The following is a 141713-nucleotide window of genomic DNA, read 5'->3' as shown; positions in this document are numbered from 1 at the left end:
TCTTTCTACCCAGTCCTAAAACAGTGGAACAACGCAAATATCAAGTCCCAACCTGTGCAGTGCAGCTTCTTCTTTCATGTGATGACAACATTGTACGCCATGTTGCAAGTCCTGTTAACCTAAAATTTGCCCATGCATAGTAATCCATTCAGTTATGGAGACTTGCTGAGGAAGCATAACTCAAGTGAGGTTTGCTGGGGATGGGGGCCTGGAAAGGAGGAAGGGAAGGGGGGTTGGTTAGAGGAGGAGAGGGTGTGAAAGGGGTGTGTGTTTGGAGACTGATTGGTAAGAATGCTGATAAACCTGCCCCCAGAATACTTTTGGCCTGAAAGCCTTTTCTTTTTGTATTCGTCATAGAATGTCATAGAAGTGAATCAGAAAGAAAGGGGATGTGAAGAGATTTACTAGGCTGTTTATAAAAAAGAAGCTTTGCCTCGTTTACACAATATTGATACCTGTTTCCAATTAATTACCTTAAAAATCTCCAGAGGAATTCCCCCCTGTTTGTTTTTTGAGTGCCCATTGCAATTTGAAACTCTTGCCTCCTTGCGTGTTTCTTTCTCTCATGTTGTTGAAATTGGATTCTTTTTGAGGCTATAATGTCTGGTTAGCATTGGCTCAGCCCACTCAAAAAGCAGGCTTGGCGGTTTGATCTGGGAAATTTTAAAAGTTTAAACCTAAGAGCAGTTTGCTAGGTTCTGCTTTTCTATGAGAGAAATCTTGCCGTCTGCCTGATAGCTCTGTGTCTTGCTTAGATGGTAATACCTTTCTCTGATGGGCCTGGGAACCTAAGCAGTATTCTCTTTCTTGTAGGCAGGCCCTTCTTTCCCTTTTTTTAAATGATGGTTTTCATACTCGCAACCTCTGTACAGTGTAAACCCAGTTGCTTTTTCAGTAGTAAACAGATTAATGTTTGATAATGTTGAGGAAGAGAGATCAGAACACAGATGTTTGCAGACTCAATGTCATCTGGATTTACTTCGTTTTAAAACCACAGTAGTCCACTGCAGCTGAGATTCATACTGTATTTCTCCTCTTAAATCCTGTTCCTCTTCTGCATACTTTTCCTTACCCAACTCCCACCACCCCCTACCCTGCCCTACCCCCACCTCAAACTCCCACCACTTACTCATCTTAAAACTCAGGTTTACGGGCATATGTTTAATGCTCAGAACTCATACCCTTTACTGGAGAAAAGAAAACCTTTTTATACCTGCTTTACATTGTTGGTTTTTTTTTTTTCCTTTTTCTTTTCTCCTTCTTTGTGGTTTCTATTAATCACTTAGAGGTTTACACCCAGTGTGCCTGCCGGGCTGTGCCCAGGTTCAGAGCCATGCCAATCGGTGGGTGAAGCTTGAGGCAGTGATGGAGCCACTGCAGCCTCAGCAGAAGCAGCAGCCGCCGCAGCAGCAGCCACCGCCGCCGCCACAGCCACCACACCTGGCTCCTCTGCAGATGGATGCCAGAGAGAAGCAGGTTCAGCAGATGAGAGAAACCCCGTTCTTGTATGCCCAGAAGCTGGTCACACAGCAGACTCACCTTTCTGCCACACCTGGGAGGCCTTCTGGCAGCCCTGCCCTGGGTCCCTTAGCCAGAGTTCCACCAGCCCCAGCAGTGGCCCGAGTGTTTGAACGGAGCAAGGTGAACTCAGAGCCTGAGAAAGAGGAAGGAGGTTTGGAAGATGAGGATGGGGATGATGAAGTTGCAGAGGTGGCTGAGAAAGAGACCCAGGCTGCTTCAAAATATTTTCACGTGCAGAAGGTGGCTCGCCAAGACCCCAGAGCCGCACCCGTATCTGGTCTGCTTCCAGCGCCAGGGCTCCCGCCACATGGACAGCAAGCTAAAGAAGACCATACCAAAGATGCTCCTAAGGCCTCAGCTTCAGTCTCCACAGCAGGGCAGCCGGGCTGGAATCTGGATGAGCAGCTCAAGCAGGTCAGTCTTTCTGGTATGGGGGCATTATTTGTTCTCCCTAAAGGCTAGCCAGGGAGAGGTACTGGACTGCCAGGGTCTGTGCCAGTCTGTGCCTTCTCAGCCTACTTCAGTGACCAGCAGCCTAGACGTGAATAGACTGAGTTTTTTCCTCATAGTTGTTTTCTTGATTAGAGCAGTGAAATGTGTAAATTACTCCTAATATAGATTGTTCCAAGTTTAATATGAAAGACCAAGTACAGTCTTCTTTTGTTTAAAGGAAGAATGAGGTTGCAACAGTGTTATGAGGGATATCTAAAAATGAGATGTGTGGCTCTAATTTCAGTTTTTCTAGTAGTAGTTTGATAAGAGAACAGTCTTGCCTAACACAGTGTCTTAGCTCCAGGCTAACCCAGGATCATGCTTTTTAAGGTCAGTTTTGCTGTTTTGCTCCTAAACATAACTGATGAGAACCTTTTGCATTGTGTATATTTTCCAGCAAAGAGCCTTTAGACATGATTTCATTTCACCCTTGTATCACCTCCTTTGAAACAGGGCAGGGTAGACCTCACAATTCCCTTTTAATTTTTTTACTTTTTTTTTTGCTGTGCTGTGCGGCTTGCAGGATCTTAGTTCCCTGACCAGGGATTGAACCCAGGCAGTGAAAGTGCAGACTCCTAACCACTAGACCTCCAGGGAATCCCTCACAATTCCCTTTTGAGCCAAGGCAAGCTTTGGTGATTCCCAAACATGGCAGAGCATCAGAGTCATCTAGGGAGTTTTTAAAAATATAGATTCCAGGGTCCTAATGAATTATCCTAGGGGGTAGAGCCTAAGGAACCTGTGCTCTTTGCCTTCTAATTCTTCTTGTGTTTCTGACTTGCCATGCCGCTTTTCTTCACCCAAAGAATGGGACTGATGATCAGTTCTTCCAGGCTAAGTGACTTGTTGGTGATTAGGCAGGGAGTTCATAATAAAGCCGGTAATATTTGGGTACTCCCCATAAGCACATACACTCCATGTGGTCCAGTGGTGCTGTTGAGGAATTAGTTGTGAAGGGCTATGGATTTACACAGGGCATCCGAGAAGTCATATGAGAAAGGTCCTTTGCAAACTGAAAGCTCAACATCTTTCTATCAAGGCGCCCTGCCTATGCAGTTGATCTGAGTTTCACAGTAGCAGTGTTTGTAGTAGATCCCAGAGCCAGCAAGGTGGGGTTCAAATCCCATCTCTTCCATCTATTACCCTTGTGATCCTTTGGTAGGGCTCAATTCCTTTGAGCCCTCTGTGAAATCAAGATAACGAAGCCTACCTCCAAGGATGTTGTGAGGATTAACAGAACCAGCATGTGGTGGGTAGTAGTGCTCCAGGTGCTCTTTCATGCAAACAGTGCCATCCTCTGCTGCACCCACACAGACATGCTCGGAAGCAGGCGAGACGCTGAGACGCACAGAGGTTTTCCCTCAGATCACCAGGGAGGTAGTGGCAGAGCTCGGACTAGGATCAGAGAATGCCAGCTTCCCCGACAGCAGCAGCCTGGCCGCCAGCCCAGATCCGCCTCCCGGCTGATTGCTTTGGTTTAGCAAAACATCTGTGACTTGCCGGCAGCCCCCGCACTGCTGTGTGGTTGGCAGAGTTCCATGCTGGCCGCTGAGTCAGCTCCTAGTGGGATCCCGCCCTGACAGCACTGGGAAAGTTCAGGCCCGAGGTGGCTGGGCTGCCCCCGCCTTGGCAGCTGGCCAGCCTCTGCGTGTGTGCGGTCGTTCCTAGAAAGTACAGCCTCGTGCGAGGAACAAGTGGAGCTCCAGAGCCTGTCTGTCTTCAGGAAGTGCAGCAGGTGTTGAGGTCAAGCCATTAGAGCTTTGAAAAAAGACACTCTGCAGAAGTGGCGTGTGTGTGCACACACGTGTGCGCCATGCAGGCACCCAACACTGGTTCTAGACAGCATCAGCCCCGTGGCTGCACAGCTCAGTGCTTGGGAGGCTGGCTGTTGGCTTCTGAAACCCTTTGAGTTCATTTTAAGTTTCCGAGGCATACTCACTAATTATAGACTGCCTGGCAGGGCACCTGCCAGAATGTTTTTAAATGCCAGCGTAGCTGAGGCCTAATCTCGCACCCTAAATTTACCCTCCCCCTGGATTTGGAGATCAAGAGCTGGGTTAGGGGGTCACTGGGTAACGATGACTTTAAACCTTAGATGTGTACCTTCTTTTCTCCTTTTGAATTTAATTTTTCAAGATTGATTTGGTCTGTGCCCTCCTCCTTTATCTAATCCTTCTCCTAACAGTGGTAAATAGTGTGCTTGGGGATTTTTTAAATGTTTTAGTTGTGCTTTGGAAGGGGGACTAAAAAAAAATATATCCTAACGGAGAGTCTTTAGAAACTACTACAAACTGTGAGACTAGCTTTTCTTAAAAATTATTCAAAGTCTTTTGTTTCTTATGCAGTTAACTTCCAGAGAGCGGAAAAAGATCTTATTAATGGGTGACGGTGTCCATTTTGTTCTTTCACATAACAAACTTTTATCGAGGCTTCTTTAGGCCAGGCCTCTGCTCCAGGAGCTAAGGCATGCTTCTCCCTTGAAGAGCTCACCAGCTAGGTTTAGCAGAGACAGTGTGGGAACTCAAGGGGGATTGAGTCTTGGGTTGCAACAATTTTGCTCTGTCCTGACTCAGTTAAAGCCCAACTGTCCAGTCTGAGCTATGCTGCAGATATTTTAAAACAGAGTTTTGTTTCAGATATTCATACACCAAGATAAAGTTGATTTTGTCTACAGCATAGCTAACATAGCTTGGTAAATCAACAGAAATACTCAAAAGTATTTACAAGATTTGGGGCTGGTGTGGGGGCCGCAGCAGGCATCTGCCAACTGCAAAGCAAAATTTGGAACGCTTAAGGGCTCCACAGATTATCTTTTGTTTCTGAAATCACATTCTTATAACGTGTAAAGTCAAAATTATTTCATGTTTTCTCCTTGAAGAAACTCTTAGAAAGTAATTTGCTTCTCAAGGCCTGGATTGTTAGAAAGAGTGTGGCATCCTCTGACACCAGAGCGATGGGAAGATGGATAACGCCATTGAGCCAAGCTTCTAAAACCCATCAGATTTCGATGGGCAGAGTAAATAATTGTAAAACAAGACAGCAGAGAGCTGAGTGTCCCTTCTCTCAAGGGAGATCAGTAGAAGCCTGTCAACATACAACCAGCTAGGGGTGTTGCTGGCCTGTTAGGGGTGGTCTTCTGTCCTTCTGGAAAGAGAGCAGTTCAGGCAGTGCAGGCTTTGTCTGTCTTGAGCCCATTAATGGAGCCAGTTTTCCAGAAGGGCATAGACTCCTTCCCATAGGATAGGAAGGAAGATGAATGATGGCTTAATGGGCATATGAGAGCCAGAGAGTGTGTCTGATTTTCTGTGTATGTTGGCAGTCTCTTGGATTACTGAGTGTGAGAAGGAGGAAGGTTGACTGACTGCTTGGTCTCCAGAATCCATTACCAAGAGTAATGAGGTAGTAGTGAGGTGTGGTCTCTCGGGCTAGGCCTACTTTTCTGGGTACGTACTGCATGTCTTTGGAACATTTGATGCTTTTAGTAAAGATTGTGCAGACTATTACCTGAAAATAAATAAGATCATGAGCTTTCTCCACTTTCTTTGTAAGTCTACTTTGCATGGCCTTAGCTCCGATATTCATAGTGGAATCCATCTAGATCAGTGTTTCTCAGTTGGAGGTGATCTCCCCAACCCCTCCTTCTCCCAAGGGATATTTGGCAAAGTCGAGAGATATGTTTAGTTGTCATGACTGGGGCAGGTGGAGCTGTGCTGCCGACATCGCGTGGGTGGAGGCCAGGGATACTACTAAACGTCCTGCAATGCACAGGACAGTCCCCCACAACAAAGAATTTTCTGGCCCGCAAATGTCAGTAGCGCCAAGGTTGAGAAACCCTGCTTTAGACTGTGTAATTAGAACGAGAATATATGCTGTGCTTTCAGACACTGCCCTAGACTCTTCCTTTGTGTTTTGGTCCTGGTAACTGAAGTGTTTGGCAACCTTGAGTTTTCTTCACTTCTGTTTTCAGTATCCGTGTTGAGTTTGTGTCTTCTGTCGTCATCTGGTGAGCAGACTGTCCATCACTCGGGGGAGGATTGGGACCTAGGACTTGCGCGCTCTTATTTGGCTCTGTCAGTGGCTCTTCAGCCTGGTGTTCCATGATATCTAAGATGTCAGTGGTGATTTGTGAGAGCGCTCGGTCGCCCTTCTAGACTTTAACCCCAAAAGGTCAAGGCATAAATACTCAGCAAACTTGTTATGTAGTAAAAGATGTAATTATTAAGTCAGCATTGGTTTTGGAGCCAAAAGATGTGGATTTAGATCCTAACTCCACCACTTGCTTGCTATAGTGCTTGGCACAGATGTCCTACCCTACCTTTCTGAACCCATGCATACATCTCTCCCAGAGGATGATAATCCTCTCTTGCCATCCTCAGGGAGGAATTTTAAAGATATTACAAAGATGGAAGAAGAAAATAAGTGTGAAAGATCTTTGTAAAATGTATACCATTAGGCAAAGTTTAGGTTGAATGGTCATTAGCACCTAAATACTTTTTGAAACTGTAATTTTTCAATTTTTACTATCTTTGTAGGGTAAGATGTTCCGTAAATCTTAGTGCTCTAAAGCAACTCCTTTTCAAATTTTCTGGAACTGTGACCAAACTCTAGTATTCTAGGGTTCTCTGAAGCATTTCAGGATTATGTGAGTTAAAGCCATTGCACTCTTGAAGCTGCTTCTTTCCATATTAAAATAGGGATATTTCTCCTTTAGGTAGAAGTAAGCTTTGTTTATGTTGAATTCTTATAAATACATGATTAGGGACTTAACTTGGGTCTTTATCTTTCTTAGCAAAGACTAATCCCTCCATGTGTGTCCCAGATCCCATCCCCTCCTAATTTTCAGGGGCCTGCTTCATCAGTGAACCCATTTCCCTGACTCTTGGAACTCTCTTCTGAAGTTTATTCCACACTAACACATGTTCTACTATCCCCAAATTAAAAAAAAAAGTCTCCTTTTAATCAGTAAATCTGCCTGATTTGATTGCTACCAGGAAATGAGAAGTCAGTTTTTATTTTTTTAATTTTAATTTTATTTTTTTTTGGCCATGACACTTGGCTTGTGGGATCTTAGTTCCCTGACCAGGGATCAAACCTGGACCTTCTGCAGTGAAAATGTGGAGTCCTAACCACTGGACTGCCAGGAAATTCCCGAGAAATCACTTTTTAAAAACTTTCCCTTGACTGCACATCTCTTTCTAGCATGTTCTGTAGTCCTGACTATCCACGCACTTACCACAACAAAGCCTCTCGGAAATCGTTTGCACTCCGTACCTCCACTTTGTCACCTTCTGCTCACCCTCAACACACTTCAGTCTGGCCTCTCTTTCTTCCATATCCCTGAAGTTCCTCTTGGTAAGGCCTCCTAGTGATCACCATGTTTCCAAGCCCCGCCAGCTCTCAGCTCATTTGATTTCTCTGCAGTATTGAATTCAGTAGACTCCTCTCCTTGAAACATTTCCGTTTCTTCCTTTCTGTAGCCTCTCCATTGGCTTATTTTCTTTAACCTCTTTCTCTTCTTCTTTCTAACCTCTAGAACTCCAAGTTCCCCAGGGCTCAGTTTTAAACCCTCTTCTTTATATGCTTTCCCTGGGCAATTTCTTTTACTTTCATGGCTTTAAGTACTATCCGCAAGCCACTGACTCAATGTGCATTGTTTGAGCCCATGTTCCCATTCTGAGTTCAATGGATATATTCCCAACTACCTTCTTGGGATGTTTTACTTAGATGTTTTACTGGCACCTCACGTTTAATACATGTAACTCTTAATTTCCAACCTACTCCCACGCAATTATTTCCTCTATTTTCCTTCTCTGTAAAGGGCATTTCTACCCACTTGGTCATTCATATCAGAAACCCTAGAGCTGACTATCTTTGTATACCTCCTACTCTGTCGCTCCATCTGGTAATGCCCAGTTCATCACCAATTCTTATCAGTTCTCCCATCTAAATATCTAGAATCCTGCCACTTCTCTTCTCCACCATCACCTACTTGACCCACGCTTCTTACCTACTGTTGTAACTATCAACAAGTTTCTGTGTCTTCCCTCCTCCATTCTCATTCTCCACACAGCAGCTAGAGTGATCTTCTAAAAACCAAATCAGATTATGTCACTACTTTAATGCCCTCGAAGTTTGTCATCAGTTGCTCTAATTGTAAAACCCCAAATCTGCATAATCTGATCCCTGCCTGCTTCTCCAGCCTTATTTTTGCCAGTATCCTGACCTGTCACTGTACTCCAGTCACCCTGGCCTTTGCAGTGCTAGTCGTTCTGCCTAAAACACTCCTTCAGGCTCTTACCCCAGCTTCCGTTTTTACCTTAAACATCACTTTCTCAGAGGCACTGTCTTCACCTTTAGTGTAGGTCATGTTACAGGCATACCTTGGAGATATGGCGGATTCGGTTGTGTGTATCACAATAAAGTAAGTCACATGAATTTTTGGGTTTCCCAGTGCATATAAAAGTTATGTTTACATTATACTGTAGTCTAGTAAGTGTGCAAATAGCATTATATCTAGAAATACAGTGTACATACCTTAATTAAAAAATGCTTTATTGATAAAGCATACTAACCATTATCTGAGCCTTCAGCAAATTGTAATCTTTTTGTGATAGTAACATCAAAGATCACTGATAACAGATCACCATAACATATAATAATAATGAAAAAGTTTGAAATATTTCGAGAATTACCAAAATGTGACACAGAGACATGAAAGTGAGCAGGTGCTACTGGAAAAATAGCACCAATAGGTGTGCTCCAGGGAGGTCTGCTCGGTGCTTTGTGACGGCCTAGAGGGGTGGGACAAGGAGGGTGGGAGGGAGGCTCAAGAGGGAGGGGATGTGGGGATGTATGTATACTTACAGCTGATTCACTTCGTTGTACAGCAGAAACTAACACAACATTGTAAAGCAAGTATACTCCAATAAAGATAAAAATTAAAAAAATTGGTGTGCTCAACGCAGGGTTATCACAAACCTTCAGTTTCTAAAAACAATGGAGTACCTGCAAAGCGCAGTAAAGCAAAGCACAGTAAAATGAGGTATGCCTGTATATGTTGTCACTGAACATTATACTTTGTGTGGTTTATTTGTTTGATATGAGTCCTGTAATAGATGGTAAGCTCTAAGAGGACGGGGACCTTGTCTGTTTTGCTCATCATTGTGTCCCAGCACCCAGCAGCATAATGTCAGATAATAGGTGCTGCATAAATATTTGTTTCCTCTGCTTTCTTTTAATTTGCCCTGGTGGTTTTTTTTTTTTTATGTGAAGAGCACCATTTCATTTCTTTAAAAAAAATGCTTTTTTTTTTTAAGAGCAGTTTTAGGTCACAGCAAAATTGAGCAGAAACTACAGTGATTTCCCATATACTCTCTGCCCCCACGCATGCACCGCCTCCCCCCTATCAAAATCTGCACCAGAGTGCTGCATTTGTTATAGTCGATGAACCAACACTGAACCATCATTATCACCCAAAGTCCATAGTTTACATTGGGGTTCACTCTGTGGGTTTTGACAAATGTATAATGACATGAATCTACCATTATAGTAACATACAGAGCAGTTTGGTTGCCCTAAAAATCCTCTGTGCTCCAGCTATTCATATCAACCTTTTCAGATTGACTTCTTTCACTTAGTAATATGCATTTCAGTTTCCTCCATGTCTTTTCATGGCTTGATAGCTCATTTCTTTTTAGCACCAAATAATATTCCATTGTCTGGATGTGCCACAGTCTGTTTATCCATTCAGCTACTGAAGGACATTTTGGTTGCTTCTAAGTTTTGGCATGTATGAATAAAGCTACCATAAACATCTGTGTACAGGTTTTTGTTAGACATAAGTTTTGAACCCATTTGTGTAAATAACAAGGAACATGATTTCTGGATTGTATTCAAAGAGTATGTTTAGTTTTATAAGAAACTGTCAAACTGTCTTCCAGAGTGGCTGCACTATTTTGCATTCCTACCAACAGTGAATGAGAGTTCCTGTTACTCCACATCCTTGCCAGCATGTCGTGGTGTTAGTGTTGGGGATTTTGGTCATTTTGTTTAAATTGAATTTTCACTGAGATAATTGTATATTCACGTGCAGTTCTAAGAAATAATTTAGAGAGATTCCTGTACAGTTTGTCCAGTTTTCCCCCAATGGTAACATTTCATAAAACTGTAGTACACTGTGACAGCCTGGATATTGACATTGATGTGATCCACTGATGTTATTTAGATTTCCTAAGTTTTACTTGTACTCTGTGTGTCTGTCCTGTTTTTAAGCCTATTTAGTTGTATGTTTAACACATCTGAAATTCTTTTTACTTAACAAATGCATTTGAAGCTGCAGATTTCTCTCAAAGTTGCTCTTTTGCTGTATCCCACAAGTTTTGATATGCAGTGCTTCCATTGGTTAGTACTAAACGTTTCAAAATTTCAGTTGTGATTGATTCTTTAACCCATGAGTTGTTCGAAAGTATTTTTTAGTTTTCGAATACGTGGGTTTTATCTTTTTAAAAAATATTATGGCTTATAATTCAGCTCTAACCACCGTTGTTAGAGAACTGGTGCGTTATCAGTTTTCTGGAATTTGTTGTGATATCCTTTGTGTTGGCCTTGTGTATGATCAGTTTCTTTAAATTCTCCATATGTGCTTGGAAAGAATGTATATTCTATATTTAATAGAGGTGGGGTTGTATATCTGTATGTTGGATCAAGCTTTTTAATTGTGTTATTCAGATCTTCCTTATCCTTACTAAGTTTGTGTGATCACTTTCAGAAAGAGGTGAATTTAAATATTCCGGTGTAAGACTAGCTTGCTTTCTTTCTTTCTTTCTTTCTTTTTTTTTTTTTTTTGCAATACGCGGGCCTCTCACTGTTGTGGCCTCTCCCGTTGTGGAGCACAGGCTCCGGACGCACAGGCTCAGTGGCCATGGCTCACGGGCCCAGCCGCTCCGCGGCATGTGGGATCTTCCCGGACTGGGGCACGAACCCGTGTCCCCTGCATCGGCAGGTGGACTCTCAACCACTGCGCCACCAGGGAAACCCATGACTGGCTTTCTTTTGATTAGTATTAGTGCATTTTTTCCTTGTACATTCCAGTCTTTATATATTGAGACCACATACAAAAGACCTATAATCTGTCTTTTTTATTAGGTTAATTTAATTTAATCCATGTAGTTATTAGAACTGGTGATACATTTGGACCTATTTCTGCCCTCTAACTTTGGTTTTCCAGTTTAACCATAGTTTTTCTTTGCTTCTTGTTTTCTCCTTTCCTGTCTTTTGTTCGTTTGATTGAATATTCTTTTCTTTTTTTTTAAAGTAATGAATTTATTTATTTTTGGCTGTGTCGGGTCTTCGTTGCCGTGCGCAGGCTTTCTCTAGTTGGGGCGAGCAGGGGCTACTCTTCTTTGTGGTGCACAGGCTTCTCACTGTGGTGGCTTCTCTTGTTGCGGAGCACAGGCTCTAGGTGCACGGGCTTCAGTAGTTGTGGCACGCAGGCTCAGTAGTTGTGGCTCACAGACTCTAGAGTGCAGGCTGAGTTGTTGTGGTGCAGCAGGCTTAGTTGTTCCACAGCATGTGGGATCCTCCTGAACCAGGGCTCGAACCCGTGTCCCCTGCATTGGCAGGTGGATTCTTAACCACTGTCTTTTTCTCCTTTACTGGCTTAGAAGTTATGCTTTCTGTTTCTATTCTTTTGATGATTAGATTTAAACTTTCATTGCTGACTTTTTATACTGCTTTCTTTTTTATTAATTAATTAATTAATTTATTTATTTGGCTGCACGGGGTCTTAATTGTGGCACTCGGGTTCTTTGTTGCTGTGTGTGGGATCTTTGTTACGGCATGTGGAATCTTTAGTTACGGCACATAGGATCCAGTTCCCTGACCAGGGATTTAACCCAGGCCCCCTGCATTGCGAGTGTGGAGTTTTAACCACTGGACCACCAGGGAAGTCCCCTACACTACTTTTAAACAATATTAGGATCTCAGAAATTCTAATGTAGCTTCTGCCTCTCCACTTCCATCATCCAATATTCCAATTTGTTTTACCCCCACCCCCAAATTAGGGTTTTTTTTTCCCCCTACCAGTCAATAGTTATTTAAACTTCCCAACAAGTTTATCCATCTTTTTTTTCACCATTACTTCTTATATCCCATTCTTTCCCTTTGAGTTCAGTCTTCCTTTTTTAGTAACTCTTTTAGCAGAGATTTGTATATAGTAAACTCAGTCTTGGTATGCCTGAAAATGTTTTTTAAATGTATGTTTTTCTTGGGACTTCCCAATGGTTAAGAATCTGCCTGCCAGTGCAGGGGACACAGGTTCAGTCCCTTGTCTGGGAAGATCCCACATGTCACGGAGCAACTTAGGCCGTGTGCCACAACTACTGAGCCTGTGCTCTAGAGCCTGCGAGCCACAACTCCTGAGCCCACGTGCCGCAATTACTGAAGCCCACGTGCCTAGAGCCCGTGCTCCACAACAGCAGAAGCCACTGCAATGAGAAGCCCGCGTACCACAACGAAGGGTAGCCCCCACTTGCCACAATTAGAGAAAGCTCTTGAGCAGCAACAAAGACCCAATGCAGCCAATAAATAAATAAATAAAATTAATAAAAAATAAAAATAAATGTATGTCTTTCTTTATCTTGCCCTTATTCTTGTATGATTGTTCACAGCTTTAGATTCTAGATTGACCATTATTCATCTTAACGCTTTGAGGATATGATCCCATTTGTCTCCTAGCAACTATTTTTGCTCTTGAGAAGTCTATTATCAGTTTAATTGTCACTGTTGTGAATCTTTTTTTCCTCTTTCGTGGCTTTAAAATTTTTACTGACTCTGCTATTTTGCACTTGTACTAGTGTTCTGGGTTTGAACATATTTTTATTTACCCCACTTGGGCCTTGATCTGCTCCTTCAGCCTGATTTGTGTCATTTTTTTTCTTGGCTGCTATTTTTCCTTGACCACTGTTCCTTTTTTTTTTTCTCTTTAAAAAATATTTATTTATTTGGCTGTGTTGGGTCTTAGTTGCGGCACACGGGCTCTTCGTTGCGGCACGCAGGCCTCTCTCTAGTTGTGGTGTTTGCGGGCTCCAGAGTGCGTGGGCTCAGTAGTTGCACCCTGTGGGCTTAGTTGTCCCACAGCATGTGGGATCTTAGTTCCCTGACCAGGGATCAAACCCATGTCCCCTGCACTGGAAGGCAGACTCTTAACCACTGGACCACCAGGGAAGTCCCTTGACCACTATTGTAACAGAAGTATTTGAACCTTCTCATTTAGCCTTCTTTGTATCCTTTCTTTTATAACCTTATCTCTTTATGTCTTTCTCCTGCATTCTGGAATATTTTCATATTCTGTTTTCCAGTTTCTAATTCTCTCTTCAGCTCTGTCTATACTACTTAATCACTTTGAAAAAAGTTTATCTTAATATTGTGTTTTAATATCTGTTCTTTTTTAGTTTTAAAAAATCTGCCTCTTCTTAACATATGGTTTCTATTTTTTCCTTTAGCTCTTTGAACATCTTTTTTTTTTTTTGCGGTACAAAGGCCTCTCACTGTTGTGGCCCCTCCCATTGCAGAACACAGGCTCCAGACATGCAGGCTCAGTGGCCATGGCCAACGGGCCCAGCCGCTCTGCAGCATGTGGGATCTTCCCGGGCTGGGGCACGAACCCGTGTCCCCTGCATCGGCAGGCGGACTCTCAACCACTGTGCCACCAGGGAAGCCCTGAACATCTTTAACTTTTAAAAAACTTTATATGGACTTGTTAAAACTCTTTATTATGGGAATTTCATATATACAAAAGAAGAGAATGGTAATGAACCACCTGTGTCCTTTGCCCAGCTTTTAGCAGTTACCGACCAACATTCTGCTATTGTTTAAACATGCTTGTTTTTTTTTTTTAAATAAATTTATTTATTTTATTTATTTATTTTTGGCTGTGTTGGGTCTTTGTTGCTGCACGTGGGCTTTTTCTAGTTGCGGCGAGCAGGGGCTCCTCTTCATTGCAGTGCGCAGGCTTCTCGTCGCAGTGGCTTCTCTTGTTGCAGAGCATGGGCTCTAGGTGCGTGGGCTTCGGTAGTTGTAGCATGTGGGCTCAGTAGTTATGGCTTGCGGGCTCTAGAGCACAGGCTCTGTAGTTGTGGCACACAGGCTTAGTTGCTCCACGGCATGTGGGATCTTGCTGGACCATGGCTCGAACCTGTGTCCCCTGCATTGGCAGGTGGATTCTTAACCACTGAGCCACCAGGGAAGCCCTAAACATGCTTGTTTTTTATTTTTTTAATTTTTTGCGGTACGTGGGCCTCTCACTGTTGTGGCCTCTCCTGTTGCGGAGCACAGGCTCCAGACGCCCAGGCTCAGTGGCCATGGTTCACGGGCCCAGCCACTCTGCAGCATGTGGGATCCTCCCGGACCGGGGCATGAATCTGTGTCTCCTGCATCGTCAGGAGGAGTCTCAACCACTGCACCACCAGGGAAGCCGCAACATGCTTGTTTTAAAGATGCTTTTAGAATGTGTGTATGTGTATAACTGAGTCACTTTGCTGTACAGTAGAGATTGGCACAACATTGTAAATCAACTATACTTTGATAAAAAAAAAAATTAAAGGTGCTTTTCGATTATTTTATTATTACCTCTAATTCTTGGGGTGCAAGTTATCCTTGTGTCATGTTACTCTCCCCTTTGATGGTTTGTTTCCTCTTGCAGTGGTTTGTTTTTGTTTTTCAGTGTAATCCTATTTTGAGTTGGGATTTGTTTCCATGGGAGTCCCATGTGTTTTGGATTATGGAAGCATTCCTAAGGGGAGCTTTGTTTTCTCCCCTGCTGGGGCCCTACAAGTTTAGCTGGTTGCCATTGGTTTGGGGTATGAATTTGGAGTTTACATTTGTACCTGGTGAGAGCCTGGGTTTCCATTTCTTATGGACCCTCTTTTTCCATGTGGACCCTAGCAGATGGCAATGTTCGTCACTTCTTCTCCAGGTTGGTGGGCAGTTTTTTAGGCCCTAGTTCATGGGAGGGTGGAAGCGTAGTCCTTCCTGGCCTCTGGCTTTATGCATTTATCTCAGCTCTGGTTCCTGGCATGCAGGAGGCCTGCAGCCTGGACTCTTCTCCCATAGGGGTGATTAAATCCCCAGTCCTCAGCCCTCAGCTGTTAAAAACTATATCTAGGTCCCTTTTCCCTTGAGCCCTTCAGGTTCGGTGCCTGCTCACTGCTCTCTGATTCCTTCCTTTTTGTTTCTGGCACTGTGGGCTCTTGGTTTCAAGCTTAGCTATGTGTGTAAGGGGTGTGGAGTGTTAAATTTTATCTAGCATGTCTAGTGAGGTTTTCTTTGGAGACGGGGAGGTGGTAGAGTTGCTCCACATCAGACTATCTTCGCTCATGATTCTGTTTGCTACTTTGGTTTTTTGCTTGTTTGTTTTTGATTTTTAATAGCTTGGACTTTTTAAAATCTCTCCTGTGCTGGATATTTGCCTTATTTCAATGAGTTGTGTGAAGTAAGCCCTGATATTATCCCCCCTTTACATGTTTGTTTTATTTTACAGATGAGGAAAGAAGGGTGAAATGGGCTGCTTGTGGTCTCGGAGTTGGGAAGCTGGGCTATGAACACAGGTGGTCCGACTTCTGCCTCCATGCCTCTCCTCTTCCTATTCCAGAGAGAGCAGGGCAAGGATAATCTTTTCTCAGTGGTTTCATTACTCTAAAAGTAACTGTATTTTTTCTGATTTTCCAAGTAATTCAGACTCATTTTAGAGAATATAAAAATTTGTAAAGAAGAAAATATAATCACCACAACCATATAACTTAGGTGTAAATGTAAACATTTTCTTGTATTTCCTTTGTGTTTTGTTTTAAATGCCTATTACAGACATATTTTTTGGGTTTTATTTTTGTGCCCAACCTTTATTACCTAACAGCCCATGAGCAATTTTTATAAAGTGTTTATTATTTTAAAGTGTTATTTTAAAATAGTTTAATTTTTAAAAAACATAATACCGAAGTTATATTGACTCAAATAATTTTTAAAGTACAGAAATGTGTAAAGTAAAAGTCGGCCTTACTTTCCACAGGTCATTGTTGTTAACAGTTTGGCCTATACCTTTTTAGAGCTTTTTCTTTTCACAAATACATTTGCTTGTTTATAACAACTTACTTTTTTATTCAGGAGTTTTACAACTTTTTTACTCAGTATTATGACTGTACTTTGATGTGTGTTTATAAAGATTTATTTATTAATGTTTTTATAAACATTAATAAATGTTTATAAACATTTATTAATGTTTATAAATAAATGAGATATAAACATTTCATATCTCAAAATTATATAAGTAATGTGAGTAGATCAATATCTACTCAAATATCTCAAAATTATATAAGTAATGTGAGTAGATGCTCATGAAAAATTGAAACAATATAGGAAAATACAGAGTGAAAACTTACAGTTTTAAAACATATTGTAGTGTTCTGTTGCCTACTCTGCTCCCTCCCATCCCAGAGAAGGCCACAGTTAGGCATGAATCAGCTTCTGTGGCTGTTTCTGTATATTTACCTATTTAATGTGTAGTCAAAGAATGTGTGAGAGTATGTGTGTTTAGTATAAATACAAACTATCTTTGTAGATGTCATTTGACCCTTTGCCATTCTGTCTGTATTTCTATGGTAGGATAGATTATTCTAGAAGTTGAATTTGCTGTATCAGAGGGTATATGTATATTACTATCTTTTCATATGTTTATTTACCTTTTGTGTTTGTTCTGTGACTTAACCTGCTTGTAGCCTTTGCCCATTTTTCTTTCTTTTTTTAACTGTGAAAAGCACATGAGATTTACTCTAACAAAGTATTACGTGTATAGTTCACAGTATTAACTGTAAGCATAATGTTGTACAGTAGATCTTTAGAACTTTTCCATTTTGCATGACTGAAACTTATACCCATTGAACAGCAGCTTCCCATTTCCCATCCCTCTCCCCTCAGCCCCTGGCAACCACCATTATACTTACTGCTTCAGTGAGTTTACCTACTTTAGATACTTCATATAAATGGGAGTGGCTTATTTCACTTTATTTACATTTATTTAAATTTTTATTGACATGTTTACATTATTTAGCATAATGCCCTCCAGGTTCATCCATGTTATCACATATTGCAGAATGTCCTTTTTTGTGACTGAATAATATTCCATAGTGTGTATAAACCACATTTTCTTTATCCATTGATCATTGATGGACACTTAGGTTGACTCTATATCTTGATTATTGTGAATGGTGCTGCAATGAGCATGAGAGTACAGATATCTCTTCAAGATCCTGACTCCAGTTCTTTTGATTGAATACCCAGAAGTGAATATTGCTGTATCATATGGTAGTTCTATTTTTTATTTTTTCAGAAATCTCTAGACTCTTTCCCACCAACAGTGTACAAGGATTCCAGTTTCTCCACATCCTCTTCAATACTTGTTAATTTCTGGCTTTTTGTTTGTTTGTTTTTTATAATGGCCCTCCTAGCGATGCAAAGTGATATCTTGTGCTTTCAATTTGCATTTCCCTGATGATTAGTGATGTTAAGCATCTTTTCATATATATATTGGCTATTTGTGTGTCTTCTGTGGACAAATATCTATTCAAGTCTTTTGCCCACTTTTTACTTGGGTTATTGGTTTTTTGCTGTCAAGTTGTAGGAGTTCCTTATATCTTTTGGATATTAATCCCTTATCAGATGTATGGTTTGCAGGTATTTTATCCCACTCTCTAGGTTTCCTTTTCACTCTATCTCCTTTATCTCCTTTACTGTGCAAAAGCTCTTTACTTTGATGTAGTCGCATTTGTCTATTTTTGCTTTTGTTGGCTGTACTTTTGGTGTCATATCTAAGAGCTCATTGCCAAAACTAATGTCATGAAGCTTTCATCCTATATTTTCTTCCAGGAGCTTTACAGTTTCAGGTCTTACGTTTAAGTCTTTAATCTTTTTTTTTTTTTTTCCTTAAGATTTTTTGATGTGGACCATTTTTTAAAGTCTTTGTTGAATTTGTTACAATATTGCTTCTGTTTTATATGTTGGTTTTTTGGCCATGAGGCATATGGGATCTTAGCTCCCCGACCAGGGATCAAACCCACACCCCACACATTGGAAGGCAAGGTCTTAACCACTGGACCGCCAGGAAAGTCCCAAGTCTTTAATCATTTTGACTTGATTTTTTATGTGTGGTGTAAAATAAGATCCATTTTCATTCTTTGCATGTGGATATCCAGTCTTCCCAACACCATTTGTTGAAGAGACTGTCATTTCCCCATTGCGTATTCTTGGCATCCTGTCAAAGATCAGCTGACTGTATGTACGTGGGTTTATTGCTGGGCTCCGTATGCTGTTCCATTGGTCTATTTGTCTGTCTTTATGCTCATACCATACTGTTTTGATTACTGTAATATGTTTTGAAATCAGGAAGTGTGAGGCCTCAGATTTGTTCATCTTTCTCAAGATTGTTTTAGCTATTGGGGGTCCTTTATGGTTCCATAAGAATTTTAGAATTGTTTTTTCTCTTTCTGTTAAGAAGTGCCCTTGGGATTTTGATAGGGATTGCGTTGAATCTACAGATCACTTTTGGGTAGCATGGACATGCTAACAATATTCAGTTCTTCCAATCCAATCCATGAACATGTCTTTCCATTTATCTGTATCTTCTTTGTTTTCTTTCAGTAATGTTTTGTAGTTTTCAATGTACAAATCTTTCATTTCCTAAGTTAGATTTATTGCTAGGTATTTTGTTCTATTTGATTCTATTGTAAATGGGATTGTTTTTCCTAATTTCCTTCTCAGGTTGTCTGTTGTTAATGTACAGAAACAAAACTGATTTTTGTATGTTGATTTTGTATCCTGTAACTTTCCGGAATTCGTTTATTAGATCTAACAGTTTGTGTGTATGTTGTGTGTGTGTAATCTTTAGAGTTTTCTACATATAAGTGCATGTCATCTGCCAACAGAGGTAATTTTATTTTTTCCTTTCCAGTTTGGATGCCTTTTTACTTCTTTTTTTTGCCTAATTGGTCTAGCTAGGGCTTCCAGTACTATGTTGAATAGAAGTGGTAAGAGTAGGCATCCTTGCCCTGTTCCTGTTCTTAGAGGAAGAGCTTTTAGTTTTTCACCATTGAGTATGATGTTAGCTGAAGACTTTTCATATATGGCCTTTAAAATGTTGAGGCCATGATTCTTTTCCTAGTTTGTTGAGTATTTTTATCATGGAAGGGTGTTAAATTTTGTCAGATTCTTTTTCTGCATCTATTGAGATAATCGTGATTTTTATCCTTTGGTCTGTTAATGTGGTATAGCACATTGATTGATTTTTGTATGTTGAATCATCCTTGCATCCCAGGGATCAATCCTGCTTGGTCATGGTATATGATCCTTTTAATGTGCTCTCAAATGTGGTTTGCTAATAGTTTATTAAGGATTTTACATCTGTATTCATCAGGTAGTTTTCTTGTAGTGGCATTTTTTGGCTTTGGTATCAGGGTAGTGCTGGCCTCATAAAATAAGTTTAGAAGTATTCCCTCCTCTTCAATTTTTGGGAAGAGTTTGGGAAGGATTGGTGTTTTAATTCTTTAAATGTTTGGCAGAATTTACTTGTGAAGCCATCTGTTCCAGGGCTTTTCTTTGTTGTGGGGTTTTTGATTACTGATTCAGTCTCCTTACTAGTTATAGGTCTCTTCACATTTTCTGTTTCTTCATGATTCGGTCTTGGTAGGTTGTAAGTTTCTGAGAATTATCCATTTCTTCTAGACTATCCAGTTTGCTTGCATATAATTGTTCACAGTAGTCTCTTATAATCCTTTTTATTTCTGTGGCATTGTTGTAATGTTTCCTCTTTCATTTCCGAATTTGTCTTCTCTTTTTTTCTTAGTTTAGCTAAAGGTTTGTCAATTTTGTTCATCTTTTCAAAAAACCAACTGTTAGTTTCGTTGATGTTTTTCTGTTCTCTGTTTTGTTTATTTCTGCTCTAATCTTTATTATTTCCTTCCTTCTGCTAACTTTGGACTTCGTTTGGTCTTCTTTTTCTAGTTCCTTGAAGTATAGTTAGGTTGTTTATTTGACATCTTTCTTGTTTTTTAATGTAGACTTTTATTACTACTATAAACTTCTCTCCTAATACTGCTTTTGCTGCATTCCATGAGTTTTGGTATGTTGGGTTTTTGTTGCCTTTACCCGGCTTTCTATTCTGTTATCTTTTTCTTATTGATATGTAGTAGCTCTTTTGCATAGATCCTTGTCTTTGTGTTTCAAGTATTTTTCACACTTGTTGATCTTTCAACTTGATTTTAGTTCTTTCATCAGGTAGTTTAAATTTTAAATTTTTGATGTTGCTAAATCTATTGATTTTTTTCCCTTGATGGTTTCTGTCATACTTAAAAAGGCCCTCCCATCCCCAATATTATAAAATATATATAGTTATTATTTTATGGTTGTATTTTTTATATGTAGATATTAACTCCATCTTGAATTAATGGGAAGGATGTGAAGTAGGGATCAAACTCTTTTAAAAGGCAGTGTTAAATGGCTGCACAGTGTTCTGTCATGTGGATAGCACCTTCATGTGTTGCCTGTGCCCTTGTTGTCACACCTTTAGGCTATTGTAATTTTTTGCTATTAAAAATACAATCGTACTATATTTCTAGTTGCTTCTTTCAGGTAGATTCATAGCACAGAATTACAAGATCAGGAGAGACTAAGAAAGTAAGGCAGTTACAAGCAGGGACTTGAAGGTGCACTGCCTGCATTTGATTCTCAACTTGACACTCTTGGATCACTTTGCAGCCTTCTTCAAGTCACTTCCTTGTGTCTTCCTTGTTCCTTGGTTTTCTCATCTGAAAAATGAGGGTAATAATAGTACCCACCTCAGAGCATTGTGCTGAGGTTTTAACTGTTTAATGCACGTAAAACACGGATAGGTCCTGGCACGTGGTTAAGTATTCAATTATTATTGGTTGTTGCTACTGCTGTTGTTTTTATTGTGATGGGTATTTTAAGGCAAGTGACTTTCAGAAAAGGTCATGGTATTTTAATATTTCCCTATGGGAATATAGGAGATCCCATTGCCCCAATCCTTGTTATCATTGAATATTGTCATTTTTGTAAAGCTTTTCTAATTTTACGTATGAATGACGGGCTCCTTCTTTGCCAGCCCGGGAGAGGGGGTGCACTCTCCTCTGTGTATCCTCTTGAACCTCAACATTAAACTGTTTTCTTTAGGAAATGGCTTATATTGCCTTCTAGATCCCTTTTATGGAGTTGTATTTTAGAACTTGAAGTCCACCTGCTTTTCAGTATGTGATTCCCCCCCCACCCAAATTCATCAGTTAGCCCGCAGCAGTTCTCCTAAGTTCATTCCTGTGGCTTGTTCTTCAGGTACTGATATTTATTTGAGCCCCTACCATCTGCCAGGCCCTGTGCCAGGTGCACAAGCCTCACAGAGGAGTAAGTTACTGTCTCTGTATGAGAGAGACTTAGCCTGGGTGAGGCAGTGGGCAGCACAGGGGCAGCTGGCCTCAGAGTTGGAATGTGTATACCGTAGTGCTGTCCCCCAGGGTGTGGGGCTGTGGGGTTGGGAGAAGCCCTAGGAGATGCTCTCAAAGTTGTAAACGGGGCTGACTCGAAACACAAAGTGCACCTGTGTGTTCTGCCTGAGGAGACTTTCTCTGTGGAATCCCACACTTGAAAATTTTTTTTTACTTTATAAAATAATTCATCATAGCATTTTTTTTTTTTTTGGTACGTGGGCCTCTCACTGTTGTGGCCTCTCCCGTTGCGGAGCACAGCCTCCGGACACGCAGGCTCAGCGGCCATGGCTCACGGGCCCAGCCGCTCCGCGGCATGTGGGATCTTCCCGGACCGGGGCACGAACCCGTGTCCCCTGCATCGGCAGGTGAACTCTCAACCGCCGCACCACCAGGGAAGCCCGGAAGAACACCTTTTTTAAAAATGCTATGATGGGGCTTCCCTGGTGGCGCGGGTTCGTGCCCCGGTCCGGGAGGATCCCACATGCCGCGGAGCAGCTAGGCCTGTGAGCCATGGCCGCTGAGCCTGCCCGTCCGGAGCCTGTGCTCCGCAACGGGAGAGGCCACAACAGTGAGAGGCCCACGTACCGAAAAAAAAAAAAAAAGTGTCCTTCCTATACATTTAAAATATGTAGTTTGAAGAAAAAAGTTTGATGACAGTTTTCTGAAGCACCAACTTCGGGCAGGTTTCTTGACTTCTCTTCTCAGACGAAGGTCAGATGAGGTGTTCTCCCACTCAGCTCAGCTATGGCTGAGCTGAGCTCTCCAGCTCTGGCTTTCTGAGCTCTGTGGTATGAAGTGATGTCAGCAACCATTATGGATGTTCATGTGGTAGGTAGTTCACAGGCTGGAATAAGCAGTGCTGCCAGCTCGAATTCTGCAGATAAAAGGAGCTGGGACTTTCCTCTGTGGCGCTCAGACTTAGACTTGGCTGGGCCACTTCACTCTTTGGCATAGAGGTGTCCTCATCACCAACAGTGCATTTTAGTTTTTCTTCCTCCTTTTGTAGAAACACCCCATTTCTGGGCAGTCTTCTTGATTATTGCATGGAGTGATTATATGCCTAGATGGAAAGGTTGGACTGCCACCCTCTCTCCCCTCCCCCACCCTTCCTCCTTTCTACTGCTTAATCAGAAAAGTGTCCCTTGGCTCTTTCCAAGCCACCGAGTTTGAATTGATCTTTGTTGCTTGTAAGAGGTGGGGAGGCACTTTCTGGTTCCTGCTAAAGTTACCTGACAGCGGAAGGTGTGCATCTGATAATTATAACTCTAGTGCTTCCAAGGCCTGAGCGATTGAGCTAAGAGCAGTAATCCTGATCTTATCAGGAGGGTTTTGTAGTCCAACAGTGTTGCTTATAACAGTATCTGTTTTACTTCCTGGGGCTCCCCTCTCCTTTTAGGATTCTCCTATAATCCTGCCCATTACCCCCTTGTGCATGTCTCATTTAAAACTGGGGGGAGGGCAGAGATGTTTTTCTTTTCTTCCTCCTGAGATCTGGGAATTGGACTTTTAACATTACAACATCATCAACCCGTCCAGTAGTAGGATAGTCACAAATGTGGTATAGATAATACCTACAGAGCCACAGGTGTAGCCAAAGAAAAGGTAGTTTATGTGTTGCTTATTAAAAAAATAATAACAATACTAACAACAGCACTTTTCAGCCTGAATACTTTTGTTACACTTCGTATTTCAAAGTTATTAACTGATATCCATGAGCTTGGGATCAGCCCTTTGAAGTCTAGTGATTTAGCTAATGACTACTTTGAGGTTCAAGTCCCAGGAATTTGCCCAGATCCGAACCTTGGGTGGGATTCAGAATCTATTAGATTATGGAGAGTAGACGGAAAGGAAACACATGAATGTTTGTGTCTTCAGAGAACACTCAAGAATCTCTATAAAAGTTGTGGTGTGTGTGATGGTGTTCTAAGGATGGGGCAGTTTCTGAGCGGTTTCAGAATATGGGGAGCTCAAGTGAAGAGTTAGTAGCTTAGCCTCTGCGCTTTAAACCTGAAGGAAGGGGTTAACTCTTGCCTTGGGGAGGAGTGAGGAATGGGAACTAAAATTGCTTTGGACATCTGAGCTGTGCTTTAATAAGATATTCCAGGTGGTCAAGGAGTAATCCTAAAATAGCCTAGATACTTAATTGCTTTTAAAGTCAGGCGCTCCTGTCTCTGGGGAGGTACAGCTCTAAGGAATGCAGTACTGGCTCCTAAGATCTTAGAGGCGTGGTCTGGTTGGGCCTTTTTTTCAAATTCCAGTAAAAAAGCCCAAGGTACCTTTCTTGGGTCAGGAGATGCTGGTTAAATGTCTCTCTTCTCACTGGAAGTTTGGCAATAAGCCTTTGGCTCTTGCTGCTGCCAGTTGCCATAACCTGGCGTCCTCCAGGGCTGTGGGATTGTTCTTGTCACCCCTGATGCAACCCCGGAGACAGTGATCTATTTTCATTAGTGCTCAAAGACCTCCTGCTTGATCCCCTGCCCAGCGTCTCTCCATTTTCATCAGAACATACCTTTCTCACGATACGATTCAGATTCATCCTTCTCTTTCTCTTTCATCCCCTCAGTCCAGATCCGGTTGATTCTCTGACTTGGCTGCTTCTTAAGACAGTCATTTCTCCCTGGTTCTACTGCTTTCCCCACCCCCAACCCAGATTATCAGCGTGGGCTACTGCATAGCTGGCCAGCCCCAGTTCTGGCTTTCCCTCTGAAATCTTCCATACCGTTTACAAAAGTAATATGTTAACGTTGTAAATCATTACTGAGGAGCATTAAAAATATATTTTATTAAATGAAGAGTCATATTGCTCTCTTATATTGTGATTGTGTCAGTTCACTAAACTATTCTGTAATTTCAGTGCAGTCCGAATTTTCTTTGTTGCAGGGGGTGGGGAAGAAGCCAGTGATGGGTCTTGACAAATGATTCAGACGTTAATCTAGAAAAAATAAACAGTTTTTTAAATCGTCTCTCTCTCCCTCTCCATTAGACTGTAACTTCCAAGAAGTCAGAAGTTCTTATCTGTCTTGTTCTTTTTCCCTCAGAACCTTTCACAGTATCTAGTATATACTAGTGATCAGATGTTTGTATGTGAATGGATGTAATGAAAAAATTGAAAAGTGAAAATCCCCCATGATTCCAATCCGATTAGGGGCCTATATACATTTGTATGTATATATTATGTATTTTCCAACAAAAATGGGTCATTAAAATCATCTAAAACACTGATCTAATCATTTATTTTTCTGTTCAGAAAACATCCACCGCCTCCCCCCTCTTCACAGTTCAGAGTTTAAATTTCCTCCTGGTATTCAAGGCATTTCACAGCCCGTTTCCACGTTAACTATTCAGACTTGCATCCTCCCTGCCAAAACATGCCTTGTTTATCCCCCACTCCATGCTCATTGAGACTGTAAATCTCTCAACCCATTCTTCCAGGCCAGCTTCATCTCCACCTCTGGGCCGCCTCCTTTCTTCCACCTCCTGGGCACTTTGTGTTTTGGTACTTTGACTTGCTCTATCTATTAAGTGCTGTGTGTGTTCAGCTTGTTTTTCCAACTCTGTGGTAAAACTCCTGGTGGTGGGAACCACTTTTTGGGGAGAGTGGGTAATTCTTCTCAGCAGCTTGCACAATGCTCTAACTGGGGTGGGTTCTCAGGAAATCAGCATTGAATGAATTTGTCCTAGGCTCTTTGCTTCTCAGGACAGAAAGGGCCCCTAGGGGCCCTCTCATCCAGTCCTATCTCATGTTGGAATCCACACCATGACATCCCAGACAGATGGTCATCTAGGGACAGGAAGCTGCCCACCTCCTGCGAAGTCCCACTCCATTATTGGGCAGTTCTGATTGTTAGAAGTCTTTCTTCTAATCGACCTGAAATCTTCTCCCTGTTAACTTTTGCTCAGTGACTCTAGTTCTGCCCTCTGGGGCTTTAGAGAAAAAAGGAAAAGGGAAAAAAAAAAAAAAAGACAACCGTGCTTCCTCTTCCACAAGGCAGCCTTTTAGGTTTTCAAGGATAGTGACTACATTTCCCCTTCCAGGGTTGAGGTGTTGAGGAAGCACTATTTAAATTTTGAGTAGCAGTCAGATTAGACTTCGATTTGTTGTTTTTTCAAGGCCTTTTATTTGCATGCTGGCCGTGCTAGGTGCCATATTCTTCTAGTCCCCTCAGAGGCATAACCACTTGTCTGTCTGTCTGTCTGTCTCCCTTCTGAGAGGAATGTGGGGGCTCCTCTTAGCCAGGATGTTCTGTGGAGGTAGTGGTAAAAGGTTAGCAGTTTTTGTTTTTTTTTTCCTTTGCTGTACGCGGGCCTCTCACTGTTGTGGCCTCTCCCGTTGCAGAGCACAGGCTCCGGACGTGCAGGCTCAGCGGCCATGGCTCACGGGCCCAGCCGCTCTGCGGCATGTGGGATCTTCCCGGACCGGGGCACAAACCCGTGTCCCCTGCATTGGCAGGCGGACTCTCAACCACTACGCCACCAGGGAAGCCCAAAGATTAGCAGTTCTTATTCCAGTACCCCCAGTAGCCCCAGATAAGTCTCCTGGGCAGATGCTGTGTGAGGGCTGGTTTTCTGTTGGGCTGCACCTCCCAGATGAAGCCAGTGAGAAAAATCAAGGAGCAAAAGAATCTCCCATTGATAGAGCCGTCCAAGGCCAAGACTTGGCATTTGTAGACATTCTGTGTACAGAGGACATTATTCTTCTTTTCCTCCCTTTCTCCCTTCCTGATGTCCCCACCCAGAACACTCTCTACTGTTCTTTCCACCCACGAGGCAGGGTGGTGTAACAGAGAGCCAGGCAGACCTGGGTTTTAATGCTGACGCTACCACTTGGGAGCTCTGAGACTGTAGGAAAGGTAACTAACCTACTCTTTGAGCCTTTGTTTTCCTATCTCCAAATAAGCACCTCTACATTGTAGAATTAAGGGAGAAAATGTTGGTAAGCTCCCAGTCTAGTCCTTGTTACACAGAAGATGCACAAACACTAGCTTCCTGCTCCGCTTTCTTCTTTCCCCAGCCTTCTTTCACTACCAATTTTGAGAGATTTACAGGCAAAACACCCGGTGGCCTCCCTGGGGAAAATGAGCTGAATGTGGGTATGGTAGCCAAAGCTAGCCGTGGGTGGGTATTTGGGAACAAACTGTCAGTTTCCTGTGAGCTCCTGGTGAGATCAAAGCCGTTAAATCTAGCTCTCAAGTAGGAGAGGCTGAGAAGGTCGTAAATGGCAGTGAGCGGCCGCTCTGGCTACTGTTGATCCCACACGTTACTCGGCGGTTGAATGCTGCTGCCTGCTGCCCACAGGGAACAAAGCCTCTTCCCTCGGCTGGTGGACTTGCACGTGGCGACCCTTCAACTGAAGCGCTAGTCTTGGGGACCCCTCTTGATCTCTAAACTGTTGAGTGGGGTGCGTTTTCCCCACACTTGCTTCTACCACTCCCTCCTTTCCTCCACCACTACAGTCTCAATCAGGCACATTCTACATTCAAGAAATTCAATCATTTCTGAGCTGATAACTTTCTAGCAGGCACACCCACACCCCGATGATAGGCCAAGAAACCTGCACATAAACTTGAAGTGCATAAGTGAGCTGTGTTATACAGCAGTTGATCAGAGTTAAGAGCCAAGAAAATAACTGCTGAAGGCTGTAATCCTCCCAATGAAAGGAGGAGGGGAAAATAGGAGTTGTGGGGTTGGAGGTCCCACGGGGGAGCCCATCCCTGTCTCTGAGCAGATGTGTCAGTGCTTTTTGTGTGCTGGGGGCTGGGGATACCCTGACAGGGTGCTTACAGACTGGGGACACAAGCAGGGGCACAATAACCAGAACATGAGGTGACACAGCCCAGAGGAGAAAGACACTGGTGGGCAGAGAGGCTGCACGGAGGAAACAGCATTCCAGCTAGACGGGGAAGGGTGCGCAGGGCTTAGGAACTACTCTCACCTCAGCCAGAAGATCCTGTGAATCAGGGTTGAAGTTTAATTGCCTCAAAACAAAGTAATGCAAAGAGAGTGGACATTTCCCCATCAGCCCCATCTGAATGTTTTAAATTGTATAATGGCCCAATTTTGCCTTGGACGAAAGAAAACACCTCCGCTCCTGGGCAGCTCTTTTCCTGTGTTTTCTTTAAATAGTAGCTGACACTCCTATCTGTGTAATGGGTCAAACAGTGGAATTGCTCAAAGAATGTAGTGTCCTATTTCCGTCCTGTTCTGACAAGTCTCCCTGTCCTCTGTGGTCACTGACGTACTGCGTGTCAAGCTAAAATCCTGTCTCTAAGCAGATTTTGAATCTGAGTGGTTCTTACTTAGTGGGCCGTGGCTAGTGCACGGTCTGACCATCCCACTGCTCGGACTCTGCTGAGATTTGGGCAGAGCTGGTGAAAGCCACGGGGCCACGACGACCCCCATCCCCTTCCTACAAGGCATTCTCCTCCGTTCCGGAGCTGAGCCCTCACACTCGGGTGTTTATTTTCACACGTAGGCATACCCGTGATGGCACTGGCACTGGCGTGCTTGTTTTTACACTCCCTTACTGCTGTGGAAAGCCCTGTCTGAGATTCTAGGCTGTGGATTCCATCCTCCCCACCCAACTGAGTGTTAAATAGTTTCTGAGTGAGCATTCAGAATGCCTAGAAGTTACTGTGATTAGGAAAAAACTGTGTTTTCATCCCTCTTGGTGACCGATAAAGAATCCTCCTGTGAACAGAATCAGCTTCAGATCTCCAGCTAGAGAGTTGGGAATTGAGCTGCCACAGTAAACAGCTGACATAACAGAAGCAGCAATGATCCCCCATTAAATGTCTTTCAGCTGATAGGGGCCCCAGGGATAATTGACTTTCCAGCAGGAATTACTGGCTCAAACAAAATCACTGGGCATTAGGGTGACCTACTGCAGCCTTTGAAAGGGGACTGTAACTCTGTCTGGTTTTGCTGAGCTGACAGGCATAATTCATCTTGATTATTCATTGTGCTAGTTGCCAGCAGATGACACCAGATTTCTGTTGACTGTAATTACAACGTGGGGGTGGGTTTTAGCTTTTTTTTTTTAAATAGTGTTCCTCCTGCTTGGTTGTTGGCCTCCCTGAGCTGAAGGTGCTATAGGAAGATTTCTACAGCATCTGCCTGGGGAGATGATGTGTGCACAGTCAGATAGCATTTCCTGAGCGCTTCCGTACACACGTCTTTTACTAGATAAGCAGGGAAACAATTTGATGTAGCCTGTTTCATGTCAGCTGACAGGGTGTCACTTCTCTTGGTTATACTTACCTCTGTGTGCGCTAAATTGCTGCTCTCAGAAACTGGGTCTACATCTCAGAGCCCACTTTGAGTAGGGGAAGCAAAGTATGGCCCCAGAATTTAACTGAATAACCTCCTCCTTTCAGGCAAGCTTTACTAAAGAGAGAGGATGGAATTAGAGCACACTTTCATTTACTGGCATGATTTTACGAGATCCTTAAGCAATCCAAAGAATGTCCTCCCAAGAAACCTGCTCCCCAACCCCAGATGTCTCTCCCCAGCCACTTACACACCCCAGCCAGCTGGGTAGCACACGTGTGTGCTTGTGCCTATGGGCACCTTTGCTCCTGGGGGAGAAATGAGAGAGTGATGGTCTCAGTGTGTCCATTCCCATCCCTGGGTCCTCCACTGACAGGTGGGATGAGGTGAACAGGCGACTTCTGCTCTGACATTTCATACTCCCCACTAGCAGAGGGCCTTTTGGACTCTTCTGTATGATATATATGTCTGTTTTTTGTTGTTGTTGTTGTTGTTGTTTTTTGTGGTACGCGGGCCTCTTACTGTTGTGGCCTCTCCCGTTGCGGAGCACGGGCTCCGGACAGGCAGGCTCAGCGGCCATGGCTCACCGGCCTAGCCTCTCTGAGGCATGTGGGATCTTCCCGGACCGGGGCATGAACCCGTATCCCCTGCATCGGCAGGCGGACTCTCAACCACTGCGCCACCAGGGAAACCCTGTCTGTATATTTTTTGAAGAGCTGCTTAATTGGTTCAAAAAAAAGGTTAATGCCTTTTAACAGTGATTATAGTTCATCAGGTATTCACTGGAGCCTTATAAGTGTCAGGCAGTGTGCTGCGTGCTAAAGGTACAAAGATGAATAAGACACTGCTCTCAAGGAGCCTACAATATGTGGGGATGACAAATAATTCCAAAATAATATGTGAAATTCTAAGCTCGAAATGTACAGAGAGTCCTTCCGGAGTACTTGTGCAGCTGGGTGTGAAGGGAAGGCTTCCCATAGCAGATGATGCCTGATTTGAGAAATAAGAGTTACCCAGCTGAATAAAAGTGGGAAGCAGATTTCAAGAACATAAACAAAAGCATATTTGCCATTTCCTCCTGTTCAGTTGAATGGTGTTGGTTTGACCTAATCAAGTGAATTAGGTTTAGGTTTTCATTACTTCTCTAATGAAAATGAACTTCACCCTAGTGTCACAGAGTCTCTGTGCCTTGGGAATAGTCTCAGGCCCTGAGGGCCCTCATATCACTAGGCAGTTCTAATCACTAGAGTTAGGGTTTCTGGTGGTGAGGCTTGGCTGAGAGACCACAGGATCTTTGAGATCTTCGAGATCTTCGAGATCTTTGTCTTGCTCCCTTTGACCCTTTATCTTCCACTTAGAGTGTTGTGTGGGAGGCCAGGCTAGGTATCTTCACAACATACCATATAATATACAAACACATCATAAAACATGCAAACATATGCCGTATAGAACCTGCAGGAAAGTGGTACATCTCAGAGTGATGGCTCCCAGAAGATGAGCTAGGTTTGAGCAGGTTCTCAGAAAACTGGGCCTTTGTGTCCTCCTCCTCCAGGATTATCAGGTATAAGTAACACCCACCCCCCTCCAACAAATGGAGAGGATTCTTCCACATGACTCCCTCTGGTTTTGGAACCATAATTGAAAGCATAAAAACAAGATGTCCCTGTTAGGGTGGCAGGGACAGTTACTCGAGCTGTCAGTCTTTCAGTGTGAGCCAGGAAAGCACAGTTGCTAAGGGTCCTCATCTGCACCCTAAACGATTGCCTTCCCCTCTCTCACTCTCTTCCTACTCCCTTCTGAACGCTGTGCTTTGTTCCCCTTTAGAATGGTGGTTTGGCCTGGAGTGATGATGCAGATGGAGGCCGGGGAAGAGAGATCTCCCGTGATTTTGCCAAGGTCTGTAATGTTTCCTTTGTGATAACGAAAGGGGCAGTTCTGCAGTGGGTCGTTGTATCTGATCCCCAAGGAATAAGGATAGAAGTGGCCAATGAGTCACATTTGTAGTCATTCAGATGGTTGTGTATCACTGGTGTAAGACTTCCTGCATAAGATGGAATTTTTCATTGTGGTGTTTTTTTTCTCCCCTGGGGGCTTTGGGATTGCAGCTGTATGAACTGGACAGTGATCCAGAAAGGAAAGAGTTCCTGGATGACCTCTTCGTCTTTATGCAGAAGAGAGGTGAGTGTTCAGTCTACTCATCGTTTCAATTCACTGAATATTTATAGAGTGCCTACTGTGTGCAGGTCACTGTTAGCCATCCTCCCTGCAGAGTGCCAGCATCTTAGCCCAGGAGGACGAGAGCCATTTACTGCCAGTTGGTCCCATACTTATCAGAATAATTGACAACCAGGTTGAAGGGGGCAAAGAGAGCCTGGGTAGAAAATGAATGGAATGATCGTCCAGATTTGGTCCTGCTTTATTTTTGTCACTGTTCTGATTAACTGGTGTCTGGAGTCATTTCAAATTCAATTATACTTTTTTCTTAGCTTATAGCAGTCCTGGACATCACTTAAACTGGTATACGGGGCTTCCTGCTGTTGCGTCTAGCTTAACAGAGTCCTAGGAGGGCCAGTGAAAGAATAGAGGCCCTTCAGGATTTGTTGGGAGGATCTGAAATGATCCACGAAAAGGAAAAGCTAACTCTTTTTTTCTTATCCATTGGCTCTTTGATTTTTGCATTCACTGGCTTGGTTGGGGTGTTCCTGCAGTTTAAGTATAGGGCACATGGGCATCTGCCTTAAAATGCACCTTCCCACTTCTCTGTCCTTCTCTCCTTCTCACTCTTACCCACCCACCCCCAGCCATCTCCACTTTGGACGATGGCATGTCTGAGTCTTGAGCCCAGTGACTCAACTTCCTGGCTTTGTATCCTGTCACAGCAATGGGTTCACCAGCTGGGTCAGCCCTCAGGAAGCATGGGCAGAACCCCAGCCTCTCTAGGAGATGATCCTCTGCAACCTGTGTAGCTCCATCTTCTTCACCTCAGGACAAAGCTGTAAGGGAGAGCTGCTCCTCCCAGCATGTTGCCTGGGATCCTGCCTGATCATGTATCCCTTGGTTTCTGTGTCAGCTCCTTTATTGAGACCTGGGAATGAAATCCTCCTCTTTATCCTGGGCTGAGCTATAATGACAGCCCCCAGCAACTAAATATGCTGAGTTAACTCCTCTCCCTCCCTCTTCCTCTCCCCACCAGCCCCATCCCTCTTTCTCTCCCCCTCCGTCCCCTTCCTTTACCTTCCAAAGCCTTATTGCCTTCTTAGTAGCACGCCTATTATTGCTGGTTTGCTTACAAAGGCAGTCGAAAGTTTTGAGTCTCCGTTTCCCCCATCCCCAAGCCTATCAAAGCAGTCTAAGCAGCTCTAATTAGTTTACTCCTCCAAGTGTTATCTGGAGCTGCATGTGTCAGTAAAAAACAAGAATATAATCCCGAAAGATAATGTAACTGGCAGCAATGAAACTCCCTGGTTGCCCTGAGAGAGAGAAATCCACTTAATACTTTGGTCTCCCCCTCCAATTACCTTTTAATTATTTACAAGCTCCACAGGCCCAGCTGGTGCAAACCCGGGAGCTGATCTCATCTCAGAGGGGCTGCTATAACAATATAGATTTTAATCAGCAGTGTGGCTCCACTGCTTTATAGTCTATTGATACTTTATTGTTTTTCTCCCTTCCCAAAAGGATTTTTAGTTATATCAGCCTAGCCAAGAGTGAAGATCAGTAGTTGTTTGTTTACTTCTATATGTCCCCACTAGACGAGGCGCTCCTTGAGGACAGCCACTTTGTCATTTCTCCAAGTCCCCAGTGCTAGCACAGGGCAGACCTGGAGGCGGGTGCTGCTCAGGACGTGTTTGCTGTAGGAGCAGTCCTGTTGGTTTTCCTAACTCAGCTGCCCCACGCAGGGAAGCTGAGCTTCCCCTCCCCCACCTCACTCCCACCCACAGTTAGACAGCGGCCCGTGATTGGAGGTCAGCAGTAGAGAGCAGTGTGTGCTGAGTGTCCTGCTATTGCACAGCGCTGGGGCTACCAGACTGCCATCTAGTCTATTCCACCCAAAGCAGGAGTAAGAAACTCTCTTTGATCATGTCAGTTTATGGTTATCCAGGCCCTGAGTAAATCTTTTTTCTGTCTTCAGCACTTATGTTAGGTATTTCACTATTTGCTGGCATCAGCAGTAGAAGGGAGATAGTCAAGTCAGTTTTGCTACTTGTTAATTACTCTAGTATAAGGTTTCTCAGCTCTAGCATATTGACTTTGGGGATTGGATAGTCCTTTGTTGGGGGTGGCACCCCCCAGTCTTGATAACCAAAAATGTCTGCAGATATTGTAAATGTCCCCTGGGGAACAAAACTGTCCCCCTGATATGGGGTACTTTACAGAACCCTTTCAACCCACTATGGCAATAGAAGGATAGGAAAGAAGGTGAAGATCAAAAATTTCCTCTGCAGAGAAACTCTTCAGGGAAATCATCTTATCTCCACTCAGGTAGCAATGTTGAGGGCGGCAGGGCCCGTGTCGGGCAATAGGATGAACTCCCCGTCCGTGGCTGAGTGCCAAAGGGATGGGTGCTGGGGCCCCATCCTAGGCTGGAGCGTAGGGACCTGAGAGTTGCTGTAGCTCCAGCATAGGGAGAGTGGAGGCAGAAACGCGGGGCATGCGTGGTGTATGTGGTCCAGGCATGGCTGAAAGAACCCTTGTCTGTGGCCTGGATGAATCAGCTGGCACCAGACTGTGAAGAGCCGTGTTTGGCCAAGAAGTTAGCACTCCTGTCTGTGACATAGCTGAGTTATTGAAGTTAACATATGAGAAGTAGCGCCAGAGCTGTGCTTTCAGGAGGTTTGCTGTGGCAAACAGTGTATAGTTGGGCTGAAGAGGGAAGGCTGAGGCAGGGAGACTGTGGAGGTTGTTCCCTTTAAAATCACAGTGTTCTGCTCCCTGGAAAACTCATGGTTGATGGTCTAAATTAGAATGGGCAGTTCAAGGGGACTGGAAGCAGTTTGCGCTTCTAACCATGGGAAGCTTGCTGTCTTTACTCTTCACAGAATGGGGAGACCAAGGGCCCCCGGACATTTGTGACTTGTTTGTCACTCCCAAATTGGAGTGTCTGGGACACTCAGGAGCCCAATCTTGTTAGCTGGCTGGGTGCAAGGAGAAGCCTCATAGACCCTGGCAGTGGGTCAGCAACTCATCCTCCAGAGCTAATATGAAGGATAAGCAGTAGATTTCAAAGGAACCACTGAAAGCAACCTGAGTTTGAAAGGCCCGGTGACGCCCACCTGAGCTGTGAGTGGGCTGGGCAGCTTTGACGTGGAAGGCTCCACTGCAGAGGAAGTGGACCGGGCTCCAAGGGTGGCAGGACACAGCAGGCGGCCCCAAATGACTGCAGCTGCAGGTGATAAAACGGCTGTCCAGTGGGAGAGGGGCCCAGCCATAACCACTGCTTTGTGCTGGGTCTCTCTGGCTTGTTAACATGTTTGGGTGAATTGACTGCAGCAGATGGGCCTTTCAGCTCGAGGCACCTTGGTTTCTAGGCCAGACCGGGTGACTTGCACCTCGTGACCCTCCCCCACCAGCAGAACAACCCGGCCCAGAAGGCGCCTGAGAAGAGGCCGAGGCAGTGCCCAGTCGGGCTCCCTGTGTCCTGCCTGCCTCAGGAACGGCTGCTGCAGCCTGTCGGGAGGCATGCGGAGGGGGAAAGAGCTCTGGACTGAGGAGTGTGAAGCCAGTGCTAACATCCCACCCTTCTCCACGATCCTGAGCAAATCCTTCCTCTTCTGGGGGCCACAGTTTCCTTATCTATAAAATGCGCAGGTTCAGTTAGAGTCAATCTGGAAGTTTCTTCCAAGTTCTCTGTTCTGTGTTATGTATCCCTGATTGTGTCTGTTGAGCTACAAAACAGATAATGAGCCACCCTCAATAATCAAAATAGAAGAAAAGCCCCTTGAGCAATTTTCTGTCAAAATAATTGTGTAAAAACTACACCAGGGACCCCCAGAACCAAATGCTTCACTCCTTTCCTTGGTGAATCATGTGTTCCTTTGGCTGACTGAAGCCAAACTGAATTAAACAAATTTCCTTTGATTGTGCTTCCCCGACAAATGTTTCTGTAGAAAGATGGGTTAGATCTCAGAACACCCATGCCTCTTTTCCCTCACCTTTTGCCATGTGCACGTGCACGCACATACGTGCACGTTTTTGTGTGTGTGTGTGTGTGTGTGTAAAACACACACACACACACCTTTCTTTGTTCAAAAAACAAAGCCAAACATTTGTAAATAAAATTCTTTGTCTAATTTAACTCACGGTGGGTGATTCCTGAAGTATCATTCCCTGGTAGATTTTCCAGGGGGTACGGAGAGGGGGTGGTGCTAGTTTGGAAGTCTCATAAGCAAAGGCTTGTAAACAATTCCATTCTTCCTTCATCACTAAGGAAGAAGAGCTTGTTCTCTTGTTCCCCAGGCAGTGAAACGGAAGTGTGGTTTCATCAAAGAGGAGGGAGATGATTTTGCTCTTAATTTTATTATTGTTACCCCATGTACTTTACAGAACCCTTTCAACCCACTATCTGATCTGCTGCTCCCCACAGCTCCAGCTCCGTGGGGTGGAGAGAGCAAAGGTTATCACGTTAGCCATGAAGAATCAGCCCGCACGTTAAATGACTCACCTGAGGCTACAGAGCCACTTTAGCACTTGGTCTCCTAATCCCCAGGCCAGGACTTTTTCTCCTCGCCTGCACTGCCCTTGAGAAACTTGGCCCCTGGCACCAGCAGCTCCATCACCTCCCGCTGGGGCAGCGGACAAGCCTCATCTCTCTTTCAGCCTTCTGAGCCCCAGAGACAGTGGCCCGCCTCCACAGGTCGGTCTCCAGTAGGGTCTGACAGCATCTAACTGATTAACACGAGGTAGAACTCTTCATGCAAGAAGAGTCTTCATCTCAGGGTAAGGCGGCTTATCTCTCAGGGAAGGGCAGATGTGACAATTCACAGTGGCTGGCACAGAAGCTGCCATCTGTCAAGGCAGGTTGGGGTTGGGGGCACGGGAGACAGAAGCCCTAACGGTAGCATCTTGCGCACACCCGGAGTGCCCACAAGCAAGGATCTCCCCTCCAGCCCCCGTCCCAGCTCGGCACACCAGGCTAAGGACCTGCTTGGTCATGTGGAAGACAAGTTTTGTCAAGACCTCACCGGAGAACTGCCGTCCCTCCCCCACCAGTTCTGTTCAGGGCTGCAAACTGACCTTGGTTTTCCCAAATGGATTGTTGGATCTGTTTTTGATGTGTATATACAAAGAATTTACTGTGGGAAAAGGGCTTGGTCTGCCTCGAAGTGCAATTTGAGTGTTTTTCCTTCTGTTGTGTGCTTATCTATCCATCTCAGGCAAGGAAATGTTCGTGACATATATTGCTTTGCCTTTTGGTGGAGGGAGTTTCTTGTATATTCTTTGTATCTTGCTGTAAATGGTCTGTGCCATGGCCACTCTTCCTGATAGACTAAAATATGTTTGTCTTTGTCAGATAAAATAGGCTTCGGGGCTTCATATTCTAACTTTACCCACAAATGAAAGTCCAAAATGCAAATCTTTGTCTTAGGCCAGATCCTTTTCTCTCCCCAGGTGATCCAACCGCTGTTCAAGTACTGGGGTTTTTTTCCCCCCCACTTTTAATAGTCATTTAAATACCTTATAACTACCCAGTTATCCATGATAATGAGAAGGGCCCCTGGTTTTTGAAAGGTGTGATTAATTTGAATAGCTCACTTTTGTCTTTAAATTCAACCTCTTCCCCTTCAAGGTCATTTATTGGTACTTCTAGCACTTCGTAAAATGGGGTTGATAGTTTTGCCTCCTTTTTTCCTAGGTGAGCCAATATTCAATAAATCGTCCTAAGGTTGGCGTAGGGAAAGTTTGAAGGGAGAGTTTGACCCAGTTACACTGTGGGAAAATCTACTAGGTCTTGAGAGGGAGGGGCATGGATTGGCAATGGAAGCTCAGACACCCATGCAGTGCTCAGGCCAGAACACCCCTGAGTTGTTGCACCTCTCCCCAGCCAGCCTTCCACCCCCTCTCCTGGAGACTCGGGCCAGGTCTGTTGACCAGCAGCAGGCGAAGCAGAGATGACCCAACGGTCCACCTCCTTCTAACTCCTTAGCCTACTTCTCTGAATGTAGTTTTTATGGAAGGAAACAGCACAGCCATAACCATAATTTTATTTTATTATTGGCCATAGTAGAGTACAACACTGCACATACTGTTGAACTTCACCTAAAGCAATTAGTCTGAACTAGAGTATCAAGAAGGGTAATGGGTTTAAAATTAGCCTCTCAGGTTCGGTGCCTCCAGAACTCCCATGCATTGCTGGTGGGAATATAAATGGGCATAACCACTGGAAATCTGTTTGGTAATATTTACTAAAGCTAAACATATGCCAACCCTATTACCCAGCAGTTTCCCTTCTAGGTGTATCCCCAGGAGAAATGAGAGCTTATGTTCACTGAAAGATACATGCGAGAATTTTCGTAGCAACACCATTCATTATAGCCAAAGAGTGGAAAGAACTCAAATTTCCATTGGTAGTAGAATGTATGACTAAATGTTGGCATAGTCCTGTAGTGGAATACCACACAGCGATAACAAAGGATGAATTGTTGCTGTACCCAACTGGGATGACTCTCACAGGCCTAACGTGCAACAAAAGAAGCCAGACACAGAAGACTGTATACTGCATTCTTCCATTTATGTAAAGTTCAAGAAAGTCACCTATAGTGATACATGTCAGGATAATAGTTACCTCCTGTCGGGGCGGGGGGATAGGGGATGGATAGTGATTGGGAATGGTAATGGAAGAGTTTTCTGGGTGCTGGAAATGTTCTGTATTTTGATCTGAGGAATGGATACAGGGGTATGCACAGCAGTGAAGATCTGGTGGGCTGTATACTTAAGATCAGTGCACTAGGCTCTGTCAGTTAGACACCCCCCTCAGTGGGAAATCGGAGGTGAGGGCTGAAGCATACGTGTTGGTATTAGGATATTTGCGCATCCTTGTCTCTGCCCTGACCTGTGGAACAGTCATCTACTCACTGCGTGGCACACCACCAGAGCCTGCTGCCCAGTTTCCCGGTGGGAGGTATTTTCTACGTGAACAAGTCAGGGGGGAAAAAAATCACCAGTCATTCCTCTGCTTGTTGCTGGGGAGCAGGACTGGAGCAGGGCGGGAATTAATATGCAGAGGAATAAGCAGGAGGCCTGCCTGCCTGTCTGCCTATGCACATTCCCTGCTTAACGCGGGACTTAACTCTTCTAGGCTCCCTGGTCAGCCGCCCAGCTCTCTTGACAGGCTATGGAAATGATTAATGATCTTGTTCAAAGTCAGGAAAAAGCAGCGAGGGTCCTTGGCAGGGCCACGCCCTGGGTCCTGGGCCCTCACCCCTGACCAGTAGGCAGGAAGGCAGCCATGCGACTCTGTCTTGGGTCCCTGCCCCCTGATTGCTTCTGGTCTTGACTGGAATGTGCCCATTCTCTGTGGTGGGGAGGAAGTGGCCCTCCCCCCAACATTCCTGCCATCTCCCATCTTTGTCTTTAGTGCCAGAGGAGGCTATCTCCCCACTCTGCCCTCACCCCCACTAAGCTCTGTCTCCACGGTCTGAGTGCTGGGCAGACGAAGACGAGCCAAGTGCCAGGGAGCAGGTTTTGTTCAGCTCCATCTTCGCTGAAAGCTCGCGATCCCGGCTTTGGCCTGCGAGCGCCAGTGCCCAGCGGCATTCCCACCTCCAAGGGTTAAAGCCCCAGGAGCCCCCACAGCTTCGCTGGGTCCCGGCCTCATAAAAGCCTTTTCCACATCTCCCTCGGGCTGCCTCAGGCTCCCCCGCTGAAATCTGATAAGGGGCCTCTTTGTTGGAACTGTCAGTCTCCTTTATTGAGGAGGGAACTGGAGACCAGCGGCATTTCTTGGGGTACAGATAAGGCCCTGGATTGCTGTCAGAGGGAGCATGATTAATTACCCTCAATCCTAGCTCCTGCTTTGATAGCAGTGACTGACAGTCCACAGGCTTCCCCATCAGGTGCTCCCGCCCCCTCTGGGAGGTGTGATGGGGGCGGAGATTCGGCCTCCTGCAGGGGCGACACTGGTGACCCACCAAGAGCTCCCTGCAGTGGCTGCTGGCCTCCTTCCTGGTTCTCTGCAGGTTGCATTTGCATTTATTGTGGACTGAGGCCTGTCCCCTCTCAGGTGAAGAGCCTCTTTAGAGGAAGATGTAATCCAGCCCAGAGAATAGGCCAGAGACTCCCCCACTTCCCCACAATGCTAGAGAAAGAACCATTGCTTATGGACTTGAACTTCACAGACCTGGTCCTGAGCCACACAGGCGCCCTTCATTGGAGAAGATCCCAAACCGTCCATCTCAGGGTCACCTGGCAACATTATTTCGTAATTCAGGCAAGCTCCTAAAATCAAGTTACCTCCCTTGGTCATAGTCACAACTATCCATTTTTTTTAATTTAATTTAATTTAAATTTTGTATACAGCAGGTTCTTATTAGTTGTCCATTTTATACATATTGGTGTATATATGTCCATCCCAATCTCCCAATTCATCACACCACCACCACCACCACCAAACTATCAATTTTTGTTTTTAAGTTTTTATTCATAGACTCACAGGACTTTAGAACTGGACGTCATCTGGAAGCAAATCCCTTGCTTCAGACTGACAGGGAAACTGAGGCCTGAATATTGTCGATCCCCCCCATCCCCACCCCCAGCGTGATGTATTGGTTTTCTTTCTTGTTCAGGTAGGGAAACTCAGCTAAAAGGCCTTCTCCCCTTCTCTTCATAGTTGAGTCTCCTTGGGACAAGGGAGGTGGCTACCAGGCCCACTAAGCACAGGGCAGACTGCAGAGAGAGACCAGCCTGAGGATCCTGCCTCTCTCTTAGTTGTCAAAAGAATGGAAGCCAAGGCAGGTTTTGTGTCTGGATTGGCTGCATAACGTGAGAAAACCATGATGTCATGTAGAGCTGGGTCTCAGAATAGCTTCAGCTTTGTTTCTGAGGGTACTGAGGGGCCCGCCTGCACTGGGAGCTACTTTTAGCAGTTTCGTGGAGGGCCAACCATGAGGAAGAAAATGCCCATTCCCCTTACCCACTGATCCTGGAACCGGCGTGCCCGGCCAGGCCATAGGGGCCCTGGTGAGAGAAGCTATGACCCCCCACGTGCTCAGAGTGGGGCTGGGTTGCGGAGCAGCTCTGGCCTGTGTTTTCTCTCCAGCGGTGCTGAGAAGAGGTCACTCTGGGGATTTGAAATGCCACTTTGCTCCTTCCTTGTCTTCTCAGGTCCAGTATCTACCTGTTTCCCTTGCCCCTGAGCAGTTCCCAGCCTAATGCAGCCACTCTCTGTGTGACTATAAAAAAGGCTAATTTTTAATGAAATTTCTACATCTATGACATTGTTGTCTTTGAAAGAAGCCATCTCAAATGACTAGCCATTTAGTCTAGTGACTACTCTGAGCAAATCTATAATTCCTCTCTGGGGAGCTGCCTTCAGAGGCAGTTTGAGCCACACTAGATAATCTGTCGTGGTTTATGGCCACACCTCATCTTCACACAAAATCAGTATAAACAGCCTGGTCACTTCATCCTATTTTCCTGGCTTGTTTCCATGAATGACCATTTCTAAAAGTAAAACACATCCTTTACCTATGAAGATTTACCACCCTTGGAGAGAATCAAATGAAAATAGTGTAAACTCTGAAAGCTCTTCACAAACGGAGCGGTAGCTGGCTCTCCAAGGTGACAGTTCTGAAGGACAGCACTCCCCCGGCTGGACATGCCCTGCTTGACGGTCACTCACTCAGCCACACCTGTTCTGTGGGCATCACAAACCCAGCCCCCTTGCCCTCTTTAACACCTGTCTCCCCTTCTCTTTGGCCCCACTGAATGAAGTCATGGTTTCTTTACCTTCTCAAAATCCCCAGCTCTCCATCCATTCCTGTGCTGCCAGTCCTCTTATTGTAGGACTCAGACACAAAGGGCTTAACCACTCTGGGCCTCGGTTCCCCAGTCTGTTTAATAAGGGTCGTGACCCCCCTAATGAACCTGCCAGGACCTGAGAGGAGAGGGTGACTTCTGTTCAGGGCTGTCAGCAATTAGACACTTAGAGTTAGTGACAGACCCTGGTGGGCACACCACAGCAGGAAGAAAGGAAATGCGTTTAATATTCCCAGTTGGGTTAACACAGAGCTGGTTGCTTTGACTCTGAGAAGCAGGTTGGTTGGTTGGTTGGTTTAATCTGCATGGTAGTTTAGCTTATTAAACATTCTAATATTCAAGACATGATGAAGGAAAAACAATTCCTGCCTTCATTGAGCTTACAGTCCTCCTGGGATACCAGACGAACATATGTGAAACAAGTGTAACTATTTGCTGAACTTGTAGTGATTATATAGAAATTCTGAGAGGAAAGAAATCCATGTGAACTGGGGTAGTTGGAAAATTCTTCCTGGAGGGAGTGAACGTTGAAGGCCAGTGTAGAGAGGATTTGAGCGCAGACAGGTCATTTTAGGCTTGATGAGGAGGGACAGTAAAAACAAAAAGTAGAGGAGAGAGGAGCTTGGCTTTAGGGGTGAGGGTGAGAAGACCCAACTGATTGGAGTGAGAGTGAGTTGTTGGGACATGCTTAAAATACATCGTACGTAATCTTCTAAGGAGTGTTGGGGAACCCGAGTCATGAGATTGAACCTGTGAGGTGGGCTGGGTTGGCAATAAGAGTCATTGTGGGTTTTTAAACTAGGAAGCAAGTAATGGCGTGAAAGTGGTGTTTTCATTAGATGGTCTGGCAGCAGCGTGCAGGTTGATCACGTGGATTCAAAGCTGCTGGGGGCATCTGACGGTGAGCCAGCAAGGGCCTGGCCCAGGGTGGTGGCTGAGGGCCGGAGAGGAAGATGGCTTTGAGAGGGGCCTCAAAGCAGGAATCGGTGAGCCTCCCGACAGCCTAAAGGTGGGTGAGAGAGGAGGGAGAGGAGCCACTGCTGCCTCGGAGGTTCCTACCCAAGACCTCAGAGAATGATGGTGCTGCTGGAAGAAGAGGAAGTGGTGGGAAAAGGGAGCTGGCCTAGGGGATGAAGCTGAGCTCACTGTGAACATCTGACCTGGAAGTGAACAGGTCACATGTGTAAAGATGTTCTGGAAGCTTCTGGAATTGAGAGCTTTGGGGACTTGTGTGAGGGGGCCTTGGGAGTGGTCCTCCCAGACTCTCCAGGTGATGCCCTGAGGGTATGAACTCGCCAAGGCCATGAGCGTGCTCGGGCAGACAGGCCTGCGAAGAAGGGAGACCTTAGCCCTGTCCTGCCAGGAGACCAGTTCTGCTGCATGAGACTCCTGTGCTTATGACAGGAATAAGGTCTACTGTCCGGAACAGCACAGGGAGAAGTAGTTAACCAGTGCGCAAGCTGTCGTGCCAGCAGTCCTCTGATATTTTACCAGTGAATCTTTGAACTTAACTCTATGGCCCCTTTGTCCTTGACCCTCCGAAGACCAGCCGGTCAATACAAAGGTCTTCAAGACCTCTAGCTCCCTCCCCACACTGAGAAAAGAGACCCGGTCCCACCATAGCAGTGCCACGTGTTCGTGCTCACGCTACTTCCTCCTCATAAACGTGGCACCCTTCACTCCACTCTGGCTTGAATTACCCTATAAAAGAGTTGGTGAGGCCAGTGATCTAGAGCTGAGAAGAAAAATGCCATTCCTTGAGGGGAAAGAAGCAGGAGGAGCTGAAACAAACAGCCCTTCTCTAGTCAAGCTGGCGTAACTCCACCAGGCAGGCAGTGAGACCTCAACAAGCCTGGGGTGGGGGCGGGGGCAGCCGCGGCACAGGAGGAGCAGCCTATGTACAGTAAAAGGACTTGCCATCAAAAGGCAACAAGTCTCATACCCTGCCCTGGACGGTGACCCTTCCTGCTGGAATTCTCCCCTCTGACCTCCAGATCATTAATCCCGAGGCTGCCAAATGACAGTCATCCATCACGCCTCCTGACGAGCATCCCAGCCACCGAGAAAGGAGCCTGGCCCCGCCCTCCCTGCCGTCCCCCGGTGCTCATTAGTGGGCCTTCCTGCTCGGTGCCAGGTTTCCTAATCAAGTCCCTGGCTCCTCTCACTTCCCTTCGGGGCCAGTGGGCGGAAGCGGCTCTGACCCTCCCTCTTTCAGAGGCCAGGGAGGGGTTGGAGTGAATTGTTGAGTGGCTTTTCATCCCCCTGGAGACCTGTGTGCCCAGCAGCTCCTTTGACATGGTGGGTACACAGGAGAGAAAAAACCATTTCTCTGCCCTGTAGCAGGAGAAGAGATGAAGAGAAAACAGGCAGTATGCAAATAAAAACACGGTTATAAACCGCACTGAGAGCTGCAGAAGAGAAGCCAAGGAAGCTCTCCAGGTGGACAATGGGGCAGGACCTCACCTGTCTTGGGAGTCAGGGAAAGACTTCCCTGAGGAGGCAGCTGAACAGCTTCTGAAGCCTCCAGAGGACTGAGTTGCCAAATCATTAGGAAAGAATCTGGAATCATACTGCTAGCAAAAAAAAAAAAAAATCTTTGAAGTCATTTAGTCTGGCCCTCTTATTTACAGGTGGGAAACAGACCCAGAGAGGCTGTGTGTTTTACCCAGGGCCACACAGCCTGTGAGTTGGACCTGTCTTTCTGTTCTTCCCAAGGAGAACTGGCAGCTAGTCTGGTAGCTTCCAGGCTTTGAGAGTTCGAGTCAAATTATACTTGTAAGCAGATTTATGAACATATTTCCAACTCAGCAAAAGGGTGGGCATCCACAGATGTCTTCCTTCTCTGCATGGTGATGACACAACCCTCTGTTTCTCTCTTTGCACAATCACAGGGACCCCCATCAACCGAATCCCCATCATGGCCAAGCAGATCCTGGACCTGTATATGCTGTATAAGCTGGTGACGGAGAAGGGGGGCCTGGTGGAGATCATCAACAAGAAGATCTGGAGGGAGATCACCAAAGGCCTGAACCTGCCCACGTCCATCACCAGCGCCGCCTTCACCCTGAGGACCCAGTGAGTGGCCAGAGCCTTGGGGAAAGGAAGCTAAGGCTGGAGAAAGGGGATGCTTTAACCTAGAGGAGAGGAAGGAAGGAAATTCCACTGTATAGTGAACAAGATGGGCGGAATTCCTGAAAGGGCCCGGAGCTTTCTGAGATGAATCCCTCCCTAACCTAAGTCATCCTGAGAGCGCCCCTTCCCAAGCATCTCCTGTGTGCTGCTGCTTCACTGTTCTGTTTCATTCAAACCTCACCAACAACCCCGTCAAGAAGGTTTTTGTCCTGTTTCCCGGACAACAAGAAGTAAGTCTCAGAGGTTCGACCGTTTGGTCAGAGCCATACCAGCTAGTAAGTGGTCAGGCTGAAGAGTTACTCCTGGGCTTCTGTCTCTGAAATTCACGCTTTTTCCAGGACGTCATCTCCCACACAGCGCCCCTACCCTAAGCCTGGCCCTTCCTACCTGACACTCAGCTTGCCCAGCAACAGCGGACCCAGAGGAAGGCAGGCACTGGGATCCCACTGGGATCGGCGACCTGTTTTTCTACCCATTCGAGTTAATTATAAGGGTGATAGAAGCAGTGAGAACAGGAGGAGCACTGGCGAATGAGGGCCAGAGGGGAATCTGTTCTTTCAGAACTCTGGACGTTGTTCTGTGAAAAATATGGAAAGATCAGCCATGTATAGGTTAGGTGACATGTTAAGGCCTTGTTGAAACTGTTCCAGGAGAAGTTGGGAACAGAGCAATATCCAGCATAGCAGTCCTTCTCCCAAGGTTCTTGGGTAGCGAATTGCTTCTTGGGGCATCTGACACAAAGAGGGACATCACTTCTAGGTCCACACACAGTGGGAAGAATTGCTCCTGTCTGACCAGCCTGACTCAGAATGGTTAGGAGATCAAGGAGCCAGAAAGACATTGCAAAACATGGCATTTCTCATTTCTCCCAGGACACTAGAAAGGCGCCACAAAAACATGAAACGTTAGCGAAAGTATCTATTTCCCTAATGAACCGTGCCTCCACTTCGAGCTGCGTTTAGAATTGGGTAGCAGTTAGAGGGCCTGGGGTGGGGCTTCGCTGTCCGGGAGGTTCCTCTTCCATCACATGCATCAGGTTGTGCTCCTTTGTCCTAGAGGACAGAGCCTGCCCCACAGAGCCCGCTTCCAGAGGCCCATCGACTTAAACTGGGCAGCCCTTGTGCCACGTTTTGGATGACTCTGGCTTCCTTCCTTCCTTCCCTCCAGGTATATGAAGTATCTCTATGCCTACGAGTGCGAGAAGAAAGCCTTGAGCTCCCCGGCCGAGCTCCAGGCAGCCATTGATGGCAACCGGAGGGAGGGCCGCCGGCCCAGCTACAGCTCCTCCCTCTTTGGCTACTCGCCCGCTGCTGCCTCTGCCGCTGCCGCTGGGGCCCCTGCCCTCCTCTCCCCACCCAAGATCCGCTTCCCCATCCTCGGGCTGGGCTCCGGCAGTGGCATCAATGCCAGTGGCCCTCGGATATCCCCAGCAACCACTCTCAGGAAAGGTCTGCAGGGCCCTTGTGAGGAGGAAGGGCAGGGAGGAAGGGCGCCAAGTTCCCTGGGTCCAAGACCCAGGTGGGAGGGTGGGTTATGGGTTGGGTCCAGCTCTGGTGCCGTTGTCAGGTGATGGAGTCCCAGTGACAACCGTGCCCGTGCCAAATCGCCTGGCTGTGCCTGTGACCTTGGCCAGCCAGCAGGCCGGTACCCGGACGGCCACGCTGGAGCAGCTGCGGGAGCGGCTGGAGTCGGGGGAGCCCCCTGAGAAGAAGGCGTCCAGGCTGTCAGAGGAGGAGCAGCGCCTGGTGCAGCAGGCCTTCCAGCGCAACTTCTTCAGCATGGCACGGCAGCTGCCCATGAAGATCAGGATCAATGGCAGGGGTGAGTGCCGGGCCCAGGCACCAAACCCCGGCTCCATTCGAGGGCCCGTTTACGTCCCGGGGACTGGGGTGGAGCCCCTCCAGGTTCTGCCCCCCTGGCCCCCAGAAGGATCTAGAGGCCAAAGAGCCACCTGAGGCTTTGGTGGCCACAGAGGTCTCAGTTCACCAAAGCTGAAGTCATTTTGCAGGGGACCTGCAGTTTCCTCAGGCGTGCCCTGTTCTCTAGCAAAGAGGAGAAGCAGTTGTTCAAGGAGGAGCAGGAGGCCTTGAGGGACAGCTGCCACGTCTTCCCCGTCCCCTCCTGCCTTTTGATCTGTCTCAATTAAAGGGCTCGCCCTTCACCCCAGTGCCTCACCATCTGGGAGAAAGACAGCACCTCCTTTCCGGAGGCTCAGTGAGGGGCCAGAGCTGCCTCAGGCCAGGCTGCCAGTGACCCCCGGGAGAGAGGGGAGGAGGAAATACAAGTTTGGCAGCATAACTGGCATCTTTTCCCTTCCCCTCCACATTTTTCAGGTGCCCCACCTTCTCCCTGCCCCTCCCCCCACCCGCAACCACGCACTCCACATCCCTTGTTCCCCTTGTTCCCCTTTCCCCCTCACACACATTTTCTTTGCCATTCTTGACTCTATCTCAGAACAAACATGAGCGGGCTCGTGTTGGGAAGAAATCAGGTGTGAAGAGAGCTGTGCGTGTTCCCAGGCAGCCCCTCCCTGTCCCACTCCCCCCCTGGCGAGGAGCCGAAGGGAACTGGAGGTGACAGCCCGGACAGCAGGGCTCTGCCCTCTTGACCCACTCAGGCCAGGTGCCCCTGGCCCTGCACAAGCCACAGGCTAATAGATGAGGCAGCTCATCTGGAAGAATTCTTGGCTCTCAACGTCATGAAAGGGCAGAGTCTCGGGTGAGCCAGGCGAGGCCCTGTGTGCCAGCGCCTGCAGCCTTCCACAGACCACGGAGGGCTCAGATGGAGAGGGAGTGCCAGGTGCTGGGCAGGTAGACCCTCTCCTTGGGGACCTCCCAGCCTGGTTAAGGGGAGGAGGAGGCAAGGCAAATCCTCAGAGGAAGGGGCTGGGTCTTAGTGACCTCTGACGCCCCACCCGGTGGATAGTGGGTGCTCAGGGTTTGCTGAATCGTGTTGAAAGCATCAGTGCGCAGCTGCGAGCTGAGGTCAGCCTCCTTGCCTATGTGATGCCTCTTCTCTGAGAGCAGAGGGAGTTGGGAAGGTGAAGTGGTTCAGTGGAGAAAGCAAGCCGTAGGACGTTCACCAGCCTGGTTCTCCTGCCACACCTTACGCTTGGCAGAAGGTTATCCAGGTGCTTTCTAACTCTGGGAGGCCTCAGCCTGCTGTGGCCAGGCCGGGAGGGTGGGAGAGCCTTGAAGGGAACGACAGAAATGCTGGAGGGCTTGACCGGGCCTGCTGTCTCCCTTGTCCCCAGCAGAGGACAGAGCAGAGGCCTCGGCTGCAGCGGTGAACCTGACCACGAGCAGCATTGGGAGCATCAACATGTCTGTGGACATCGACGGCACCACTTACGCAGGTGAGGCTCTTGGGGCTCTGAAGGAGGCGGCAGGGTGGCAGCCAGCCTCAATACAGCTCCCTGCAAGACCCCCTTGTCACCCTTCTGTCTGAACATCTTCCCAGGGGTGGCTTCCTTTCAAGGTTCCAAAGGTAAAGTAGTTCTTCCGGATGAGGAGGGCTGAGGATTGCTAATAGGATGACAGATCCCCCTCCACCATTTTTTTTTTTTTTTTGCGGTACGCGGGCCTCTCACCGTTGTGGCCTTTGCCGTTGCGGAGCACAGGCTCCGGACGCGCAGGCTCAGGGGCCATGGCTCACGGGCCCAGCCACTCCACGGCATGTGGGATCTTCCCGGACCGGGGCACGAACCCTTGTCCCCTGCATCGGCAGGTGGACTCTCAACCACTGCGCCACCAGGGAAGCCCCACCACCACCACCTTTGATAAAGTGATGGAGACCCCTTGTCTAACCCTTTTTCGACCAATGGTTGGCTCGTTATTTGAAAAAGTCATTTAACGTAAAGAATCATAATCAACTCTATCCACACCTTTAACATTGTATTATAAGTTAAATCAGTGTCCACCATTACAGTCTTTCAATGCATGTGTCTCCTTTCTTTGACTGGTTCAGCTCTTCTCTTCCTGAACATCATCTGTCATGGTCCAAGAACTGACACAGGCAAAGGAATCTGAGCGCAGCAGAATCAGCCTATATTTTCATGATTTTGCCCCCAGTCTTTTACGATTGTCTCTTCCTAGATCTAATTTGGCAACATTTTTGTTGGTTGGTTGGTTTAGCACCTTTACGAAGACTTTCCGAGGTGTTCAACTTAGTTTTCATAGAAACAGCAATCCGTTTCCCACTCCCATTTTGTTAGTGTAGAGATGAGTTTGGGGATAAAGCCAGCTGACTGATGGTTTTTTGGTTTTTTTTTTGGCTGCATTGGGTCTTTGTTGCTGCGCACGGGCTTTCTCTAGTTGCGGCAAGCGGGGGCTACTCTTCGTTGAGGTGCGCGGGCTTCTCATTGCAGTGGTTTCTCTTGTTGCGGAGCACGGGCTCTAGGCCCGCGGGCTTCAGTAGTTGCAGCGCGTGGGCTTCAGTAGTTGCAGCACACGGGCTTCAGTAGTTGTGGTGCGTGGGCTCAGTAGTTGTGGTGCATGGGCTTAGTTGCTCCGCGGCATGTGGGATCTTCCCAGAGTAGGGATTGAACCTGTGTCCCCTGCATTGGCAGGCGGATTCTTGACCACTGTACCACCAGGTAAGTCCCTCCAGCTGACTCTTGTTAAGCACAGCTTGATGAGTGGGGGCCCCAGAGCACGGGCACACTGGCCAGTGGCCTCCTGCTGGGAGCCTGGGCATCAATCACCTGTTTTAGAGGGGGCATGGGGAGGTGCCCAGTGGAGGGGGGTTAGAGCTGCACCTTCTGTCGAAACCAGGGGCATTTCCACAGGGCATGCTTTGAGTGCTTCTGCTCTGGGGACTGGGGCCAAGGCCGCTCTGGATCTCTGCCGGGCCACTTGCTGGGGGCATCACGCTTGGGGCCAGGGAAGGGGCAGAGTTCCTGGCAGCAGCCTGCAGAGAAGCAGGGATGCCAAGTTGCCTAGCCACTCACCACAGAGTCAGTGCTTCAGAGACCACGCCACGTTCAAAGGTCTCTGCCTAACACAGACCCCTCAAGGAGACTGGGCGAGCTGGCGGCTAGGGCCTGGATGCCCTTTGCCTTCTGGTGGTGCCGTGTGGTCGAGGAGGTTTGGGGGTTGGGAGTGGGTCTGTGTGGAAAGCAGGGAAGGGGGAGATCAGTGCCTGGCTCTCCATCTCCTCTCATCCTTTCTCAGGAGAGAGGAGGATATGCCTCCTCTCCCTCAGCATGGGGAACAGTCAGAAGAGAGTTGAAGGCTCCCCAAACCTCACTTGCCTCAATCCTGTCCCACCTGTGTCCTTTCTCAGTGGCTGTGCAGTCACCCAGGTCCGGAGCTTGGAAGTCATTCCTGAGAGCCCCTCAGGCCCATCACCCACCAGAGCTCAGCAGACGCCACTGCTCTGCTGCGTCCCCGCCGCATGGCCCTGGTTCAGACCTCTCTTCTCCCCTGTTAGAGTAGCTCTGACTTGCAGGCTTGCATCCACCCACATCCTCCCAGCCCCACAGAGAGCTCTGAAATGCCCGTCGCGTGATGTCCGTCCCCTTCTTCCCCTTAAAACTTCAGGGGCTTCACAAGCCCCACAGGGTACGACCCCGGCAGCCTGGAGACACGCAGGCCTCCGTTTCCTCGCGCTGCCACCTCTCCAGCCTCCTGTGCCGCACGCCTGCCTTCAGCTCCCCCCGGGCCTGCCGCGTTGCTGCACCAGCCTCCAGCACGTTCGCCGCCTCTCTCTGTTCTTTGTTCTCTCAGATTTCCTCTGCCTGCCACACCGTCTCCTCCTCGTCGTGTGGCCACTTTTTCTAAAAAGTCCAGGCATGCTCTCCCGCCAGAGCTTCTCCTGACCCACTTTCCCCTGCCCTCCAAAGCCGCCTTTTTTCCCCACAACACGCTGGGTACACTTCACTTAGAGCCTTTGTGACATTTCAGCAAAATGACTCTGTCCGTCCCCCTCACCAGCCTGTAAGCACCTGCAGGCAGGGCAGTGTCGGCACCTAGCGCAGCGTCCAGCATGGAACCTCCTCGCCCAGAGTTAGGCGGCAATAGATACAGTGGAATGAACTGAATCCCTGAACCTGTCCCTCCTCTCCCAATGTGCTCACACTTGCTTCTCCCCGCCCCCACTCGCTCAGGTGTGTTGTTTGCCCAGAAACCTGTGGTTCACCTCATCGCAGGATCCGCTCCCCAGAGCATCGGCAGCAGCGCCAGCAGCAGCAGCAGTTCTCACTGCTCGCCAAGTCCTACCTCGTCCCGGGGCACCCCCAGTGCAGAGCCCTCCACCAGCTGGTCCCTCTGAGGGGCAGGACCCAGCTCCCAACTCCCTCCACCCTCCCATCGAGAGTGGAGGAAGCTGATGCACAGAATTTACCTCATCTCATGGAGCCCACATCAAACACCATTTGGCCAGATGTTGAGAGTTTGGACCTGTCCGTCTGTCCAGGCTCCATCAGGTCCTGCTGTACTCTAGAGGCAAGGAGAGGCTGGAGGGGCCTGACAGGGCAGCGTTGTCCAATCAGGGATTGTCCTGGAGAACTGGGCGGGGTCTGTGGGCGTCCAGCTTCCTCCAGGGCTCCCAGGCCACCTCCCATCCCGGGCACAGTGTATTGACAATCTGTAAGCTGACACAGGGCTGGAGGCCCTCCACATCCCTTCCCCTTTAATTTATTTCCCTTCCCTTGCCTTCTGCCGTGACCCCAGGGTCACTGGTCTCTTCCCCTGCTCAGTCCCCCAATCTTTGACTCCAGTGTGGGGCTGCTAGGAGCCAAGAGCATGTCTTTGTGGCCCTTCTCTGCTGAGCATGGCATGGGGTCCTCCCAACCCACCTTGCCTCCCATGTTTGGTTCTTGGGGTGTGGGTCTCTCAAATTCAAGTCTTGAAGCAGTCCTCAGGGCCCCATATCCCCCTTTTAATGGTCCCAAGACAGGGATCATGAGGGCAGTCCTCAGGACCCAGGGCCTGCTGGGCATCTGCTGAGGGAGAGGCAGAGCCTCAGGGGCTGCCCAGGCAGGCCCTGGCACCCACTCCACTGACCCTTTTCTGACCCTGCCAGACCTCACGTCCCCACTCATCCCTGTTGGCCAGCTCTCCCAGGAAACAGCCCACTTGTCCCTTGGGCCCCTCTTCTTCTCGTGGGGCCCAAACCTGCCAATGTCAGGTTCATTGAAATACCTCAGATTTGTAACTGTTGATGTTTGATTCTTCAGGAAGTATTTGCATCTCTGAAATCTTTTTTATATGTGTTTGCTGACTTTTGTGTTTTTTTTTTACTTTAAAATTTTTATTGTTGTTATTGTAGCACCAAAGAAATGAAAGCAGATCACCCCAAAAGCCGAGCAAATGATTTGGTACCCCAGCCCCTCCGGCCCTTCCCTAAGACCCCAGTGAGGGTGCGAGCGAGGCAGCAGGAGAGACGACTCAGGGATCACAGTGGCAGGAGGAGGTGGAACGGAGAGGCCCGCTCTCACGCAGGTTGGATCGTGAAACCACACCGGTTCTCAAGATGGCCCTTGACCCATTTCCCACCAGAGCAGGCAGTCCCAAACCCCAGCGCCCAGTTCACCAGGGTGGGGGCAGGGCATCTTCCCTTCACTCAACATTCCCACCTCAGGGCAGGAGTGGGCTGTGGAGGCCATGGACCTTGGAGAAGTTGAGCTGCCCCAGAGGGTGAGGAGATGCTGAAAGAGCTCTGTCTCTCCTCTTGGACCCTGGGGTGGAGTGGGCTGTTCCTGTGTCCTAAAGAAGAGGTGATTCTCACACAAGGCGCGCCTCTCAATCGAGTAAGCCCTGCAGTGTTCAGTGGAACCCCACCTGCTGTGACATCATCGCGCTGTGGTGGTGGGAGACCATGGTGGCACAAGCCCACGCACGACTAACGCTCAGTCCATCTAGGAAAGGAAAGGGAAATCATACGCTTGAGCACAAAACACATACCTCAGCCCAGTGAGCTGCAGCTGCACTGACTGCATCTTCTCTCCCTTCCCTAGCCCTCCACACTGTCTCACACTCACACATACTCACACACACAGCCCCATCCATTGGGGGCTGACCCTCTCCTGGCCTCACCAGGCCGGCGCAGGGCCTGGCAGAGAAGGGCGTCTGAGGTCCGTGTCAGGGAGGAGCCCGGTTGGCTGGCGCTGGGCCCACTTGAAGGCATCGCAGACATTTGGCCAGTGTGTCTTTCTCAGGGCTTTGGTCACAAAGGATGGACTCTTCCCACCTGGAGGACACAGGGGTGGTGCACTGTGTCTTCCTGGTTGTTGGATCCTCTCCCTTTCCTCAGGCAGCTTGCCCAGCTTGCCCTCTCAGCAAGCCCTCGCTGCCCTCAAGGGCAACAGCAGGGTCTCAGCCTGAAAGCCCGAGGGTGGGAGCGCCGGCAGGTGCCCCCAGAATGGGGCCCTGGGCCAAGAGGAGCTCTCCTGACGGTGCAGCCCTGAGGTCACATGGCAGCCATTGGCCAGGGCCTCTCCGTCCCCTCCCCCTCCCCATCTTACTTGTATTTAACCAGGAAAAAATGTGATAGCACATGGGTAGCCTAGGCAGTGGATAAATACCTCAGAAGTCCTCTTGCAGCAAGTGTCTGTATATGTTGTGGTCATTTTCTATCTTACATGTTCTCGAATGTTTATATTTCAATAAACCTCTACCTCTTCACACAAGCAGGTCTCGCAGGCGCTTTCAGTGACTCTTTCATTTGACAGTACTAGGGAAGAGGCGAGGACCTTCAGAATGAAAGGGGCTAAGTGAACTACTCCTCTGATCCCTTGATTTTTCCTAACCCTTCTCTTCGCTGCTCACCCATCGTTTTCCCAAAGCGCTTACTCTCAGCCTGTCTTCTGTATTAGCTGGGCACCGCTGATATTGCATGATCACCAAAACTGACTCCCCTGGTGTCACGTCAGGGTCCCAGCAGGCACAGGGCCAGGGGTCTCCTCCATGAGCAAGCCCTCTTTGAGCTCCTGCTGAATAAGTACTGTCCCCACGCTCACAGAGCTCACACTCTTGTCTGGGAGGCACACACGACTAGACAAAAACCGAGTCTTTAGAATACAGCATGACTGGGACCAGTGGGGTAGATAAATGCTGGAGCAGCTCACTAGGGAATCTCTGGAAGGCTTCCCAGCAGCGGACATTTCAGCTAGAAGAATGAGGTGGCCAACTGGAGACGTGAGGAAGAGCAGAGGAAGTGATACATGTGGAAGCTCGGTGGCATCAAAGGACCTGGCATTGGGGAACTGTGGGCAGTGCCTAGGGTTGGGGGGTGCTGGAAAAAAGTGTGGCTGGGGCCAGGATGGAGCCCCAGCTAAGGAATTTGGGCACCATCCTCTGAGCATCGGGACCCTGCTGACATGTTTTAAGGAGGACATAGGCTTAGAAAGAGGCTTTTCTAGAAGGGTGATCTGGAGCTGGGAGACATTCTAGGCATGGACACCCTGGGACACTGCCACTGAAACAGGCCTATACCCAGACTGCTCAGCCTTTTTCTCTGCCACGATGCGCATCGTATGGGCACAACCTGGTTTTGGCAAAACCAAAAGAAATGGGCAGAGAGGTAAAGCACTGGGTGGGTTTGTGATTGCCCATCTCCATCCATAACAACATACACCTCGCCTGTCTGCAACCTCTGAGGCATGGGGAGGGGGTTCTCTCTGCCATTTTGAAGTGCTAGAAAGTGAGGGTGACACTGGGACAGTCTTGAACCTCTCACTGACTTTTTAAAATCTTGTGAAAGAAATAACCAACCCTTTATTACTTTAATTACTAACCAATAGTTGGGATCACACGTCACAACCTCCTGTGACACACCAGGAGGCTGCCACATGGAGATTCAGTGGGCCTGGTATGGGAGGAGGCCCAGAGATGAGGAGAAGCAGGGTCCAGAGACATGTGAGTTAGAAGTATGGAGTGGCTGTGAGGGGACGCTGAGGGAGAAGTGGCAGCTGAATAAGCCTCCTGGTAGAGATGGAGAATCTGAGAAGACCAAGGCACTGAGCCACTGCAGTTCCATCCCACTTTAAATTAACAGAAAAAAATATAGGAGAATATCCAAGACCTCGAGAAAAGGAAGAATTCCTCAGACTAGACCCTCCGAGAAAAGTTCATCAAAAGATACCATAAGATAAAAAGACAAACTGGGAGGAGATGCTTGTAACACACAACTAGTCAGAATTTCTTTCTTTTTTTAAAAAATACTTATTGTTTTTTTTGTTTTTTTTGCATTACGGGCCTCTCACTGTTGTGGCCTCTCCCATTGCGGAGCACAGGCTCCGGACGCGCAGGCTCAGCGGCCATTAAATGCTTATTGTTAAGACAAAAGCAAAAAGAAGGATTGAGGAGAGGGGGCAAAGTCATGAACAGGTGTTTGGCAGAAGAGGAAATAAAATGGTCCTCATTAGTAATCAGGGAAATGCACAAAAATCCATTCCACACCATCAGATTGGCACAAACTGTAGTCTTAAAATACCAGGCCTTGGTGAGGATGGGGAGCAATGGGAACTTTCACAGATTGCTGGGGGTTGGGGGGGGATAAATTAGCCTAACTCTGGAAAACACTATGGCTGTACCTAGTAAAGTGGAACGTGCCCATGCCCTGGGGCCCAGCAATTCTGCTCCCAGGTTTGTACCCCAGAGGAACTCTGAACGTGTGCCCCAGGACATGGGATGGCACTGATGGTAATAAGGAGACTGTGAAATTACCAGTTACTGAACACTGGTGTATCCAGGTGTGGTTTAAGTTCTTTGCATGAATTAACTCGTTTGCTCCTCTACACATTTATGAGTTTGGAGGCGCAGAGAGGTTGAGTAACTAGCATGAGGTCCCAGAGCTGTGAGAAGAGCAGTCGGTGGCTACGGAGTCCAGAATCTGCCCTAACCACGAGCGAGGCAAAGCACTCTGCTCAGTGTCTCATTTAACACTGCACCCATAGACCTGTGAGGCAGAGACTTCGTTCATTTTACAGATGAAGAAACTGAAGAGCAGAAATGTGCACGAGGTCACAAACGTAGTGAATGGCAGGGCTGGGAACGGACTCTAACGCAGCTGTCCAACTTCTCCCGCAGATGCCTCTTTTAAGTTAGGGCAGGGGTAACCCAACGCGGTTACGAGAGGGAAGCAGAGGACGCGGGGAGGGGAGTCTGATTATCCCACGTCCCGGCTCTGGCCCCACTCGACTCCCCAAGCCTCGCACAGCAGGGTGGGTCACCTGAGGGACGTGAGCATCTCCGGGACCAGCTTTCCCAGCCGCGAGCCGCAGCTTCCCCCACCTCATTGGCCAGGGCTGGGCATGTGCCCTCCGCGCAGCCAATGGGGCGAGCGCGGGGTGGGGGGCGGCTGGGAAGGGCCTGGGGCCGCGCGGCGCTTGGAGGGTCGGTCCGGCGCCGGCAGCGTCTCTGCCCGCCTCCCTATGAAATGAAGTGCCGGTTACTGCCCGGAAAGGAGGGGGAGTTGGTGGCTTGGGACTTATGAAAGAGAAGGTTTGTAATCACCACCGGAAGGAAAGGGAGAAGGAACTGACCAGACCAGCAGGACTGGGAAGAGTGGGAGCCCCCGCTGCGCTTGGAGACAGTGAGTACCAACCCCGTCAGCAGCTGGCACACAGGGACACACAAGAAGGCAAAGGGGTGGTGGGGTGGCCTTCTGTGCCAGGGGAACAAACCGGAGCCGGGTCTGAGATAAGCCGGTGGAGGGCAATGCTCCGCCTACCCGGAGGGCCTTTGGGACAGGGTGGGCAGCCATCTGGTTTGGAGGCATTCCCTCGTAAGGGACCCAAATCGCTCAGGCCCATGTGAGCAGACAGGAGGGGTATTTATTCTCCGACATCAGGGTATGTGGAGGAGCCCAAGGGCAAATGGGACCTGGGGCTGGCCTCAGGAAGGGTCTGGAACCCAGAAGCGCTGCCCGTGGAAGGTATTCCTCCCCTCCTGAAGACCAGCTCAGCCTGACGCCTGAGCTACAGAGCAAGGTGAGATGACCATCCGAAAGGTCAACTTATGTCTTCTGCATGCATGAGACCCCCTGGGCTGAACCAAAATCTCTCCATCCCAATTTCAGTTTCTGGGAATCGTCAGCTCCATTTACTCTTACTGAAATACACCTTTTTCCGCAGAGAAAAACGGCGGTTGACAGCTCCCCAGTTTTATGTGTCCAGTTTTCAGCCCAGGAAAGATTACTCTTTTGTTCTAAGTCCAGTGACCCCAGGAAGGAGACCATTGGTTCAGTTGGGTTCAGCACCCAGTGCTGGACCAATCAGTTGAGAACTTGACAGCCCCCACAGTAGCCTGTATATGGCAGGGAGGGCAGAGGACATTTTGTGGAGGACGATGCTGGAGAAACAATCCCAAAGATGTTCTGTCCCATTGCCCTGCCAGAGTCCCCCTCTGCAAAACCCTGCTTCACTTAAGGCAGTAGATGGGGGGAGCGTTCAGTGACAGCATCGAGGATGGTTCTGGGGGGCATGTGGCCCAGCTAACAGAGCTCTGTAGGGGAAGGAAGCACAGAGGAGGGTGGGGAGGGAAGTTCAGAAAAAGAAAAATGGCCAGTTGACCTTGAGGGGGATGTCAACCCTAAGCCGGCCTGGCCTGTGGCCATTAAAGATGGTCCTGCTATCAAGCTCAGAATAGGCAGTGTGAAATGAGAAACCACTTTTCTGGGACAGGTTAGGGAACCAGGGAGCTTAGCTGCTGTTTTGCTGTGTGACCTAGGGCAAGTTACTGCCCTTCTCTGGGCAGTTTCCTGTCTGTGAAATGGAAACTGCAGAGTGATTTGAATGAAGCACAAGTAAATGAAAACTCACTTTGAAAAGCCTAAAGCCTAGTGCCTAAGGCCTTCACCAGTAAGACAGAGGGTCCCAGCCATCACTCTGCTGGCACTGGGGCAATGAGTGGGCCAACCAAGCCCCACGAGGACCCCAGCATCCCCACTTGGCCACTCCCTGCCCAGCTCTACTCTGAGCCACAGGGTCCCCCTGGGAAAGAGCCAGGTGGCCTCAACCACTGAGAGTCAGGAACCCTGTGCCGGCGTGAGCATTTCAGGCCCCGTGGCAGGTGGGGGACAAGGACAGCCTCTTACTGCAGCCACCTACAATAGGCCTGACAGAGACTTTGGCCTTGGGGCCTAAAGGCATAGCTACAGGGGCCTCCCCTCTCCCCAAGAGTCTTTTTCCCCACTTGGTTTCCTGAGGCCTATCGATCCAGGCCCTCTGTGCCAGGACTGCCCGGCTCCCTGGGGCTGGGCCAGGGGCTGACCTCAGTCTCTTGTGCTGCAGAGCGAGGCTGTGAATCTGTTCCCTCGTGGCTCTGGGCCTCAGTCTCCACGCCACCTTTCTTCCCCAGCCTGGGCACTGCCCCTGGCTGCTTCTCAGATGCTCCTTTCCTCTGGTTCCAGGGCTGTGGCTACGATCTGGAAGCAGATGAGGCAGAGGCTGACCCCCACAGAGGGCGCAGAGGCAGGGCAGGTACCAGGTATGCGGTAGCTCCAGCTCTGCCAGGGAAGGGTGGGCAGTTGAGGAATCCAGGAGAACCAGCAAAGGTCCAAGCTGGAGGGACCCTTCGAGCCTCTGTTTCCCCCTCCAACTTGTGGATGGGGAGACGAAGGCAGAGAGAGAAACTGGGCCTGGGTCCCACAGGGAGGCAGGGGTCACTCTGCCTGTCCCTCTGGAGAATCCCCAAATGCTACCTTCAGGAGTTGAGAGGCCGATGGAGGCTCCTGTCCTCCCGGCGCTGGAGCCCTTGATGCTCGGAGCTGCACCAGCTCCTGTTCCCTGTGGACACAGCTCCCAGCCTGAGGGTCCACTGACAGATCTGCCCCGCTTCCCTCGGGATCCCCAGAGAGCAGCTGAGGCAAAAGACAGGATCCCCCACCCCGTCCAGCTCCTCCACGCAGGGTCATAAAGATGAGGCCCTTGGTCAGAGTGAAATAGAATCCAAGCACTGACAGTATTCAAGCTCCTGGTCGTGGGCATTGTCTATCACTGGTGGCTGCACATTATATCAGATTGTTTCCTGAACTTAATAAGAAGTGTAGACAATGCCTTGTTGGTGGAACAATGGATAGACTTTGTGACTGAAGCCCCATACACAGTTGGTCTTGGGCACATCTCTGTGGTTTTATGGCTTTAATACTGACTCACCCAAACTAGACCCCAGGTATCAGGAAGCTTAGGGGGACTGGAAACAGGCACTGTGCTCCATGCACTGTCTCGTGTAATCCTCACATCGTCCTTTGAGGTAGGTACTGTCAGTACCCCCATTTTGCAGATGAGGAAACTGAGGCTTAGAGAAGGCACACCTGCTCATACTCACCTAGTTGGTTGGTGGAGAAGCTGACTCGAGCACAGGACTTTTCAGCTCTGAAGGCCACTCTCCTTCAATCTCTGACGCCAGGCCCAGGAACCCAGACATCCTGACTCTCTGTGCCCCCAGAACCCACTTAGCCACGCTCCCTCCTGCTTCTTCCCCTAGATTCCCCTTTTCAGAGAAGAGAAGGCAGACAGGGCGATACATCAGGCCCCAGGCCCATCACTATCCCCCGAGGGGATGAGAGGGCTCACTTAACAGCGTGTCCCCAAACGCCCCCTGCCACCTGCCCCAGATTCTCAGGGGCAGGGGAAGAGCTGTGGGGCCTGGTGAGCATCTCTGTGAGGGAGGGGGGTTTCTCCCCCAGAGCCCCTCAGATCCAGGTGCCCCTCCCCCCCCCCATGGTCCTCACTTTCCCACCAGCTCCTGCTCCAGCCTCAGCTTCTCAGCAAGGCTCTCTGCCACCTTGAGGGGGAGTGGGGAGAGGCAGTGAGCACATTCGAGGGCTTCAGCCCTGTCGGAAAGGGGGCAGTGAGGGCTTGGGAGGGACTTGACTAGGGAGTCGAAGAAGGGAAAGCCAGTGGCCACAGTGTGACCAGGAATGGGCAGGGGAGACTGTGGGTCCCTCATTGGGCATGCAGGCCTGGCAGCGGCACAGAGCTGGGGGTGAGTTGAGCCCCTGGTTCTGGGCACCCTCCAGGGCCAGCTGCTGAGCCTCCAGCTCTGAGGCTTGAGCTTTCAGCACGTCCCAGGCTTTCTCGAGCTTAGGCCGCATCTGGGGCAGCTCGGAGCCCACCTCCTGCAGCGAAGTCTGCAGGAACTGGGGGTGGGGGGACGGTCGTTGACTCCTATCTCAATCTGGTGCTTCCCCGAGGACATCACCCCACTCCATTCTCACAGGGGCCTGCCTGGGACTACGCCTTGACCCAGAGAAGGGACAGCTGACTATCAGGTGCTGGGAGAAGCTGACGGAACAGCACTAGGGGGAAGGAGCAGGATGGCCTCTTTCTTCCCCTCCTAATTTTTAGGTGACTAAAAATTTCCCTGAGTCCAAAAATACTGATGGGTGAAACTCCCTCAGTGCTCCCTGTATGACTAATTCCTTCCAGCCTGAGAGCTTCCTGAGGGCAGGCCCCGGTCTCCAAATCCCCCTCTGTCTCCAGATCCTCCCCTCTCTCCCTGCACTGGGTCCCTGTGCACCAGGCCAGGCCCACAGAGCCTTGACTGTGATGCACTTGCTTTGTGTTGACTGGTGAGCCCACCCTGCCAAGGAGCGAGTGCCTGGTCCCCACCCAGGGCCACCCCGAGACCATGCAAGAGCAGGGCAGCCTGGGGTCCAGCCTGCAGTGGGTCTAGGCTCAGCTCTTGGCCCTCGGAGGAGACATCCTGATCCCGATTCACTGGTTCCAACAAGCTTTCCCCTCCCCGCCTCCGGAGTTCACCCTAACTTCACCTCTCCAGGTGGCCTCGGCCTCAGTTTCCTGGTCACAAGGACCCAGCGTGGTGTTAGAGGGCCCGGTCCACACAGCTGCATCCTCTGCCTGGGAGGCCCTGTCCCCAGCCCTGAGGGAGGGCAGCCAGGACCAACCCAGGCCAGCTCTCACCTCCCAGTGGGGCTGCAGTGACTCTGCCCCTGCCTGCTCCCAAGCTTTCCCCTCTGCCCCTGGGGGGGCCCCCCGGACACTCCTTGGGTTTCTCTGCAGGCCTCGGCTCTGGCAGCCCCTGGGGCAGGCCTTGCCCACATCCCATTCTGTATGTCATTAGCCCCACCAAGGACAGTGGGCCACTCCACTGGGACACAGGCCCTAAAGATCTGGAGAGTATGACCCAGGGACAGCAACCTAATGGGTAAACCAAATAGGGTCATAGTATCACTGAGGGTCAAGAACCCCTCCTGAGTCCTGCGACACCAGTCCCAGTGCACAGATGGGGACCTGAGCCCAGATTCAGCAGAGGGTTTGTCCAAGGCCACCTGGCCACAACCCCATCTCTGTGTTCTTGGAAACCCTGCTGCCTGGGAGGCCCAGGGAGGATTCCACAGTGGCTTCCCCTGCAGACTATGGGACTGGAGGCTGAGGGGAGTGGGCTTGACTGGTGCCCACTCAGTAAGTGCCAGTCTGGTCCCCAGAGAGAAGCCAAGCTGGGCCCAGACCTCCACAGGGGGCTGGGGATGGGGTGGAGTCCACCTTGCATGCACAGACTCATAGCCTGCCTGGGGTCTCTGCCGGGGCCCGCACCTATGGGAAGAGGGTGGGTGCCTAGAACTCGGGAACACCTGGGCGGCTGGCCTTCCTTCTCAGCCGGCTGGACTGTCCAGGTTCTTGTGTCCCTGTCCTGGCGTGTGGGCAGGCCCGGGCCACACCCACCCGAGGGCACCAACCCTTGCCCCTAGTAGCTCACGCTGCAGGTTCCAGTGCCAGCTGCACCCTGAGTCCTGCTCCTGCCCCCAGGCATCCAGCTCAGACCGGAGTGAGAGGCCCTTATCCATTTGTGGACAGAAGGGCTGCCTTAGCCCAAGAGGCCCCACACCCTGGACCTGAGCCCCCAGGTACTACAGGGGCCAGGACATGGAGCTTGGGACCCATTATACAGACAGGGAAGCTGAGGCCCCATGAGGGGAAGGGGCTAGTGCCTGTGACAGAGCCCGGGCTGCTTACTTTTTTGCACTAGGTCCCTGGTTTCCGGCTTGGGGAAAACTCTAGGGTCATCAGGAAGGGCTTCTGAGGGCCCTGACCCCAGGTGGGCCCCAACTCCGCCCACCCCAGGCAGCCCCTAGCTCCTCCCACCTTCCACCTCTGGATCCTGGCAGTCATCTGTTGTTTTTTCTCTCCAGAGCCTGCGTCTTGCTCCTGTCACCGGCCAAAGCCAGGCAGTGAAGCACAGATTGCAGCCCCATCTGTGGGGAGCCCCACCCCCATCCTCTCATGCCCACAGACACCCCCACACAGGCTCTTGAGTCTGGGCAGGGCCCCGCCTGCAGAGAGGAGCCCGATTTCCAGCCTGGACCCCAGTCCACCTCCCTCACCCGAGGTGCCTGGGGGCTCACTGAGCGGCCCCTCCCATGGACACTCCAGCCCCTCTGCAGCTGTGCCGGGGTCCTGGGATTAAGGGAGGGGAAAAACAAGACAAAGAACAGCTGGGTCCCCAAGATCCCAAGTCACACCCAACCCACCCAACAAGAAGGTAGCAGGAAGCAAATTGGAGGGTGTTGTGGATTGAACTGTGTCCCCCACAAAAAAAGGTATGTTTGCATTCTAACCTCCCATACCCCAGAATGGGACTTTATTTGGAAACAGGGTGTTTACAGAAGTAAATTTAAAATGAGCTCATTAGAGTGGGCCTTAATTCAGTATAACTGGTGTCTTTATAAACAGGGGAAACTTGAACACAGAAACATACACACAGGGAGAGTCCTTTGTGAATATGAAGGCAGAGACTGGGGTGATGCGAATGTCCAAGACTGTCAGCAACCACCAGAAGCTGGGGGAGAGGCGGGAACAGATGCTCTCTCAAAGCCCTCAGAAGGAACCAACCCTGCCGACATCTTGATCTCGGACTCCAGCCTCCAGAACTCTGAGACAGTAAGTTTCTGTTGGTTAAGCCCCCCATTTTGTGGTCCTTGGTTATGGCAGCCCTAGCAAACTAACACAGAGGGTGAATGAGATCAAACCCCCATGGCAGCTCTTTGGCCCCAAAGGGACCCTGATTCAGAAGGGAGACTTTTGCCTGAAAGCGGCCAGGCCTGCAGCAGCATGAAGTGTGTAACGATAGCAGCTAACATTTCATGACTACGTGCCACGTGTCCAGCACAGCACTGAGCTTCTTACATGCTTGTCCAGTTTAACCCTCACAGCCAGCTGCTGGGGGAGGAAAGCTGTTACTGTTCTTGGTTTTTACAGATGAGGGCCAGAGAAATGGAGTAATTTGCCCAAGGGCACACAGCTAGTATAATGTGGAGTCAGTGGTCAGACTCCAGAGCCCACAGTTTTAACCACTATTTTGGGGACAGTGAAGCCCACAGAATCCTGGGATTGAAGAGGAAGAAAGACTGAGGTAGAGACCCAGAGAGGGTCAGGGTGGAAGGAGCCTGAGGTGGGGGATGGGACTAGAGGTGCAGAGTGCTGGAGGCCCTGGGTGCCCCTCACGTCCCCTGCAGCCAGATGTTGATGCAGCATCAGACCCTATCCAGCTGCTGCCCCCTCTCCCTGCTGTGTTTGGCCCATTGGCTGCTCTACACAGGACCCCTGCCCACGATGTAGGGCCAACTTCTAGGTCACCTTTCCTGGACAAGCACAGGGCCTGGGGCACCCATTCACTCACAGGTGAGTCCTAGTCCTGGGAGGAGCTCCCAGGGACTGGAAAGAGGGAGAGAGGGCAGGGCAGTCCCTGAGGGGCACGGAGCTGGGAGACCCTAGAGCTGGGGCTCACATCTGCACTGGTTACGGGCCAACTGCATGGTGTTTGCATAGCGCTCCCCTGGCACCACCTCCGGCCTTCCCGGAGCCTGAATCTGACCAGAGGGCCTGGCCCTTGGTCACTGAGTGCCCTACCTTCTCGCTGACATGATCCACTGCACACCCCATAAAGAACAGAGTCCCTCCAGGCCCCAGGGAGACAATCTCCGACCCTCAAGAGTCTGGGTTGAGAAACAGACAAAAAATGAGATTTTCTGTACAAATGTGCATTTGCAGACTGTTACTGCAAATTTGCTTCCTTGAGGAACTAACAGCCCTCTCAGCCCAGCTCTGGACCCCAGTTTGAGGTTCACCAGTTTAGACCAACTCCACCTTCTGTGAGGCCTGGGCCAGCTAAGCACTGCTGCTGAGACCCCTCTCCCTGTGCTTCCAGCCATAGCAACAGATCACCTCTGGTTGGGGTCCTGCTGCACAGCGTGGATCCCATCCAGGTCCTTACAGCTCTCCATCACTGTGGCTCTGAGCCATCTCCTCGGTGTCTATCTATTTCTCTGTGTCTCTGTGTGGGCACATCTGGGAGCATGTGCACATGTCTCTGGGTGAGTGTCTGATGTATATCTTGGTGTGTGTGTGTGTCCAACTGTCTGTCTGCCCGTGCACACAGGCATTTGGCCAGGAGACTAAGGGAGGGTGCTGACCAGCAGAAGGCCTCCTCCAGGAGGAGCTAGAGGTGAAGTCGGGTGGACAGGGCCTGGGACCCCCGAGCCCTTGCTGTGGCCCCCACACTTCACAGCAACTCCTCACCTCCTCCACTTCTCATTTGGGTCAGGGACTATTCACAACACCCCCGCCTCCATGCCTCTCCTCTCTGGGCCTTTGCATGAGCTCTTCCCTCTTGTTGAAATGTTCTTTTTTCTTTTGTTCCTTGAAGATGCCTGTTCATCCCTCAGCGAAAATTTCGAGGCTCAGAAGCCCCCTCTCTGGGGAGGACTCTGCTATCTGCCGCCCCACCCATAGCTTTTATAGTGCCTCTCCCCTCATTGGGCACATTAAATTATAATTGCCTGCTTGATTCTCCCCCCCACCCCCAATACCAGAAGCACCTGGGGACAGGGAGTGGTCGGCTCCTACTTTGGTTCTACTGTGTACAGAAGAGGGCCAGACATGTAGCTGGTGGTTTGTAAATGCATGCTGAATGAATGAATGGAGAATGACGGAGCATGATGAGGAAGAGGCAGAAGGGAAAGAAGTGGAGGACAAAGCCGGGACATCCTGAGAAGGGGGAAGAGATTCATTGGCATGCAGGAGGAAGGACAGGGCGGTGGGGAAGAGAACGGGGAGGGAGAGGAAAGGGGTGGACAGAATGCACCAACCTGGGGAGGTCAGGCCTCATTCTGCTTCTGAAGTCTCTGTAGTTCTTCCTCTGAATTTCAGAGCAACTGCTACCTGGTGCCAGCATGCCTTCCAGTACTCAGCCACCTTCTCATGAAGCCTGGGATGTGATTCTTTCTCCTCCAGCTCTTTCCCGAGGGGCACTGGTACCTCGTGGACCTTGAATGTGCTACTAGAAATGGGGTGGTCTGGGCACAGCATGGACCTCAGATCACCCACACCTTTTTTCATACATTTTCAATGATTCATTTCCAAGTTGCATGCATGTCCTCACTATGTCCTGATGGCAGGGATGGGGACTGGGAGAGAGGACGCTCCTTCACGGCTCCCTGTACACATAAAACCCTCTGTCCTGAGCACTTCCACTCCCAAGCATCCTGACTTGAGCTCAGCAGCCAAGGTTATCTCACCTCCCCTGAGCCTGGCCCTGGGCCAGCAGGAGGGGCTCAGCCATGTGTCAGGGAGACAGGACTTGTTGAAGCTGACATATTTCCCACATGCTCCCATAAATGAGCCAGAATGTGACAACCAGGAGTGTTGATACCTGGGGAAGGGAGTCTGGCCTTGGCCACATGATTTAGGGATTGGGGTTCTGGGCTCCTCTCCTTTACTGGCTGTGACAGAGGCTGGCCCACCTCCTGCCCACAGGCCATCTCACCCAGTGTGAGAAAGGGACCCCCCCCCACCCCAGCCCAGCTTGAGCACTGAGGGGTGGGCCCGAGCAGCCATTTACCAGGCCTCCTGGCCCAGGGCTGCCCTCAGTGCTGCTAGCAGCACCGACTTCTCCCCAAGCAGCCAGACACGCTCTGCCTCCAGGGCCTGCACGTGGCACTCCAACACCGTCTTCTCTCCTTGCAGCTGCCGCAGCTGCTCCAAGCAGGCCTCTAGCTGCTGGTGGCTCTGGCCCAGCTCTTCTGAGTCTCTTGTTCACCTGTGAAGACCCCGCTCCATCCTGAGTCATGGCTCAGCCTCCCCTGGCTGGGATCTGTCTGCTTGAGCTAGCCCGTGGGCCTTTACCCACGCAGCTCCCTCCTCCCGAGTTCCTGACCTCCGCATCCTCTGAGAGTCAACCCTTCCAGGAGCCCTTCTCTGACCACCCCAGCCCACAGAGGCTTCTCAGAACTCCAGGCTTCAACTCTGGACCAAATGATTTGAGGCTGGACAGTCCCTGGCTTCCCACCAGCAGAGGGTGCTGTTTTGGTGGACAAGGATGTGAATGGTGCTCACTGGAGTTGGGCTGTGTGGGGGCCCGGCTCCAAGCTGTCCCTCTTGGTCGTTCTCTTTTCCATGGTGTCCTTAGGGCCACTCAACCTCAGAATCCCCCAAGGACAGGGCCCAGGTTCCCCTGCTTCTCTGCTCCCTGGCACAGGTGGGCATAGCCTGGCTCATTTGGTACCCTGGGTTCCCTGCAGGACTGACCATTTCCCTGTCTTGACCCACCTGGGTGAGCATCAGCAGCCGTTCCTGCAGGAAGGTTGTATCCTGAGCCTGTGCAGGGGTCTCAGCTACCGCCATCGAGAATCCATTTGGGCCCTGAAGTGCCTGGGCCCTGTTGCCATCCCAACTCTGCTCCTGGCCTTGCAGGCCTGGCACCAGCATCTCCTGCAGGTACACTCAGTCTAGGGGGCTCCTCCTAATCTTCAGACCACACTGTTATGACCCTGAACAAGCTTTTCCCTAACCATCTGGACTGTTTTCCCATCTGAACCGTGAGAGGAGTCAGCTGGATGATCGCAGGGTCTTCCCAAATGTTTGGGAGAGGGGCGTCCCTCCTGGGCGGAACAGAAGCCCCTGCACTGGCCTCCTTCCCCAGCTACTGCTCCAAGAATGAAGACCTGGGAGTGAAGTGTAGGGAGGGCCGAATGCGCAGGAGGGCCAGTGTTCAGGGCCCTGTCATGCACCCACGTGGATGGGGGGCTCTGGTCATCCCTACCTCAGGGGGCCCCAGGCTGAGCTCTGGGCCAAGAGACTGTCGGCCCATCTGGTCCAAACACTGCTGGGCCTTTTCCACTTCTGTCTGCAGTAAGTAGCAGGATCATGGGGGCAGAAGGGACTGTCTGCCCGTCCTCTGCCCCTCTGCCCCTCCCCCATCTCTAAGCACCCTCACTTGTCTTCTGCGTCCTGGTCTGGCCTCCTCCACTCCTCCTGTCTCTGGGAACCCCACAGCCTCTCCTGCTCCAGGTGGGCCACAGAGCATTTCACCTGCTGGGGGGAGGGCTGAAGGTAGCACAAGCCCCTGGAGAGGGCTGGCCCAGCCTCACGACACACATCCCCCACCCCCCGCAGGGCAGCGTCTGCAGCCCCTGATAAAGCAGGCTCACTCCACAAGCCCCTGCCTGCTCCACCAGCTGTGATAAGCCCAGCTGGGGGCCCAGCATGGACCTGGAGCTGCACAGCTATTATCACTACTGGCTCTAGATGTAAAACCCTCCACCTCCAGCTGGACACAAGACACATCACCTTCTCCAGCCCAGCTCCTGATGGCTTTGGAGCTCCAGCAAGAGTACAGGGGCTGGGACTTCCCTGGTGGCGCAGTGGTTAAGAATCCTCCTGCCAATGCAGGGGACACAGGTTCAAGCCCTGGTCTGGGAAGATTCCACATGTCGTGGAGTAACTAAGCCCATGCGCCACAACTACTGAAGCCCATGTGCCTAGAGCCCATGCTCTGCAGCAAGAGAAGCCACCACAGTGAGAAGTCGGTGCACTGCAACGAAGAGTAGCCCCTGCTCGCCGCAACTAGAGAAAGCCCGCCGGTGGCAACGAAGACCCAACACAGCCAAAAATAAATAAATATATTTTAAAAAAACAAACAAACAAAAAAGAGTACAGGGGCTGCTGCTGTGGAATGCTGGAGAGTGGGCAGGCATGTCAACTGGGTTCCCGGGGTCCTCCCTGGCTGGTAGGGAGCAGTGGCTCTAGGAGGGTCAGCTGTGGGCTGAGACCACCAGGTCACATAAAGGCTTAGGTATCTAGGCCATCACAGGGTGGCACTGTCCACACTCACACATGCGGCAGGGATGCTGGGTACCTCCCCTAGAAGCCTCAGGGTGTGCATAACCCTCCCTCCCTCCCTGGGGACTGAAGCTTCACCAGGGGTGATTGGGCTTCTGAGGAAACTCCTCTGTCCACTGAGCTGAAACCAGCCACCTCCTTCCCTCTTATTCTACCTGGGAGGGGAAGGGCAGAGGTTCCCTGGTCCTTCCTTTGCCTCTATCCACTGCTCCCAGCCACACCAGGCAATGCACTGCACACCTCCAGGGGGTGCCATTCACAGAGATGACACTTTCAACATGGTAGCCCTGTTGGGGACTCACGGGGAGAGGACCAGAGCCTCACTTTCTGCTTCGGAGCCAGCAGCTCACACTGGGTCCTGCCGAGTCTCAGCCTGCGTCCCTGCTTCTGCAGCACCTGTGCTTGCTCAGACAGGGCCTCCAGGGCTGCCCGCAGGCGGCCAGCCAGCTCAGCCCGCTGCTACCTGCTCTCTGCCAGCCACACCCGCAGGTTCTTCTCTGACCACTCCCAGCTTCCCTCAGGGGCCCCGTCAGAGCACCTGCCAGGAAAAGGGCAGTCAGGCTTCGGCCCAGGCCCCAGGGACTGCCATGCCCAGCTTCCCCACACTCACCTGCATCCTTCAGTGGGGCTCAGTGGGTGAGCATAGTCCAGTAGCTAGGGGTGATGGGAGTGCTGGGAACAGCAGGCAGCACCAGGCATCAGGCCCGTGGGGCTCTGACTCAGTGGGTCCTGACGGTAGGATAGAGGGGAGACCCTGGAGCTGGGGCCCACCTGCCCTCCCAGAGCACCAGCCTCTGAGGCCTCGCCTCAGATATGGAAACAGGCCCTGGGGCTGAGTAGGCACTCAAACCCTTCAACCCCAAACTTTCGCCCAGGATTCTCCCTGGTGATTCGGATTTCAAATAAACACCAGCCTCAACCTCGCTAAACAGTTCTAAGTTCCAACAGATTCCATGATCTGTGGGTGCTATGGCCCAGCTACTTGCTGAACAAACACGGGGTCATTTGATCCTCCCGGGTTGGGGGTGGGGGGACTGAAGTTCAGAGGGGAAATCAGTTGCCCCGAGTCACGCAGGTAGTCCACTGCAAACTGGGCCCACATTCCTCCACCCTGCTGCTCTCCTTCCCAGTGTGGGAGCCTAGAAATGGCCGGGGCCAGGGAACATCTGGGGAGACGCTGTATTTTAGCTCTGATGTAGGGGGTCAGAAGCCCTCAAATCACGTCACTGCTCTAATACCTCTCTGGCTTTCAGAGCTTCAGCTGTAAGGTGGGGGCCCTGACCTGTAACTGACCTGCCTACTCCTCACATTCCCAGACCTGTCCCTGCTCAGGATTGTAGCACCACCCACCAGGCCCTCTCCCTTCTGGACACCTCAACTCTCTCCTCTCCCCTGACTCCAGGCTCAGGTTACTGTAGCTCCCTCCTGAGCTGTCTCCCTCCATTTTACCAGCACACAAGGCCTCTCCAAAATGGACCATGAGGACCAGTCCCTGCCCCCCTCCTTCCACACCCTGCATAGCACCCACAATTTCACACTGGCTGGGTGCTCTGTCTTTCCCACTTAGAGGCAGGGGCTCGCTATGGGCAGCCCCCAGCCCTTACTGAGACTCTGAGCTTGCCTGGCTTGGTTTGGGGGGGCACTCATGGTCTACCGGAGTGGGGAGTGGTACAGGTCAGGCTGTTGAGCTTGCGGAGCCAGCGCAGAGGGAAGCACAGCCACCAAGTGCCATGGCACCAGAGAGAAGGGAGTCACACCCTTCCTTGGGGCTCCCAGAAAGGCTTTCCAGGGTGACCCTTGGGTGAGTTAACTGCCCTGGAAAGGGCAAAGATGGATGTGGCAGATAGAAGAGAGCAAGGGCAGGAGGACAAGGAGGGGATCAGAGAAGGTGGGGCCTGGGGGGAGGGGTGAGCTGAGCCAAGAGCACAGGGGGGCAAAAGGGAGATCAAGGGGGCCATAGTTGCTGTGGGGCTCAGGTGGCTGGTGGCAGGGCACAGGGCAGAGGCATCTCCTTGGTGTCCTCAACCATCACAGAAAAGACTTGGCGGGCACATGGGTTGAGGCCCAGAGAAAGAGCGTGGACCTGAGGGGCGGAGGATGTGAGCAAACCTTCTCTGAAGGTGGTCCAGGCCCTTGACCTCCCCAGCCACCAGTTGCCAAGGTCTCAGCCATCCAGCACTGGAGGAATGAGGGAGGTGGGGTGGGGTGGGGTGAACTGGGGGTGGTGGAGTTACCCATACTTCACTTTTCTCAAGTGCCTCTCTTCTAGGTGTGAGTTCTTAGAAACAAAGAGACAAAAGAATGAGGCTCTAAGGTAGAATTTCAGGCAGGACAGCCGCTGGACTGAAGATTTTAGAGGGGGAGCTGGGAGATGGCGCCTATCCTACTTCTAAAAAAGAAAGCTCTGCTTCTTTACTGGGAGGCGGGGACTCCTGTGTTCTCGATGGTGGGAGGGCTAGCGGGAAGAGGGTCCGACTTACCCCCTCAGAGCCTGGCGCCCAGGTCAGGGCTAGGGACAGGAGCCTCTCTGAGCTCCTCCACCCTCAGCTGCTGACGCGATCGCGGCTTCCAGGAGCCATGGAAACTGCGGGCAACACCAAGCGGTGGGAGGAGGAGACACCAGAGTCCTCCCACCTCGTCTGAGTGGATGAAACCCTTAGATGAAACTCGGCTGGTACGGCTGCGGGCCATAGGCCAAGCTTTCGGGCCCAGGAAAGAATGGCAACTCAGAAGCTCCGACCCTTGAGGCAGGAGCCTAAAGGGGCGGGATCTAGGGGCACAGACAGCCGGGCTCTTGGTCATCAACTCCACACTAGAAGCGGCTGCTGAATTTCTATACTGGGGGGGAATGGGTGCATTTGGTTGGCGGGGGACCGGGAGCCGGTTTTGAGGCTGCAGTAGTGTAGCAAGCATCCCGTTTTTACCTAACTTCTGTTTACTTCCGGTAGGGGTGGTGGAACTAACGGAGATTTCGGGGGAACCAAGCACCCGCTCAAGCCACGCCGTCAGACCCCAGTTTAAGGGGGAGCCAGAGGCTAGAGACTGGAGAGCCCTCCCTAACTCCCGAGGGGGCGGCTCCTCTCCGACAGCGCCCGGGTGGCTGGGAGGTGACGACTCGCAACAGGGGCGTGCCCAGCCTCATTGGGGAGGGGCCGGGGGCGGGGACGGGGAGAGGGATGGCTGGCGGCCAGGCCCCGCGGTGCTGTCCCGGGGAGGGGTGGGGTCTGGAGGGATGCTCTGTCCCCGGCGTGGCGCGGGGGCAGTTAGAGGACGCTCCCACCCGCTTTGCTGAGAGACGCCAACTAGAGCCCGGGGGCGGGGAGTGTGGGGACCTCACAAACAGTGAAGTCTTCCAAAGGACCCGACCTAGGTTTTCTCATCTGGAAACAGGGCCTCGTTATTCCGCTCTGACCACCCGCGGGGCAAGTAGGTGGGCGGGGCTTTGGTGAGCCCACGCTCGCGGCCCGGGCAAAGGGGTCGCCGAGTCACTCCGGGGAGAAATGGCAGCCGGGTCAGCCCGCGGCGGGGCACAGGGCTTTTGTTTGGCGGGGGTTTACAAGCTGAGAAACGATGCCGGTCCGCTTAGTGCCGTCCTCCAAGGATGCTCAAGGGAAAGGAGACACCCCCTCCCCCTCTTCCAGACCCATCCCTCCAGAGGCCCCGCCTACGTGACTCTCCGGTATCTTCTCAGAAACTGCTGTGCACATACGGCTTGCCGCCACGGCTTAAAAAAACCTCCACACAAAGAGAATATGGTCTCATTTGCTTCTTCCACATAACTGGGAGTCGGGACAGCCTTCCCGAGCCTTCCGTGATCTTCAGCGCCCTCCTGGGCCCCGGAGCTAGGCGGGCGTCAAGGCCCGCCAGGTTTTCACTGGGGCGACAGCGAAACAATGCCCTCCTCCCGGCACGCAGGAAAGGGACAGGCAGGCACAGGCGGGGCTGGGGCTCCACCTTTGGGCTTCCGGCGCCGTCGGCCGGGGACGCCCCCGTCGCGTCTTTGGGGCCTACGTGCGACGCGACACGGGGGAAGGCGGGCCGCGGCCGGGGACTTCCTCTCGGCCCTCCCGGAACCAGGCTCCGCAGTTGCCTCACCGACCTGCGCTGAGAAGGCGGGTCCTCCAGAGCCTTCGAGTCGAAGGCTAGAGCGGCCAAGCCGCCGAGCCGGGTCGAGCCCGGGCTGGCGACGGCTGCGTCACGCAAGGGGCGGGGCTGCCACGGGCGGAGGCCGGAGCCGGAAGCGGAAGAGGCGCTCGAAGCGGGGAGTGGGGCCTAGCTGCAGCCGGAGCCTGGGAGAGGGTGAGTATGGGGTCCGGGGCCGCGACGGGAGCGGTGGCGGGCGGTGAGTCGGAGGGGTGGGCGCGCTGGATGTGGATCCCAGGGCTCCCGGATCGATCTCAGGCTACTCTCTTTCGTTTACTTCTCGGTCTACTTCAGGCCGCGGACCCGACCTCTCACCCCTGACCCGTCGCTTCTCCCCCAGAGGGCGGTCACCGCAGACCCCGATCTCTCGATCCCGCGTGTCGGAGTCCGAGCCTAAGAGGCCTCTGAGGCCCCTGCAGGGATACTGTTTGGGCCCTGCACCCGCCCGCGGAATGGGATCGGGGTCCTACCTGGGATAGCCTGGAGGGGCTTTCGGACCCCTCCCCTACCCCCGGCTCGAGGCTTAGTTCGCACACTCCTCTTCCCCGCGCGGCTTGGGAGTTTGATTCCGGCCCAAGCTGGCCTTCCCCTCCTCTCCCTCTCCTCCCCCTCCCCCCCCCCCAGGTCTCCCCTCGCCTCCACTGGCGGCGGTTACGGGGGACGGGGCTCTGAGATCTCTGGAGAGGCGTCAGGAGGGGACGCGAGCGAGGACCTCAGGCCCCCTGCGTGTTTTGTTGTGATGCTGGATCCGCTCCAGCCCGGAGGAGGGGCCCGGCCAAGCTGACAGTACAGATGCCCGGGCTGCTCCTCGGTCCGGGAATCTCTGTCCTTTAGTTCCGGGTGCGGGTGTCCTGGTGTGGAGCTGGGGTGGGAATCGCCTGAGCCAGGGCTCCGTCGAGGCGGAGTTGGCGGCCTTCCAGCTTCCCTCCTCCATGCCCTTGAAAAGGAGGAGCGTTTCACCCGATGGTGGCGGCTTGCAAGGTGGCAGGTTTGAGGTTGCAGCGGTGGGGCAGCGTCAGCCAAAAATAACCATGGGGCGCTGGGGTGGCTGGAATCCGGGAGGGCAGCCACTGACCTGGCTGGCTGCTCTTCTTGTCAGCCCAGTTCTCTGGCCAGGACCAGCAAATGAGAAGACGACTAGGCCCGTGCTCAGAGAAAAGCTGGCATCCTCCGCCTGGTTTCCTTCACCTTACCTTTTTCTTCATTGTGCAGAGGCAGAGCCTTCCAGAGCATATCTTAACAACTTGTTTTCTGAGGTCTCAGAGAATCAGAGATAATTGATGAGAAATGGGCCCTAGAGCCCTAGCTGGGAAGATAATGAGGAGCATCTGGTATTCCCAATATTTCACTTGCCTAGAATGTGTTAAAGGAGAAGTTATATCCTCTATGATTGCTTTGTGTGTGATGTCTCATATAGCTTTCATACTTATCATCTCCTTTGCCAAGTTGGCTGGGGGGTCGTGTCATCTCCATTTTCCAGGTATGGTAACCAAGGCCCAGTGTATAAGGTCACGAGGCCAGTAAGGCAGCACTGGGATTTCGTTCAGGGTTTTCTACCCGGATCTCTCTCTTCTCTGGTCCCTTGGAAGGGACTTAAAAATGTCCTTAATACCCTTAGGGCATTTAACACAGACCCCGAGTTGTTTCCTGGAAACTTTTTTTTTTTTTTGCGATACACAGGCTTCTCACCGTTGTGGCCTCTCCCGTTGTGGAGCACAGGCTCCGGACACGCAGGCTCAGTGGCCATGGCTCACGGGCCCAGCCACTCCACGGCATGTGGGATCTTCCCGGACTGGGGCACGAACCCGTGTCCCCTGCATCGGCAGGCGGACTCTCAACCACTGCGCCACCAGGGAAGCCCCCTGGAACCTTTTTAATGTTGCTGATGTAAAGCTGCCTTCAGTACCTCTTGTGGGCCCAGACCTGTGCTAGGCCTTTGACCTAAAGGCATGTACTAGGCATGTTACTTAAAGGAGTGATATAATTTAATCTGCACAGAGTCCTGTAAGAGATTATTATCCCCTTGTTGCAAAAGGAAGTTGAAGGTTAGACTTGTTTAATAACTTGCCTAAAGGCACAAGCTAGAAGTGGCAGTGCCAGGATTCAGATTGACATCTGAAGCTGTGCTCTTTCCACTTGCATGAGCATATATAAGAATCTTCTGGGTCCCAGGAGAGAGTCTTTGGCCTGCTGTAGACTAGACCATGTCTTCCAGGTCTGGTGCTTTGCCCAGTGAGGATGGGCAGGGTCTTTGTCCTGGCCATTGGAACATCTTCCTTGTCACTTATTGAGATGTGAGATACTGCCTTCATTCCATCGCTTAGGCACCTGACCCAGCCATAATTGCAGGGAAACAGTGAAATATTAGTCAAAACAGAACAGCTCTTGAGGAGCTGTTACAGAGTATTTATCTCCAAGGGTTGCTGTGGCCTGGGCTTCCAGGTAGAGGGCAGAAGACAGCTGCTAGCAGGGAGATTGAGGGCAGCGACTTTCTCAGGATTGCAGACAAGCTCCCAGGGGTTTTGTCAGCTATGCCTCACTGACCTGCTCATTTAAGGAGAGCCATTCCATTCTGTTCTCCTCCAGACAGACCCTTATAAGATGAGACAGCCTCAGTGGATTTGTCCAAAATGTGCTTGATCAGGCAAGCCCAAGACTGACCACCATTGGTTGGCTATGGCCAAGTGAAAGGTTGGGAGGAAGGCTGGCTACGGTCTCTGGCCCAGCCCTTCTGTGGAGGCAGTGTCAGGGTTTGGGGTTTGGGTGGAACAGGGAGCTGGCCTCACATAGCCATCTTTCTCAGCTGATGGCTGATCCAACCTGGCAATTTTCTGTGGTGGGTGTAAGTCCCTACTGAACCAGGAATAGTGAGATGGAGCCCTTTTGGCCTGCCTCCCCGAGCCCAAAGCCTGCCAGACAGCCAGGCTTCTGACTTCTCCTGAGATGGGCACAGAAGAGGATACTGGAGCAGGGAATCTAGAAGAGGGCACAGTGATGGTACTGTTGGAGGTAAGGCACTGCCTGGCATGGCACCAGTGGCAGGTGGTCTGGGGGGGTTAATTAGGCCTCGGGCAAGTGACTTGGTTGCTCTGAAGACCCTGGCATCTTTACAGATACTAGGACTGACTGTAGACCAACAAGGGCTGGATAGACCCCCATGTCTGCTTGGCCAGACCCTCAGGTAGCCTAGGGAATGTTTGTGGGACCCTCTTTGTCCAAGGGCTGGTCTTCTCGATTCTGCTTGTGGCTCCTCACACTGATTTGTGGTCCTTGAGCAGAGCACAGTTCAGGGCCTCAGCCAGGCAACCTGGCTTCTCAAACTCGAGGGCCTTCACCCCTTGCTCCTGTGTATTGGCTCCCTGCCAGCAGCCTTTTGACTCTGGCCTCTGGCTCGACAGAACAGGCACTTCATAGGACCCTACAGACAGGCAGGAGGGAATTGACCACAAGAGGCTCCCTTTCTACTTGGCCTTGGTCTCCTGTGATGGTGCTCACCAGCCCCTCCCTGCATTCTGCCTCGGCACCTGTCCTGGCTCTCCAGGTTCCCTGAGTGCTCAGGCCACCAGGCCAATGATGCTGTGCTGGGGAGGCAGCTGCTTGTTTGTTCTCTGGTGAAGGGTGTTACCCATTGTCTGCTGTTTGACCAGTGTGACCTCAGAGTTCTTCACTTCATAAACCCCTGGGAGGGGCTGCCCCCAGACAGAACAATGGGCCTCTTCTTCAGGAGCGCCTAGGCTGCCCGGGCAGCCCTGTGGCTGGCTGCGTGTTTAGCAGGGCTTTTATTTCTCATGGCCTAGATGCATCACTGTAAGCGATACCGCTCCCCTGAGCCAGACCCGTACCTGAGCTACCGATGGAAGAGGAGGAGGTCTTACAGTCGGGAGCATGAAGGGAGACTGCGATACCCCTCTCGAAGGGAGCCTCCGCCCCGGAGATCTCGGTCTAGAAGGTGAGAGGGAACTAGGTCGGAAGAAAGGATTCCTTTCCACTTCCGGGCTAGGGAGACAGCCTGGAGGCTTGTGGCAGCCCTGGGCCTCAGTTCGCCGATCCGGCACACCAGGTGGTGGACTGCCGCCTCTGCCCGGCTGCACATTGATCACTGCCCTGTCCTCTTCAGGCTCTTCCCCTGATCCCCCTGCAATTCCCCTGCATTCCCTGGCCTCAGTTCGCCACCATCCATGCCACCCCTTCTTTCTCTATCTTTGAGTCTTCCTTCTCCTGACACATTCCCCCGTTTTCTAGGCCAGCATCTCCCCTGCTAACCTCTGAGCCTTCCTCATTTTGGATTGGGAACATAACCTCAGCCCTTTCCAGATATTGGTCCCTGGTCTTATCTCAGTCCCCAGACCAAAATAACAGTCTCTGCAGGCCTCAGAGAGCTCTGGGATGGGGGACCCTCAGAGGTCCTCCACCATGCTCACCTTTCCCAGTGCTCTGCCTCCTGTGGCGCTGGAGGGGTGCTGTCAGGAGCTGGGGTTCTGGAGGTTGGATTTCACGCACACGTGCCCACCCCCCCGCCCCCGCACTTCCCCTAGTCTGGACGCCTCTGCTCCCACAGGCTACCCTTGTGAGCCCTTTGCAGGGGCCCCACCACATGAGTCTTGATTAGTAGCAGGAGCCCAGTTTGTGGGAGGAAGCTCTGACCAGTGTCCCTATCCCGGTCTTGGCAGCCATGACCGCCTGCCCTACCAGAGGAGATACCGGGAGCACCGTGACAGTGACACGTACCGGTGTGAAGAGCGGAGCCCATCCTTTGGAGAGGACTACTATGGATCTTCACGTTGCCATCATCGTCGGCGGTCACGGGAAAGGGAGCCATACCGGACCCGCAAGCATGCCCACCACTGCCACAAACGCCGCACCAGGTCTTGTAGCAGCGCCTCCTCGGTGAGTGGTGGCCAGAGTGTGCTGGCTGGGGCTTAAAGGCCTCGTCTCTTTCTAGCCTTCTCTCAGGCTGGCTGGTCTGGGTGAGTACTGCCAGCTCTGCGCACGTGCATTTGGTGTGCCTGCATGTGTGTGTGTATGTGTTGTCTGGTCCAGGTGCAGGGCTGGGCAGGGGCCTGGCTCCTCTATCTTCTGGCCCATGGGCAGTGGCAACTTAAGGGCTCTGGTTCCGGCGCTGGCTGGTCCCCAGCCTATCTGTGTTTCCACACCGCTCCAGGACAAGCCACATGCGCAAGTAGACAAAGACACTTCTTCAGAATCCTTAATAGGGTTGCTGGTACGTGGTCTGGGGCTGTATGGCCTGGTCTTCCCCACCCAGAGATTGCCCCACACACACAGCTGAGTGCTCCGACTGGTATGGACTGCATCCACCTCTGCAGTCTCTTCTCCACGCCCCTCACCAAAGGCCTGGAGGCTGGAGTGCCCACGGGTAGGGGAGGGCCCGTCAATTAGCATGGACTGGGACCTTCCCTCTGACCTCCAGTCAGGTCCTCTGCAGCCTAGCCTCTTCACGTGAGGGGCAGTCAAGTCAAGGGGGATGAGCTGCCTGTGTGGTGGGGCATGTGAAGAAATGGCAGAAAGGCCCGCAGCTCCAGGCCTTGTCCAGCTGCAGGCCACATGCCCAGAGCAGGGCCTGGAAACATCCTTAATGTGAAGGGTTGTACAGAAGGGTCTCTGCTGAGACCAGGAAACCACACTGTGCTCAGACCTCTGGGAAGGAAGGCCAGTTGTGTATCTCTGAGGGTGTATGCTGTCTTCTCTTCTCTTCCCCAGCTCTCTTCCCTCCCTCCCTCGCTCCCGGCCGTGAGGCCCCTGAGGAGTAGTGGTGCAACAGTGGAGGGGGGCCAGGCGTCTTCTCTGCTGAGCTTTCCCGTGGTTCTTTGAGTGGCCACGGGTTGAGGTTGACTGGGCACCCGGCATGGCCCGGTGGCCTCTCTGCACACTGCCACAGGATGGTAGTGCAGGTCTGTGGCTCTGCTTCTTCTCTTTTTGGTGCCCTCTGTCGTCATGAGGCTCAGGATGGGCCGGGCCTGGCCTGTGAGTAGCATAGGTGCCAAGGCCAGGGCAGGAGCTGGCTTGGGGCCTGTGTGGGCCATCGTGGTGGTAGGCCTTGGAGAGTCAACTGGCCCAGAGGATCCAGGGCTCCTTCCCTGCTCAAGGCTGGTGGCACAAGGGCTGCTGACGGAAGGCCGTTTCTGCTGGTGATGTTAATTAAGTCTGGCCACGGATGCCGTCTAGGGACAGGTGGCAGCTGTCGGGCATGTGCAAGGACTGCGTGGGCGAACAGAGGCAGGCAAGGACAGGCTGGGCATTCTGCAGCTGAAGCCAGCCAGAGTGGCCTCTGACCATTCTGGATGATCGGACCCAGGCTGGGCCAGCCATCTTCTTGCGCCGTTCTCACTGCGTCTCCACCCTAGCCGAAGCCATCATGGGAGGGCCCGGGAGGGGGAGACTCAGTGGAGGAGGGAGTCAGGCCTGTGACTCTCTACACGGCAGCCCCTCAGCAGCAGAGGCTGGTTGTCTTTCTGAGCATTTGCGGCGCCCTTCTCTTAGATAATGTCCGAGTTTTCTTTACATACCTGTAGCTGTTTTTACTTTTCTGTTTTTGAAGTCAGTTTGTGTCTTGACGTGTCCCTTGCAATATCCCTATCGTTATATATGCTGTGTGCCTTATGAAATGCTGGGATCTGGAAAATCCAATCAACCAACCCACCGGCTCCTCACCGTCTCCACCTCTGCCTTTGACTGACACCTCAATCTGTCAATCGGAACCGCCTACCATGCGATTGGTCGGATGGCGTTTCGGGGGGCGGTGCATGCAGAGAAGCCAACAGAGCAGTAAGCGCAGCAGCCGGAGTGTGGAAGATGACAAGGAGGGCCACCTGGTGTGCCGGATCGGCGATTGGCTCCAAGAGCGATGTACAGCCACCTTTCGTAAAACTTTACCTCTCTACTTTCTATCCCCCTTGTTAGACGAGACCTCTCCTGCCTGGAGGGGCCTCTAGTGCGCGTGGCGCCTTAGCGGGGCCACCAGTAATTGCCTGAATGACACAGACGCTAGCAACTTCCGTTTTTAAGAGTGTAGCAGTGAGAGAGAAACCTTTTTTGTTTTTGAGAATTTGAATGCTGTGAACTTGCAGGAGCTGCCGATCCTCTGTCCTCCAGATCCTCATGCCCTGTTTCTTTTCTCTCCTAGATGAGATCGTGGGGAACCTGGGTGAAGGCACCTTTGGCAAGGTGGTGGAGTGCTTGGACCATGCCAGGTGAGCCATCTTCCTGGGAAGAGTTGGCCTGAGGTTCTTGAAGGTGGTGGCAGAGCTTAACCTCTTTCTTTTTGAAGGGTAGCACCAAAGCAGAGTTCTGACCTGTGCATATTGGGGTTGTGCTGATCCCCTGAATTAGGGAGAAATTCTTGGGATTCCATAGGCATGTGGCATCTCTGCCCAAGAACTGCTGGTCAGTGAATGGCGCTGCCCCAGTTTCCCCACTTCCCCAGGACTGTGGTTGCGGATATCAGAACAGGGCAAGGCCCTGGCTCCTCCGTGGTCTGGATCTGCTTCCTGTCATCTCTTAGGGTCTGGGCCTGGCAGGGGGTTGAGAGTACTGCTGAGCCCGACTCAAGCATGAGCCCTCACCCTCTGGAGGTCTGCCTGAGAGGCCGTGCAGGCCCCCGCTGAGAGAAGACCCTGGGCTTTCTCACCAGGCAGGCTGCTGCCTTCTCCAGTGTGGCTAGGGTTGGGCCTCTCTGAGTGTGCCGAGGTAGAGCAGGGGTGCACCCGTGTGTGTAGGGGTGCTCCTGGGGGTACCTTGCTCCCTTCTAGACTGAGCAGTGAAAAACATTTCTGTCCCCTTGCCATTCCTCAAGACCAGAAGCCTTGCCTCCTCTACCTTAGGCTGGGAGGCTACCTCCTGGGAGCCCACTGCCTTCCCGCCTTAATGGCCCTCTCCTTGGTTTGGCGCTTTGACCAGAAAGTGCTTGTGTCCTTGCTGTCTCATTTGAGCCACGTGCTGCCCGTATGTGACTTGTGCTATTTTAGAGATGAAGAAACACGCTTGGGGTCTGACTGTATCCCCCAGCTGTTGAATGGAGGAGCCGGGTACCGCTATGCTCGGTTCAGAGGGTTGCTTGGAGAGGACAGTTAGGCCCAGCAGTCCAGGCCAGCCATGTGGCCCCAATTTAAGGTAGTGCTTATCACTGAGGAAGCCTCCCTGGGCGCCCAGTTCCCATTTAAACACCCCTCAGACCCCATGTGGCCCAAGAGGTTAGGGCCGGGACCAGTGGGCATAGGGACATGTAGACTATACAGTGACGAGAGAGAGAGAGAGAGGGCAGATCTGAGAGCTGTGCCACATGGGGGCTCTCTGGGCTGTGTCACTTTGAGTAGCTAGATGGAAAGTGAGCCTTTGAAGTCACTAATGGGTAGGCACAGGGCTTAGGGCACCTATAGGGAGTCCAGAGGGAGTTGGTCAGTGGGCTTCAGCTCAGCAAAAGGAAGGGCCGTCCAAGCCTGGCAGTAGTTGTGTGGAAGTGACGAGCTCCCTGTGTCGAGGGTCGGAATGCCCTTGAGGGATCCTGTTCTAGGAGGCTGGAGTGGTGGTTTTTCCTCTGAGGTCCTCTCCCGCCCTGAAAATCTGGGAAAATGGGATAGGGAGAGAAAAGCAGGGTGTTCTCTAGAAGATGCCTCTGCCCTGGGGCCTGTAAACCTTTCCTCAGGCACCAAGGCCAGCTTCCCAGAGGCTTCAAGGCCACACGTTGCGGGCCAGCGCTTATCACTCTAGTTTCCCCCTGGGCATCTGAACTCTGGCTTTTCCTTCCTGACAGCAGTTGGGCCTAGCAGGCTAACCTCAGCAGATATTCTCTGCTGAGACTCTGCAAGTGGCCTACAGGGCTGGTGCTGGGGGTTAGGGTGGAGGGTATGGAGCAGGAATTATTAAAATCCTCATGGACACTGAACAAAGGTTCCTGGCAGTCAGTGGTCTCTGATAAATGCTGTGGCTGGTAGGCAGGCAGGTGGGGCCAGGGTGGTGTGCTAAAGGGATCGGCCCTGGGGTTCCCAGGGAGAGGAGCCTGCTGCTGGGGCCCTTACCCTCTTGCCAGGCCCTCACTCCATCCTGGAATCCCAGGAGGAGCAGTTTGCCCAGACTTGTAGATGTGCTCTGGAAGGTCAGGAGGTGCCGCAGAGGGTTCTGAGTGGGACGGACTGGCCTACAGGTTGGGTTACTGAGTGAGCTCTAGGGCTGGCGCTGGTCAGCAGGATAGGGCTCTACTCCTCTGCCTACGTCCCCGGGAGCTGGCAGTGGCTGAGATCATAAAAGCCTAAGACTGGCACGGATGCGAACAGCAACTTGTTGTTATGAGGGTAGAGGTTTAGTGTTACAGGGGGTAGGCTGGGCATCAAGAATCTGCTGTCTTCAGGGCAGGCCCTGTTCCTGGAGTCCTGAGTAGTGTTTGCCAGGAGTTGCTGGGTTGGGGCGGCGGGTGGGGGGAGGGCTGCACAGCTTCTCATGAGAAATTCTGCTTCCTTCCCTGGTCCAGAGGGAAGTCTCAGGTTGCCCTGAAGATCATCCGCAACGTGGGCAAGTACCGGGAGGCCGCCCGGCTAGAAATCAATGTTCTCAAAAAAATCAAGGAGAAGGACAAAGAGAACAAGTTGTGAGTGTCGGCAAGGAATGGGAGGGAAGCTTCCTAGGGGGCAGCGTCCACTCCGGCCCCAACTGCCTGGACCCACTGGGGCTGAGCAGTGCCCTTTCACCTGGTTGGCACCATGCCTTCTGCCGACAGCCAGAGCCAGGGGAGTTTGGCGAGTGAGTCTTGCTGGAAGGAACCTTTGGATTTCAGTCTAGGCCCCACCACAACCAGCTCTGTGTTCTGAGGCGGGCCTCTCCGCCCTGAGTTTGTGAATTGGGGGCTTCATTGGGTTGTGGTGGGCATTAGACAAGATACAAACCCAAAGCTGTTTGGGGCTCTCATGTAGTCAGAGATATCCGAAGGAGAGCCACCTTTGGCACACAGACACTGAGCATTCCCCCTCCAAGCACTGTGCTGAGCCCTGCAGGATCTCAGGAAGCTCAGCTGAGGGAGTGGAAAAAAGCAATGCTTGTTCTGTGGAGTGTACTGGTGTTACTCCACCTCGTTCTCTGAGACGCAGGGATTGTGCCCATAATTTTCTTTCTCTCTGTGTATCTGCATCCTGCGTGGGACCCAGCAGCCTGGGAGGGAGTGGGGACTGGCGTCACCTGAGGAGATGGGGTGAGGCAGCCAGCCCCCCCAGCACAGACCCTGAGCCCCATCCATCCTTCTCCTCCAGCCTGTGCGTCTTGATGTCTGACTGGTTCAACTTCCATGGTCACATGTGCATCGCCTTTGAGCTCCTGGGCAAGAACACCTTTGAGTTCCTAAAGGAGAATAACTTCCAGCCTTACCCTCTACCACATGTCCGGCACATGGCCTACCAGCTCTGCCACGCCCTTAGGTGTAAGTTTCCACCCTCAAATGGAGCATGGTCGGCCACATATCTGCAGCAGAGTCACCTGGTGGTCCTGCTCTCTATCATTCACTCTAGCACATCGTTAACTATTCTTCTGGGCCAGAGACACCATGGCCCCTTTGGCTGAAAGGCCTTCAGGTAGGAATCTGTGAGGATGGAGAGGCTGCAGTCCCCTCCAGGGGGCCTCCTGAGCTGGGTCTGCCCCCAGGCACTCGGGAAAAATGAAAGAGCCGCTCTAGAATTAGCCCCGTACCACCCCGGTTCCTACCCTCCTGCATAGGATGAAGAGGTCAGAGACTGACCTGGCTGGTCCCACCCACAGATCCTGTCAACATAGACACCCTCTGTCTCACCGTCATTTCCCATCTGTCTGCCAGCCTTTGAGAGCATATCTGGTGGTGCCTGTGCTCAGCACTGCAGGATTTGCAGTGGTTGGAACAGGTCGGGAAGGCTCGTTGGAGAGGAGGTGGATAGACCTAGAGCTAGACTACAGGGTCTGCATAGATGATGGGACGGGCGTGTGTTCCAAGCTAGGTGAGCACTCAGCGACGGCCCAGAGCCTGGCATGTGCTGCAACTCTTTCTGGTGAAGACAGGGCCCATGTTGGGAGAGATGGGCCACACCGTTGTGAGGGTCTTGAGTGCCAGATGGGAAAAGTGATGAGTGGCAGGGTACCACCATCGGTGGGATAGGAGTTGGAGGAAGAAGGCAGACTTCTCGGCGCTCGGGGCTGGGGATGAGGAGAGGCAGGACTGGCTTCATTGTTTTGCTTCATAGGGGGCTCTGTGCTTGGTTTAATACTCTGCTGCTACCATCTTGAGATTCTTAACTTTTGAGTAAGACGGCCTGCATTTTCATTTTGCCCTGGGCCTTGCAAATTACGTAGCTGGTGTTGGGGAGAGGGAACCACCCCAAGGCTGATGCTGCAGCTCTGGTGAGAGACAGGTTGAGGAGGCCTGGTCCCCTGCAGACAGGTAGAGGGAGGTTTTATAAATGGAAAAAGTCTCCCCTGCCCCCTCAAGAATCAGAACCTTCCAAGGCCCTAAGCACAGAGAACTCTAGAGAGGGAAGCCAGTACAGAGGCAGTTCAGTCTGCTCCCTTGGCCCACTGCTGAGGTTAGGGGCTGTGAGGGGCTCTGGCAGGCTGGCTTTGGAGGAGGGAGCTGGCCTAGCGCTGGCAGGTGCACCAGAGAGGAAGCCCAGGTTTTCAGTGTCTGCTTCCCTCTTCTCCTGCTTCCCCAGTTCTACATGAGAACCAACTGACCCACACAGACTTGAAGCCAGAGAACATCCTGTTTGTGAATTCTGAGTTTGAAACTCTCTACAATGAGCACAAGGTATTGGTGGGGGAAAAGATTGAGGCCCTGTTCCAGGGGTGTGTACCCACCAGGACAGACTCGACCTGGCTCACCTTCCTTGCCCTTCAGAGCTGTGAGGAGAAGTCGGTGAAGAACACCAGCATCCGAGTGGCTGACTTTGGCAGTGCTACCTTTGACCACGAGCATCACACGACCATTGTGGCCACCCGTCACTATCGCCCGCCTGAGGTGATCCTGGGTGAGTGACTGTGTAGCTCCCAACCCTGATAAAGCGGGCAGTTGTTGGGAGGGTATAAACAGGGAGTGAGGTGCCTGTCCACCACCTGAGGCCAGTGTCCTGAGTCACTATGGCTGTTGACTTGGCCTTACCAAGAAAGAGACTTCTACTGGCTTTGGGGCAGGAGCCTTGCCAGGCAGTGTGGTAGCTACACTGTGACCTCTAGGCTGGGAACACAGGGCTGAATCTCATAGCCTGTCCCATCTTGGCTTTCAGAGCTAGGCTGGGCACAGCCCTGCGACGTCTGGAGCATTGGCTGCATTCTCTTTGAGTACTACCGGGGCTTCACACTCTTCCAGGTAAGGCCTCTCCCACATCACCCCACTACCCTAAGCGCTGCTACTCTGACAGGCTGCAGAGGCCTAGTGTGGGACCGCTGCCCACCAGTCAGCATGTTGTGAGATTGTCTCCTGAGGGCTGTAGATGCTCAGGGGAAGGAAGAGGTCAGGGTAGCTGGAACACTCAGGGACTCTTGTGGTCAGCCATCAAGGATGGAGGATTGGGGTGGGAGGAGTGAGCATTCCAGGCAAGGGGCACCGCCTGAGTGAGGGCATGGAGGTGGGCTGGGGCAGGGCACCTTCTGGGGAGAGAGTGAGGAACGTAGCCAAAAAGAGGTGTGTAGTTATACAGTGCACCTGAAGGGTCAAGGAGTCTGACCGTGACCCTGAGAGAACAGGCTGGCCTCATCCCTGGTCCCAGGCTGCCACCAGGTCAGCAAGGCTGGGACTGCTATTCCATTGGTGGGTTTGCATCTCCCGGGGCAGGAAGGGAACTTGCCCATCTTTTTTGTCCTTTATTCCCTGAGGGACCCTAAGGGGGCAGAGGCTGGCACTGACCCCCACTTGCTGTGTCCCTAACCTTCCACAGACGCACGAAAACCGAGAGCATTTGGTGATGATGGAGAAGATCCTAGGGCCCATCCCATCACACATGATCCACCGTACCAGGTAAGGAGTCCTGGTTGCTCCCGCAGGGCTGGCCTAGGGGCCTTTCCCATCTTGGAATGACCTGGCAAACCTGTTGCCGAGACCTTCCTGCTGGGTCAGGCCAGGATCCCCTGCCTTGCTTTGCTGCCATTCCTCAGGCTGCCACTGTCTTTCCCATTTAAGACTTGACCCTTCCTGTCCTTTGTTTTCAGGAAGCAGAAATATTTTTACAAAGGGGGCCTGGTTTGGGATGAGAACAGCTCTGACGGCCGGTATGTGAAGGAGAACTGCAAACCTCTTAAGGTCAGTTTCTGGCTTCCCCCAGCTCAACTTATGCCAAGGAGACCCCAGGCACTGGGCAGACACACAGCAGAGAGACAGGCCAGGCGGCTACAGGCTGCCTCCTGGTTCCGGCCCTATGGGAGGCTGTGCCTAAGGTTGCTGGGTGCTGGCAGTGGGGCTTCTTGCAAACTGCCCCAGAGGGGCCCTTAGCTCTACCCCTTCCCCACAGGGTGGCTGTGAATGTAATTGGGGAACACCAGAAGAGCCAGATGTCAGAGACCGTGCTACTTCCTGCCCCATCTTCTCTCAATTTTGGGAAGAACTAGGCAGGACTGAGGTGAGGGGTAGGGAAGACCTAGACATGGCCAGGAAGCCTCTGTCAACTGCATTTGGTGCTTGGACAAGTGAATTCCACAGAGGTGATTTCTACCCACCTGTCAGAACTTTGCACGTGGGGGCAGAGTCACCAAGCCAGCAAGACACCCAGTAGCCTGACAAGTTCAGAGCAAACATTATTACAGGCACAAAAAGAAAAGAGCTGCTCATTGTCCAGGAGGGGAGAAGTAGTCCTCCAGGGAGGCGTCCCTGCCTCCTCAGCCACGCAGCAAGGCTTCCCAGAGGCAAGGGGACCTGCTGTGGCTTCCCACGACCCTGCCATCACACTGAGACACCTTGTGTCCCTGAGCAGAGTTATATGCTCCAAGACTCTCCGGAGCACGTGCAGCTGTTTGACCTGATGAGACGGATGTTAGAATTTGACCCTGCCCAGCGCATCACATTGGCGGAGGCCCTGCTGCATCCCTTCTTTGCTGGTCTGACCCCTGAGGAGCGGTCTTTACACACCAGCCGCAACCCAAGCAGATGACAGGTGCAGGCCACCACACTGGGAGATGGAGAGCAGAACTGGGCTGCCCGGCCCCTTTTCTCCAAGCTCTACCACCGGCCCCAGGGCCAGAGCCACCCAATGAACAGTGCAATGTGAAGGAAGGCAGGAGCCTACAGGGGAGGAGACTTGATGCCCAGCTGCCAGAAAGCACAGATTTGACCCAAGCTATTTATATGTTGTAAAGTTATAATAAAGTGTTTCTTACTGTTTGTACCCCCTGGTACCAGTGTGTCCATCTCCAGGCTCCTTGCCTTCTCCCTTCCCCACCTTATTAATAAAGTCTTTCTTAGCAGTTCAGCTTGTGGAGAGCTAAGTGTGAACTGGGCCAGGCACAGAAGGGCTAGCCAGAAGCTCCGGTATCCCTCTGGGCCCAGAAGAGCAGTGGTAGGTCTGCTGAACAGTCCTAAAAGGGGACTGCAGGCCCCTGTACCTCTCAGCCCCAAGGAGTATAAGGGAAATGGCCCACTGGTTTTACCTATCCTTCCGGCCCTGTCTTTGGCTGGGACTTTAGACTGTTATGTGCCCGATAACTTTAACGAAGTGTGAGAAGCAAACGCAGGCTCCTAGGGCTGGCGATGCAGTACTTCACTGCAGCATACCGAGCAATTTACCACAGAGCACAGGACTCCGTCATTCAGCTTTATTTTCGTGCTGGTTTTTGGTTCCCCAAGAGCTGCATGAGTGATCGTCTTGGCCACCTGACGGGGGCTCCCTAGGACTGGGCACTGTGGGCAGGATGCCTCTGAAAAGAGCTGAAGAGAGAAGAATCATGCTTATCTTTACCACCACTGGGGAAGGCCCAGGCTGAGGGCAGGAAGAGGCTCCAGGGCCACCTGGGGAGAAAACAGGGAGAGGCTTGGGCACCAACTCCCAGTGGCCCCTCAACACAAGGCCATCACCCCCAGGGTCACTGTGACTTACTGGAGCAAGCACAGTCTTCTGGGCCAGGGTTCTTCTAGCTCGTTTCTCACTGTACCCAATTAGGAGACCTCACTGCATCAACAGGCAGCCAGAACCTGTTTAATGGCTGCTTACTAAAATGCCTGTAATCCAGCACTGCTCCTCAGATTATGGCCCTGCCTCTAAAGAGAGGGCCCCATTATGGGAGCTCCTTGGCCCTGAGAGTGAGCAGAGGCTCAGGAAGGATACACAGCACGGGATTCACAGTCGCTGGCCTTCCGCTGCTGGAGACAGTTTAACATCTGAGGGAAGATGAGAGGAAAGGAGGGACCAGCCCTCTCTCCCCTGCCTCATCGGCTCCTGCCTATGCTCCTATAAGGAAAGTGGTAAGTAGCCTGAAACCCATGGTACCAGGGCCTACCCTGTGTCCACGATCCACCCCCTTAACCAGAGTGGGTGGGCACAGCAGAAGGAAGCCTGAAGCCCTGAAACAGGCTTTAAAGCACAAGCCTTTTGCAAGGGCCCCTCTCAGGAACTTCAGGGCATGGCTCCTGTTCTACCAGCCTTCAGGGCCTGGGCCTGTGGACATCTGGGGGCTTAGTGCCTTAGGATCTGAGCAGCAGTGTGTTCCTAAGGCTGAGCCCCACCAGCTAGCTCATCCAGAACTAGCCTCATTTTGGCATCTTTGAGACAGGGTGCTGGCCCTGAGCCCACTCATCTAGAGAAAACAATCATAAAGGGTTCAAGGCCCAGGCTGTAGAAGCTGGGGTGGAGCCCACATGGGAGGGACGTGCGCCCTGCTCTGGGATCACAGCTGCTGGGGACTATTTCAGGGGAAAGGCAGAGGGGGCAGAAGAGCGTAGGGGGTGTGTGCGCAGGCAAGGAGGGGTGGGGAGTGGTGGCTTAGGACGGAAGCACCAGGGAGCCTCTTCTGGCTCAGCACCAGGCTCCCCCAGGGGCCTCCCCAATACTGAACATTAAAGCTGCACCCTGAGGGGTCTGGCCCCAGACCAGGCAAAGGCTCAGCCCCCAGCTATAGAGTATGGGGTTGGGGGGCACTGCTGGCAAGATGGGCACTGTGGTTCTACAGTAACATAACCTTATACTATCTGTGCTGAAGACAACAGAAAAACAGTAAAAAAAATCCCAATACAGTAACACCATTCTGATGCCATTCCCCTTCCCTGCCTCCCAGAGTGATGGAGTGAAAAAAAAAACCCCAGCATAAAACCTGGATCAGCTCAAGAGAAAGGGTCAAAAGCCCCCAAATCAACCTGTGGCGGGGCTGAGGGAAGGCCTCAAAGCCCTCAACGGAACGGAGACTGCAAGTCTGCCCTCTAGTGGACAACTGCAGTGCAGCCAGTTCTACGTGATCTGAGGAAGGGCCGCTTAGCTGGGGTTGTGAGGGAAGCAAGGGAGACAGAGCCACAAGCTCGGCACCAGAGCCAGCTCAGGCCCCAAACAGGGCTGCCCCACCCCGCGAGGCGCTCGCCCAGGCCCAGAGGCTGTAAACGTGACACACAGTCTGTGAGCTGCCTATGTCTGTAAACGAAGCCCCACCTGATCACGCAGGGGGCCGAGTGTAGCAATGCCTGGAGCCACTGTGCGCGGAGCCTGCCACTCGCCCCGCACACCCAGTAAGAAAGCTTTCCCTGGCTAAGGGCAGGTGGCAGGTCTGTTTTAAATACGAGCTGTTCTCTCAAAGAAAGAAACCAAAAAGAGAAAAAACAACAAGGTCCATGAAGCTTCACATCCTTAAGGCGTTCGCTGGCAGGAGCAGCAGGGGACCGCAGGGTCCAGCCTGCCCAGAGCCCTTCTAGGCAGAGTGCAGTGGGATGACAAACTTGCAGCCAAAGGGTGAGTGGTAGCTGATGCCCACCTCCTGGAATACCTGCTGGGGAATGCCGATGTCGCACAAATAGACACGGCCTGCGTGCTCCCCCAGAGGCAGAGGTAAGCCCAGAGCCAGTGACCACTTGGCATCGATGCCCTGTTCGACTTCATGCACAGGAGGGTCTATGCTGAGTACTGGTGCCCGGTTCTGGTTGGCCCAGGCCACGGCTGCTTTGTACCAGGGCTGATCCCGCAGGAAGGCATTCTCGGGACAATCCAGGCAGTTGATCACCAGGTCCACAGGGCTGGTGGGCAGATCTGTAGGTGGAAAGAGTGCCATCTGAAAACCCCTATAAAGTAGCAGCCCAGGCTGGGCCTAGAACCATGGTGGCCCCCAAGAGTGTCTTGTTCAGACACCACTCCAATGCCTCTCCAGAGAATAGCCTTCTCAAGGCTGGGTCAGTACTCAGGCCCCGGAAGTTCCAAGGCCTGGTTAGGCCGGGTGCTAGAGACCAAGGGCGTGTCAGCCTGATGGACCACTGTCCTCATGGAGCTCCCAGGCTGAAGCACTGTCCTGCTGGGTGTGCAGAGCTTCTCAGGACACAAGGCCCTTGCCTCCTCTGCATATCTGACTAACTCCCTGGTAAATTATAGGCTCTGGGAAGGTGGGCTCTACTGCCATGTCAGCCCTCACAGGGAGACCGTGCCTAGGGCTCAGGAGAAATGGGCTGACTGCCATTTGCTGTCTGGCCCAAGAAGTGTGAGCAGGCAAGAGCATGCTCATTCTACACCAGGCTGTCCTGCTTCAGACTGCCTGGCCTTGCTGGCCCCTCTCACTATCATGGAAATAAGTCCTCCTTGCAGCCCAACCTTAAGAACGGGGAAGGAATCTATCACTTCTCTCAGGTGTTTTAAAAGGCTTCTCTGCTCTAACCAGGCCTCTGGGACAGTGTAAGAACAGATATCTCAACAAGTATGTAAGTCTTGACCAGCCCAAGAGGTTAAACTGAGACTAGTGGAAATCAGACCAAACTCAAAGGTGAGCATCCTCAGACTTGCCTCCTGGGGCAGTTGGGATAGAAAGGCTTGTGGGCAGCTAGAGGAAGAACCAACTGCCTGGCAAAGGGCATCATGTTACAGATCTCAAGGGGGGAGCCCACATATGAGAACCCCTCCCCAGGTCTCAGCCTTAAGTAATGACATATCTCAATTAGAGACTGATGGCTTTCTTACTCAGAACAGGCCACTATGGATGGAGGTGGTGGTGTCCCTGTGGGCCCTGAGGCTCTCAAGAGTGGGAGCGGCATCTTATCTTCCGCATGCCCACAGGAGGAGCCTGGCCTGAGAGTAACGGCAACCTAGAATGGCTTGCTGACATAGCTGAACACACCGTTCTTTCCTTACTTGCCTTTCAGGTACCAGGCCCTCCGGGTTTTCCTTCTCCTTCACTGACCACTCTTTCCCTGTCTCCTTAGCTGGTCTCTCAAGTCCCTGACTTCTATACAAAGAACTCAGTCTAACAACTTCTCTATCTAATCTCTCTTCCTAGGAGACATCTTATCCAGGCTCATTATGGCTTTAAATACCACCCACACACTTGTAACTCCAGACCAGATCCCTTAACTCCAGACTCTTCTCCATCAATCAACATTTCCACCTGCATATCCAACAGGCATCTCTAACTGAGCTTCTGCTCTTCTTCCCCAAATCTCCCCCGCCAGCTCTTCCCATCTCAGTGATGGGACCTCCATCCTTCCAGTTACTCAGGCCAAAACCCTTGGAGTCATTCTTAACCCTTCTCTTTCTCTCGTCCCTTACACCCAATCTGTAAACTCTTATCTTCAATATTGCTTCAGAAACTAACCACCTTTCATCACTTCCACGCTGTCTTAGCCACCAACATTTCTCTCTCCAATTATCACAATAGCCTTAATAACTCTCTTTGTAAGCCTACAGTCTGCTCTCAAACAACAGCCATAATGATCATTTGGAACCCGATTGGGATATCTTTCTTCTTCTAATTCCTCCAGTGACTCTCCATCTCACCCAGAGTAAAATTTCAAACCCTCACAGTGATCCACAGGCCCTTTATGACTGGACCCTGAAATGTCTAAGTCTGCTACCCTCCACCCAACCCTCCAACATTCCGTCTTCCTTCCCTGCTTTATTTGTCTCCGTAACACTTACTGCCATGTGACCCGAAAGAGATATTACTTGTCATCTGTCCTAACCAGAATGTAAGCTCCACGGAAGCATGGATTAAGAAAAAAAATCTGGGACTTCCCTGGTGGCACGGTGGTTAAGACTCCATGCTCCTAATGCAGGGGGCCTGGGTTTGATCCCTGGTCTGGGAACTAGATCCCACATGCATGCCGCAACTAAGAGTTCACATGCCACAACTAAGGAGCCAGCGAGCTGCAACTAAGGAGCCCGCCTGCCACAGCTAAGACCCAATGCAACCAAATAAATAAATATTTTCTTAGGAAAAAAATCTATCGCCATATCCCCAGTGTCAAAAACAGTGCCCGTTCTGTAAATATCTGTGAAATGAATAAATAGGTCCCCACCTCTCCATTTGAGTAGTGGGAGAAGGAGGAGGGTGAAAGGGATAGGAAGTAGGCAAGTGGACACCAAAGGTATTTATTTCCTTAGACACTAAGACTACTTACGGGCAAAGCATTCTTTACACTTGTGCTTTTCCACCTGTCACCACTGGGCGGCACCGCCAGACCAATGAAAGCACCGAGGACGGAGAGGGCCTCAGCCCAGCTCTGTGCAAGTGCTCACCTTTGAGGCTAGACACTTGTTGGCCCTGGGTCTTGCTGAAGAGAGAGAGTTCGTTGGTAATGGATTCCAGCATCTTCACGAAGTTGGGCAGGAAGAGGATGACCTGGACATCATGGTTGGCTAGGTGCCTCCCACAGCTGATACCCTGAGCCCCCTTCACATGGGGCCCACATAGCAGGGCCACCGTAGGCCTCTGGTGAACATTTTTGGGATTCAACCTGGAACAGAAGGCAAAGAAGCGTTATCAGCTGCAGACTTGCCAATCCCTTGCATCATATACCAGGCAAGTGCGTCTCGGTACCTACTGCTCTCAGAGTTCTCGCCAGTCCCAGGTTCCAGAGGGGGATGGACAAAACCCACTGAAGGCCAGGTTTACAGGGTGGCACTCCCACTGTCCCACATACCGGTGTCATGTCATCTGCTGGGTCCTCTCATTAGGTAGTTCACCCAGATCTTGTTCCATATAACACTGTTGCCAGAACATTGCTTTCTGACCAAGAACACTTACTGTTCTCACCGTATGACCTATTAGGTCCAAACTCTTCTTAGCAAAGAGGCTTTTCTACCTCTGCAGCCTTCTTTGCTCTTCTTCCCCAACATGCCTGCTCCACTGCAGGAACACTGGTCTCATCATTCTCTGCTGCACGTGTAAGGTTCTTTCTTGCTTCTGCTCAACCTATTCCCCCTGCCCAGAAACCCCTTCACTTGTGAAACTCTGACCCACCCCTTTTACGATTACTCTGCCTCAACTCCTAAGACACTCACAGCAAGTACCAAAGACGGTAGTTCTAAATCATCCTCAATCAGTTGCCAGTCCAAGTTCTCTTTACTGAGCTGCCAGTAAGCTAATAAGGGCAATGGTGTAGATACTAATAGTACCTATTTCATAGGACGCTGGGTGGATGAATGGATGTAAAGCACTTGTAACAGGAACCGACACACAAAGTACTCAATCGATGCTGGCACTGTTACACTACTGGTCACAGAGGAGGCAGCAGGCAGGCTAGGGGCTTCCCGGCCTCCTAGGCTGGTAGCGGCCTTGGACACCCACTTCCTGATGAAGTCACTTCCAGCTTCCTGCCGTTCAAAGCTGAGACCTCTCTGGTCTCAGAGAAGCCACAAGTAAGGAGGTTTAGAGGATTAGCCCTAGAGCTGTGCCCGACTCAGTCTGCCCCCAGGGCAGGAAGGGAAGGGGAGATGAACAGCAAGAAAGAGGCTTAGGCCCCTGCTTAGGGGCGGAGCAGTGACAGTCACTTACTCTTTTTCCCCAAAGAGAGGAAGACAGATGTTGTCAAGCCAAAGAGGAAACCCGCACTCCCCAAATAAATTTGGGGCAATCTGGTAATGTACTTTACATATACACCGAGTCATTCATTTCCCTCACCATGTTTGCATCTTATGGAAATATGACGAGTACTTCTCCCTTCACGCAGATACTGCGGAGTTCTGGCATCTGACTCACCCGTGTCTGTTCCCTAAATGGACTCTCCCTCTCACAGAGGCATCCCCATCAGAGGACTCAAAACGGACCACGGCACCCACATACCCAACGGCAGGGTCAGAGTATAGGCACTGGAGACCTGGCCCCACCGTGAACCAGCAATGTCACGTGGGCCAAGTTTTTCTGCTCTCTGAGCCTTAGCTTTGCTCATCTTAAAACCTGGGTTACTATTTACCTTCGAGGTGAAGCTATGAGGATCAAATTAAATGCTGTTGTGAAAGCGCAGTGAAAAAATGCATGGTACTTGACATACATGAAACTGATTACCGTGGTAACTGCTGCAAACGACAGGAGATGGCCCTTCTGAGAGTTCAGACACTGAAAGAACAGACAGGCACAAGGACAGCCACCTCCAAGAAGCTGACTACAGGAATGTGACTTGGGGAGGACATTCAGATCCTGCCCCCAAACTGCTGGGAAGCCACTTAATGGCCTCCAATACTCCCAGGAAGAGGTTATTCCTCAAGTTGCCCCAATGGCTGCTCTGAGAGAAGGTTCTACGGTCATCAGACCCAAGGGCAGGATACTCCTTCAGAGAGCAGCTTGCACTACTTCCTAGCCTTTGTGGTCTCCACTGGCTCTTTCCTGGCAGAGGAGAGGCCAGGGAACCAGGTTGGGAAGCAGGCCTAAATCAAGGGACAAGGAGGAATGAACACAATGCTATAGGGTGAGGGGAGAGGAGAAGCAAGGAGGGGAAATCTCACAGCCAGCGTGGATCACTTTAGACACCACTCCCCCACAAGGCTACCAAAGTCCTCCTCTTTATTGACAAATACAGCAGATACCTATCAACTCTAATTGTGCCTGCTCTCTCAGCATCGCCATTGCTGACCATCCCTTTATTCCTCAAACACCATTCCTTTGGTTCTTAAACACTACCCTCTTGGTTCTCTTACCTCTCTGGCTTTAAACTTTCTTAGCTAGTTTGGAAGGCTCCTCATCTCTTAACTCTGCTTTAATGCTAATGTTCCCCAGAATTCCACCCTAGGCCCTTTCATCCCTTTACACCCTCTCCTTAGAGGAGCTTGCCTATTCTTATACCATGTATCAGATGATGACTTCCAGATCTTTATCTTCTGCTCAGACCTTTTTCTAAACTTCAGATCCCGACTGCCAATGGTTTACTGGATGTCTCACAGGCCTCCTAAACCCAACATATCCAAAACAAAATCCACCATCTCCCCCAAACCTGCTCCTCTTCCCACGTTCCTTATCACAGTGAATGCTATCACTATCCAACCAGATGTCCATGCTAGAACGCTTTAAGTTCAGTGATCACCCACACTTCATTTTCTATCACCTTCCATATCCATTCAATACCCTGCCCTGCTGATTTTACCTTTAAAAATTCCCTCATCCACCCACTTCTCTGTTCCCTACTTCCCTGCTTGGGGCCACCATCACCTGGCCCCTGGCTCAGTTTTCTAACTGGTCTCATGGCCCCAGTCTTGCCTCCTCCATTAATCTACTTGGCCAAAGTCGCCTTTTTAAAACACAAGACTAACCGTGTTACAGCACTACTGAAATCCCTTTAGCAGCTCCCTACCTCTCAGCTGTACCAAAGCCCTACTTTCCAGCCACACAAAATGACTTATGGATCCACGGTCTCCTGATCCTTTCTGCCCTCGGCACACGCTTGTTACTTTTCCCCCTTGCTCTGTAGGACTCAGTTTGGATGTCACTGCTCTAGGAAGGGTGAGTGGCTTCTCCAGCCTGGAGTAGAAATGTGGCTTCCTGGAGAGGCTTCTGTTTCCTCTACCACAGCACTGGACTTTCTGGAGACCTCACTAGGCTACTGGAGGACAGGAGCAGTATTTTCTTATTCTTTGTATCCCTAGCCCTAGCACAAGGTCTGGTACATGGTATCAGTAAACATCCACAAAACTAAGCACTGCCCCTGATATAGCAGCCTAAAAGGGCAAGTGGAAAGGTACCAAAGTCTAGCTCTTATACCCAGTTGTCAGGGTTGTTCTAGAAGCTCTCAGGTATGGAACTCAGGATTGATTTTTACCCCAGCCCTCTGAGTGAACGGCGAGTTCCAAAGGCTGGGTCTCTGAAGGTTCTTAGAAAGCAAGCCTCTGGTAGTCAGCAGGAGTCTGAGAGTCAGCTGTTACCACGAAGGAAGGATCAAAGGGTGGTTTGCTGGGAGAAGAATGAGGACTTCCAGGACAAGGGTGAGAGAGGCAAACAAAAACCTTGTAGCATCCAGGAAAGTGACTTCACAGAGGTACTCACGTTAGAGGAGCAGCCACGGTCTGATGAACTCTGTGTGTGACGCACTGTGGTGGTGCTGAGGCAGAGCAGCATCACCCCACACTCAGCCCCCACCGGTCTGGAGGCATTTACCTGTTGGGTCCTCCGAGTAGGGTCAGTGCCATCTGACTGGCACACACGCCTGTCATCTCCAGTCTCCGCTCCAGAGTCAAGCCATGCTTCTCAGCCACAGACAACAGCTTTTTATGCAGCTCATAGGAAATACTTGGGACAACCAGGCCAGAGTCTGCAGTTTGAAAGGAGGTGAGGAAAAAGGGCAAGTGATTACAGGAAACCAGCTCCACAAATGGGTGTAGTTGATCTGTGAAAGCCAAGACTTTAAGACTGACCCTCCCCAGCCCATCTGCCTAATCTGGGACTTAGGCATGCTATGCAGCTCTCCACAGAGCTCAAGCAGTGCGTGGGGAACTAAGTAACAACCCATTCAGGTTACCACAGAGCAGGGATGAACTTAAACTCTCTTAGAAGTGTAGCTTTAGACCACAAAGGCCAAATCCATGAAGATGTATTTGGTACTATCAAGAAAAGGCTGCAATCTATCAACCACATTAGAAGAAAACATGCTTTTCTCAAAGTGGGGGAAATGCCATTCCTGGCAGTGAGGTTTTCCTCACAAGCAGACCCCTTATCCTTCCCCAGAGTGGAACAGACACTAGCTAACCCTCCTGACCCTCTTGGTCCCTGCTGTTCAATTTCAAGGCAGGATGACTTGTTCATCCCATCTGCTCCCCACATCTTCTTCCTCCTACTGTCCTCTACTTAGCCCTTCCTTTTGGCTGAAGAAATTCAACTAGGAACTTGCTTTCTTAAATAACTTTGTCATTTTCTCCCCATTTGGGGTGACTGTAACCCAATACTCCTACCACAGGGAAAGAGTACACGGAAAGTAACCTATGGCTTGCTTTAAGCTACTCAGAAGAATCTTTTACTCACCATAAACAAACAGAACTCTATAAAGGTTAGGGAGAATCACAGTCATTGAAAGTACACCATGGAAAGTACTGATACCTGGTTTTACAAGGTCAAAGTCTGCAGCAGCTGGGTATACTTGAAGGAGTCCATAGTATTATACGTATCAGTAGCAAGGTGCCGTTTCAGGGCCCAGAAAACCAGGACAGGAAAGAAACAGCAAAGTCAAAAATTGTGATCTTTTGCCTTGACAGCTAATGCCGTCTTACAAAGGCTAGAGTCACTGGGCTGGCCCCAAGGGAGCAAACCCTCTGCCAAACAGCCCCATGTGGCCTCACTGGCAGACCAAGAAACACAGATTCCAATCAGCAAGTCATCGTGGGATTGCATGTAATTAGTTTTGTCTGGCTGGATCACATGCCTTTTTAGATCCTGTGTCCTCATCTATACTGGACTGTAAACTCCTCAAAGTAGGGAAATAAGCCTCTTACCTCCTCAGCCCCCACCTCAGTTATACTGTGCCAGCTGTAGTTATTTACCAATAGAGGCAAGTTCTCATCAGGTACTCAAACGTATAAATGATGCAAACCTACTGCTATTTCTAGTGTGGCTTACTTAACTCTAAGGCAGAAGTTTTCAGAAAGTGTGTCATCATCCTGTTGGTTCCAGAGCCCTGTACAGAAAAACTTTTCTTCCTCACTGATCCTTTCGGGAGAAATTTCTTGAGGTTCTTTCTATCAGATATCCAATCCTTCCTACATGGATTCTTAAAACCACACAGAATTCGGCTGTGGCTGTACATTTTAACAACAGAAATCCAAGCATAAAGACTGAACTTAAAGCACCCACATCTGTATCCTCTCAAGGGAAGGCAAAATAATAATAACTTAATGTAATAATAAAATAAAAACCATCTCCATGTCAAAATTCACACTATCCTGTCGGTTAATTGACCCCTTCCACCTGTATGAGTCCTACTCCTGCCTGGGGCAGACAACGAACAGTGAGCTTTGCCTCTCCCCTCCCCCTTTGTGAAATGTCAGTCATTGACATCCCGGATGCCGGTGCTGGAGGCTGTAGCCTGACCCTGACCTTGCAAGTCAACCACTGATTAAAAGAGCCATTTCTTATGGCCTGCTCCAGACAAGCACATGTTATCAGAACTAATCAGGAACCACTGATAGCAGTGTGAAAAAGCTGAATGAATTCTCAGGAGTCCTAAGCCACTAACAACCCTAAACCTGTCAGACAAGTCATGCACCTGCCTACTTCAAACACCCTCTTCACCTGCAGAGTCACGCAAGGGAGAGCTTTCCCTCAAGTCCGTGCATTTCTTCACCTACTACTCCCTTCCTGGTGAATTTGAAACAGGTCAGGGCAGTGAGTCTTGGGCCTGCCACCCCACTAATCAAACTTTCTTTCTGGGACTAGGTCTCGTGCTGTGTGTATAGGACCCCCTCTCCGGTTCTGAGGGCTCTCTGGGGGCAGGCTGAGTGTTTTCTGCTACCTTTCTCCTCAGTCTTGGGGTACAAAACTCATGGCACAGGCGGAGAGTTTACTCCACTCTGGCTGGCTGAATGCTGCAGCTGGAAACTGTGTGTCTGTTACATCTCACTGATTTGTGCTGCAGGGAAGGGGTCCTGTTGATGAACTGGCATGTTTGGTAGCCTAGGGAAAGATATGGCCAGGAATCCTTTCTGCTTAGTCTGCCGGTCGCAGGGTCTAGGACTTCACTGTATTCTACTCTGTATCTCTGACAGGAACATGCTAGCACCACAAAATGTTCCTTTTCAACATTTACACACAGAGTCCAACCAGTCAGACTGGCTTATCAGAAACAGGCAGAGGGAATAAAATAAACTCCAAAGGAAGGGAACCAAGAACATAGCGTGTAAACTGCGGACAATAACATCACCAAAGCCTGAACATGGGCCAAGCCCAATCATGTTTCCGTTGGAAGGTGGATCTTTATTGTTTGGGAACCAAGGCAGTAACATTAATTGGTAGGGCTTCTCTTAATATTAATATGTACTTTAGAGCTATCAGTGAAACAAGAGATAGATATAATTATAGCCAGTTCGTGACAAGCAGAGCACTTCTTAGGATCTGATTAATCTTAGGATATCAAGGAAAACGGCTTAAGCACACCCAGTACAGGCCAAGAGAGAAGATGCCTCCTCCCCGCACAGCTCATTCCACAGCTTGAAGCAGGGCCACGGAGCCTCGTGTTCTGCCCCTTCTTCATGTCTTTCTCACTTCCGCACTGCTCCTTACAGTACATACTATTTGGGGCCTTTCCCTCCCTTACGGACACATATGCATGTCCTCACATCCTCCATCGCACTTCCCCACCCTCAAGACACCTTCCAGCACCACGTCTAAGCCTTCCCCTGCAGCCTCTGCATGTACATTCCCTCCCTGTCCTTCATACCTCCCAGCCTTTCTGTTGTGTAACAAGGCTCCCACAACAAAGTGTCATCTCAAATCCAAACTCAATCCTCACACTGGCATGGACTTTTAGTTGGAAAGGCTGTGTGTATCCTATGTCTTATCAATGAGGAGCACAGCCCATTACTGCGCATGGGGATTTCTCCAGACTATGAATTCTGATTCCATTCTGTGGTGGTCACACAACTGGGTGGCGATATCAGACGAGTTCTTTTTTGGAGTATAAAACAACTGGTAAACTCATACCTTTAGACCCAACGTACAGACAGCCCCTGTAGATTTATATTAAGGTTGCCACAAAACGCAATTTGGTGTCAAGAGTACCTCTGAAAGAAGAATTTATTACGAGAAACCTAAATACCCCTAGTACTCTTTTTTTTTTTTTTTTTTTTTACCCCTAGTACTCTTTACTGGGGTCCACAAGGCATCCCGTGATCTGGCCCCTGTGTACTTCAGCCCCTTTACCTCGGGCCTCAACCTGCACCACGCTCTGGGCATTGGGGCTGCCTTCTGGTTCCTCAGTACTCCAGGTTCCTCCCAGCCTCACATGCTTTCCCTCTTCCGGCACTCTCTTCTCTCTTCCAATGCTCCCTGACACCACACATGGCAGGTTCCTCATTCTTCAGGTCTCAGTTTAAATATCCCTCAGCCTCAGCATGCTGCTTACCTGCTTCACTGTACTTAATACAATTTGTAAATAACTCTTTTTTCCTTTTGGACTATCTACTTTGCTAAACTGTAAGCTCCCTGAGGGCAGTAACTGTGTCTGTCTTGTTCACTGCTGTATCTCCTTCCTCTCCACTGTGCCTTCAGCGCACAACGCCTAGTGGAGGGGCTACATACATATGTATTGAATTAAAGAATGAATGTGAAGGAAACCTGTATAACAGCCTCAGGGCATCCCTCTCGGCATCTGGGTAAGAGTCCAGCTGTAACCAAAGGCAAGTGTGGCTAAGATGTTTCTGACTCTTTCCCCACTTCTTCCTTCCCCCATTAACAACTAGAACAACCTCCTATCCACACTGGACCTCATTCCCTCAGGTTAAAGCTCTACTGGAACAAGCTTTGGACTCAAGAGGTAAAGGACTTCCTGACAAGATTACTCACTAATTACAAAGGGGAAAAGTATCTTTACAAGGAAGAAATCTGTTGGACAACACCTTACCAAGTGATCAAACTAGCCTCAGTGATGGGACAAAGTGACGCTGTGTACTGTATGATGTAATGCTCCAAGAGAGACAGAGTCCCACCAAAATCCTGGAAAAAAGGTTTAACGCGAATCACATCAAAAGGAAACAATCAATAAATCAAAACCAATGGTTATTCTGCAAATCAACTGGCCTAGACTCTTCACAAATGTCAATATCACAAAAGACACCAGAAGTTGTGGGAACTGTCCTGGTTAAAGGAAATGAAAGAGATCTGACAACTATATGTAATATGCAATGGCTGATTAAAAATACAACTATAGGGACTTCCCTAGTGGCGCAGTGGTTAAGAATCCACCTGCCAATGCAGGGGACATGGGTTCGAGCCCTGGTCCGGGAAGATCCCACATGCTGCGGAGCAGCTAAGCCCATGTGCCACAACTACCGAGCCTGCGCTCCAGAGCCCACGAGCCACAACTACTGAAGCCCGTGCACCTAGAGCCCGTGCTCTGCAACAAGAGAAGCCACTGCAATGAGAAGCCTGCGCACCGCAACAAAGAGTAGCCCCCGCTCACTGCAACTAGAGAAAGCCTGCACACAGCAGTGAAGACCCAACGCAGCCAAAAAATAAATAAGTTAAAAAAACAACAACAACAACTATAAAGGACATGATTGGGACCACTGGAAAGCTCTGCATATGGAATTAGATAATACTTGTGTATGAATTTTAAATTTCCTGAGAGCAATCTTGTAGTGTGCCTGTAGAGAGCAACATCCTACTGAATACATACGGAAGTATTTAGGGGTGAAATGTAATGAGTGCAACTAAATCTCAAATTGTTCAGGGGGGTGTGTGTGTGCATTTATATAAAGTAAATGTGGCAAAATGTTAACTGGTGAATCTAAATGAAGGACATATGGTTGTTCATTATACTATTCTAGCACCTTTTCTGAAAGTTTGAATTTTCTTTTCAATATAAAAAGTTGGAGAGAAAAAAGAGTAAAGTGCCTCCAAATGTGATCAACAAATGTTTGCAGAGTAATAATACATCAAGCCAGTGGGGGGGAATGGCAGGAAACAGAATAAATAAAAAGAATACGAAAACAAACCACATTCCCAGTCTTACAACCTAGCTGGAAACAAAAAATATATATGTGCAAATATCAGAGGAAAAAAACTGTTAACCTGAGCACAAGTGTAAAATAGGAATTTCAAACCAGGAGCTGCAGGTAGTGTCAAATCCTCAATCTGAACCATGCCTCGCAAGACAGACAGAATTACAGTCACAATGATAGAAAAGGGAGGTGGCGGAGGAACCATGAACAAAGTTACAGAGGCTGGAAGGGTGTGACATCAGCAGATGAAAACTACCCTGCTTGGAGCCCAGAGACTGACGTGAAGGATAGTTTAGAGTAGTGGGCAGGGCCAGACTTCAGAAGGCATTAAAAGCCAAGTTGTTTTATACAAGATGAAGTTGACAGGGCTAGAAAATGAGGGCAGAAGGCCATGTAGAATTGATTTCAAGGGACAAAGGGAACCTGTGGTGTAGCATAAAAAAGTAAAAGGTCGGGCTTCCCTGGTGGTGCAGTGGTTAAGAATCCTCCTGCCAATGCAGGGGACATGGGTTTGAGTCCTGGTCCGGGAGGATCCCATGTGCCGTGGAGCAACTAAGCCCGTGCGCCACAACTACTGAGCCTGCGCTCTAGAGCCCACAAGCCACAACTACTGAAGCCTGTGTGCCTAGAGCCTGTGCTCTGCAACAGGGGAGGCCACTGCGGTGGGAGGCCCGTGCACCGCGACGAGGAGTGGCTCCCGCTCGCCTCAGCTAGAGGGAGACTGCACGCAGCAACAAAGACCCAACGCAGCCAAAAATAAAATTAATTAATTAATTAAAAAAAAAAAAGTAAAAGGTCATGACAATTTCAAGGACCACTGAGGAATAAGAGAATCCAGAGTCAGAATGAATACTGAGGATAAAGGAAAACTCCTTGTCAGAAGGAATCACTGTGTTATTAAATTAGAAAAAAAAAGGCCTCTAGGGTTCTTTCTAGTCATGATTTTTTTTTTTTTTTTTTTTTGGCTGCGTTGGGTCTCCATTGCTGCACGTGGACTTTCTCTAGTTGTGGCAAGCGGGGGCTACTCTTTGTTGCGGTGTGCAGGCTTCTCATTGCAGTGGCTTCTCTTGTTGTGGAGCACGGGCTCTAGGTATGCGGGCTTCAGTAGTTGTGGCACATGGGCTCAGTAGTTGTGGCTCACGGGCTCTAGAGCACAGGCTCAGTAGTTGTGGCGCACGGGCTTAGTTGCTCCGCAGCATGTGGGATCTTCCCGGACCAGAGCTCAAACCCGTGCCCCCCACATTGGCAGGCGGATTCTTAACCACTGAGCCACCAGGGAAGCCCTCTAGTCATGAATTTTTATGAGAAGTAAGAGGCAAAGATGGCCACAAAGTTTCAGGCTGGACACTTTAAAAATGGTGATTCCACTGAAAGAAATGGGAATGCTAAGGAGTCAAAGATATGCGAGGGGGTGAATGACTGACTTAGCTTTGATATGTTGAATTTAAGGAGGATGACGGATACACTGAAATCAAACCCCTTCCTTGCTCTGGCCAGACGCCTGTGCCTGTGAAATAGCAAAGGGCACATAATAGCTAAAAAGTCACATTTGCAGAGACCAACTCAAGTTTCTAAAATGACCAATTGGTACCTTCAACAAAACTCAGGTGTCAGGCCATAATGTGCTGGCTCCAGATCCCCCAGCCCTTAGTTTGAGTTTAAATTCTTAAATTAAAAAACTCTGGCAGCAAGTTGCCATGAGACCTTTTCCAGTAGGACTGTAGGAAGCACAAGTGTTCATTACTGCGGGAAGAGTCTAAGCCAAGACACCTGTCTCAACGGTACTGCTCTAAAACCTCCTGAGTGCCAAGGACTACAACCAAGCCCTTCAGGCTGATGACAAGTGTCCACCTGATTATCCAAGCCCAGAAACTCTGAAGGATTCCACATTAAAAGAACTTACTATTCCCTCCACTCCTGGCACTGGAGGATCTGCTAGAACCTGAGGTTCCCAAAAATCAACCAAGTCACTGTCAAGGAGGTCTGCCTGCAGAGACACAATTTCAGAAACCAGGCTCATCAGCTCTGCTCAATGAAAAGCTGTGGCGGCACTTGGTGCAGGAGCACAGGTATTGTTAATGTAGGTTTTCTGGTCCAGAACACCTTCTAGAATTTACCTCCTCATGTCTCCCCTGTGGCTCTCTTAGGATAAGAAATGTAAAAGAGGTGCCTCCCTGGGAATGGCATCCCTGTAGCACAGGGTCTAATCTGTAAACACAGGAAGGGGAATGAGGGTTGAAGGGAGATCAAGGAAGAACCCATGTGGGTTGGGTCAATGGTTTGAAAAAGCAATGGGATCATGACCATTTCCACTGCAGCAGACACTCGAGTCTCCGCGTGAGAAGGATCCTCCTCGTGAGCACGATAGCCACTGAAGGCAGTCTTCACTATCCTCAGGGTAAAATTCTTCAATGGCCACTTCTAAGCTCAAAGATTTCTTTCTTTCTGAATCCCTTTTGAACACATAAACAAACCCAAAACAGATTTCCTGATTACCTGTGTTTCAGGAGGTAAAAAACACTCTCATCTTGAAAGCATTAGGACACATCTTGAGGGACTCTGGGGACAAGAAGTAGAGGAAGGCAGACAGGGCTCAGAGGCAGAAATGGAATGCCAGCTGTGGAAAACAACTGACAGCCTGGAATGGTGAAAGCAGAGCTTGTCCTGAGACCAAGATACATCGCTACTGAAGCTCAAAGAGAAGAATAAAGAGGCAAGCCAGAAGCAGCAGAAACAAACCAACTGTGGCTTCACCGGCTACTCCCCTTCAGAATAGAACTAGAACTGCTTTTACTGAGAAAAATGAGTATGGGTAAGTGGTGCTGAACTAAGGGAGCTCAAACCAGAGTGCCTCACTCAAACTCTGACTTGATCCTTTTGCAAGACAGTAAGCAGTAACTCTACTTCAGGTCATCTTCATACACTTGCTACTCCCCAAACTTCAGCAGACACATAGGGTGGAGGCTGAGGAACATCCTTCAGGCAAAGCTGATGGGACAACTGTGGAGATTCAGTGCCTGTACCAATAGCACCCTGTTGCCTCCCATCCAGCTTCTATATACTTGAAGACAAAAGAAGGCTGCACAGTGGAAAACAAATGGCAGAAATTAAATCAGAATTCTACCTAAAATGAAGGGGTCTTGAATAAATGAACCTGAGAAGAATTTATTAGAACCCAGGGGATGAAGAATTCTAGACACTTTAAAGTCATTCCTGGTGAAAGATTTAATGAAACACTTAACTCCAACAAAATGAGGATAATAACAAAAAGGGGATAACGATGCAACCTCATAGAGATGCCATGAAAATTAACTGTGATAAGCATGTGAAGTGGTTAGAATGGTGCCCAGGACATAGTAAATACCCAATGAACATGCACTATTATGACGGTGCTCATGTTGTTTCTCCTGAACCAGGCACTTACCCTTCCTTTTCTGCCACCTCTAAATCTTGTACACACTTCCATTATTTGTCTGGTTACCCTGTGTAAGGCCCCCGAGGTGATGGACAATGACTTACCCAGAGCATCTAGAACGGTGCCTGGCACACAGTAAAAATTTTATAAATGTTGATGCTTTGAAGTAACTTTACTGAGACAGCCTTTGCACTTCACATTAAAGTCAAATATTGACTGAATAATAATTATAAGCCAGGCATTGCACTCGCTATTTTCCACATGATCTCATTTAATTGCCAAATATTATCCCACTTTACAGACAAGGAAACAGGCTCAGTAGTCCCCACGTGGCTACGTAACTCAATTCTCTGACCCTACAGAAGCCTCCTCATTGAAGCCTTTAATATTGAATAGTTAGTAAGTCCCTCAGTGTGGCAACTCTACTAATTGCTTTCTCTGGGCTCAGCCACAAAGCAATGCAAGAAGAAAATCACAAAAACTTGGCCCATTAAAACCTCATGCAATCTAACTACAACTGGACTCGCTGCCATTCTTCACACCCCACAGATTCAATGCCTTTGAATTGTTGTTCACTCAACCCTCTTCAACCTGTCTTCAATCATCAAATCCTATCAAATTCCCCTTTGTCACTTCTCTCACATCTCTGTCTTCCTTTCCATTCAGAGGTCCAAACCCCTGGCATATTAGCTATGTCACCAGTCTAACTTATCTTCCTGCTCTGGTCTCTCTCCTCAAATTTTACCCTGAATTCTATCATAAGACCAGTATTCCTAAAGACTAACAAATCTTCCTAAAGGAGATTTTGGATCATGTCTTTTTCAGAATCCTTCAGTTGCTCCTGATGGCCATAAAACAAAGGACAGCATTAGCACACAGGCTCTTTGTGCTCTGGTCTAAAGCTATTTTTAATTCCTGCTATTCCCCCACACAAAAATCTCTGCCCTGGCCAAACCAGCCACTAGCCAATCTCCCACACAGCCCTTTATCACACTACACAGCACCTGCCCAGCCTACCCATAAGTATCCTCCTCTTCCTCTCTGGTGAAATCCTGCCCATGCTTCAAGGCTTCTGTCCTGCTCCCTTTGTGAAGCCTTCCCTGATCAGCCCAGCCTTCAGGACCTCTCATGCCCCTCAACACCCAATGCATTTAACATCCACACTCTCACTGGACTCCAGGCATATATGGTATCTTTCCATTTCCTAGTACATCTTAATTACCTGGATGCAAGGACTGTCTTAGAGTGACTTACATGTAGTAAGCACAGTGTTCCGACTGGCCCACACGGTCTTAAAAATTACTTTTATAATATTATGTATGTTGAGCAAAGATTCTTCTCTGAAGCCTTACCACTCTCCTAACCGGTGTTCTTTGAGAACCTCTCACCTCTGAACACAGAGTGCTCACATGCATCTAGCATTTTATAGGCAAACTTAACCAACATGTATGCAACCACAGGATACAATTATTTAGCAGCATAGGTCCAAGCTGGAGGAATGTCTGACCATCTGTTGGAGATAGTAGCACTGTTAAAGGACCCAAAGGGGCCTTCCAGAGAGAAAAGATTTGGGTTAGACAAAGAGCTAAATTTAGCTGCTTCCTGAATGTGTTTTCCCAATCAATAGACCTTTTATAACACTGCCCCCCCCCATGCACACAGTTGGCAAAGAGTATTGCCGAGAGGAATATGAGCAATTAGAGAGTAACAGCTTAGAAACTGTTGACACCACTCAGCATGCAGTCAATGTGTAGGGCACCAGCAGCAAGCTGCCAGAATCCCGAGACCCAAGCCATTGCCAAGTGGGTAGTAAACATGTTGTTCTTTTGCTACTCTGGGAATTAGCAGAAAATAAGTATTTGGGGTTCTAGGACATGAATGACACAAGGCTAGATTGGGGAGCCAGCCAAACCACTCTCTACAACTGCAGATCTAAGCTGGTCTATTCCTGACGGAATACTAAAGAGAAAAGACTATGTAGTCTAACGGCCATTAAACTGCCCTTCCCTTCTTATATCCTTCTTTCTCTTTAACATATCTGTATTCAGAAAGGAAAGGAAATGTGATCGATAAGGTTTATAGAGACTTTAACCTCTCTGAACCTCAATGTCCTCAATCTGTTAAATGAGAAAATTATACTAGGTGATCAAGTAACCTAACACTAACATTTTTTTTTGTCCTAGCTTGTTTCCCCACATATTCCAGATAGCTTGCCTCATTCCGATACTAACGTTTGGATAGTAAATCCAACTGGAAAAGTGTCCCCAGCCAGGCACTACGTGAATAACATTGAGTAAAAACCTGCTTTGAGACTTGTGCCTTGGAGCTGGAGCAGAGACAAAATCACCTGCAGAAGCTGCTCAGCAAGATAACTGCTTGCTTGCTCTATTTCCAGCATAGATCCTGCTTGGCAAAAGGACTTCATTTCCACTCCTTATCACTGCTGAGAACAAAGAGGAAAACCAGATGGCATGAGGCTATAGGGCCTCTTGTACCCTCACTGCCATGCTTCAGTGAAATGCAACTGGTTGCTACACACCACAAGCCGCCATACCCGAGTTCTTGGCCAATGCCTAGCACATGTGGTTTGTAGTATGTCTGTTAATGGCAATTCTGGAAAAATATGAGAGGAGGGAACTTTCACTTCTGTCATTAAACAAAATGCGAACATTAAGCTGGGGAGACAGGGTATGTAGGAAGAAAAAATTCCCACCTCTCCTGTTGTCTACTTTGGCAAATGTTTTCTTAGGCTCTTTTAGATCTGAGAATCTTTCCTGATTCTTATTGCTATTCTCCCTCTGTTAGCCACTTCACTCCAAGGCAGGCTATAATCTCCCGAAGCTCAGGAATTTCAGGGAAATCACATATGGCACGACCCAACCACCTCAGCTTCCAGAGAGTGACCTGTAAAGGCAGCTTATTTTGCCACTGAGGGCAGTAAAAAGGAGAGCAGTCAAAAGGGGATGGACGGTGTATGTATAGCTGATTCACTTTGTTAAACTAACACACCACTGTAAAGCTATTATACTCCAATAAAGATGTTAAAAAAAAAAAAAGTGGATGGACAGCAGGATCTCAGTATACGACCAGACCTGATGCACGATAGCTGCCTTTGAAAAGCTTAAAACCTGGCAATTTAAATTAAGCCTGATTCTGAGCTAGGTTGTTTGCCTTAACATAGGTGATAAAAATCAAAGGAGTTCAGCAACTCACACTGTCAGTGTCACTTAAGGAAACTACCATAGTAAAGAGGCGTGCCTGCCAGAGTCTGATAGTGAAAGGCAGAAATTACTAGTCTTTCTTAACCTGACAATCTGTTTATTTCTTTTTTTTCACATGGAAGCTTTTACACTCAGCAAAACCAAATACAACAGAGCCCTACTGATGTTTACAAAAATGCCATGCCATATCTCTGATTTTCCCCCATATGTAACTAAGCTGTCTCCATAAATCTCCCTGTAACTGCTACTAGCATTCAAGGTTTATATTCCCTATATTCAAGACTCCAAGACTTCAGATGATTATTATACTCATTAAAATGATTGATTCCTCCTAAGGAATTGATAGCTCCTAAGATCATTTAACAACAATAGTTTCAATCTGTAATCTAAGAAGCCCAGTTAATAATAAGTTTGGGGGGAAGGGACAGAGATAAGGATGAGGTAGACCACCTGTCCTACAGCTGCCTCAAATGCCATGTTTGAAGAAAAGATCCAAATGCTAAAAGAAAAAACAAAACCACAAAATTAAAAATCACTGAGTTAACAGATTAGGCTATCATACACAGTGACCTACCTAATTACCTAGGCACTACACTGTCACATAAGCATTATGACTAGCCAACCCTCAATGACCAGGGCTAGCAGGAGATGAGGACAGTGTAGTAAACAAATGTAATTTATTGAAACCCTAATTTTAGCCAATGGTTTCAACTACTCAGCTCTATTTCTTACCCCAGCAAACAACCAGTGAAACAGAGTTGAAATTCTGGTAAAATCTACAGGCAGTAACAGTGAAGCCAAAGTGAAAATAGAGCTGACTATGTCAATCTAGATAGTCAGCCTCTATGCCTTTAGTTGTTAACCATAACATACTTAACAGCAGACCAGATCCTGCCAGGTATAGGATATAAATGGACATGTAGAGAAATCAGCCTCCACCCTAACCTAGTGGTAGGTAGGATGGCCACAGTCTCTAAAAGACAATATAATGGGCCAACCACCATGCCCCTTGAGTTAATTCCTACCATAAGACTCTGACTCAGAATCTGGGTCATTCTGTTTCAAGTAAAAAAAAAAAAAAAAAAAAGGAAGAGCAGCCAGTGGGATGTGGGGTTAACTTACCTGTGCAGAACTCCTTGCCCATGTTGTGGGGCACTGTGATCCGACGATAGACGATGGGCTCTGACTCCAGGATGTTCTCATCATGGCGGTACCGAGTAGGCCTCTCACTTGGGATGCCCCGGGAACGGGTACCACTTCTCCTCTCATAAGTATCAATCTCCTCAAACACAGCTGCTTTGTCAAAAAGGGCCAGGTTCCCTTCAAAATCAAAATCTGTATCTGGGATCTCCTCAATATCATCCCCAAAGCACTCGTCATCTTTATTCTTCATCTGGCCGTTCTTTAAGCCACTTTTCTTTGGAGTTGCCTGATTTGGGTGCCTGCTACTAGACGACCCTGGAGAAAAAAACACGGACTAAAGTCAGTGTGCCCACAGGAAGTGCTGAGTATAAGTGGAAAATACATTAGTCCTTTGTGGACAGTGTTACAGGAATCAATGTGAAAATGGTATAAGGCAAAGCTATTCCTAAACCCATAAAGTAGAAAAAATTACCACAAATCTCATGGAATCATAGATTTTGTATATTACCCAACTAACAGTGAATATGAAATAAGCAGTACTCCTGGAAATCTTAAGCTCTGCTCTTCATAAGGGAATTAGTAATGACCGAGGCTTTTTTGACAACTGAATATATCAAAAAAGTGGAAGGGCAAGAATATAGCAGTCTCCTCCCACAGGTCTGGGTGGTTTGATTCTGAATGTCCAGCAGTTAATTAACAGAGAAATACCCCCAGGGTAAAAGAAGGCCAAATCCTCATAACCTGAAGCTCATAGGAAGATCTCACTCAAGTGGCTCTGAATTCCATGCTTACCAAGCAAGCAATCTTCTGATTTTTTAACTCAGTTTCAGGCTAGACCCCAGTAGGAGGGAATCCCTGGGTTTAGACAGATTCCAGACCTTGAGCCAGATATACATCTACCACTATAAGTTGATATATTTTGATTTACAGGCCTGTTTTTAGATCTTTTGGTTAAGGTGATCTCTTTTCTCAAAATTTTACCACTTTTGGGTAAGCAATTTCTGAACCATCAAATGATGACAAGGACCATACTGATCTGATCCTGTAGAGGGCACACCAAGATGCATATTAACACCACAGCAGTCAGTCACTCGCTGTCTCTGAAACTCTATTTGGCCACCACATATCAGTCAACTACTCCTCTAGCAGCCAAGGCAGAAGACCCCACAGAATTCTCCAAACCATCCCTTCCCAGAGAATCCTGAACTGAGTTAATAGTTTGATCCCCATCTGATCATCCTGAAAGGATGGACCAGGTGACTGGTATGGTAAATGGAACTGCCAACATAGTCTGGATAAACATAATGTACTTCCTTTTGTGAGAACAAGCTCCTCAATTATTGAAAATACTCAAGAAGAGGTTAGAATGATCATGAGCAAACCCCCTCACACATATCATCCCAACTATACTGCTCTAACTTTACTCACAGCAACTCCCTTCTATCCAATGGACCGTGCATGAGTCACGAGACCTAGGATCTATCTGCATGCTGTATAATCTTATACCTATCACCCAACTTCTCAATTTCCTTGTATGTAAAACGATCACTGTGGTGCCCCCAGCAGGGTTTCTAGTACACAGCAGTCAGTCAATAAATATGTTTAATGTTATCAGTCAACATCAGCAAGATCAATTACAACAATTATTCTGAAAGATGTATACTGTGCAAAATATAACTCATGTCTAAGTCTTCCTAATGCCAAATATTGGTATGGAAAAGGGCTGTACTGGCAGTTAGGATGAGATTTAGGCCTCTGAAAAAAACCTAAGGCTGACCAAAATTATGAAGGGGAGGAAGAGCTGGCTGAGTCACCATAAACAGCTGAGATTACGAACCACTGAGAAGCTTGTCAAAGTCTGGGTTAAGTTCTAGTTCCGATAATTTGATAAAAACATTTAGTGAGAGCATGCTGTGTGCCATAGCCAGGTACCAGGAATACAGTACATAACCAAGACATGCTACCCAAAAAGGAAGGAGGAGAGATATATAAGCAAATAACTAAAATACAATATAATGAGAATTATAATAGAAGTTTATATAAAGTGCTACAGAAATATGGATGAGAAACAGAGCTGGATTAGGAATGCGAGAGCAAGAATGAAAATACAAGGTCAGGATAACACCATTAGCAATGTATGTAGGTGAGGGAAGAACTAGAGAAAAAAGTCCAGTTTGCAGGATTATCAATGTACTGCCTCAATATTAAATCAATAGGGACTTCCCTGGTGGCGCAGTGGTTAAGGATCCACCTGCCAAAGCAGGGGACACAGGTTCAAGCCCTGGTCTGGGAAGATCCCACATACCGCGAAGCAACTAAGCCCGTACGTCACAACTACTGAGCCTGCGCTCTAGAGCCCATGTACCACAACTAATGAAGCCCATGCACCTAGAGCCCATGCTCCACAACAAGAGAAGCCACCGCAATGAGAAGCCTGTGCATCGCAATGAAGGGTAGCCCCCGCTTGCCCCAACTAGAGAAAGCCAACACACAGCAATGAAGACCCAACACAGCCAAATAAATAAATATATTTTAAAAAATAAAAAATATTAAATCAAGATTATTAGGAAATAGGTCTCTGGCCCAGGGGTCTCTCTCCAGTGGTTGTGTGCATACCCAGGAGTGCAAAGGATGATCCACTGGGATGCAGGGAGAAGATACTGAATATTTTATTTACTTTCTTTTAACTAAAAACAGGAAGAAATTAAGCCTTATGAACTTAATGTACAGATGGAAATTGGCACCCTTATGAGGTTTCATGCCACCCAATCACTGCCAGTATTCGAACTATCTGAGGAATGAATGAGGTTCCATAACAAGAAGTGTGCCCATGCAAGTGGATTTACATCAGAATTTTTAAATTGTGGTTAAAATATACATAACATAAATTTACCATTTAAACCATTTTTAAGTGTACCGTTCGATGACATTAAGTACATTCACATTGAGCAACTATATACATTTTTAACTACTAAAGCATACAAAAATGAGGGCTTCCCTGGTGGCGCAGTGGTTGAGAGTTCGCCTGCCGATGCCGGGGACGCGGGTTCGTGCCCCGGTCCGGGAGGATCCCACATGCTGCGGAGCGGCTGTGCCCGTGGGCCATGGCCGCTGGGCCTGCGCGTCCGGGGCCTGTGCTCTGCGGCGGGAGAGGCCGCAGCAGTGAGAGGCCCGCGTACCGCAAAAAAAAAAAAAAAAAAAAGCATACAAAAATGAGTAAGTGGCTTTAAAGGATTCCTATAAAAAAGCTATGTATTGGGACTTCCTGGCGGCCCAGTGGTTAAGACTCCATGCTTCTAATGCAGGGGATGCGGGTTCAATCCCTGGTTGGAAAACTAAGATCCCACATGCTGTGCAGTACAACCAAAAAAAAAAAAAAAGCAGCTATGTATTAAAGATAATACTAATAATGCAATTATAAGTGAACAAGAGAATGGCAGACATAACACTTCCTCTATTTCCCTTATAGGCTTCTTTAACCAGACTGTTTTAAAAATGTAATCTAATCAGATCTAAGAAGACAGCCTCCCAAATTAAAAAGTAATCAAGGTTATTCCAAACATGAATCCATATGGACTACCATTGATTAACTTCACCCTAAGTGTATACTCTACATCATAGCCCTGGGGCCAAATCCAGCCCAAAACACTGCCTGCTTCTGTAAATAAAGTTTTACTGGAACACAGTTACATTCATTTGTTTACATATTGTCTAAGGCTCCTTATGTGCTACAAAGACAAAGTTAAATGTTTGAAACAGAGACCTTATGGCCTGCAAGGCCTAAACTATTTAATATCCGATCCCTTACAGAAAAAGTTTGCTCAGTCTGCTCTACATCATGCCTCTCACAGGTATTCTCTCCAACTATGACTGCCATTAAAATAAAAAAAAATTTTTTTAATTAACTGAATGTAACCAGAATTCTTTGAATCTCTGTTCTATTCAAGGTGTTAAGTGTGTCACTTGTCATTCAGACCTGTCAGCCAATACTATGCCTGGTCCACCATAAGTAAACAAGAATCTCTGCTGAATTATGAAATCAAAACAGCCATACCAAAAAACAAAACAAAACAAAAAACCCCCAAACAACAAAAGCCTCTAAAGGGGTTATAAAAAAAAAGACAACTTGAGACTGTGAGAAAGAAAGGGAACCATCAAAAACTATGCCAAGTGTGTTGCGTGACTGAAAAGGACAGGAAGATGAAGTCAACAATGATACAAGAGGGAGTATGAGGCAAGGGCTTCACAGGAAAGCAGTTCAGTCATGCCCATTATGAACTGACAATGAACTATCCTGGACCTATCAAAATGACAGATGAAGACAAGCAGTTTATCAATGGTAGAGAAGACAGTAAAAGAAGCAAAACGGGAAATCGTTTTTGGCTTGGCCACAGACTCTACAAACATAACTTACAAACCCACAGTTCTGACTTTAGAAAGTATCAAGTATTTTCTCATGCTCCCTCTGACTAAAGATCTTCCATTCATTCATTTGACAAAGATACACTAAGGATCAGCTATGTTCCAAATACTGTCAGGAAAGCAGATAGTGAAAAAAATTTCCAAGAGGAAATACTGACACCATAGGTCAGCAAGAAAAAGGTAAGAGAATATAAAGTAAATGAAAGGCAGGCTAAAATTCTCAGTTGTCTCTTATTCTTCCCTTTCCTCATACTTTAAAACAAATATTGGGAAGTCCTGGGTGAATAAGCTGTCTCAATACTTGGCTTATTCAGCCCAAAGGGCCTGGCTCTGTATTAAACTGGCCTTTGGCCACTAGGAGAGAAAAGCACTTCCTCTGGAAAAGATAAACAATGCTTCCCAGATTTCTTTACCTTTCAATTACAAGGGCCAAGTGTGTGTTAAGACTAGAGGCTGGCTGCCTTCCTGTGCCATTTTGCTGCCAGCCTTTGGCACAGAGGCCCTTTGGCCAGGACAACTTATAACAAACCCATTGTTGTGTAACACTCAGTGCCACTTATTTATTGGTTTTTGTCACACACATATTGTAAAGGGGAACTTTGTCCTGCACTTACAGCACGCTAAAGGGCACATGAAGGTCAAATTACAAATGTTTTAGTGTCGGACTCAATGGGCTTTGTGAGCAGGTTCCTGAGAGTATCTGGTACCTTCTTTTCAACTCCCAAATTCCAGGCCCTGGTAATCAGTCAACTTCTTGGGCTCCAGCAGCAGCACCAGGTTTTTCAAGTCTGGTGGATAAATGAAGCACATCCAAGGAGGTTAAGAAGTCACATTAGAACCGCAGAAGGATCATGAAAACTTAGCAAAAAGTAACTTTAAGGCCTCAGATGGTGGGATCACTGTTACACTAAACAGACCATATAACAGGCCTCAGGAGGTTTCCCTCTGCTCCCTGGGACTGATGCTCCATTCATCCACTTGACAAATATTCTAAGTGGTCAGTTCAACGACCAAAGTCACAGGAACTCCTCTTTATAACCACCCTCCCACCCCCCCTTCTTTTACAATCTAAAAGAAGAGATTAAAATCTGCTTGTGCTAAAGCTCTCATCAGTGTTGGATTAGGTAACTAGAACCAACAAATCCGTCAACAACTTATTACTAACTCTGAAAGAACAATTAAAAGCCAGAATCAACGAGAGATTATATTCCTATAGCTTTATCAATCTACTAGTCTCAACATCAATGTACATATACCAGAGAAAATTTGATTTACAGATCTCTAATAAGAAAAATACTTAATCTCTATTTCTCACTTATCCATGAAACAAACATTAATAATCTACATTACAACTGTGGTGGGAAGAAACCAATCTACTTCCTTGGAATCCTTAAAATGCTACATAAATGCTAAGTCAGTCAATCTCCGGCAGACCTTTCTACTTATCTTACAGGGTTCACAGATCAGATAAATAAATGTAACTCTGTTTTCTATCACAAACCAATTCTGAGCCACATCACATCATCCAATTCCCAGGCCACAGACATCTTCCACACAAATCTGGATTCAAAAGAAATTCTCGAAAAGAGAGTCTAACAGTTTACTGCCCATGACCTTATTTACATGCACTTAATAATATAGGAAAGGGGAATGGATCAAACAGCGAAAGCAGAAGAAGCATCAACCAGAGTACACTTATTTTTTTTAATTTTTTTAAAAAACTTTTTAGTTTAATTTTATTTTTTTGGCTGCGTTGGGTCTTCGTTGCTGCGCGCGGGCTTTCTCTAGTTGCGGTGAGTGGGGGCTACTCTTTGTTACGGTGCACGGGCTTCTCATTGCAGTGGCTTCTCTTGTTGTGGAGCACGGGCTCTAGGCACACAGGCTTCAGTAGTTGTGGCGCATGGGCTTAGTTACTCCACAGTATGTGGGATCTTCCCGGACCAGGGCTTGAACCCGTGTCCCCTGCATTGGCTGGTGGATTCTTAACCACTGCACCACCAGGGAAGCCCAACCAGAGTATACTTTTGAGAGTGACCCCACTTTTTACTATATCAGACTTGTTAAAGATCAAATAAATTACTTGTTTTGAAGTTAACTGTACTCTTTCAAGAGAGTTGCTATAATCATTAGTAACGGGGGAAGAAAAGAAAAAGAAATAAACTGACAGTCTCACCACAACACCCATCAATCACACCCCCTAGGTATTTACCCAACTCACCTAAAAACTTATGTCCACATAAAACCTGCACACAAATATCTACAGCAGCTTTATTCATAATCACCAAAAGCTGGAAGCCACCAAGACGTCCTGATATATCCATACAATGGAAAATTATTCAGCAATAAAAGGAAATGGGCTACCAAGCCACAAAAAGACATGGATGAATCTTAAATACATATCAAGTGAAAGAAGCTAGTCTGAAAAGGCTACATACTATGTGATTTTAATTATGTGATATTCTGGAAAAGGCAAAACTACAGAGGTGGAGGGTAAAAAGATCAGTAGTTGCTGGGGGAGGGGGGCGGTGGGCAGTCCCTGAGGGAAAAGGGGAAGGACTGAATAGGCGAAACACAGGGGATTCTGCAGAGTACTGTAATGAGAGATACAAGATACTATGTACTTGTTAAAACCCACAGAACTTTAGAGCACAAAGAGTGAGCCTTAATGCATGCAAATTTTTTAAAAAATCACTGAGGAGGTTGGAGGGTCCAAGGATGAAATGCTGAATGTAAGGAAACAATCTGTTACAAATACATGAAACAAGTCAATGAAGGGGGTGGGAGTATGGATTAGGGTTAGTAATTCTGATACTGTATATTGGAATTGAATAATTTAAGTCAATGGATGGCAGATGGTATGGGTTTCTCACAGTTGGAGGGAGAGGTTACAGATAAGGAAGAGGCTAGAATGATCCATGTGGTAATATATTAGACTTGCAAACATCAGTATGAACTTATATTTAGCTTAATATTATAGTAGTGAAGGTTACATAAACAAGTATTTACAGATATGTGTACATACACTGGTTGAGTATACACATATATATTTTCCTGCTCTGTCAGCTGAAGGGCGACACCCAGTAGCAATGAGCACATCTAGTGGCTAGACTGTGGTTTGTAATACCATTCTCTAGTAAAAGGAAACAGGGCTCCTTGGAGACATGGCTGATTCTAGGGCTGGGGCAGGAAATATAAAAGATAAACCTGGAGCACCTTGTAGTGCCAGAAAGTAAGGAAGTAATGGGGGAAAAAAAACCCCACCCACAATGATGGGAGCATGTCAAAGGTACACAGTAGCCAACTGGAAGAGCTCTCAGCGTCCAAAGCTGAAAGAATCTGAGTACCAAAATAAAGTGGTATTGAATTATAAGCCAAAGTATAAAATAAATACTTATAAGTCCATACTGATAAAAATAAATGATAAAAACAAATGAGAGAGAAGAAACAAATCTCTGGTGCAGAAGAATTCCAAGTAACTTATGTAGATACTCTGCATAAGTCTCCATTCCTTAGGTGTGGGCTGTACATACTGACTTCAGAGGAGAACTCTGACACACACTACCTCAGCCAGGCAATCAAGGTCAACATCAAAAGTCATAAACCATGGTGGCAGTACGTACTCTTGATATGATGTGATGAAAATGACACTTTCTCTCTGTGGTCTTCCTCCCAAAAGCATACAACCCCAGTCTAATCATGAGAAAAACATCAAATACCAATTGAGGAATATTCTACAAAACAGATGACCGGTGCTCATCATAACTGTCTAGGTTATCAAAAACAATGAAAGTCTGAGAAACCGTCAGAGCCAAGAGAAGACATGACTACTAAATGTAATGTGGTATGCTGGATGACAGCCTGTAACAAGGACACGAGGTAAAAACTATGGCAATCTGAATAAAATATAGACTTTGGTTAATGTATCAACACTGGTTCATTAAATGTAACAAATGTATCATAGTAATGTTAAGATGTTAATAAAGGGGAAAATATGTGTGAAAAATGTAATTTACAAATTGTTAATGAAGATTATCTACAAGTACATGAGAGATTATACACTGCTTGAACATTCGAACTTAACAAAGAGTCAATTTTTTGGTAAAGAAAAAATTTTTTTTTTTTTTTTTTTTTAAAGGGCAGGTACATCAACTTGGAAGCTCAGTACATTGGTTCTACCTTTCTTTTTTTTTTTTTTTTTTTTTTTTGCGCAGTACGCGGGCCTCTCGCTGTTGTGGCCTCTCCCATTGCAGAGCACAGGTTCCGGACGCGCAGGCTCAGCAGCCATGGCTCACGGGCCCAGCCGCTCCGCGGCATGTGGGATCCTCCCGGACCAGGACACGAACCCGCGTCCCCTGCATCGGCAGGCGGACTCTCAACCACTGCGCCACCAGGGAAGCCCCTTTTCTATTTATTTAGAAAAAAGGTTTTGTTTTTTTTTCTTAAAGAGAAAATAAAGCAAAGTACAGAAGGCTGAAGTCTAAATGGAAAAAGTCATTTTGTATCCAATAATTGTACAGTTTTTCAAAGGATACAGAAGAACTAACAACTCAATTTCAGTCTCAGATCTTCAATCATTGTCAATTCAGATAGTTATTTAAGAAGCACTGAAGGAAAAGTGCCTTGAAATACCTTTTTTTTCCCTCAAAATTCCAATAGTTTAGTCACAGAATCAGGCATTTTCAAAACTTAAAAATGTTGGCTTCTGAAGGGCCACGCAGATTCTAGTGAATCTTCTATAATTCACTATTATAACTTTATTCTAGTAAATATTCAATATGTTAAAGAGCATACCTGACTCTTGTGAATTAACTACGGTTCTATAATGAGCAAATGACATTCAACAATTTGTCGGTACCAAACAAAATTGGGCATTAACACACACCAGTGTATGCCCTCCTTGGTGTGCCGGCAGGGACAGTGAACACAGCAAATTTAAAACTGTCAATCTGTCAGAAACTGTAAGATCACAGAGATGCCTAGGCCCATCCCTTCCTCTCCTCTAACTGAGGATGGGAGTCAAATCACAAAAAGAGAAGTTATTCAAGAATCCCCAGAACCGCTTTAGTGCAGGTTCAACCCAGACTTCACTACTACCACCAGTCACCAGATTAAAAACAACATCACTTTTGTCTATGTGAACTCTAGGCAGATCACTGACTTTTTTAGAAGGAAGGGAAGTGGTGGGAGAGGGCAGGGAGCTGGTGTGAGTCTCTAACAGCTCATTTCCTTTCCCTTTAATATCTTGAGGAACTAGATCCAGAAGAAAAGAAACATGCTCTATTTTTGCTAAGCTCTGCCAGCATCCTTTTTTTATTAGGGTAATAAATGACTTATTTAAAGAACACAAGTGGATAAGTGGACAGGAAACATCAGGTTAAGAAGAAATATTGACTTGATCCAACTTACAAGAGTTGTGCCGACGACGGAAACTTTTGGACTGAGTCAAGGATTCCATGTGCCTGTCCACATAGCTCTTTGAGCACTGCTGCTGGGGAGAGACTGCAACATCTTGGCTCTTCACATCTGTCCTCTTAGGGATGTTCTGAGGGGCACTGCTGGAAGAGGCTGGCTTCTTGACCAACTTGCCCGTGCCATTCTGATTGATACCTACTTGGCACCCAACACCAGAGGGGCCTAATTCTGTCTGATGAAGGTCTCCAAAATGTTGGTTTTCTCCAGGACCTGGTATCTCCAGAATTTTTAATTCCGTTATGTCACCTGCCCTGAAATATACAAAAGAGTCCAAGTCTCAAAACTATAATAGTGATAACAGACATGTAACTGGGATCAAGAGCAACCAGCTACACCTTTGCAGGGCTGCATTTCAATGAGTCATCAGAGGCAAAACCTAGAAAAGGTAGTAGAGCACTTAAAGACAAGGCTCAGCCACTGACATTCAACTGACACAGCACTGGCCTTTAAAGAGACCTATTGTTAAAGGGGAGTTGGGGAGGGGGAGGGATGGAGTGGGAGTTTGGGGTTAGGAGATACAAACTATTAGAATGTATGGACAAGGTCCTACTGTAAACCACAGGGAACTATATTCAGTGTCCTGGGATAGACCATAATGGAGAAGAATATAAAAAAGAATGTATACATATGTATAACCGAGTCACTCTGCTGTACAGCAGAAATTAGCACATTGTAAATCAACTATACTTCAGTAAAAAATATAGAGATCTATTGTTAATCACAAAACTATCATTAACATCTTAGATTTCTAGACTGCTTAATAGTTTTTTTTCATTCATTCACTCACCTGCTCATCCGATAGGTATACACAGAGTACTTACTATATGGTAAGCCCTGTACTAGGAGTGGGGTATATAGCTATGAAAAGCATTACATTCCCACAAGGAACTCACAGTCTAGTCAGCAGAAAATTCAAGTAGGTAATCAAAAGCGTTAAATACTATGACAGACGTTATGTACAGGGGACTAGAGCTCCCCAAAGCAAAATATATGCGAGTCTGGCAGAGATGGATGAAGCACTTAAGCTAAGTCTGGTGGGGGAAGGAAAATAAGAGTTGGCCAAGCAGAGTATGGTAGGGAGCGGGGCATCTTAGGCCAAGGCTCAGAGATTGAGAAAATTTGGGCCATTTGAGGACCTGCAAATGTCACAGTGTTACTAAAGAGTAGAATGCTTATGGAGGGCCATTAGGAGCTAAGGCTGTGGAGGAAATTAGGGATCAGATCATAATCACACTGGATTTTCCTGGTGGCTGTAAGGAAGGTGGAGAAACTAGACGCAGGGTCACCAGTTAGGAGATGAGGCAAGAAATAAGAGGGGATGAACAGGGCAAGTGACAGTGCAAAGAGAGAGGGGAGGACAGAACCAAATAACATTTGGAATCCACAGAATTTGGTAACTAACTGAACATGAGGATGAAGAGAAAGAATTTATTATGACTCCTAAGCTTCTAACTTGGGTGAAAGGTGTCGTTAGTCACTAATTAAGGGTACACCTTGGGAGGAAGAAATCTGCAGATAACATAATGAGCTCAGCTTTGAAAATCTTAAATTTAGGATATTCTGTGGGATATCCACCTGGAAATGACCAGTAGACAATTAAAGTGTATGGAACTCACATAATGGGTCTAAATTAAAGATTTGGGATCTCACTAATGTGTAAGAAGATACCCATAAGACTGTCTAAAGAGAATACAGACTCAGAAAAGAACCACAGATAGAACTTTGACTAACCCCATCTTAGAAACTGAGAAGAAAAGGAATCTGGGGGGGTGGGGTGGGGGAAGGTGTATAAAGGAATGGAGGAATACATGGCAAGAAAACCCAAAGGGTGACAAAGAAACTAAAAGAAGAGGCCATTCCAACAGTTAGGGCACATTTGAATAAGATTAGAATTGAGACACTCCACTGAGTTTGGCACTTGGCAAAAGCTACTTCAGCAAGATGGTAAAGTTGGAAAAAAGACAATGGTGGAGTAGGGAGGGCCTAGAGGGACTAGGCCACAAAGGGAACGAAAGCAGACTACAGTTGACCCTTGAACAACAGTTTGAACTGTGCAGGTCCACTTATACATGGATTTTTTTTTCCCACTAAACACATTCTATAGTACCACATGATCCATGGTTGGTTGAATCTGCAGAGACGGAACCATGGATACTCAGGGTCAAATGTAAAGTTATACCTAGACTGTCGATGGTGCAGGCAGTTGGCGCCCTAACCTCCTCATTTTTCAAGGGTCAACTGTATTTTGCTCTGAAAAGAATTATGAGTACAAAGAGAAGGGAAATGACAGGGCAATACCTAGTGGCAAATGCAAGGTGTGTGTGTAGGGGGGGCAGGGGGGAGTGTTTTTACCATGGGGGAGGCCTGGGAATGTTAGAAAGCAAAGAGAAAAGAGACAGTATAAAGGTTGCAAGTGAGGACACAAAAGAAAAGAAGTAGGGCCTCAAAGGAGATAGAAAAGGATAGCACGTAAAGCATACGTGCGATAAGGTTAGCCCTGAACACAAAGGATATTTCTTCCATGAAGACTTCAGAGGAGATAAGCAATAAGAATGGATACACCTACAGAAAAGGTTACATGTGGATGCTGTTTAGGAAGTCAAGGAAGCTCTTGCCAGACAGTCTCTTTTTTTAAAAAAAAACAAAAAAACATAAGAAAGGGAGGTTTCTGTCAAACTTGTGAAAAGAAGGAAGTGGAGACATCTAAGGTTGAGATCTGTTAGCAAACACTAAGAAAAATACATTCCTGTAGCTAAGAACTTCAGCTACTGGCTACAGTGTGCCTCTGGAGATAAATAATATAAATCTACAAAGAGAGATAGTTACATGGTGGGGTGGGGGGATCAATAAAGACCTTAGATGTAAGAAAGCACAAATAATACAAAACTGAGAAAGGAAATCTGAAACCAGAAAACAGAAATATTATTCTGAATTTGACGCATTTAAATATAATATTGCATGTTTGGCAGAGATAAGAAAAATGTTTCACAAACCCTGAATCAGCTGAAAGCTAATTATGACACAAAGTCTCTGCTGAAACAGTAGAACTATAAGATCTAAGATTGCAAAATCTCACCCCTGATAAGACTCTACTCAAAAGTAGCCCTATGCAAGAGAATACTGGCAATGAGACCTAGGTCAAGCTCCACAGATCACCAGACTGGATTTGGAAGAATCAGGATACTCACCTGAAAGTGACTTCTGGCACAAGGCACTTCACTCCATTGTGGAAAGGCCGGGTGAGAGAAATGGTCTGGCTGACCTGATCCACTGCTGATACTCTTCCCTGATAGACACCCAAGCTATCTCCACAGTTGATGGACACAATACTGCCCAGCCAATCCGCAGCCATGTTTCAGATGTGAGACCGCCGTGGAGAGAAGAAACAATGTAGTGTACCTTGAGAAAAAGATAAATCTTTAATAAAATTCACCAAACATTATACCAGGTCTGTACCAGGTGTTCTTAATAATATATATTCTATCATATCCTTAATTGAGGTAATAAAGCATAAAAAATAAAGCTTTTTTTTTTTTAGTAGGAGTAAGCATACTAATGAATAAGCAATACCATTATATATATAGATCTTACAACTGCTTTAAACCACATGCACTGGATATTTACCTGGACATCATATCACAAAAACTATCACTTGTTTTATAACATTATATATATATATATATTTTTTTTTTTTTTGCGGTACGTGGGCCTCTCACCGTTGTGGCCTCTCCCGTTGCGGAGCACAGGCTCCAGACGCGCAGGCTCAGCAGCCAATGGGCCGCTGGCTAATGGGCTGGCTAATGGGCTCTAGAGCGCAGGCTCAGTAGTTGTGGCGCATGGGCTCAGTAGCTCTGCGGCATGTGGGATCTTCCCAGACTGGGGCACGAACCCGTGTACCCTGCATCGGCAGGCGGACTCTCAACCACTGCGCCACCAGGGAAGCCCATACAACATTATATTTTAATATATCTTCCAGCAGAATGTTTTCAAAGAGAATAAATAAGAAATAATATATAAAAAAATAATGTTGGTAATGTCACAGTAGCTCATATCAGACTAACCCTCTTGCTGATGACAATGAAAAATTGTGGACAAAATTTTTTTTAAAAAAAGCTGACTGAAGGCATTAGAGAACACTACACCTAACTACAGAATAACATTCTTTTCAAGTCCACCAACACATGCTGGGCCTTAAACTAGTATCAAATCATTTCAAAGGACTGAAATCAGACAGAGTATGCTCTTTGTTCATAACAGAATTAAATTTGAAGTTGATAATAAGATATTTCAAATATCCCAAAATATCTGGAAATTAAGCAAGACATTTCTAAATAACCTATGGGTCAAAGAAGAAATCAAAAGGGCAGTTAGAAAACAGTTCAAATTCGGGACTTCCCTGGCAGTCCAGTGGTTAAGACTCTGTGCTTCCACTGCAGGGGGCGTGGGTTCAATCCCTTGTCGGGGAACTAAGATCCTGTACGCCATGCCACGTGGCCAAAAAACAGAAAACAGTTCAAACTCAATGAAAATGAAAATATAACATATCAACATTTATGGGATGCACTTAAAATAGTGTTTGAAGGGAAATTTATATATTTATCTATTTCTAATATAAATGCTTATATTAGAAAAGATGAAAGGTTTAAAACCAATGATTGGGCTTCCCTGGTGGCGCAGTGGTTAAGAATCCGCCTGCCAATGAAGGGGACACGGGTTTGAGCCCTGGTCTGGGAAGATCCCACATGCCGCAGAGCTACTGAGCCCATGCGCCACAACTACTGAGCCTGCGCTCTAGAGCCCATTAGCCACAACTACTGAAGCCCACGCGCCTAGAACCCATACTCCCCAACAAGAGAAGCCACCGCAGTGAGAAGCCTGTGCACCACAATGAAGAGTAGCCCCCACTCGCTGTAACTGAGAAAGCCTGCGTGCAGCAACAAAGACCCAACGTGGCCAAAAAAAAGAGAAAAGAAACAAAAGGGTTGCAACAGAAATGTCATAAAAAATTAAGGCAAGGGCTTCCCTGATGGCGCAGTGGTTGAGAGTCCGCCTGCCGATGCAGGGGACACGGGTTCGTGCCCCGGTCCGGGAAGATCCCACGTGCCGCGGAGCGGAGCCTGTGCTCCGCAACGGAAGAGGCCACAACAGTGAGAGGCCCGCGTACCGCAAAAAAACAAAACAAAACAAAAAAAACATTAAAAATTAAGGCAAAAACACAGAAAGAGATTTATTTAATTCATGTCCATACATACAGGGTACAACTCACAAACAATATATATTACTATAATTCTCCATAGAGGTAATTTTATTATATCAAAATATAATATAGACTATAAAACAAGTATATAAAATATTCAAGGGCTTCCTTGGTGGCGCAGTGGTTGAGAGTCCGCCTGCCAATGCAGGGGACATGGGTTTGTGCCCCGATCCGGGAAGATCCCACATGCCGCGGAGCGGCTAGGCCCGTGGCCCATGGCCTCTGAGCCTGCACGTCCGGAGCCTGTGCTCTGCAACGGGAGAGGCCACAGCAGCAAGAGGCCCATGTACCGCAAAAAAAAAAAAAAAAAAAAAAATGCAAGAATAGGGACTTCCCTGGTGGTGCAGTGGTTAAGAATCCACCTGCCAATGCAGGGGACACGGGTTCAATCCCTGGGCTGGGAAGATCCCACATGACATGGGGGAAGATCCCACAGCTGGCAGAGCAACTAAGCCCGTTCACCACAACTGCTAGAGCCTGAGCTCTAGAGCCTGTGAGCCACAACTACTGAGCCCACACGCCACAACTACTGAAGGCTATGAGCCCTAGAGCCCAGACGCTGCAACTACTGAGCCCACGTGCCACAACTACTGAAGCCCGCATGCTACAACTACTGAGCTCACGCACCTCGAGCCCATGCTCCGCAACAAGAGAAGCCACCACACGAGAAGCTCACAGACTGCAACGAAGAGTAGCCCCCACTCGCCACAACTAGAGAAAGCCCTCACACAGCAAAGACCCAATGCAGCCAAAAAATTTTAAAAAAAAAAATTCAAGAATAATTTTTTAAGTCAACAGAAGAGAATTAAGACAATCTTCTTTGATGACTCAAGCAGCAGAACATAAATATTTTTTAAAATAAAATAACATAGATACTTAATTTAATAACTATATCAGGCTTCATATCCTCCAGTGAAAGAATACAATTATACCTTGCTTTTGTTGTTAAAACAAATGAACGGGGCTTCCCTGGTGGCGCAGTGGTTGGGAGTCCGCCTGCCGATGCAGGGGACACGGGTTCGTGCCCCGGTCTGGGAAGATCCCACATGCCGCGGAGCGGCTGGGCCCGTGAGCCATGGCCGCTGAGCCTTCGCATCCGGAGCCTCTGCTCCGCAACGGGAGAGGCCACAACAGTGAGAGGCCCGCGTACCGCAAAAAAAAAAAAAAAAAAAAAAAAAAACGAACGGTGATGGAATAAATGGATATCCATCAGTAGAAAATGAACACTGACCTAAATCTCATAATTTATATATACATTTACTCAAAATGGGTCATGGACTTAAATGTAAAATGTCAAACTATAAAACTTTTAGGAAAAGCATAAGAGAAGCCTTCAGGATCTAGGGTAAGGCAAAAAGTTCTTAAACTTGATCCATTAAAAGAGAAACCGATCAGATGGACTTCTTGAAAATTAAAAACTTTTGCTCTGCAAGAGGATCCTTGTTAGGAGGATAAAAAAGACAAGTTACAGACTGGCAGAAAATATTTGCAAACTGCATTATCTGACAAGGACAAATGACTAGTATCTAGAATATATAAAGAACTCTCAGGACTTCCCTGGTGGTCCAGTGGCTAAGACTCCGTGTTCCCAATGCAGGGGGTCCGGGTTCAATCCCTAGTCAGGGAACTAGATCCCGCATGCCACAACTAAGAGTTCGCATGCTGCAACTAAAGATCCCTCATGCTGCAACTAAAGATCCCACATGCCACAACTAAAAATCCTGCATGCCGCAACTAAATATCCTGTGTGCTGCAACTAAAGATCCCGCATGTTGCAACAAAGATCCCGTGTGCCACAACTAAGACCCGGCACAGCCAAATAAATAAATAAATAAACATTTTTAAAAAAAGAACTCTCAAAACTCAATGGTAAAAAAACCCCCAAACAATCCAATCCATAATGGGTAAAAGACACAAAATGACGTTTCAACAAAGAAGATATACGGATGGTAAATAAATATATGAAAAGATATTCAACATCATTAACCATTAGGGAAATACAAACTAAAATCACAATGAGATATCACTACATATCCACCAGAATGGCTAAAATGAAAAACAGTAACACCAAGTGCGAGCAAGGATGTGGAAAAACTGGTTTACTCATACACTCACACATTGCTGACAGGACTACTAAATGGTGCAGCCATTCTGGAAAACAATTTGGCAATTTATAAAAAATCTAAACATGCAACTCCTACGTGACCCAGCAACTGCATGACTGGTCATTTATCTCAGAGAAAGGAAGACTTAAGTTCACGTGAAAACCTGTACATGAATGTTCATATCAGGTTTACTCCTAATAGCCTCAAACTGGAACAGCCTAGATGACCTTCCATGTGTGAATAGTGAAACAAACTGTGGTATATTCATGCCAGGGAGAAAAAGTGAAAAAAAAGCCAACCCCAAAAGATTACATCCTGTATGATTCCATTTGTGTAATATTCTTGAAAGAACTATAGAAATGGAGAAGAGATTAGTGGTTCCCAGGGGTGAGGGAAGTGCTGGGAGGCAGGAAGAAAACAGGGATGACTATAAATGAGCAACATGAGGGATCCTTGTAGTAATGGAAACATTCTATATTTGACCATATCAATGTCAATATCCTGGTAGTGATATTGTACTATACTTTTGCAAGACGTCACCAATGGGGAAAAACAGGTAGAGTATATAGAATTTCTATTATTTCTTACAAGTGCATATGAATCTAGTTACCTCAAATAAAAAGGTCAATTTTTTTAAAAAATCAGCGTCTTCCACCACATTAACAAAGTAAATGGGAAATCATGGATGGTCATGTCAATACATGTAGAAAGATAATCTGACAAAATTCAACATCCATCCATGATATAAAAAAGGGGCAGTGGCATCTACAAAACAATTAAAGCTAACATCATACTAATGGTGAAACAATGAATTCTTTCCCCCGCAAGACTGGGACAAGGCAAGAATGTCCACTCTCGCCACTTCTGCTTCTTATTCAACACTATATTTAGGTCCTAGCCAGTGAAATAAAAAAAGAAAAAGAAATAAAAAGCATAAATATTGGAAAGGAAGATGTAAAGTTATCTTTATTTGTAAGCTGTATTATTGACTGTGCATGTAGAAAACCCTAAGGAATGTACCCCCCCAAAATCCTACTAGTATGACTTTAGCAAGATCACAGGATACATGCTCAATATAAAATAAACAACGGTATTTTATATAATAGCAACAAACAACTGAAAATGAAATTTTAAAATACTATTTATAATAGTATTAAAAACCAAAATACTTAGGAATAAATCTAATGAAAAATGGGCAGGACCTCTATGATAAAAACTGAAAGACTGCTGAGAAAAATTAAAAGAAGATCTAAATAAATGGAGAGATGTACCACATTCACAGACTGAAGAGCTTAAAGTTGTCAATTCTCCCCAAGTTGATCTGTGGATCAAATACAAATATTAATAAAAATCCCAGCTGGCCTTTTTGGAGAAACTGAAAAACTGGTCCTAAAATCTATATGGAAATGCAAAATACTTAAAGTAGCCAAAATAATCATATAAAAGAAAAACAGAGGTAGTTGTTTTACACTATCTTCTTTCAAGTTTTACTATAAAGCTATAGAAAATCAGTGTGGTATTGGTGCGAGGATAGACAACTAGATCAACAGAACAGAGTCCAGAAATAGACCTACACACACATGGTCAACTGACTTCTGATCAAGGTACCAAGATAAATCAATGGAAAAATCAAAAAGTATTTTTCAGTAAACGGTGCTAGAACAACTGGATATATATGAGAAAAAAATAACGGTCTAGTCTTATCCCACATAGATACAAAAAAAATAATTTGAAATAAACTATCTAAACATAAAAGCTAAAACTAAAGCTACTGGGAAAACAAAAAAATAGAGTATTTTAGTGACCTTAGGGCAGAGAAAGATTTCTTTAGCCAAAACACAAATAAGTACTAATTATAAAAGAAAAAATCTGATGAATTAGATTTCATCACAATTTTAAAGTCTTGCTCATCAAAAGTCATCATTAAAGAATACAAGTTGGAAGAGGTATAAAAAAGATGCAGGAGACCAGCTGGGAGGCAACTAGAGCAGCCCATTTAAGAGATGGTGGTAAGCTGGCATAGGCAGAAGCAATGAAGATGGAAAGAAGATGACAGATTCAAAACCTATATAGGTGATGGTTTAAATTTGGGGATGATTTAATATAGTAGGTAACAGAAAGGGGGGGGAATCACCATTAAGAAAACAAAAGGTTAATGGAACACACATAATCCCACAGCCTTTATACACATACCATCATATTGTGTAAGAGCAGCAGCAGCTAGCATTTATTGCACACTTACTATGTCTCAGGAACGAGCTAAAACTTTAGGGGCATTCTTTCCTTCAATCATCATGACAACCCTATGAGGCAGCTACCTTACTATCCCATTTTACAGATGGGGAATTTACAACAGAGAGATTATAATGGATATTTTACATACTTGTAACCAGAGCATAAAGGCAGCTTCTTAGTAAAATGGCATATTTTCCATGCTGTACATATTCCACTGCATTCACATATCACAGTTTTTTTCTCAATGGGCATTTAGATAATTCCATTTTTCACAATTATAGTTAGTGCAGCAATGATCAATTTCATTCAGTGCTTGTCTTAAATAATTTTCTCAGGATAGAGCCTCAGTCAGTCAAAAGGTAAAGCCACCTAGCTTTCATTACAATACTCCAGAGCAGAAAACTCTTTTTTTCAAACTAAATTATTTTCCACTTTTTCCCAAACCAAATCATTCTCTGGATGGGTTAAGACAGTCATAAATTTAAAACAAAGGTACTGTAATAAAATATTTAGGAAGGTATTCCATATAATCTAGCCCCATCTCAAAATCATTCCAATGAAGGCTACCTCCCTGGCAGCCAAGCATTTCAAGAAAACTCTCAAATTTATGATGGCAAAAAGATGTTTCTGCCCTCTTCTGTTACAATCACCCCAAAACAAGAAAAGAAAAAAAGAAAAGGTAAGTCACAGTCAAGGAGAACATATTCACAATAGATATATCTGATAAAGAACTTGTATCCAGAATATATAAGGAATGCTTACAAATCAGGAATAAAAAGGAAACACCACATTTTTTTAAAAGTAGGCAAAAGAAGTGATATGAATAGCCAATAAACATATGAAAAGCTGTTCAATTATCATTAATTATCAGAGAAATGTAAATTAAAATACAGACTTCCCTGATCCAGTGGTTAAGACTCCGTGTTCCCAATGCAGGGGACCTGGGTTCGATCCCTGGTCAGGAAACTAGATCTCCCGCACACCGCAACTAAAGATCCCGTAAGCCACAACTAAAGATCCTGCACGTGGCAATGAAGATCCCGCGTGCCACAACTAAGACCTGGTGCAGCCAAATAAATAAATATTAAACACACACACACACACACACACACACACGAGACAACCCAAACATCCATGATGGACGAATGGATAAACAAAACACGCTATACACGTAAAATGGAATATCATTCAGTCTTAAAAAGGAAGTTAGTTCTGATATATGTTACAACACAGATAAACCTTGAAGACATTATACTAAGTGAAATAAGACACAAAAGGACAAATCTTGTATGATTCCACTTATATGAAGAATTTAGAACAGTCAAACTCACAGAGACAGAAAGTAGAACAGTGTTTGCCAGGGGTTGGGGGAGCAGGAAACGGGGTGTTACTATTTAATAGGAACAGAGTTTCAGTTAGGTATGATGAAAAAGTTCTAGAGACAGATGATGGTGATGGTTGCATAACAATGTGAGTGCACCTAATGTCACTGAACTGTACACTTAAAAATGGTTAAAATGATAAATTTTATGTATACTTCACCACAATAAAAAAAAAATTAAATTGGGAAAAAACCAACAGAGGATACTACACCCACTAGTATGGATCAAAATTGAAAGCACCAAATGTGTATGACAATGTGAAGCAACTGGAACTCTCTTACACTGCTGACCGTGTAAAATGATACAAGCACTTTGGAAAAGTTTGGCAGTTTTTTACAATATTAAACACACACCTGTGATCCAAAACTTCATTCCTAGGATTTACACAGGAGAAATAAAAACATATATTCACAAAAAGACTTGTACACACATGTACAAAGTACATTATCACAATATCCGAAAACTGGAAACAAGGAGAAGAGAGGAAACAATGATGGTGTAATTATACAACAGAACACTACTGGACAATAAAAAGGAACAAATTACTTATGCTACAACACAGATGATTTTCAAAAACTGAAAGAAGTCATACAGATACATTTATATGAGTCTATTTATAAGAATTTCTACAAGATGCACTACTTTATAGTGAGAAAAATCAAACGTGTTTGCCTATAGGGTGGAAAACTGACTAGAAAGAGGCACAGAGGCCTCTTTCTGTGCCTCCTGAAATGAAAATGTTCTATGTTTTTACTGATGCAGTAGTTACAAGGATGTACACATCTATCAAAACTCACTGAATTGGGCATTTAACGTCTGTGCATTTTTATTGTATGTAAACCATATCTCAATAAAAAAGGAGGAAAAGTATATGTAGCCAACATAAGCACTATATAATGCCACAGAATATTTAGCCATTCCTCCAATAAGATTAACTTCCTAGCAAGGTTTTCCATAAACGTAAAGATGAAAACTCACACATTGGACAGTTCCTACAAAGATGTCTGTCAGGCATCTCATAAATGCCCAAAATAGAATTTTTGATTTCTTTAGCCCCACACTCAACATCCCCCAATTTGTTCCTTCCCAAGCTTTTCCCATCTTAATAAATGGCACCAATATCCACTACACTGCTTAGGCAAAAAAAGAAATAAAAAAGAGTCAGAAGTCATCCTTGATTCCTTTCTTGTCCTTCATCCCATACTTTCAATTCATCAACAAATCCTATTGTCACCACCTCAAAGATAGGTCTATTTCTCTCCAGCTCCACTACCACCTTCCCAGTCCAAGTCACCATCATCTCGTAATTACAGGAAACCTCTAACTAGTATCTCTGCTTCCACTTCTGCCCCTCCAATTCTTTCTCTACAAAGCAGCCAGAGCAAATTTTAAAATGTAAATCACTTGTCATGATTCTGCTTAATAACTTCCTTTCCATGGACTGTAGGCCCTACATGATCTGATTTCTGCTAACCTCTACAGACAGCTTCATCTCTCACCACTCCCTTCCCCCTGTTCTCCAGACACACTAACCTTCTTACTCTTCCTCAAACATATCAAGTTTGTTCCCTCCAAAACTTTGCACCAGGTATTCTCAGAACACTCTTGCCCCAGCTCTGTGAACAGCTAGTTCTATCTTTTCTTTCTGGTATCTGCTAAAATGTCACCACCCCAAAGAGGCCTTCCCTGGCTATCCAATTTAATGCAGCTACTCCCCATCACTCTCCAACACTTTCTGTTATGATTCCAAAATGACTCACCATATGAATTATCTTATTTGTTTATGTTGCATGTGTTACCCCACTAGAATGTAAGCTCCACCAGGGCAAGGGACCTTGTCTGTTTTGTTCTGCCTAGAATGGAAGAGGAAGTCAATAAATATTAATCCAATCAATGAATGAATTAGATATAATAAATCTGACAGAGGTTAATCACTCAAAATCTAGAGTATCTAAATACTCTAGATTTAAATGCCTTGGCTCTCCTTGGAAATGGTTCTAAAAATACAATATCCCTAAGCATATCCTATGCAAAATCCTATGTAAGATATGAAATCTAACACTGCCCTACACACAGAAGGAAGTCAGCAAACAGCAGATGAGTATATAAACATAACATACAACACTAAGTATAAAATGAAACACTGGCTTAGTGTTTCCCATGAAAAATAGAAAAGAAATAGAATACCGTTTTAAACAGTTTTCAAATATTAATTTCAGAAATATACCTACAGAAAACAGAGTCTAAAAAAGGAAAAATAGCTATATATATATATATATATATATATATATATACACACATATATTTAAAGGAGCAAAAAAGGCACTCCTGTGGTTAAAAAAAAAAGTATGTCTCATTAGAAATACAAAAACCTAAAGACAAACTCAGGTAGTTCTGTAGTATTTAACTGAGCAAGTATCACAAAACTGTGTTGACAGAACAGAAAATAAAAGAAACAATGCATTAGCAGGCTCATCCATCAATTTTTTTTTACATTTTATTATAGAAAATTTCAAACATATCCAAACATAGACAGAACAGCATAATGATCCCCACATACCCATCACTGAGTTGCAACAGCTATCAATATATCTCAAAGAATTTAAGAGATCAGGTGAACTTCTAATGCAACACAATTTCAACACTGATGATGGTAAAAGGCACATAAAACACATGTTTTATGCTTATTTTCCCCTTCCTGATTGGCCTTTGTCTACTTAATGTCACAAAAGTATGGAGTTCCTTTCCTATCATCTATATTCCATCATAATCCTACTCTGATGCTTATTTTATTTTTGCCTTTTTCTTTTTTTTGGCCGCACCTCACAGCATGCCAGATCTTAGTTCCCCCACCAGGGATCAAACCCGTGCCCGCTGCAGTGGAAGTGCGGATTCTTAACCACTGGACCGCCAGGGAAGTCCCTGATGCTTATTTTAGATAGATGCAGAATGAAGAGCTGTAATAAGAATTTTAGAAATACCAGAAATTAATCAGATGTGAAAAGACTCTTTACTTCTTCATTCAACATATATCTTTAAGACACTGATATTAAACATTCAAGTTTATATTATGTTAATAATAACTAAATAGAATTTTAATAGTTTTAAAGAAAATTCCTTTATTAAATGAAAACAGTAAATCTAAAACAAGTGGAGGGGCTTCCCTGGTGGCGCAGTGGTTGGGAATCTGCCTGCCAACACAGGAGACACAGGTTTGAGCCCTGGTCTGGGAAGATACCACGTGCCACGGAGCTACTAGGCCCGTGCGCCACAACTACTGAGCTTGCGTGCCTAGAGCCCATACTCCACAACGGGAGAGGCCACTGCAATGAGAAGCTCGCACACCGCAGCAAAGAGTGGCCCCTGCTTGCCACAGCTAGAGAAGGCCCGCATTCTGCAGTGAAGACCCAACACAGCCAAAAATTAATTGAATATATAAACAAATAAATAAAACAAGTGGAATGCCAACATCTGGGTTTCTAATCAGATGAACACACTAAGCGAGGAGGCTTCATCAATTACAGGGCTAACACCTTCATGTCAAAAGAAGAGCTACCACTGAAGATGATCTAGGAGCTACAAACAGACCAATCTTTTTCTTTTTTTGGACACACTGCGTGGCTTGCGGATTTTTAGTGACCGGACCAGTGATCGAACCCTCGCCCTCAGCAGTTAAAGTGCAGAGTCCTAACCACTGGACCACCAGGGAATTCCCAAGCAGACCAATCTTTGTTTTTTATCTTCTACTTTTCTATCATGGTATTACACAGATAGTAAGTCTACATATTTTAAGTTTACAGCTCAATGAATTTTTACATATTAATTTACCCAAATAACCACCACTCAATCAAGACACAATATTTTGAACACTCCAGAAGATTCCACTGTGTTCCCACAAAGGCAGCCATTATTCTGATATCTACCACAAAAGATTCATTTAGCCTGTTTTTGAACTTCATACAAATGGAATCATAAAGGTTCTCTTTTAAAGTGTCTGGATTCTTTTGCTCAATATTACATCTGTGAGATTCATCACCATGTAGTATTCTATTATATAACTATGCCTCAGTATATTTATCCATTCTACTGCTGATAGACAGTTGGATTATTTCCAGTTTGGGGGCTATTATGAATAAAAAATTAAACATTTTTGTATATGTCTTTGTGGTGGACAAATGTACCCATTTATGCTGGGCATACCACACACAGAAGTAGATATGGGATGATTTTGCTCAAATGCTATCAGGATTTCCAGACTACCGAATGCCACACTATGAGACTTTACTGAATCATTTCTCTTGTAACGTTAAGTCAGGTAGACCTAAATGGTCTTCCACCCATTATGCAACTGGGGTAGTTGCCAAAATGATTCAAAGACAACTTGCCAATAACAGACCTACAAACTTCCATCTCATCTGCCACATCACACAGAACTCACAGCACTCAGATCCAAGAAGCAATCCCTTGGTCTGCTAAGGACAATTAAATCAACAGTTACGGATGAGTGGTTAGTTACGGATTTCTGAAAAACTAGGTATTTTTCCACACATCTATGTAGAAAGGTGTTTGTAGAATCAAAAGCTTGTGAATGGCAGAGATCTGAAAAGAAAACATCTAGTACAACCCTAGTACTAGGCCCCTATCTTCCACAAAAGGCAACATAGTGAAAAGGGCACGGACTTCTGAAGTCAGACATTACAGGCCAGAATTACAAGCAAATTATCCTAATCTGAGTCTCAATCGTCTCAACTATAAAATGGGAATTACAGTTGACCCTGAACAACATGGGCTTGAATGGCACAAGGCCACTTAAACGCCAATTTTCTTTACTAAATACTACAGTACTACACGATGGGCAGTTGGTTGAATCTGAGATGCAGAACCGCAGATACAGAAGAACCAGGTATATGGAGGGCCAACTATAGATTATACTCGAATTTTCAACTTTGCAGAGGGTTGGTGGCCCAATAGTTCAAGAGTCAACTGTATGCCAATTATACCACCACCTCACAGAACCATTGTGAAGATTAAATGAGATAATCTATACAATTTCTACGATACAGCAAATTTTATTTCAAATGTCTCTGTTTTTTTTTTTTTTGGGCGCAGCATGCAGCATCTTAGTTCCCTGACCAGGGATCAAACCTGTGCCCCCTGCAGTGGAAGCGCAGAGTCTTAACCACTGGACCACCAAGGGAAGTCCCTCAGATACCTCCTTTTCACAGAAAGAATACTGGCCAGATAGGGGATTCGAGTTATGGTCCTAGAAAATCATACTGTGAGGGCCCCTCCCATCACACCTGAACAAAACTACAAATTGGAATACACATATCCTTAGGGGTACACAAAGATATGCAAGCAAGGGAATCCATTTCCACCTTACTCTTTCATAAACCTGATCTGCCTAGATAACTGGATTATCAAATAACGTTTTCAGGCACAAAATTTATTATTTTAAAACAGGGGTCAGAAAACTACGGCCCACGTACCAAATCTGGCCCACTACCAATAAAGGTGTATTGGAACACAACCACGCACAGCTGTTTGCTTATGGTCTGTGGCTGTTTTTGCACTACAATGGGAGAACTTAGTAGTACTGACAGAGACCACATGGCCCACAAAGCCTACCACCAGGTCCTTTGCAGAAAAACTTTGCTGACTCCTGTTTTAGGATAAAATTCTGTGGGATAAATAGAATGGATACAAGTTCAAAAAGGAAAAGGAAAAATATGAAATGGACATTCCCAGAAGGATACAATTACCAAAACTGACTCAAAAAGTAACAGAAAATCCAGATAGACCTATACCAAGTAAAGACACTGATTTAGTAATTCCAAATCTTCCTACAAAGAAAAGCCCAGGCCCAGAGGACTTCACTGGTAAATTCTATAAAACACATAGAAAGAAATAATTAACAATTCTACATAAACTCTTTTAGAAAACAGAAGAAGAGGAACATTGCCCAACTCACTTTATGAGGGTAATTTTACTCTAATACTAAGGCCAGCCAAAGATATCATAAGAAAAGGAAACTTCAGACCAATATCCCTCATGAAAATAGAGATGTTCACAAAAATTCTTTTTTTTTAACATCTTTATTGGGGTATAATTGCTTTACAATGGTGTGTTAGTTTCTGCTTTATAACAAAGTGAATCAGTTATACATATACATATGTTCCCATATCTTTTCCCTCTTGAATCTTCCTCCCTCCCACCCTCCCTATCCCACCCCTCCAGGCGGTCACAAAGCACCGAGCTGATATCCCTGTGCTATGCAACAAAAATTCTTAATACTAGCAAATTGAATTCAGCAACATATAAAAAGTATTATATACCACGACTCAATGGGATTCATTCCAGGAACACAAGATTGGCTTAACATCTGAAAATCAAGTAATGTAAGACACCATTTATACATATCCATATCCTAGAGGGCTTTTTTAATATAAAAAAAGGTTATCTGAGGATTTCCCTGGTGGTCCAGTGGTTAAGACTCCACGCTCCCAATGCAGGGGGCCCGGGTTCGATCCCTGGTCAGGGAACTGGATCCCGCATGCCACAACCAAGAGCCCGCACGCCACAACTAAAGATCATGCATGCCGCAATGAAGATCCTGCGTGCCGCAACTAAGACCCAGCACAGCCAAATAAATAAATATTTTAAAAAATAAATATATCTGTATATTTTAAAAACATCAACTTGCTATTACATTTAGAAACTTTGTATTTATTTTTTAAAAGTCAATATTTACAACCTGTCAGAAATTACATCGTAGGGACTTCACTGGTGGCGCAGTGGTTAAGAATCTGCCTGCCAATGCTGGGTTCGATCCCTGGTCCGGGAAGATCCCACATGCCACAGAGCACTAAGCCTGTACGCCACAACTACTGAGCCTGCACTCTAGAGCCTGCAAGCCACAACTACTGAGTCCATGTGTCATAACTACTGAAGCCCGTGTGCCTAGAGCCCATGCTCCACAATGAGAAGCCCCCACAATGAGAAGCCCCCACAATGAGAAGCCCACACACCACAACGAAGAGTAGCCCCCACTCGCCACAACTAGAGAAAGCCCACGCACAGCAACAAAGACCCAACGCAGCCATAAATAAATAAGTTTTAAAAAGAAAAAAAAATAATTTACATCCTAAACTATTTAAAATTAAATATTTAAACTACTTAAATTTCTGATGACCCTTCCATTTCATTAGACTGCACTGGGCAAATCTTGAGAATACCCAGATGATACTTTCTCTCTTCACTTCATAAAGGCAACAAATTGATAAGCACACTCTCTAGATAAGCCTTCAAATACACACTGTGTATAAAGAAAGTGACAGAGCCTCAACACTGATCACCAAAATCCCAGCTGTAAGTTGTGCCCACAAATCAAATCCCTACAGACATAGATGCTCAAAGTCATGATGTCATCTAATTTTACCACTATATGGCAAATCCCCCCCCCCATCTCACCCACCAGGTCATCGGAAAAGACTCAAACACCTTGCCAAAATTCGGACGCATTATCACTATGGATACTGCCCTCCTTTGAGATACTGATATGAATGTCCTGTCCTGTTGTTCTGGTGAAGAGCTCTAGTAACCCTGCTCCTCTGGTTGATAAGAAGAGAAAAATGACATATTTTCCACCTTGCATTACTTACAGAATCTCAGGAATCTCAAGAATCTTAATTAAACATTTTCTAGTCCAATGTTTTTCAAACTACAGGTCTTTAGAAGTCAGACCCATTACAGGTCAGAGTCAATTTAGTGAGTTGCAATCAACTTTTTTTTTCTTTTAATGAAATAGAAAATGTCAGAGGGCATCGTATATAGAAAGGGTAAACTTTTGTTTCCTGTGTGTGTACACACTCTGTGCATGCAGGGGTCACCCAGGGTCAGCATGTAAAATACATTAACTGTGGGTCACAGGTCAAAAAGTTTGCGAGACACTCTGCTAGTCCCACAGCCCTGACCCCTCAAGAAAGCTCCACCAGAAACTTCTTAGCAATTAAAAAGTTATGTTATTGGGTGGGTGGGGGATGAACTGGGAGATTGGGATTGACATACATACACTAATATGTATAAAGTAGATAACTAATAAGAACCTGGTGTATAAAATAAAATTCAAAAAGAAAATTTTTTTGTTATGTTATTTGTAACCATCTCCGTTTTATACAGAGAAACCAAAATATAAGAATTCTGTGTTCAGTACCCTTTATCTGTCATTCATAAAAAAAAGCCTAGAATCCATCTGAGGTTTCCAGTTGAAACAGTGACCTGCTTAGGGACAGTCACTTACGTTTTGATGGGACTGAGACAGATCGCAGACTGAAATCAGTTTAGCCTGTGGCTAGGGAAGAGAACAAAAACCATTCTGGGTCTCGAGTTCCTCACCTGTAACCACAGGAGAGGACTGTTAAGACTCCTAGCTCCAGAATTGGGAGGTTTACTGACAACCACCTGGCCAAGCAGGTGAAGACTATGCCTCCCACACACCAAAACACTTGAACTTGAACCATTCAACAAGTCAATTACTGATCAAGTCAACTAATATCGCACAAAGACTACCGATAATAAGAAGCTAAGACTTAACACGAACTGCAGTAAACAATCAAGGGGAAGTCCCCAGGATTCAGCAGAAGCTGCACCCTAGCAGGTATCATTATTTCTCAGCCACCCTTCCCTCTCAGAGTCCAGTTCACCTCTGTCCTCCAGCTATCAGTCATGGATGTGGCACTCGCGCTCTTCCCTGCCACCGTACTTCATTGTGCAAAAGTAAACTGAAGCAGGGAGCAATGAGTGGGCGGGCTGCAGGAACCATCAGCAAGACTAAACTAAGAGGCTAGGCGGCTAATGCCTCACACCTCCCACAATTCCTCTACTATTTAAAATCCCGCTCCCCTCGGCCTCCACCTCAAACCATACCCCAGAGGCAAGCCTTAGTAATGGGGCCCCTGCGCACCCGAAGCGGCCCCCAGCTCGTGCCCGCCTCTAAAAAGGTCTGCAAGGCCTGGAACCACGAAGCCTAAAAGCAAACCCTCCTGGCAACCCCGGAAGCCCCCTCCCACGAGCGCCCACTAGTCACCCGCCTGCCCCTCGCTCCCACCTCCACGCCGCCGGGCCTGCGCCTCCTGCGCACACCACACCAACACGGCCCTGAAACACCGCAGGACCCAGAGACCACGGGGCTTCTTCACATCCACCCCGACAGCCGCGGCCGCCGCCGGAAGCGCCCGCGACCCCACGCCGCCGCCATGAGGTCACTTCCGGCGCGACGCCTCGGAACCTGGAGGGCCGGCCGCTGAGGGGCGGGACGCCCGAGAAATTTGAGAGTTTGGGAAGAGCACTACTAGGGTCAACTCTATGGCCTTCCAGAACCGCACCTGTTCTCCATTTTGCATTCCCCGCCTTCTTATATCGGGGGGAGTCTGGGTTCGAGCTGGAGTCCTGTCCCCCGTCCTCGGCTCAGATTCCCGGGGAGCTCCCCTCTCTCGCGTAGGAAAAGCTCCGGCTTTCCCTCCAGTCCCTCTTGGGCTAATAGCCGAACCAGCGCGGAAGACTTCGGCGTGGAGGGCGCCTGGTCACGTGGCCCCCATCCTTGATCAGTTGCAGCTGTGGGGTGCAATTAGTAGGCCCCCGTGATGGATTAAAGGAAACAAAAAATTCCCTTCGTGGTTGGTCTTCAAAGTTTATCAGCTTCAGCTCGTTTTTGGCCTAGTGTCAGCCAGTCTGAGCTTGGCTGCATTCCACCATCCCCACCCCCAGTACTCCGTACACAGGAAAGTGCCACTCTCCTTCCCGTGGCATTTTAGAGTCTTGGTAGTCTTGATTTTGAAAAGAGCAGGCGTTTAGGGCCAAGACAGTGTAATGAGGAATTTTGGAGTTTGAGTTTGCAAGGTTATCTTGAAGCAAGTTGCAAGGTTATCTTGAAGCCTGACACCTGGTTTAGGAACCACGGCTTGGTCAGGCAGCATACAGTAAGGCCGTGGTTCCAAATCTGGCTCTGCAAAATCAGTTTAAGAACTTTAAAATTTTTTTCTCTTTTCAGGAACTCTCCCTTCCCTTCCTCCATCAGTAGAGATTCCATTTTAGTAGGTCGGGGGGGGGGCGTGGCATCTATTATTTTAAAGGTTCCTTCCAGTCAATTCTTAGCACACCCCAGGTTTGGGAACCATTGGTGTATCAGACTCAGAGTTGAATCCTTGCTCTACCTTTTCTTTTTAGTTATTATTATTTTACAAACGAGCTGTGCAACTCTGGAGATAATAGCTGACAAAGTTGCTGTGAAATTAAATGATATAATGTGCACCTGAGCATGATTGATAGTCCAAAAAAAAGGTGGTTAATTCTCTTATGCCTCCCTTTGGTTCTATGGTTCTATAGTCCACTCCAAATGATTTTTTAAACTCACAGGAGAGATTGGAAATCTTCAAGATGGCAGAGGAGTAAGACGTGGAGATGACCTTCCTCCCCACAAATACATAAGAAATATACCTACATGTGGAACAACTCCTACAGAACACCTACTAAACGCTGGTGGAAGACCTCAGACTTCCCAAAAGATATATATTTTTTTCCTTTTTCTCTTTTTCTGAGTGTGTATGTGTATGCTTCTCTGTGTGATTTTGTCTGTATAGCTTTGCTTTTACCATATGTCCTAGGGTTCTGTCTTTTTTTTTTTTAGTACAGTTTTTAGCACTTGTTATTGTAAGGAACGGCACCAAGAAACGGAGGAGAGCTTAAACAAGCTTTATTTGGGAACACTCCCAGGCGAGGTTCACCGGTCCGAGAAAAAGGGGCAGAGAAGTCGCACCCGGGTGTGGGCGCGAACAAAATTTATAGGGGAAGAAGGGAAAGGGGTGTGGTGAATCCAGGAGGGCGCAGGTTATTCCTTATTTGGTGGTCTCTTCGGGTATCGTGGCAATATCCGGTGCCAGTTGCATCAGTCTTGGGACCGTTAGTCCCGCCCCTCGAAAGGCGGGAAGGCTGGGCCGGGTGGAAAGTCTCCAGGTCAGTTTCTGGAACTGGGTGGTCCGGAAAGTTTCGGTCTGATGCAACCTGTGTATCTGATTGCGTTCCCCTGCCTCGGGCCAGTTGGCCTTACAGTTATCATTGGTGGATTTGGTTGGTTACCCTCTTCTTTTTTTTTTATTACTTTTTAATTTTTAATAATTTTTTATTTTAATAGCTATATTTTCTTTTTCTGTCTTTCTTTTTTTCTCCCTTTTCTTATGAGCCATGTGGCTGACAAGGTCTTGGTGCTCTGGCCGGGTGTCAGGCCCGTGCCTCTGAGGTGGGAGAGCCAAGTTCAGGACATTGGTCCACCAGAGACCTCCTGGCTCCAAGTAATATCAAAAGGCAAAATCTCTCCCAGAGATCACCATCTCAACGCTAAGACCCAGCTCCACTCAAGGACCAGCAAGCTACAGTGCTGGACACCTTATGCCAGACAACTAGAAAGACAGGAACACAACCCCACCCATTAGCAGAGAGGTTGCCTAAAATCATAATAAGGTCACAGGCACCCCAAAACACACCACCGGACGCAGTCCTGCTGACCAGAAAGACAAGATCCAGCCTCATCCATCAGAATACAGGCACTACTTCCCTCCACCAGGAAGCCTACACAACCCACTGAACCAACCTTAGCCACTGGGTGCAGACACCAAAAACAACAGGAACTACGAACCTGCAGCCTGCAAAAAGGAGACCCCCAAACACAGTAAGTTAAGCAAAATGAGAAGACAGAGAAACACACAGCAGATGAAGGAACAAGGTAAAAATCCACCAGACCAAACAAATGAAGAGTAAATAGGCAGTCTACCTGAAAAAGAATTCAGAATAATGATAGTAAAGATGATCCAAAATCTTGGGAATAGAATGGGGAAAATTCAAGAAACGTTTAACAAGGACCTAGAAGAACCAAAGAGCAAACAAACAATGATGAACAACACAGTAAATGAAATTAAAAGTTCTCTAGAAGGAATCAATAGCAGAATAACTGAGGCAGAAGAACGGATAAGTGACCTGGAAGATAAAATAGTGGAAATAACTGCTGCAGAGCAGAATAAAGAAAAAAGAATGAAAAGAATTGAGGACAGTCTCAGAGACATCTGGGACAACATTAAATGCACCAACATTCGAATTATAGGGATCCCAGAAGAAAAGGAGAAAAAGAAAGGGACTGAGAAAATATTTGAAGAGATTATAGTTGAAAACTTTGCTAATATGGGAAAGGAAATAGTCAATCAAGTCCAGGAAGTGCAGAGAGTCCCATACAGGATAAATCCAAGGAGAAACATGGCAAGACATATTAATCAAACTATCAAAAATTAAATACAAAGAAAAAATATTAAAAGCAGCAAGGAAAAAACAACAAGTAACACACAAGGGGCTCCCCATTAGGTTAATAGCTGATCTTTCAGCAGGAACTCTACAAGCCAGAAGGGAGTGGCAGGACATATTTAAAGTGATGAAAGGGAAAAACCTACAACCAACATTACTCTGCCCAGCAAGGATCTCATTCAGATTCAATGGAGAAATTAAAACCTTTACAGACAAGCAAAAGCTAAGAGAATTCAGCACCACCAAACCAGCTTTACAACAAATGCTAAAGGAACTTCTCTAGGCAGGAAACACAAGGGAAGGAAAAGACCTACAATAACAAACCCAAAACAATTAAGAAAATGGTAATAGGAACATACATATCGATAATTACCTTAAATGTAAATGGATTAAATGCTCCAACCAAAAGACATAGACTGGCTGAATGGATACAAAAATAAGACCCGTATATATGCTGTCTACAAGAGACCCACTTCAGACCTAGGGACACATGCAGACTGAAAGTGAGGGGATGGAAAAAGATATT

General features: G+C 47.8%; 3 protein-coding genes and 1 long non-coding RNA gene across 9 annotated transcripts in view; 3 read left to right on the top strand and 1 right to left on the bottom strand.

The window, feature by feature from the left end:
• Positions 1-52554, top strand: part of ARID3B (AT-rich interaction domain 3B) — a 53980-nt gene extending 1426 nt beyond the window's left edge. Inside the window, exons 2-9 of one of the 3 annotated variants that reach the window (XM_030874981.2) lie at positions 1287-1935; positions 30645-30716; positions 30926-30998; positions 43685-43868; positions 45093-45373; positions 45492-45746; positions 47182-47280; positions 50032-52554. In XM_030874981.2, the coding sequence (XP_030730841.1) occupies positions 1366-1935; positions 30645-30716; positions 30926-30998; positions 43685-43868; positions 45093-45373; positions 45492-45746; positions 47182-47280; positions 50032-50195 (1698 nt within the window). In that variant the 5' untranslated portion in view covers positions 1287-1365 and the 3' untranslated portion in view covers positions 50196-52554. Of the gene's footprint in view, positions 1-1286; positions 1936-30644; positions 30717-30925; positions 30999-43684; positions 43869-45092; positions 45374-45491; positions 45747-47178; positions 47281-50031 lie in introns of all 3 variants that reach the window. The other 2 variants (XM_030874983.2, XM_030874980.2) reach the window with 2 other exon arrangements.
• A 2673-nt stretch (positions 52555-55227) lies between these two features.
• LOC115862806 (uncharacterized) lies at positions 55228-66807 on the top strand. The gene is made up of 3 exons (XR_009562929.1): positions 55228-55460; positions 61564-61770; positions 64855-66807. It is a non-coding gene; the product is annotated as an uncharacterized lncRNA (long non-coding RNA).
• A 4306-nt stretch (positions 66808-71113) lies between these two features.
• On the top strand, positions 71114-85573 carry CLK3 (CDC like kinase 3). 3 transcript variants are annotated; one of them, XM_030874984.3, is made up of 13 exons: positions 71114-71307; positions 74949-75100; positions 75822-76038; positions 77919-78015; positions 78293-78359; positions 80633-80749; positions 81405-81571; positions 82827-82921; positions 83012-83141; positions 83397-83479; positions 84048-84127; positions 84319-84409; positions 84618-85070. In XM_030874984.3, exons 2-13 carry the CDS (start codon positions 74949-74951, stop codon positions 84876-84878), a joined length of 1557 nt encoding a protein of 518 aa, XP_030730844.1. In that variant the 5' UTR covers positions 71114-71307; the 3' UTR covers positions 84879-85070. The 3 variants fall into 3 exon arrangements, with proteins under 3 accessions (XP_030730844.1, XP_060149979.1, XP_030730845.1); XM_060293996.2 differs by lacking the exon at positions 71114-71307 and adding an exon at positions 71329-74160; XM_030874985.3 differs by lacking the exons at positions 71114-71307; positions 84618-85070 and adding exons at positions 71334-74160; positions 85077-85573.
• A 327-nt stretch (positions 85574-85900) lies between these two features.
• On the bottom strand, positions 85901-138088 carry EDC3 (enhancer of mRNA decapping 3). Of its 2 annotated transcripts, XM_030874990.2 has the most exons (8): positions 137949-138088; positions 137142-137236; positions 121052-121262; positions 117798-118114; positions 107949-108284; positions 94642-94795; positions 90795-91012; positions 85901-88325 (listed from the first exon to the last, which is right to left on the bottom strand). In XM_030874990.2, the coding sequence occupies exons 3-8, from the start codon at positions 121213-121215 to the stop codon at positions 87991-87993; spliced, it is 1524 nt and encodes a 507-aa protein (XP_030730850.1). In that variant the 5' UTR covers positions 121216-121262; positions 137142-137236; positions 137949-138088; the 3' UTR covers positions 85901-87990. The 2 variants fall into 2 exon arrangements, with proteins under 2 accessions (XP_030730850.1, XP_030730849.1); XM_030874989.2 differs by lacking the exon at positions 137142-137236 and having other exon boundaries at positions 137949-138085.
• Between the last annotated feature and the right edge of the window lie 3625 nt (positions 138089-141713).

The sequence above is a fragment of the Globicephala melas genome, chromosome 2 (genome assembly GCF_963455315.2).
Source record: "Globicephala melas chromosome 2, mGloMel1.2, whole genome shotgun sequence".
Taxonomy (NCBI): Eukaryota; Metazoa; Chordata; class Mammalia; order Artiodactyla; family Delphinidae; genus Globicephala; species Globicephala melas.
The sequence above is the reverse complement of the archived record's forward strand: the minus strand, read 5'-3'. Positions and strand labels throughout refer to the sequence as shown.

Excerpts from the sequence above, each read along its gene's own strand:
- CLK3 (XM_060293996.2), top strand. The coding sequence starts at position 74,095 with ATGGGCACAGAAGAGGATACTGGAGCAGGGAATCTAGAAGAGGGCACA. Across the intron at positions 74,161-74,948 it reads CAGTGATGGTACTGTTGGAG|ATGCATCACTGTAAGCGATA; the intron begins GTAAGGCACTGC and ends CTCATGGCCTAG. Across the intron at positions 82,922-83,011 it reads CTCTCTACAATGAGCACAAG|AGCTGTGAGGAGAAGTCGGT; the intron begins GTATTGGTGGGG and ends CTTGCCCTTCAG.
- EDC3 (XM_030874990.2), bottom strand. The coding sequence starts at position 121,215 with ATGGCTGCGGATTGGCTGGGCAGTATTGTGTCCATCAACTGTGGAGAT. Across the intron at positions 91,013-94,641 it reads CTACTCGGAGGACCCAACAG|GTTGAATCCCAAAAATGTTC; the intron begins GTAAATGCCTCC and ends CTTCTGTTCCAG. Across the intron at positions 88,326-90,794 it reads ACAAGTGTCTAGCCTCAAAG|ATCTGCCCACCAGCCCTGTG; the intron begins GTGAGCACTTGC and ends TTCCACCTACAG.